This window comes from Ptychodera flava, chromosome 7 (genome assembly GCF_041260155.1).
Source record: "Ptychodera flava strain L36383 chromosome 7, AS_Pfla_20210202, whole genome shotgun sequence".
Taxonomy (NCBI): Eukaryota; Metazoa; Hemichordata; class Enteropneusta; family Ptychoderidae; genus Ptychodera; species Ptychodera flava.
The window spans coordinates 32,231,225-32,347,499 of NC_091934.1; the positions used below are offsets into that span (position 1 = coordinate 32,231,225).

Sequence of the window (116,275 nt, forward strand, 5' to 3'; positions counted from 1 at the left end):
TTTCAATTCTCTCAAAAATAAGGTGATGAAGATACAGTGAATTTATTATTATCCATGTCCCCAAAAACTGGGAATGAGACTAAGTTTCGTCGTTGATTACATGAACTGAAAAAATACTTTCTTGAACACTGGCATTGGTGATGATATAGACTGAAAGATCGCTACGCTCCCCTCCTGGAGAGCGCCCTCGAGCGACGGATCTTCCTGTCTGATGATAACACAGATGACACAGCAACAAAGCAAATCATGCAGTAAAACTTTCAATAAGCAAAAACATGGAAAACGTCATCCAAAGAGAAAGAGATCAAAGTGGTTCGGCAACAGCTGTAATGAAACAAAAGTGGACCTGAGCAACAGCTAAATTATCAAATATTTAAATCATTAAAAAGTAACTATTGCTCAAAAATAAAACAAACTTAAAAACCTTTTAAAATATATGAAATTGCCATTGGCAAAACTACTAGTAAGAAAGCTGAAAAGCCTACATGCTAACAATGCTCATAAGAGGGAACAAAATTTTTAAAATGATAAAAAATAAAAATGCTTACGATTGTATTCTGTGACATGGTGGGTTAAAAGTACAGCAGGTTTTGGTGGGTTTATCAATGATTTTCTCAATAGTAGTATTCATTGTAATTTTAAACATGTGGCTTCTCTTATTTCTATCATAGCTGACATCACTGTTTTGTTTGTGGTTTTTCGATAATGTATTCATTTGATTTGGTGATGTTTCGTGTTTTAATGCCCCGTCGACTGCAGTGTGTCAGTTGCTTGATTGTGGGACGTATTATGACGTATGTGTAAACTGCGCCTACTGGTACCTATGTCGCATTGTTCAGAACTTTGATTGTGTCAAGTTCCTTAATCTGTCGTATCTTTGATGCATGATGGTTGATTGTCTTTTGACGATCGGTTTGGAAACATGAAAGGTTGGATTTGAGCATTTACCTTTCGGACATACAAAAGTGATGTTAGTATTTTACTGTTTAATGGGCTAACCGCAAATTGTGTGGAAATCGATGATTTTTTTATGATCATACATTCTGTTGTGAGATTGTGTATCTTGAGTGTATGCAAATTGGATATGCGCCCCAAGGTGGATAAGTTAATGTTCTTGGTTCCTCTTTAAAATCCTTTCTCAAGGATCCAACCTTATCGTAAAAGTGCTGGCCTGGGGCCGGTGGATTATTTTTTTTGCTTACGTCAAAAAGTGGCTGACCCTCCATTCCAACTTTCGAAAACAGGGTGCCCCCCCGCGACAAAGGTAAAAGAAAAGGTATATATATATATATATATATATTATATATATATATATATATATATATATATATATATATATATATATATAATCGAAAACTGTGACTGAATGATGGAAATTGTGACTAGTATGATCTTTGCAAAAACAAACTTCTCTCAACTTGCAAACATCCACATATCTGTGATACACACACACACACACACTACACACACACACACACACACACACACACACACACACACACATATATATATATATATATATATATATATATATATATATATATATATATATATATATATATATATATATATACATACATTCGATACATGAAAGTTACGTGCCCCCCCCCCCTTCGAAAGGGGCGCCGAACAATGCAACTGAATGATGAAATTCGTGGCTTGTACGATGTACTAATATTTTATACAAGTATGAGCCCGTATTATAAAATCAAAACACACTGATCCCCCCTTTGAGCATTTCAAAAACACGGTGGAACTCCCTTCACCAAAGTCAAAAACAATTTGACCCGTCCCCGGTAGAAGAAACCGACCAGTCCCTTACTTAAGATTAGGGGGAGTGTCAAGATTGTACTTTGAACATTCTAATCTTCTTCCGTTTTTACAGACATAATTAATCTCGTAATCAAATTGATGACTCTGGGAAGAGCCGAGTAATTGTGAAAAGATTTCCAGGTCTCTTGTCCGGGCAGCTTGATGCTCCTAGAAATCAGGGGGTTAGAGAGAGACTGGAGTCGAACTAACGTAGCGTTGCCCAAAAATCTTACAGTACATGGTGCATAGTGAGCCGCGTAGGCTTTCAACGCCTGTAATGGGGAGGGGTATCTTATCCAAAACTCATCTACTAGGAACAGGAAGTGTCACTTTATTGACATTATGGAGATACACGAGCTTTGGGCTAAGCCTTACTGTGATAGAGACTGACCGCCAGTCGCTTTGCTTTTCTCGGCCGCAGATACTGGCTGGCCAAGCAAACTAACCATACATCCATGTGCTGACACAACAGTCAACTAAATGTTTACTCTTTCAGTTTATTCCGTTTTGATGACGTTTTGATGACGGTGTTCCTTCTCAAGGCCAACCGTCAGAGAATGGTGAGACAACGTCGGGAGTTGGGTATCTCTTTGCGGGAGCGTAGACCGTAAGCAAACTGGCGTTGTCTGAGCAAAAAGTTTCTTTTCGCGTCGCCTTGTGTTAGATAACAGGTAGTGTTTTGTTTTTTGGGGTTTTTTTGGAGAGGGATGGGTTTATTTGGTTTTTCTACCATTGCAAGCTTATTCCAAAAGTACCATTAGTTTGCGATACACGCTGTTGTCTCTTTAAAATACAATGATTCAAATGGTATGCAGGCATGCAAACGTGAGATTATAACGGAGAACACACATTTCTCTCTTGATCTGGCCTCAGGAAAAAACGACCTTGTGGATGTCATACAACAGAAACTGTCAAAATATAGAAAATTCATCGAAGATATAGATTTTTTCTTTAGTCATGGCAAATTTGGATTACAATCGTTCATACATCCAATGCGGAAAATGCCATGCCTTCTCATAAACCATGAAATTACTTGTTGTGTGAATCAACCAGACACAACGAAGAAAAAGATCTTAGTTTGATCTAGGTAGTTGATAGATGGCAGTCAGTATCATAAGTTTCTAAGGCCCGTGAGCTCCAACGTTATTGTCAACGAAGTTTGTTGCTCCTCCATTGTTACATGTTTACACTGTCTGCATCTCCATCGTAATGTAGTGTATAGCTTCACGTGATGCTTGTCTTTGTTGTTGCTGCGTGTTGTTTTACTATGTTCTTTGTACATTGTTCGGCTTCATTTTTAGTGTAGTTGATTGTACGGTGCCTGCAAATGTACCATTCGAATTATTGTATTTTAATGAGCCCAATTGCAAATTGGAACTAAAAGTTTACCATGTTGTGTTTCAAAACTACGACGGCCCACATCTATTTAACTTTGAAATTTGAAGCTCTGGCTATTCAAATAGATCGTGTCGAAGTGAAGGACGTCAGGCGTGTTAAGTTATCAATTAATTTAATCATTGACGTCTGCACAAGCGGAGGTCCATTGTTTAAGATTAGACTGTCACAAAGGTGAGAAAGAAAGGTGAAGGAATTTTGGGGATTTGAAAATTCTTGGGGTAGTAGAGGGGGATTTGAAGCTTTTACTCTGGGTTGAACACGATTGGAAGTGATTTGGGAGAATCTCCACCGTTTTTGTCAACGAAGTTTGTTGCATTGTTTCTTGTTTCCACTGTCTGCATCTCCATCGTAATGTAGTGTACATTAGGGGAAGGCTGCATTAACTTGCATGGTACCTGAAACTCGAGTTCTTGCCTGACCAACTCGGGTGACAAACAGAAGACTTTTAGTGCCCAAGGAGTGAATTTTCCATTGTTATGTTTATCTAATCCGGCTAGTGCCATTGTAGGAAAGGCAGGTCTGTGAAATTGATCCTCTAGGGAAGTCGGGTATTCCTAAGTTAATGGAGGATTCCCGTAATGAAATTTCCATGTGATGACCATTGTATAATGACGACAATTGATTATTACAAGATGGCAAACGCGACATTCCAAGTCTAGAATTGTTTTCTATTGCACACTCCCTGCGTCAAATTTCCACACTTTTCTAAACTTTTCTTATCTCGAAGCGTCCTTCACGTGGCCAAGGCGTGTAAACGTTCGTTCAACAATGTTCAGCGTCACACCTTTCATTGGTTATCAGTCAAATATTCCATGGTGTGATCTTGTTTAATCTTGAAGAAACAATCAAAGACTGACGGAAATTTCCATGTGATGACCATTGTAAAATGACGACAATTTTGTAAGTTAGGTAAGTTTAGAAAACGTGTAGAAATTTGACGCAGAGAATGTGCAATAGAAAACAATACTAGACTTGGAGTGTCCCGTTTGCCATCTCGTGATAAAGATCCAACCAACATCTTGGTATGTTAGCTTTGCGTTGTGATACCTCTAATTGTATTTCCCCACCAACGAACGCAACAGTATCAACTATGCTGCAATGCATGCGAGTAGCGTCGTGACAAGTTGTGCTTTTGGACATACATACAGTGTATTTTCTTTGAACATTCACTTAAGGTAGAACGCACCTCGGGGACAGAAATTCGGACTGTCAAACATTTACAATTCTCTTCTGATATACCACATGTGGGGGTTCATTTTAAAGCTCAAGGTGAAAGAAAACTTTTCACTGGCTTAGTTTTTCGAAATTCGAAAATTTTTATTTTTCTGCATAGAGTTAACACAGCTAGGGATGGTGGCCATTTTGAATTTCTAATATCGGTAAATCTTGGGTAATTTGTTTCTCTGGGACCAAAATTTGCACGGTAACCGCCTATTTTTATTCTTGATTTTGAATAAGAATGATTGAAAGATTCCTTGAAGAAATTTAGAGCAAAAGTTTAAGTCTTTCACTTTCGAGGTGCATACCACCTTAAGTCGACAGATCAGAGCCATCGAGTTTTCGTATCCTGCGTCTCACTATGGTTGTACATTTCATTTAGGGGGGCTGCACCCCAACACAGCGCATTTTGCTCAAAAATCACTTTTTTGCAAATGTTCATTCAATTTTAATTAATTTGTTGACCCAAGATTAACACATTGGTTATGTTCACCTTTTAGCTTGTCAAGCAGTCATAAGTTGCGTGATACAGAAGTGTTAATTTATGCAAATGTATGCAAATCGCCCGATTTCCTGGCTTCTTTTTCGTCGCAATTTCAAAATTTCCAAAGAATTTAACTCCACTCAGGTTGGGTCAAATTTTCTGAAATTTTCACAACATGTTCTTTAAATGCTATATAACAAAACTGATTTTTTGTTTGGCGATAAAGTTCTTAGATTTTGAATAAGAGGTATTTTAATTTTTCTAATCATGATTTTAATCACTTTTGAGTGTCAGTCTTTCAACCCTTGCCAGTTTAGCATGACGATAGATAATGCAAAATAAAATAGTTATTTTTTTTTCTATAAATACTCTTCTTTCAAGTGAAATATTACATTTCAGAAAATAGCGTCAAGTTTTTGACTTAAATTAATTTTATCATTAATACCAAAATTGACGTTTTTTACCCCAAATATACACCAACTTCATCCTTTTAGTAAACTCTTGCTACCATACTGAAGTTTAGAGCCTCTGCTTTTTGAAAATATATAGTATGAGGGGGTTCCTTGTCATCTTTGATGAGAAATATTGCTTTGAAAAAAACTGTTGGCAACAGGCAGCTCCACCTTAAAGCGGTGGTCAAGGATCCCTATTTTGAGGAGAATATATTTATAGAATCTGTTTATTTATTTATTCATCAATTTATTAATGTAAACCACAGGTACATTTGCAGGCACCGTACAATCAACTACACTAAAAATGAAGCCGAACAATGTACAAAGAACAAAGTAAAACAACACGCAGCAACAACAAAGACAAGCACCACGTGAAACTATACATTGCATTACGATGGAGATGCAGACAAATCATTTTCTGTTTAAAGTGAAAACATGTAACAATGGAGGAGCAACAAACTGCGTTGACAGTAACGTTGGAGCTCACTGGCCGTAGAAATTTATGATACTGGCGGCCCCGTATCAAGTACCTCGATCAAATAAAAATATTTTTCTTCGTTGTGTCTGGTTGATTCACACAACGAGCAATTTTATGTTCCTTTTAGAAGGCATGCCATTTTCTGCATTGGATATATGAAAGATTGTAATCCAAGTTTGCTTCGCCATTACTACAGAAGAAATCTATATCTTCGATGAGTGTTCGAAAGTTTGAATGTTTCTGTTGTATGACATTCACAAAGTCGATTTTCCTGACGCTAGATCAAGAAACGAAGGTGTGTTCTCCGTTATAATCTCATGTTGGATGCCGGCATACCATTCGAATCATTATATTTTAGTGAGCAAAACTGCAAATTAGAACTAAAAGTTTACCGTGTTGCGTTACAAAACCACGACGGCCCACATCTATTAAACTTTGAAATTCGAAGTTCTGGCTACTCATATAAGCCGTGTCGAAGTGAAGGTCATCAGGCATGTGTAGTTATCAATTAACTTAGTCACTGACGACTAAACAATCGGAGGTCCATTGTTTAAGATTAGACTGTTACAAATACTTGAGAAAGGTGAAGGAATTTAGGGGGGGGGTGAAAATTCTTGGGGTAGTAGAGGGGGATTTGAAGTTTTTACTCTGGGTTGAACACGATTGGAAGTGATTTGGGAAAATTGGATCTTCATATCGTTCAAAATTTTCAAAAATGTTAGATGCGCTATAGCTGACTGTTGCATTACTAATTACACCTAAAAACAAGTGTGTAACTTAAAAAGAAAAGCAGATGAGCTTACATTTGCAGATTTAACCGACATTACTTCACTATCCAATTATCCCAAATTAGTTCCAATCGTGTTATCTTGTTATGTGGCGGTAGTCAAAACTATATTTCTTTGCAATCAAATAGCACGTCAAATCGGAAAGAGCACGGATGCCATTGACCTTGCAACGGGCAGAAGCTGGAACTCTTGATAATATTTGTTTCAATATTTCTCTGCTATGATCAAATAAAGTTTCTTGCTGTCTCCCTACAACATACAGAAAGGCATTATATTCAGCTTCTCAAAAAAACTGTATATGTAAACATTATTCTTGATGATTGGATTAGAGTCCAGGCTGAAATTGATGCGAACGCACAACAAACACACAGTCAGACTGTGTTGACAAGCTGAATACTGGACAGTTCAACATGCTATGGGGAGTAGAACAAGAACACGGCTGATAAATTAATCTAGGTAATTACGTGTTTTGCCACACAACTGCCAATGGGCAGTGTCACTGTCACTTCATACAGACAGAGACAGTGACAGAGATAACTCAGCTGACTCTGATTTAGTTGATGAAATTTCACTTTGCCATATGAAACTAAAAGTTTACTGTGTTGTTTTACCAAACCACAACAGCCAACACCTATTAAAGATGGGCATTTAAAGTTCTAGCCATTCATATAGGTCGTGATGAAGTAAAGGGCATCAAACTTGAAAGTTACCAATTAACTTTGCCACGTCAACTATGCAAAATCGAGTGTCCATTGTGTAAGGTTAGGCTGCTTTCAAAAATAACGAGAGGTCAATGACTAAGGAAGATTTGAAAATTGTGTGGGTAGTAGAGGGGGGGGGTGAAGTTTTTCCTCGGAGTGTTAGGGGGTCTGAAAAAATAAGGTTTTCATTGAAATTCCTATAACCCCTCCCCCACCAGTATTTATGAATGCAACATTAGCGTTCATTAAATAACGAAAGAAATCTCGAATGATTTATGTAGATAACGACTATGATTAAAACGCTCTGAAATTGTATATAAGGCACAAAATAGTTCAACAGAGCACCCCTCACCATCCCTCCGATCTAACCACAGTAAAACGAAGAAATGTTGGACATGAAGACATCAGTCATTTTTTTCCTTTGTCTGGGCGCAGCCGTGGCAACAGATGATTTGCCGAAAGAAAAGCTCTTTACCGCCGACTTAAATGTGTTAGAGGTTGCAAACATGCTTGGGGCATCTGAGTATGTACGAACAATAGTAACCGATGGACTTGACGTTGCACTGACTGGCAAAGGTAAATATATCTTTGGAATATCTTTTCCACTGTCTCGCATTTTCTCTTTTTATATGCTGCAGGACTTCAGTATACACGCTATGTTGTGTTTTGACAATAATTTCCTTTCGTTTTGATGCACTGTTGACGTATATTGACGTTTTTTTGCGCCGATGATATACATTTTGTTTTCCATCAACTTTATTCCCTAATGCTCTTTGTTCCTAAAACCGTGCAAGCAAATCCAGCAACAAATGTAATTTCAGAAAGTAAATATAATTTGTCTTTTAAAGTTTGACAACTTCCTCTCAAAGCTGACTGTTTGAAATCATTTGAGGAAATAACTCGCGACATGGGACTCTTTCTTTTGAATGCTCCACTTGTCATAAAAGTCTTAAGAAAGGACAGAAAAAGCTGAAGTTCTTTGGTCGGCCGAATATTTGTAAGATATCTTAATTTAATGAGAGCGCTTATGGACACATTGTGTGAATTACATTGCGAGAATGGAAAGCTTTAGTGGCAGGGTATTCAGGTTTATGTCACGATAGTCCTCTCCAAAATTTCGTCGCTTTAGCCTTTTACGCGACTCTCATCCAGACATTGGCAGACATGTAGCCCGTGTGCCGAGATTAATTAATACGCTATCTTCTGCCGAGCATAATCACGTCCAAGGTACCATCAAGGATGGTTGACCCGGCACGGTTGTCATGGAAATATGGGGGTATTTGCCAAAATCTTCATTCGATCTACAATGCCTCCTTCCTTGTCTTTATTATAGACTTATCATAGTATGCGCCTCGAAAATGAAAGACTTAAACTTTTGCATAAACTTTTCTCGGAGAATATTTAAACCACTCTCTTTGAAAATCAAGAATAAAAATCTGGGGTTACCGTGCAAATTTTGGTCCTATAGAAACAAATTACCCAAAAGTTACCGATTTTTGAAATTCAAAATGGCCGCCGTCTCTGTGTTAACTCTATGTAGAAAAAAATGAAGTTTTCGATTTTGGAAAAATTAAGTCGGCAAAAAGTTTTCTCACACCAAGAGTTTTAAAGTGAACCCCTAGTGGTAGTTCAGAAAAGAATTGGAAAAATTTGAGGGTCCAAATATCTGTTCTCGAGGCGCATGCCACTTTAACGATTGCCTAATGTACGTTGTCCTTTTCAGGGCCTTTCACTTTGTTCGCTCCAATCAACTCGGCATACCTCACCGCCGATCCCTGGCTCTGCCATTATTATCGTCTGGATGTTCCCGCAATGAAGGTATTTGTAGACCATCACACGGTTCCTGGTATCGTCATGTCATCCTCCCTTAGCAACGACGATCTGTTGAAGCCTTTGCAGGGAAATCGACTCAGAGCTAACATATACGAGACTGGCAGTGAGGTAAGTTGTCGTATGGCTTTTACGAATCCGATCAAAAATCATCTGCATTCAGGCAAAACTGAACTGGTGCGAATAGGCACAAAACGTTTTACATGCAGTGATAGTTTGTGTTCAAGCGGGTATCGTCTTGTTTGAGAGCTGGATACAAATGGATCCATTATATTTGCCCAGAACACTTGTCAGTATTATATAAACAGTCAAACCAGTTTAGGTGGTCGCCGTTACAGAGCAGCCACATCCTCCTAGTGGTCACCCCATGACAGTCCAGTTACAATTTACATGAGAGGCACTCAACAGAGTAGCTGTCCCTTTTATGATGTTATTGGTCACATGTAATTCCTCCAGTTTGGTGCAAACCCTGTGTATGATAGTCGTCATATCTGACTCTGAATGATCTTTGTCAGAATGTTCGGACTGGAATCGAAAAATGAGTCTGTTTTGACCAAATATATCTTCCCCGCACGGTTTTCAGTCAAAACTGAAAGCATGAATCATAATTTTCAACATATTTATGGCAGTGAATTTTATACTACTGCTTTCTGTTATCATCACCCAGTCGACCACTTTCAGCTAAAGAAATGCCAAATCGACTCTCAGTACAAAATCTATCTCCATATAGTTGTAACTTTTTTCTCGTACCCTACGGTGTGACAACTATACACAGGTTGGATTGTACTGTGATTACCAGTTATAACCACGGTCCCTCTTTCACACCATTCAAATTGACGTTCATGTCATGGTCACTGTCCATATCAGTATAGTGATAGAATATGCATCGAATAACATACGTACAATATTTGACATTTTCAATTCAGGTTGTGACGGTAGATGGCATTGTTGTAACTAGTGCAGATCACTTGGCCTCCAACGGTGTTGTCCACTTCATTAACGGCATATTTCCATCATCAGTCAATCAAAGTATCGGATGGTTGATAGGCAATCGTCCAGAGTTTTCAACTCTACAGACTGCTCTGAAGACTGCAGGCATGCAGTCTGCTCTGAAGGGTATGTAACACCCTAGGTTCTATCATACAGTGTGGTAGAATGCGACTGGATAACAGATATTAGGACTCATCTGTTTTACAAATCTTTTCAGATCTATCACTTGTGGGAGCTCATTCTAGAGTTCTTGGAGTCAGAAAAATTTTCACCGTCTTAGTTTTTCAAAATCAAAATTTTTAGTTTCCACATAGACTTTACACAGGGGTGGTGGGCATTTTGTATTTTTAAATATATGCAAATGTTTCTCGGGACCAAACTTTGCACGCTCACTCCTGATTTTGATTCTCAGTTTGATAAGAGAACTGTTGAAAGTTTCATTAAGGAAAGTTTGAGCTAGAGTTTAGGTCCTTAACTTTCAAGGCGCATACTACCTTAATGTTGTATGTACTTCGAAATCGAAAGACTTTTGCTCAAACTTTTCTGTATTCTTTACTGAATTCTCTTTCACAATCATGAACAAATAACGGGGTCATCGTACAAATTACGTACTAAAGAGATATGTTGCCTTAAATGTACGGTCATTTGAAGTCCAGCCATGTGTTAGCGCTATTGATTGGAGATGAATTAACCTTTTAATTTTCAGACAAATAAGTCGTTAACAATTCTCGTTACTCCAAGAGCTTGAATTGCGCCCTCACGAGCGGTAGACCAACAAGTGTGATATAAGTTTGAGACTCCTAATACCTGTCACCTAATCACATTCTAGTACTTCCGACTGCATTTCATTAAGTGTTGTATAATACGCGGACGTCTATTCAAAGAACGTACGCCATGGACGCCCCTTTGACCAAAAGACCGATATGTTATTCATGTGCTAACTGTATTCCGATACTGTAAATGAATATTCTACAATGACTAATAACAATGACTATTACCGAATTCACTTCTGAGAGAAAAAGCCCAACGAAAACTGATTTTTTTCTGATCAAGTAAACTGCTAATTTCAACCTCTTAAAGCTGCAATTTCTTATACTCACACCATGCTTTTTCTGTCCGTCCGTTCATTTATCGACTTAACACGGAACAAAGATCAACCAGCTGTATAAACCTAATCGCCTTTCTTTCTCAGTGCCAAGAAGAACACTTTGCTTAACTATTAAAACTCATCATTTATTTACATTAAAAATTATTCTAATAAAAAATTTGGGATGATCTACACACCTATCTTCTTATGAAATGCGACAAACAGACACAATGTTATTTACTCAACGCTTCACAACCATAACACACGCACGCATGTGGTGGGAATGTATGACGCCAGTATTTGCACTCTAAAGTACTTGGTGCTAACGATGGATAAGTCTGGATTTATTTTTGCTTAATAATCATATGGAAATGATGAAACGTATTACAGCATAAATGTTGTAGTGTGAATACCATGCAATGAGACGTATTCTTTCCTTTCTATTGAAACAGAACCAGGCCCGTTCACTGTATTTGCACCATCTAATGCGGCTTTTGAACAACTCCCTCCCGGTGTTCTTGATAGCTTGTTGAACAACCCAACAATACTCGAGAATGTCTTGAAACTCCATATTGCGAACGGAACCTACTTTCTTCCTGGTCTCCCGGAGGGTTCTCTGCTCTCGCAATCTGGACAGCATGTACAGATTCACACAGGTTCAGGTAAGATTCAAATCCATACGTTGTGACAAATGCGTTTAGTTCAACACTTAAACTCGTGTCGCCTAGAAAGCACTTATTTCTCCCTCCTGTTCGTTCTGCGTCTGTTCGGATACTGTCTTTTATTCACTCTCCTGCAACGAGAAGATAATTTCCAGGAATTTTTTGAATAAGGTTGCTCGCAAGTCATTATTTGATTTGATTTATCTACCTTTGGCCCTAAGTACAAACAATACACAAGTGGGTGTTAAGTATCAATGTTTTTTGCAAGATTTGTTCGCTATAGGTTCTGAATCAGTCATATAGTATATAAAGTGCCTAAGGAACCTATTTAAACGGTAGCTTTATTTTTTAAATTTTTTTTCTCTTTTTCGTCAGATTGCGTAGAAGTGCAAGGTGTACCACTACAGGACCCAACTCCCGCAGCGAATGGAGTCTTATACATGATTGACAACGTCCTCAGACCTGAGCAACTCGGCCAACTCTCAAATGATGTCAACTTTTAACATGGTTTCAATTCCACAACAGCTTGGACAGGCGGTTATTTGAACTCTAATGACAATTAATTCTTGAACACCATCGGTGACGAAAGGTGATATATAGAACAACATCAGTACGGTACATCTTTCTGATCATATCATTCCGACGTTGACAGGATTGTAATTGTTTGCAATCTGATATTCTGCCAGTTTTTTACGGATTACATTTGTGCTAATTCGGAGGGTTGATTAACAGAGGGGGATTCACATGTTACCATGCTAAATATTTGAAACAAGATATTCACATGAAGTTTGTTCACAAAACATGTGTAGATTTTGAAAAAAGTAATTCATCAATTTGGGAACGCGGTAAAAATACATTGCATACCAGCATCCTGACTACCTTTCGAACATCTGATGGTCCAATCCTTAATTGAGTGACAAGTCCTACAAATCGCCATTCGATAGAGATTTATGCAAATGCCAATTCTGTATATTTCATTACTGTTACTACTTCTTATTCTACTCAGGGAATATGACAATAGGTAAAATAATGTATAACTGAATAAATTGATACTATATGGAACAGCATTAAAGGATTGTTTGAATTTCTGTATGTTTGTACTTCGCCAGCTATTACGCACAGATTTTGTACAGCAAAAAGGCGTAATTTTGTTCGTTGATTTGATGAGTCTTGAACTAGAATGGTGCTCTCCAACTTCTTGATTGAACGACAATCCGTGGTATACCACGACCAGTCAATATTCCATTTAGCCATTTGAAAAGAAAACATAAGGCAAATAATCAACTATTAAACGTTTTATCATGTTGATGAAGGGCTGTTGGGCGCTTTTCGAAGTGAGTGGGGTTTGAAAAGCGGCACAAGTATGAAAGATTAGCAAACATCCTTGGAAGATGGTGCTTTGCGGCCAATCAAAATTTGCCTACCAAGGTTTCTTGAATTTATATAATTAGTCCGTGGGCTAGAGGGGGTCTACGTGCACCCCCGCCACAGGATAGCAAACCTGTATTTTTCAGAACCCTTGGGATCCCTAGAATACGAAATGGAATTTTAACAGAAAAAATATAGGGACGCAATAGCTGTTATGGTCATGTTTTGAAGGGTACCGCAAAATCACGATTTTCCAAGCCAAATGCATTTTCATCAAATCTGTCTTCTTGTAAGTCATGTGCTGAGCTCATTTTTTAGCATAACCTCAATTGTTTGGTATCATTAGAAAGGGAATTTATTCTTCTTTAAGATGACATATTGCATTATGCAATATCTTCGACAGTTTTTGTCAAATATAACAAAAACTTACCCCTTACCCCAAAATTTAACATTACAAATTACAGAAAATCTCAAATTCTACCAATTTTTTAGCTAGGCATAAAAAAAATGCAATGCTTTGTCTGAAATCTGTTTTATTTGATAGAGGGACATGTCAGAATTATGAAATAGACTTTTAACAGAAAAAATATTGGGAATCTACATCTGTAACAGTCATATTTTGAAGGGTACTGCAAAATAATAGTGTTGCAGATTTGCATGCATTTTTGTTAAATTTGTCTTCTTATAAGTTATCTGCTGAGCTTGTTTTTGAATACAACCTGGCTTGTTAGGTATCATTAGAGAGATAATTTACTAATCTTTAGAACGACATATTGTAACATGCATTATCTTCTATATTTTTCATGATATATAACCAAAACTTACCCCATACCCCAAAGTTTACATTAAAAATTTCAGTCATAGCTAAAACCAAATTCTACCATTTTTTTTGCTTGACACAAAAAATCTGGCCGTTTTTGCTATTAAATCTATTTTATTTGTTACAAGGACATGTCAGAATTATGAAATAGACTTTTAACAGAAAAAATATTGGGAATCTACATCTGTAACAGTCATATTTTGAAGGGTACCGCAAAATCATAGTGTAGCAGATTTGCATGCATTTTTGTTAAAACTGTCTTCTTATAAGTTATCTGGTGAGCTTGTTTTTGAATATAACCTAGCTTGTTAGGTATCATAAGAGAGATAATTTACTAATCTTTAGAACGACATATTGTAACATGCATTATCTTCTATATTTTTCATGATATATAACCAAAACTTTCTTCTTATAAGTTATCTGCTGAGCTTGATTTTGAATATAACCTGGCTTGTTAGGTATCATAAGAGAGATAATTTACTAATCTTTAATATGACATATTGTAACATGCAATATCTTCTATAGTTTTCATGATATATAACCAAAACTTACCCCATACCCCAAAGTTTACATTGAAAATTTCAGTCATAGCTAAAACCAAATTCTACCATTTTTTTTGCTTGACACAAAAAATCTGGCCGTTTTTGCTATTAAATCTATTTTATTTGTTACAAGAACATGTCAGAATTATGAAATAGACTTTTAACAGAAAAAATATTGGGAATCTACATCTGTAACGGTCATATTTTGAAGGGTACTACAAAATCATAGTGTAGCCGATTTGCATGCATTTTTGTTAAATTTGTCTTCTTATAAGTTATCTGGTGAGCTTGTTTTTGAATACAACCTGGCTTGTTAGGTATCATTAGAGAGATAATTTACTAATCTTTAATATGACATATTGTAACATGCAATATCCGTTTTTGCTATTAAATCTATTTTATTTGTTACAAGGACATGTCAGAATTATGAAATAGACTTTTAACAGAAAAAATATTGGGAATCTACATCTGTAACAGTCATATTTTGAAGGGTACCGCAAAATCATAGTGTAGCAGATTTGCATGCATTTTTGTTAAAACTGTCTTCTTATAAGTTATCTGGTGAGCTTGTTTTTGAATACAACCTGGCTTGTTAGGTATCATAAGAGAGATAATTTACTAATCTTTAGAACGACATATTGTAACATGCATTATCTTCTATAGTTTTTCATGATATATAACCAAAACTCACCCCATACCCCAAAATTTACATTGAAAATTTCAGTCATAGCTAAAACCAAATTCTACCATTTTTTTTGCTTGACACAAAAAATCTGGCCGTTTTTGCTATTAGATCTATTTTATTTGTTACAGGAACATGTCAGAATTATGAAATAGACTTTTAACAGAAAAAATATTGAGAATCTACATCTGTAACGGTCATATTTTGAAGGGTACCGCAAAATCATAGTGTAGCAGATTTGCATGCATTTTTGTTAAATTTGTCTTCTTATAAGTTATCTGCTGAGCTTGTTTTTGAATACAACCTGGTTTGTTAGGTATCATTAGAGAGATAATTTACTAATCTTTAGAATGACATATTGTAACATGCAGTATCATCTATAGTTTTCATGGTATATAACCAAAACTCACCCCATACCCCAAAATTTACATTGAAAATTTCAGTCATAGCTAAAACCAAATTCTACAATTTTTTTTGCTTGACACAAAAAATCTGGCCGTTTTTGCTATTAAATCTATTTTATTTGTTACAAGAGAATGTCAGAATTATGAAATAGACTTTTAACAGAAAAAATATTGGGAATCTACATCTGTAACGGTCATATTTTGAAGGGTACTACAAAATCATAGTGTAGCCGATTTGCATGCATTTTTGTTAAATTTGTCTTCTTATAAGTTATCTGGTGAGCTTGTTTTTGAATACAACCTGGCTTGTTAGGTATCATTAGAGAGATAATTTACTAATCTTTAGAACGACATATTGTAACATGCATTATCTTCTATATTTTCATGATATATAACCAAAACTCACCCCATACCCAAAAGTTTACATTGAAAATTTCAGTCATAGCTAAAACCAAATTCTACCATTTTTTTTTGCTTGACACAAAAAATCTGGCCGTTTTTGCTATTAAATCTATTTTATTTGTTACAAGGACATGTCAGAATTATGAAATAGACTTTTAACAGAAAAAATATTGGGAATCTACATCTGTAACAGTCATATTTTGAAGGGTACTACAAAATCATAGTGTAGCAGATTTGCATGCATTTTTGTTAAATTTGTCTTCTTATAAGTTATCTGGTGAGCTTGTTTTTGAATACAACCTGGCTTGTTAGGTATCATTAGAGAGATAATTTACTAATCTTTAGAATGACATGTTGTAACATGCAGTATCTTCTATAATTTTCATTGTATATAACCAAAACTTACCCCTTACCCCAAAGTTTTCATTGAAAATTTCAGTCATAGCTGAAATCAAATTCTACCATTTTCTTTACCTAGACATATAAATTCCGGCATTTATTTGTATGAAATCTATTTCATTCGGTAACGGATCATGTCAAAAATATAAAATAGACTTTTAAGAGAAAAAAGATTGGAATTCTATAAGATAATGCATGTTACAATATGTCGTTCTAAAGATTAGTAAATTATCTCTCTAATGATACCTAACAAGCCAGGTTGTATTAAAAAACAAGCTCAGCAGATAACTTATAAGAAGACAAATTTAACAAAAATGCATGCAAATCGGCTACACTATGATTTTGTAGTACCCTTCAAAATATGACCGTTACAGATGTAGATTCCCAATATTTTTTCTGTTAAAAGTCTATTTCATAATTCTGACATGTTCTTGTAACAAATAAAATAGATTTAATAGCAAAAACGGCCAGATTTTTTGTGTCAAGCAAAAAAAATGGTAGAATTTGGTTTTAGCTATGACTGAAATTTTCAATGTAAACTTTGGGGTATGGGGTAAGTTTTGGTTATATATCATGAAAACTATAGAAGATATTGCATGTTACAATATGTCATATTAAAGATTAGTAAATTATCTCTCTTATGATACCTAACAAGCCAGGTTATATTCAAAATCAAGCTCAGCAGATAACTTATAAGAAGAAAGTTTTGGTTATATATCATGAAAAATATAGAAGATAATGCATGTTACAATATGTCGTTCTAAAGATTAGTAAATTATCTCTCTTATGATACCTAACAAGCCAGGTTATATTCAAAAACAAGCTCACCAGATAACTTATAAGAAGACAGTTTTAACAAAAATGCATGCAAATCTGCTACACTATGATTTTGCGGTACCCTTCAAAATATGACTGTTACAGATGTAGATTCCCAATATTTTTTCTGTTAAAAGTCTATTTCATAATTCTGACATGTCCTTGTAACAAATAAAATAGATTTAATAGCAAAAACGGCCAGATTTTTTGTGTCAAGCAAAAAAAATGGTAGAATTTGGTTTTAGCTATGACTGAAATTTTTAATGTAAACTTTGGGGTATGGGGTAAGTTTTGGTTATATATCATGAAAAATATAGATGATACTGCATGTTACAATATGTCATTCTAAAGATTAGTAAATTATCTCTCTAATGATACCTAACAAGCCAGGTTGTATTCAAAAACAAGCTCAGCAGATAACTTATAAGAAGACAAATTTAACAAAAATGCATGCAAATCTGCAACACTATTATTTTGCAGTACCCTTCAAAATATGACTGTTACAGATGTAGATTCCCAATATTTTTTCTGTTAAAAGTCTATTTCATAATTCTGACATGTCCCTCTATCAAATAAAACAGATTTCAGACAAAGCATTGCATTTTTTTTATGCCTAGCTAAAAAATTGGTAGAATTTGAGATTTTCTGTAATTTGTAATGTTAAATTTTGGGGTAAGGGGTAAGTTTTTGTTATATTTGACAAAAACTGTCGAAGATATTGCATAATGCAATATGTCATCTTAAAGAAGAATAAATTCCCTTTCTAATGATACCAAACAATTGAGGTTATGTTAAAAAATGAGCTCAGCACATGACTTACAAGAAGACAGATTTGATGAAAATGCATTTGGCTTGGAAAATCGTGATTTTGCGGTACCCTTCAAAACATGACCATAACAGCTATTGCGTCCCTATATTTTTTCTGTTAAAATTCCATTTCGTATTCTAGGGATCCCAAGGGTTCTGAAAAATACAGGTTTGTTATCCTGTGGCGGGGGTGCACGTAGACCCCCTCTAGCCCACGGACTAAATTCCTATTCATTTCTAATTTCTGTTAAGCAAATTCTTATTTCCGCTTCTCAAGTTTTCAACCGCCTTTTAGCAAATCGAATTTTAATGTATCAGTCTTAAAGGAGCCTATGAAATTTGCATAAAAGTTCGTGTTTAGAGAGCCTCGTTTTCGTTACGCTGACCGCCACTGCAGTGAGGGATAAAATACGGCGAAAGGGTGGTCTTTAAATATCGACGTGCAGCAAAACGTACAATAGCTAGAACTATAATTTTTGCTTTCAGTTGTAGCATACATACTAATGATCTGTTTTCCTTGGGTAAACTCACAAAAGTTGAGAAGATTTTATTTAAATCGCTACAAAGTGGGTGGCGAGGTCGACCCGCCAAATGCGGAAGTAAACTTCACCTTTTTCGTAAAACAGCACGATAATGACCTTAAAGGTCTTAAGCCAAGCCGAAAATTTCAGAAAATATTCATTTAACTATTATCAACATTTGGTGAAATTTTCATGACCGTGCGACCATGGACATGTATTTGCGGCAGTGTTGAATGTTGGCATGCAGTTACCATATCGCTGTATACGTAGATCTCGAGGGTCTATGAGTATACGAACACCCGTTACGCTACGTACACTCCACGCTGTTTACCGCGACCAAACCACTTGTAGTTCACACGGCGCGAATGTTACACGATTAATCTTTCATTTTTTTCAAAGTTTACTCCTATAATCTCGGGTCACTGATGTTATATATAAATAAAGTATTTAATTAATGTCACATTATGACCATCAATACTTAAAAAATTTTTTTGCTAGTTACATGAGTTATAAAATGTGCCAGTCTAGTTTGAGCACGCACGGTAATGCTAGCAGGGATGGCCGCATCGCGCAGCTGTTTACCGGCTATCATTCTAGCCGCATCTATATTCACGTACTCGTGTGCGGGATACAGAGTAGCCGTATTTATCCACTGAGATTTTTTGCAGTCGATGTTATTTCCTACAGTTTTTGTATGCTTGCTAGCTACTAGAATGCGAAAACGGAAAAAATCACTCATAAACGAAACAGCACTGCTAGTCAGTACGACGGGTGTCTACCACGGCCGCAGACAGTGATAAACGTAGCCCTTCTGTTACCGTAGTGTTTTTTTTTCCATTTGCACTGTCCACGACTTTACCGAGAAGCCAGCCAGGCAGATTGTGTTGGCCAGTGAGGTAACACAAGCTTGCAGTCTTGCTTCCTCGTCACAATCATTGAAAACATAAACAGAACCGAAAAAATCTGCCAAGTTAGCCGGTGAGGACCGAGAAAGAGCTGAAAGAGTTTACGTGTACACTCACGCTGCGCTGTAGGTCGCCATGTTAGATTTAACACATGAACGTCGCTGCATAGTCAACTTCAACGAGACTTATTTCAAAAACGGAGGCTTAAGCCACTGAGATTTTTTCAGATCGTATGGACCTACTCAAGATACGTCCCCTCCCTACTTCTCATGGAAATTTGACTTTGGATATGCTTTTGCGGTAGTGTTTAGTGAACGGCATTTTCGGTCGCTCGAAAACCATGAAAATAAGGCTGACGCAAAAACGAATCGATAAAACCCCATAAAAAATCATCGGCGAACACTAACTAAGAGTACAATTCAGCCGCTAACTGGAAACAGGACGGATGCTAAACGAAGGCTGAGATATCTGCGGATAAAATTCTGGCGAAAAATGCCATAACCGTCACTCACTGGCTAGAGGGCGCTGTTCGAATTTGAACTAAATCCCTAATTATGCATGCAAATGAAGTACCCTCCTTTCAGACTGATATATGTCCACATGGTCATATGCCATGTTGAAATGCAAAATGCAAACTTGATCCAAAGTTGCAATTACTTTGATTTTGGGCATGCGCTAATAGGGGATTCCCTCTGACGTAAACGCTGGATAGTTGAAACAACCAATCAGATTGAACCAAAATGGTGACAAGGAGGCGATTGAATCATCACTTGATCGAACAAGATCATCCTTTTCGCTGCTAATGCTTTCCCAAGGTCCGTCATTGCATTGAATCTTAAGTAGATATCAAATGTGTTTTCTCCCTCCAACCCGATGATAGGGCTTGTATATTATAGCGCCTAATCAACGCCGAAACCAGGCGCACAGTTTCTTAGCTTACGACAACGCTTTCCAAAGTTAGGTGGAGAGGATTCGAAATTCAGTGGCGAAGATTCGAAGATAGGTTGATCTCGTGATCCACATTTGAATAATGGTGGACAGTGTATACTTTAGACTGAAAAACGGCCGTTTAATCCTAGACAGTAGCCTCGTTTCTGTTGTCTATGGTCGAATTTGATGAGATCGAGGCAAGATGAGACCATTATCCAAATTTCGCTCAGAGTCGTTAAAACGCCGATTTCAGTATAAACTATACACTGTCGAATATTTCGTTCCCTGGATTTCGTTAGTGTAGACGGCATCACTTATGAACTGAAAGCAAGACTGTGAAAATTTCTCCGAGACATGGGAAAATTGTAACCCTATACGGACCGGAGCTACACAGCCAACACGACAGAAGAAGCTGGCGCACGGGCCACAGGCTAAAATTATTGCTACTAGGCATGACGTGAGCACATCCGTATTGTATATAGATTTATTATGTAATATCTTTACATGGTAGGATATTTCGAGTACGATCCGCGTTAATTAGCTGCAGTTCTGTAGCCCTGGAATTTGGGTCGGACGGAAATCTGGTTTTGCCGTTCGACCCAAATAGCCAGGCAAAACCTCAAGCTACAGTACTGCAGCTAAGTCTGCGTAAACTTACATCACGTTCTCAAGGTCTGAGGCATATCACCATTTCTAATCTGTTACAAACGCGCGATAGAAGCTTGATGTGTCTGTTGGCTAGTGCACTAGTTTGTGCCTATGACACGATTTGCAAAGACACTGTATTGTATTATGTATAGCATTAATGATGGTCGCAGAACAGCGATTGTAGGTCTGTTATAACTGAAATAATTTTATGAAAATATTGGCCCTGATGCATAGACTCCGACGATTTTCAGGGGTGTATAAAATGGGTAAAGCATGTACTTTACATTAACTCTTGACAGCTCCGGGTCACAAGGCGTCACAGCGGCCTGGAAGGCGGCCCGAGACTCCTTTCAGGAACACGTGTCGGGGACCCCTAGCTACCAAGACCCTCGACATTACCCCCCGCCCCCAACTCCTCCGACGCGACTCGTCAAATTGTTAATGAGATTAAATCATGTTCGTGAGCACGGAAGAAGATTAGGAAATTCAAAGTACGATCTTGACATTTTCTCTACTCTTCAGTAAAGCGTGTCAAATAATGAATCGAGAGTGCGACTTTTGTAGTTGTATAAAATGGACACATACCAACATAGAGGCATCTATATCGTAAATGAAGATACACCTGTACTTGCAAGTTGCACCCGCAGAAGACCCGCTGACTTTTGTGAAAAACCCGGTACACAAACGACTACTTTAAGACACGGTCCCTCCACACTGTGATCATCATAAAGATTGCGCTGAACCAATCTCCAATGAGATACAATGAACTGTAATACTAGCGATACAGAGTTGGGATACAGCGTAGCAGCTCAAAGTACTTGGATGTTTCATGCTGCTGGGTGTTGTCTCTCGTCTTTCCACGGTATTCATTATTATTCTCCTACGGTTGTTATGCGTGAATCGCGGATGGGGGATCGGAAAATATAGATTTGGGGAATATTCCAAGAGCGTGTCCGTGAAAATAAAATCCAACTTTAAATGGCACATTAAAAAACAAGGCGAGCAAACACGGAGAAAAATACATGAACGGTTTAGTAATAATCAGCCATTGATTTGAAATTTCGCGTGCTCTTTTTAGATGCACCTTTTCAAACAACCTCCCTGACAATATACTACCAGTGATGACATAGTTTTTGGCCAATCTTTCGTGATAGGGTTCTATCCACCACGAAATAAAACTGCATTGTTTCTGTAGACAATAACGTTGGTGCTCACTGGCCTCGGAAATTTAAAATACTGGCTGCCTGTTATCAACTACTGTTACTTTGATCAAACAAAACTCTTTTCATTCGTCATATCCAGTTGATTCACTCAACTCGTGCTTTTTTAGAAGGCAGCAAAATTTGAAATTTTCAGCATTGGATATATGAATAACTATAACTCCAGTTTGCCTAGTTATGGCTAAGGAAAATATATATTTATGTTAGATTTTCATATTTCGACACTTTCTGCTGTATAACATTCATAAAGTTTTTTAGACGGAAATCAACCAAATTTCAGTCAATTCTGAGAATGAAATTCAATTTTATGTAAGTCAGGTATGTTTGCTACAGTGGTCCATGCATTAACGTACTTGCGCACAACAAAAAGGTCTCTGACCCATTAATCGAGTGATTTCTCGAATCAGCTCAGTACCATGCAATCAGCATCCATCTTTTGACAATGACTAGACAGTTTTGGATCACAAGGTCTTACAGCGGCTAGACATCCCCTTCGGGATCACGTGTCAGGGATCTTAAGCTCCCGAGGCCGGCGACAGTAACCTGAATTCCTCCAACGCGACTTATGAATTTGTTAACGAGATTAAATCATGTTCGTAAGCACGGAAGAAGATTAGGAAGTTCAAAGTACAATCTTGTCATTTTCTCCATTCTTGAGTAAAGCGTGTCAAATAATAAATAAAAAATGCGACTTGTGTAGTTGCGCGAAATGGAGACATACGAAAAAAAAACGCACCTTATAAAAAAACCAACTGTACTTGCAAGTTATATCTACAGAAGAGCCGCTAACCTCTGTGAGAAAACGGGTAGACAACCGATTACTTCGAGGCACTGTGATCATCACAAACTGTAATACTAGCGAGAGGGCGTTGGGATACAGAAACAGAGTAGCGGCTCAAAGTACTTCCAAGATAACACCGTCTGTTTATTATACATGGATGTGTCATGCTGCAATGTGTTGTCTCGTCATCATCCGCAATCCAATATTATACCTCTTACATACGGTTGTTATTGAACCATTTAATATCGGAGGTGGGGGCATTAAATATATAGGGTGGGGAATATTCCAAGAGCGTGTCCGTGAAAATAAAATCCAGCCACAGATGGCACATTAGAAAAGAAGGCGAGCAAACACGGATGAAAATGCACGAACAATCGAGTTATCTTCAATCATTGATTTGAAATTTCGAGTGCCTTTTAGATGCACCTTTTCAGGCAACCTCCCTCACAACATACTACCGGTGATGACATATTATCTCGCCAATCTTTCGTGATAGGGTTCTATCCACCACAAATTAGAACTGAGTTGTTTTCTTGAGAATGTATTTTATAAGAGGTACAAAGAACGAAATATTTTAAGTTTACTCGAATGCACTTATGGAAAGTATTCTTATTTGCATAAACTCAAACGGAAAGTATGATAAAAAACTTATCGATTACCAAACATATATATTTCGACAATAAGAATTAATGCACTTGACACACTAACAAGATGCGTTTAACAATACGGCGTATTATCAGATGCTATAAGAAGAAGACCAAGAGACTGCAGTTAATGAACGGAACAAAGATTCTGGAGAAATCTTCGAAAGCGACCGATCTTTCAGTCTAGAGTTACTGTAGCTTTTACACGAAGAACAAATACTTTGAAGATCAAATTCTCAAAACTTTCTGTTGGGTTATCATCAGTGTTTTATATTCTTCTCAGGAGCATCTATTTTTGAGTAGGTGGTAGTTGGGTTGCAGGGGAGTTCTGTTATTATGTTGGCGGCGCCCGCAGACGTTGCTGGCACATCCCCATCTATAACATCTGAACGCCCTCCAAGTTTGCAATTATGACCATATGGTGGCGCACTTTCCATGGTAACTGTGGCTACGTTTACAAAGGTGACCACGTACCATTTTATATCAAAATACGACAAGACACACAGAGACATGCTGTTTTATTTCGGGTCTTTACTCGCCGACCCATATATGTAAAGGGTTTGACAAAAGATGGCGCTGCAATAATTTGGTTTTCAATATAGTGTAAAGCAAGCAAGGCTGACCGCAATTTCATAAATGTACCAATGGTTGTTGACCACAGGCTAAGAAGCAGTGCTACAGTTTGTAAAACATACTAGTAGTTTACAGGTATCTTTGTATCTGCATAAAGATAAATGATTTTTTAACACTTTTGATAAAAAAATGTTCTTTTATTTTATAAATATCAAAAGATAAATATTTTCTATACTTTAATACTACTTTTAGAGAGTATTTCAATCTTTATCATTTTCTGAAGTAAAACGGCTTTACATGTTTAAAGCTTTCCTATTTGCTATTTTAATTTTTTGACTTATGAAGTAACATTTATTAAAATAATTAGAAAATTTCCACGTCTGTTGTTTTTCATTTGATTGGTCCCCCAACTATAGTATAACCCGCTAACAATTTGACAATTTCTACGTCTTTTTTCATTATTAATGTGATTAATCCCCCTCCTACCATTGTTAGGCCAAGCATTATGCTAGTGCACAGAATGGAAACAGGTGATCATAAAACGGATCCGATATTTGTAATCACGAACATTAAATACCTTTGTGCTGTACTTTTTAATAAAATTCCAATTCTTATTATCAGGGATAGAAGAGAAACGTAATTTCAATGGCACAAGCCAGCTGCCATGGAAACATAATTTACAAAATGGATGCATATTTGAAATCAAAAGCATAATATACCACTATGGTGTAAGTTTGATGAATATCCAAGTTCCTTTATCATTATTTAAAAAAATTGAAATCTATATTCAATTTCCATGGTTACATTTTCAAACAATGGATAGCGTTTGTGACATCAGCGCCCAAGAACTACCTTGTACTGTAGGTTTCATTAAATTCGGATGATTATCATTAGTGTTGTTATATACACAATAATTTCCCCCTCCCTGAAAAGCCGAGTACGTTGTGGAGTGCAAAGTGTGGTTAAGTCTATACTAGGCCGGACGGGGGTACATTGGTGCTATTATTCTATAGTTTTGGTCATGCCCATGAATCTGTAGAAAACATCTGGGGCCACAATACTCGATAAATGGATACGATATCAGTAATAATCTGAGGGGAATGACAAGATCCACTGGTAATGACAAAGCTGTAACATAATTCTATATAATGATTTTATTATTAATAATAAGTGTCTTTTCTGTCTCGTGAAATGTGTTTTGAATTTATTGCAAGGCTGGAGGTCCCATGCTGTGCCCAAAAATGTTTCTGTACGATTCATCGTAAATTTAAAAGTGTAACTTCTCTAACTTATTTCTATTTTTGCTGGCATATATATTTTGTTTGTGTTTTTCTATTATGTAAAATGGTTGTATTAGTGTTAATGTACACTGCGTCAAATGTTACCAAGGTCGCATTGCTAGGAACTTTGATTGTTTTAATTTTAGTATAAATCTGTTGAATCATGGATGAAGTTCCTTGTTTTTTCACGATTTGTTTTGACGTGTGAAATTAAGATTGGACGTGAGCGTCCACTTATCGGGCATTCTACAAAGTTTATGCCTTGTTTTGACACTGAGTATTTTTGACAGGAGGTACGAAAGTGAAGATTGTATTGTACCGTTTGATGGGTATAAGATATATGTTTGGTAATCGATTAGTTTTATCATACATTCTGTTATGAGATTGTGTTTGTTTAATTTATGCAAATTAGACATACATCCCAAATGTGTATTTGGGTAACTTTTAATATTTGTTCAAGGGCCGCCTTCAAAGCCGCTGTGATGCCTTGTGATCCAAAATTGTCAAGAGTCAATCTAAAACACATGCTTTACCCATTTTATACGCCTGCTGAAATCGATGGAGTCTATCCACCTGGACCAATGTTTTCGTAAAATTATTTCAGTCGTAAGAGACTATACATCAAGCGTCTATCGTGCGCTTGTAACATATTAGAAATGCCGATTTGCCTCAGCCCTTGAGAAAGTGATACAATAAGGCGCGGACTTTACTCGAGATATTGTACCATATAAACCTATATACCATACGGATGTGCTTACGTGATGCCTAGTTGCAATAATTGCAGCCTGTCCGTAGGGTTACAATTTCGGACCATTGGTAGCGCAGAATTTTCGCCGAGCAGATCTGCTAGGCACAGAAACAGTCGTACTGGCAGCGAATTTCCCCTTATCTCGTTGAAATTTCCATAGTCTGGCTTTCTGTTCATGATCGATACCATCTACGCTAACGATATGGTCGACAGTGAATACTTTTTACTGAAAACTACGCTTTAACGACTCTGAGTGATGTTTTCCTTCTAATCTTGCATCTTGTCTCGATCTCACCGAACCAGATCATAGACAGTAGAAGCGAGGCTACATTCTAGGATTAAACGGTTGTTTTTCAGTCTATAAAGTACACACTTTCATTCGTTTTTCTGACTGCGAATATGGCCAATCTATCTTCGAATCCTCGCGTCCTAACTTCGGATTCACGCATCCAAACTTCGAATCCTAACAACCCATCCTCGAATCCTTGCCACTGAACTTCGAATCCTCTTCACCCAACTTTGGAAAGCGTTGACCTAAGCTAAGGAACCATGAGCTTAGTTTCTGCGTTAATTAGGCGCTATAATATATCAACCTATTATTTGGTTAGACGGAGAAAACACATTTGACGGCTACCTGAAATTCAATGAAGGACTTTGAAAAGCATTATTAACGAAAAGGATTACGTTGTTCCCTAAAGTGATGAGTCAATCGCCTCCTTGTCACTATTTTGGTTCAATATGATTGGTTGTTTCAAGTGTCCGTCATTTATGTCAGGGGGATTCCCCTGTAAGCGCATGCCCAAAATCACAGCAAATGGAACTTTGGATCGAGTTTGCATTTTGCATTTCAACATGGCCATGCGGATATGTTTACATCAAAATTTGACATGCTGAAAGGCGGTTGAAAAGTTGAAAAGGGGAAATAGGAATTTCGTAAACAAATTAAAAATGAACGGAAATTTGATATATCCAAGAAACCTTGGTCAGGAAATTTTAATTGGCCGCAAAGTACCATCCTCGAAGGAGTTTTCCTAGTCTTTCACAATTGTGCTGCTTTTCAAAATCCATTCACCTAAAAAGACGCCAAACAGCACTTCATCAACACGATTAAAAAACACATTTAAAATTGATTATTAGTTTTATTTCTGTTTTCGATTCGAATGACCAAGAAGTTCGAGAGCACTATCCTCGTTCAAGACTCATCAAATAAGCGACGGAATGACATGCTTTTGCTGAACGTAATCTGCGTTTAATCGCCAGCGAAATGTAAACCCACAAAAAATTCAAACAATCCAAACAATCGCTTCGAGTAGAGCATTAATGTTGCTTTTCGTGACAAATGATGCAATTAAAACTTCCATGAGCGAACATCTGTTATTTCCAAGGCAATTTCCATCGTACATGTACTGTTTCCCAACCAAGTAAAGAAAGTTTAAAATGGCAGAAAAACCACTGCAGAATTTATTTTCAGTCATAGCGAAGCAAACGACAGTTACAATCATTCGTACTGAGCTGACTATTTTTTCGCCTTGTTTCATACTGGTGGTAGGCACAGTGAGAGACATAAATGTGTAACGATCATTATTTTATCTAATGCCGAAATTTTCCAATTTCCCTGCTGTCTTGAAAACATCAAATTACTAGTTGTCTGAATCAACCACAAAAGATGAAGGGAAAAAAATGTTGATCGATAGCATAGTAGTTGATGGCAGGCAGCCAATATTTTCAAAGCGATTCAGCCCCAACATCAGTTTCAATGAAGATTGTTGCTCCCACTGCGTAATATTCTCACTTTACATGTAATCAAGTGCTGTTGCCATGTCCATCGTACATGAATGCGCACCGAGTTTCAAACTTTGATTCTTTACAAAAATCCCGGACGTGAAACGTAAAAAAAAAAAATATTATTGTACGTCGTGTCCGTACCATGTCAATGATCATGTGCGAATTTGACAGACTCATAGAATATAAATGACGCAATGCCGCAATGCTAGATTTCAGCGGAGATCCATCAAGTTGCTGCATAGTTTGCTTTTCTATATTTAAGTTTTGTTTCTACAGTCAGCATTGGACCACTATCCTTACTTTCTAACGTGATTAATTTGGAGAAGACATAAACGTAAACTATAGGCCCTACTCTGCCACGTAACCTTTCCATTGTTGCATTTCGAGGTAATTGACACAATGTGTCCATAATGGCTCTCATAAAATTTAGATATCTTACAAATATTCGGCGGAACCAATAACTACAGCTATTTCTGTCCTTTCTTAAGACGTTTATGACGCGGGGAACATTTAAAAGAAGGGGTCCTGTGTCGCGAGTTATATTCTCAAATATAGGATTTCAATCAGTCAGATTTTAGACGAAGTGATCAAACTAAAAATGGCAAATTATATTCATTTTCTGAAAAGACATTTGTTGCTGGATTTGTTTGCGTGACATTAGGAACAATTACAAAAGCATTACGAAATAAAGTTGATGGAAATAAAATGTATATTGCTTGATCCAAAAACGCAATATACGTCAAAAGTGCATTTAAATGCTAGGAAATTAATGTCAAAATACAACACAGCGTATACTGAAGTCCTGAAGCATATAAAAAAGAGAAAGGGCGAGAAAGTGGAAAAGATATCCAAAAGATATATTTACCTTTGCCAGCCAGTGGAACGTAAAGTCCATCGATAACTATTGTTCGAACATACTCAGACGCCCCAAGCATGTTTGCAACCTCTAACTTGTTAAAGTCAGAAGTAAAGAGATTTTAGTTCCGCGTATCATCTATTCCCACGGCGCTGCCCAGTTTTTCTTTCAGCGTATCATGTATTTCCACGACTGTGCCCAGACAAAAGAAAAGCAATAGCTATTGTCTCCATGTCCAACATTTCTTCGTTTTCCCGTGGTTCATTCAGTGGGATGGTGAGAGATGTTCTGTTGAAAGATTATTTTGTGTCTTATATGCAATTTCAAAGCGTTTTGATCATCGTAATATCTACATACAATCATTCGAGACTCCATCTGTCCTTTAATGAAAGCTAAGGTTGCATTCACAAAAAGTGGTGGGGGAGGGGCTAGAGGAATTGCAATGGCCTAGTTTTTCAGATCCCCTTAACACCCCGAGAAAAAGCTTCAAATCCCCCTTCCACTACCCAGAGAATTTTCAAATTTCCCTGGTTCCTTCACCCCTCAGTATTTATGAATGCAGCCTAATTTTACACAATGGACATCCGATTTTGCAAACGTCTATGACTATCTCTAGTATTTGTGAAAGAAGCCTAATCTTACACAATAGACATTCCCTTTTGCATATGTCCATGGCTAAGTTAATTTATAACTTTCAAGTTTGATGTCGTTTACTTTAACACGACCTATATGAATTGCGAGAACTTCAAATGTCAATCTTAAATAGATGTTGGCTGTCGTGGCTTAGTAACGCAACACAGGAAACTTTTAGTTTCATTTGGTAATGTGATATTTCATCAACTAAATCAGAGTCAGAGCTATCTCTGTCATTCTCACTGCCGGTACGCACTCTCACTAACTGTAGCCAACGATGGTGACACTACCCGTAGGCAGTAGTATGACAAAAACATGTATTTAATTAGATTATTATATCAGCTGCGCTCTTTTTCTTCTCCCCACAGCATGTTGAACTTTCCAGTATTCAGCTTGCCAACACAGCGTGCGTATGTTGTGCCTTCGCATAATTTCTGTCTTACTAGTACCCTAATTCAATTATCGATAATAGTATATAAACATATATAGGTTTTTGACACGCTGAATAGAATGTTTTTCTGCATGTTGTAGGGAGAAAGCAAAAAACTGTATTTGATCATTGCATAGAAATACTGAAAACATTTTCAAAATTTGAAGCTTCTGCCATGTTTCAAGATCAACTTGTTGTTTTGCGTATGGAAATTCAGTGGCATTCATGCTATTTTAGATTTGTTCGAAATAAAGTCATGAAATACGATAAAAGTTTATTTATTACTAAAATTAAAACACTTGGATGAGATAAAAAATCGTATTAATTATTTTAGACTTACCTACTAAACTCTGCAATCTGAAAATGTTAATAAAAAGGAACCAGAATATTTGAAGACCGAACTTATACTCTGATGAAAAGCTTCAAATCCTCCCCCGATACTACTAACAGAATTTTCAAATTCCTCTAAATTCCTTCACCCTTCATCCCTGCGTGATATTAAATTTCACTATTTTTTGTACAGAAGTGTTTAGCTACAGCAAGACATAGCTGTAATCTGCTTGTAAAATTGAAGGGATCGTATATACCATATAGTGTAGGATCTCGTCGTCATCTTTTATCATGGATGCCGCACAAAAGATGTGCAAGACAGTGGGCTGCAGTTGAGGAAGTTGATGTGGAATGCCTCTCTGACTGGCTGAGCAAAGTCAGAGATAAATTAAAATCACGTATTTCACATTTCGGTTCTCACACTAAACTTCCTCAGTTTTAGATGACCCGTCTGTCAAACCATGTCTCCGTGCTTGACACAACGAATATGCTGTAGTTCCTGCAGGCAAAGCTTCAAACAACATTATCTTTGTCTAGGAATTATTATATCCAGTGTAAAATAGATGAATTAAACCTTCATTCAGATAAGAGTAATACAGCCTATACTCTTTCCTCCATTTCTGATGAAGACATTTTTTCAAACCATTCATCTGTGCTTAATGAATTTGGCATTCCTTTGAAAGAGAAGAACAAAACTCTACCAATGTTGTATTGGATACCTCAACTGCAGAAGAACCTTTACAAACAACGCTTTATTGCTGGATCAAGCAAATGCACTGCTAAACATCTGTCACAATTATTGACTATAATTTTAACAACCATCGAAAATGGTCTGTTTCGATATTGTGACAAAATGTATGAAACGAGTGGGTTGAATCAAATGTGGATACTAAAACTTCAAAGGAACTGTTGCTTGATTTACGAGTCAAGCAAAACAAGTACAGGTCAATCCGAACATTCGACTTTTCCACATTATACACCACTATTCCTCTCGATAAACTTAAAACAAAGCTGTCATCTCTTGTTAAACAAGCTTTCCTGCATAAAAATGGCAGTAGAAGGTACCAAAACATTACCATCAAACACGGGTCAGGTTATTTTAGTAACAGCATGGATGCCCAGCACAAATACACAGATGAAGAAATTATTATCATGCTTAATTTCTTAATCGACCACATATTTGTTAAATTTGGTAGTATGACATTTCAACAATCTATCGGCATACCAATGGGTACAAATTGTGCACCCCTTCTTGCTGACTTATTTCAGTATTCATATGAAGCAGAGGTCCTACAATCTTTCTACAAAGCAGGGTCTAAAAAACTTGCAAGGCGTTTTAACAACACGCACAGATATATTGATGATCTGATTAGTGTAGACAACCAAGACATATCAAATTACTTACATCATATTTACCCTGATGAGTTAGAAATCAAAGAAACAACCGAGGGTACATACTCAGCTTCATATATTGACCTGTTCCTACAAGTGGGTACTAATGGGCTACACACTAAGCTGTATGACAAAAGGGATGATTTCGATTTTGAAATCATAAATTATCCCAACTTGTCAAGTAATATTCCGTCTGCACCTGCTTATGTTGTGTACGTGTCTCAACTTCTCAAGTATTGTAGGGCTTGTGATTCCTACGCTGAATTTCAAATGAGACACAGCTCATTTGTATGAAAACTAGTGAGACAGGGATACACATCCAAAAGACGCGTGAGGACTTTCCAAAAAGTTCATTTTTTGGCCAAATATGACACCTCGGTCACTCAAATGATACAGCATTCCTGGCTTTTACTTAATACAGTGATTCATATACTTTATCATTTCATACAACAATAGCCAATTTTGGGACCAATCCTGATGGGTGCAGCATGCTAGCAGGGTACGCTTACCCATTCCGGACACCTGGTACCACCAACAACTGTCAGTGGTTCAGGATGGTCCTCCTTAAATTAATTAAACTTTAAGTGACTTTAATTAAACTTTAAGTGACGACATTGGGGATTAAGGATCCATATCAAGGATCTTTATTACAAGATGCTAACGTGACGTTCCAAGTCTAGAATTGCAAATTGAAGCTAAAAGTTTACCGTGTTCCGTTAACAAACCAGGACGGCCAACATCTATTTAACTTTGAAATTTGAAGTTCTGGCCATTCATATAATTTGTGTTGAAGTGAAGGACATCAAACGTAAATAGTTATCAATTAACTTAGTCATGGACATATGCACTATTTGATGTCCATTGTGTAAGATTAGGCTGCCACATATCCTTGAGATAGGTGAAGGAATTCAGGGGGATTTGAACAGTCTTGGGGTAGAAGACGGGGGATTTGAAGCTTATAGGTTACCCCTGAAAATACTTTGATTCCCTTTTATTTACGTTATCAGATTGAATAGTTTTGTAGGTAATTATAAAAAATTAATATGATTTTTATTTCATTCAAGTGTTCTAATTTTAGTAAAAAACTAATTTATCGTATTTCATGACTTTATTTCGAACAAATCTAAAATAGCATGAATGCCACTGAATATTCATCAATGCAAAACAACTAGTAGATCTTGAAACATGGCAGAAGCTTCAAAACTTGAAAAGGTTTTCAGTATTCCTATATGCAATGATTAAATACAGTTTCTTGCTGTCTCCCTACAACATACAGAAAAATATTACATTCAGCTTATCAAAAAAACCTGTAAAAGAAAACACTATTTTTGATAATTAAATTGGAGACGAGATTGAAATTGATGCGAACGCACAACATACGCAAGCTGTGTTGGCAAGCTTACTACGGGGCAGTTCAACATGTTATCAGGGGTAGAACAAGAACGCAGCTGATAAAATTATCGAAGTAAATACATGTTTTTGTCACACTGCTGCCTACAGGCAGTGTCACTACCACTGTGACTGGCAGTGACAGTGAAGGGGATAGCCCTGACTCCGATTTAGTTGATGAAAGCTCACTTTACCAAATGAAACTAAAAGTTTCTTGTGCTGCGTTACGCGTGCGTACATGCATGCATGTATGTATGTATGTATGTATGTATGTATGTATGTATGTATGTATAGTGGTATTTATTTTGTAAATGTACATTATCATAGTCCCTGCATGATATTATGTTCTTCTTCGAGAAGTATCTCAACGCATCACCCATATCTTGTTTTTTAATGTATTGTTGTATTTATTTTGCAAGTGTGCATTATCAGAGTCCCTGCGTGGTATTCCATATCACTGTTTTATGCATAGAAGTGTTTAGCTACAGCAAGACATAGCTGTAATCTGCTTGTCGAATTGAAGGGATTGTATATACCATATAGTGTAGGATCTTGCCGTCGTCTTTCGGCGTTCGTCCATACCAAAGACGACGGCGAGATCCTAGGCAAACATCGCACAACGATCTCTTGACGCCATGTTTCAAAACTTTGCCAGAGTTCTATCATCAGTCTCCAAAAATCATTTTAAGCAACGAAATTGTGGATTAAGGATCCATATGAAGGATCTTTATTACAAGAGGCAAACGTGACGTTCCAAGTCAAGAATTGTTTTTATTGCACATTCTCTACGTCAAATTTCTATACTTTTCTAAACTCACATAACTACAAAATTATCATTTTACAATGGTTATCACACGAAGATTTCCATCAGTCTTTGATTTTTCGTAAGATTAAACAAGATCACACCATGGAATATCCCGTTCTCGATTGTTCTCATTCAAATTCTACAGATAATAAATTAAAGGTGTGACGCTTGACGATATACAATATTGAACCAACCATCATACGCCTTGGCCTCATGAGGGATGCTTCGAGATAAAACGTTTACAAGAGAGGGCGTTACGATACAATTTGATAAGAGCAATTCAAAATTCCCACTACCACTCCCGGCAGAATAATTTCTTTGTCAAAAATACACTGGGGCTAAACCTTTCCAAGGTCGTATCTCATGGTAATACACACAATGTGTTGACAAACCCTCTCTCTCACGAAGTTAAGATCTGATACGAATTCTGATGGCATCGGTGACATTGGGCCTTAGTTAGTGACCACTACCTATCTGACTTACAGATTGATATATGTCGGGTGCCACATGTGGGGCAGGATGCGCTTACTATTTTCGAAACACCTTACATCACTTCTTGGTCTTTTGGCCGGAGGTCCATATATCTTTCTTCATGAATTTGACTTTGTTGGTGTACCGTCGATTTACTGTCTGTTCTGTGCTGTATTGTGTCTATGTTTACAACTATTGTCTTACAAATTTTGACCTAGTGTTATCGGATTATGGATTGGTACGATTGCGATTATTTTTTCTCAACAGAACGCACAACTACAGCTAATTTTGCTCAGCAGAGATCGATGTTCGACCAAATATATCCTTTTTCTTAATTTCTTTAAACAAAAGTGGAACAGTTGAGTAAGAGGATAAATACAGTTAATAATTTTCTGCATCGTGAGTTATCCCTCAAATATATAATTTAAATCGGCCAGCTTTTTGAGTAAGTGGTCAAACTTTGCTTAAGAGACATTTGTTGCAGAATTTGTTTGATGTATGATTTTAGGATTGGACATAAGCATTATGAAATACAGGGGATGAAAAGTAAACTGTATATTGTTTGTGGCAAACAATATCAAAAGAAGTCAATAGTGCATCAAAACAAAAATACAATGATTTTCAAAATACGATGCTGCGAATACTCAAATCCGGGTGCATATAAAGCAAAAGCGCGATCAATTTGATGAGAGATTAGCTGTGGGTCAACAGCTTTAGTGTTTTAAGACGGGATTCCTGCCATTTACTGGCTGGTACCGGTTGTGGTGGAGAGTGAAAGTCGTTATACCACTCTCTGCCTCGTGTCCATTCTTCTAACAGTGCTTTCAAATTTCCATAACCGCATATTCTATAATTACCACCTGTCTTTCTTAAGTGTCCGATTTAATAGTATATCGGACAGTTCTTTTGTTAAAAGCTGTCCGGTTTACCATTTGGATTGTCGTGCGTTTTCTTGGCGCATTGCGTATGCGTCTTCTTTGCTCATATGCATGTGCATGTCACGAGTCATACCGATTGTTCTCTCTATTCTCTGTAAGGGGCCTTCTGACAGGTCTGCTGTTCTGGCCAGAGAGCGAGATTTGAACGCGACCTTCTATGGGAATTGGTCAGATGTAGTGAGAGGCGACAGAAAGAGAATACCGCGTAAGGCTGCGTTCACATATAACAATTAGGGGGAGCTTGAGGAATCGCGATTGAAATCTTATTTTTTTCAGATCCCCCTTTATACCCTAATTTTTTTTCAAATGCCCCTCCCTATATGATCAAAATTGTTCAAGTCCCCCCCCAACTATCATTAGCCCGCATGTTGTAAAGGATGTGTGCACAGATTATAACCAATTATATATTATAATTATATATTATGAGAATTATAACACTGCAGTAACGAATGCCAATTTACCGTAAGATAACTTAGCTTGCTCCACTTCGAGAAGCTTCTTATTCATAGATCTTAGTTCACGTTTTGGTCCATACCAGGTTAGTAGACTTGCCACGTAAGGCGGAGTCAAAGTGCAAATTGAAGCTAAAAGTTTACCGTGATGCGTTACCAAACCAGGACGGCCAACATCTATGTAACTTTGAAGTTTAAAGTTCTGGCCACTCATATAGGTCTTGTATAAGTGAATGACATCAAACATACATAGTTATCAATTAACTTAGTCATGGCCATATTGCACTATTTGATGTCCCTTGTGTAAGATTAGGCTACATTCACAAATACTGGAGATTGTCACGGATATGTGCACGATCGGAAGTCCATTGTGTAAGATTAGGCTGTCACAAATCCTTGAGATGGGTGAAGGAATTCAGGGGGGTTGAACATTCTTGGTGTAGTAGAGGGGGAGTTGAAGCTTATAAGTTACCTCTGAAAATACTTTGGTTCCCTTTTATTTATGTTATCAGATTGCATAGTTTTGAAGATAATAATAAAAAATTAATACGATTTTTATTTCATGCAAGTGTTCTAATTGTAGTAAAAAACAGATTTCATGAAGCCTTTCTACGGGGTGTTAAGGGGATCTGAAAAATAAGGCCATTGCAATTCCTCTCGTCCTCCTCACCACTACTTATGAGTGCACCCTTAGTCTTCACTAAAGGACAAATGAAATCTCGATTGATTTTAAAAAGATATGGCAATGATTAAAACACTTTGAAATTGTATATAAGGCACAAAATAATCATTCAACAGAATATCCCTCATCATCCCGCTGACCGAACTACAGAAAAACGAAGATGGACGACAACGGTCATTTTATACCTTTGTCTAGGCGCAGTCCTGGCTACAGATGATATGCTGAAAGAAAACATGGGCAGCGCCATGGCAATAGATGATACGCCGAACGAAAATCTCTTTACTTCCGACTTGAACGTGTTAGAAGTTGCAAACATGCTTGGGGCATCTGAGTATGTTCGAACAATAGTAATCGATGGACTTGACACTCCACTGACTGGCAAAGGTAAATATATCTTCAGGACATCTTTTCCACTTTCGCGTCTTTTTCTCTTTTTCTACGGTTCAGGACTTCAGTATGAGTATACGCTGTGTTGCGTTTTGACAATAATTTCTTTTCATGCTGATGCACTATTCACGTATATAGACGTTTTCGACACAAACCCTATACATTTTATTTTCCATCAACTTTATTTCGAAATGCTTTTTTCCTAAAATCACGCAAACAATCCTTCAACGAATGTCTTTTCAGAAAATGAATATAATTTGCCGTTTAAAGTTTGACCACTTCCTCTAAAAGCTGACTGTTTGAAATCATTTGAGGGAACCCCTTCTTTTAAATGTTCCACTTTTGTTCTGAAAAATCTTAAGAAGAGGAAGAAACAAGTTGTAGTTCTTCGTTCCGCCGAATATTTGTAAGTTTTCTAAATTTTGTGAGAGCGATTATGGACACATTGTGTGAATTTCTAAACCTTCTGTTGTATAACATTTTCATTTTGTTGTTCTTGCGGTCCATTAAGAAATTTGTGGTGCCTAAGTAACGCCCAACCCCCACCCCTTTGTATGCCTACATACCAATCTGAATTATTTTAGATAGAAAACTTTATCCAAACACGTCCGTGTCCAGCAATCAACAATAGGCGACTGTGAAAAGCAATATCTGCTTGTATAAGGTTTTCGTGCTGTTAGCCTGAAGCGGGTAATCAATTCCCATCATCATAAACCACAGTAACTTCTGGTATGGTATATTGCAGGGTCTAAATTAATACATGATTTTGAGCACAGTTTGAGTTCTAATTGTAGTAAAAAACATACATAGTTATCAATTAACTTAGTCATGGCCATATGCACGATCGGAAGTCCATTGTGTAAGATTAGGCTGTCACAAATCCTTGAGATGGGTGAAGGAATTCAAGGGGGGTTGAACATTCTTGGGGTAGTAGAGGGGGAGTTGAAGCTTATAAGTTACCTCTGAAAATACTTTGGTTCCCTTTTATTTATGTTATCAGATTGCATAGTTTTGAAGATAATAATAAAAAATTAATACGATTTTTATTTCATGCAAGTGTTCTAATTGTAGTAAAAAACAGATTTTTCGTATTTCATGACTTTATTTCGAACAAATCTAAAATAGCATGAATGCCACTGTTTTTACATAAGCAAAACAACTAGTGGATCTTGAAACATGGCAGAAGCTTCAAAACTTGAAAACACAATTAGCAATGAGCACTTTCTGCTACTCGGCATAGTTTGTCATAACTATAGCCGACTACGGAGTGTAGGCACGGTCAGTTCCCTGCGTATCCATTTGATTGAAAGCATTTTCACTGAACAAAGGTTCGCTTCTCGTTCAACTTTTAAAACAAAATCATCGAAATGTATGTGCAAAGCGTGTAGCCTTTCTAAAATAAGCTCTCTCGAGTGTTGACAACGGAAGCAATATAAAGCTGGATTTTATGGAGCTCTCCCGCTGTGCTCCTTATTTATATCAATGAAGTTTTATATGTGAGTCAACTTGTGTCACGCTCAAGTGATTGCACAAAATGAGAACCACGGTGATGTTGTTTGATTATAGATCCTCTTTCTGGCCATTTACGAATCCCCATGGTCATACGATAATTACTAGTAAGTTGGAAGGTCAACAACCAATTCTCACAATTCCACCAATACATGGTGTAACATCATGAACCGCACTCACACACAGTAGAAGGAATACCACTCTTGGAACGCATGCCTAGAATAGATAATAGTACTACATGGTTACATAACGTCAGCATTGGCCAATCAGTTACCCGACCGAAAGTTCCCGAGCAAAGCCATTTCGTCGCTTTAGCCGTTAAGGATACTCTCATCTAGACATTGAGAGGCATGTTGCTCATGTGCTGGTTATCGGCGGTTATCCTGGAAGAATGTTGGTATTTGCCAAAACCTTCATTTTCTGCTACTGTCGGTCCACAATTGCCGCCTAGACTTGGTTGGCTTTATCATGTACGTTAACGATTGCATAATGTACTTTGTCCTTTTCAGGGCCTTTCACTTTGTTCGCGCCCATCAACAGAGAATACGTTACCCAGGATCCCTGGCTATGCCATTATTATCGTCTGAATATCCCTGCAATGAAGGACTTTGTAGACCATCACACTCTTCCCGGTATCGTCATGTCATCCTCCCTCGGCAACGACGATTTGTTGAAACCTTTGAAGGGAAATCCGCTCAGAGCTAACATATACCAGACGGGAAGTACGGTAAGTTGTAGTAAAGCATTCACGAATCCGATCGAAATATACTGTGGTCTCATGTAATTCCTCCATTTTGGTACAAACCCTGTGTATGATAGTCATCATATCTGACTCTGAATGATCTTTGACAGAGTGTTCAGACTGGCATCGAGAAATGAGTCTATTTTGACCAAATTCATATCTTCCCCGCACGATTTTCAGTCAAAAGTATTAGCATAAATCAGAATTTCCAACATATTTATGGCATTGAATTTTATACTAGTATTATCCGTTATCATCACCAAGTCCATCACTTTCAACAAAAGAAATACCAAATCCATCCTCTGTACAAAATCCATCTCCATATAGTTGTAACTTTTATTTGGTCCCTATGGTGTGATAACTATACACAGGTGGATTGTAGTGAGATTACCAGTGATAACCATTCAAAGTTAGTAGAGACCTTTCATGTAGTGGCCATTGTCCACATCAGCATAGTGATAGAATATGCATTGAACGTATAATATTTGACATTTATGATTCAGGTTGTGACGATAGATGGAGTTGTTGTAAGTAGTGCAGATCACTTGGCCTCCAACGGTGTTGTCCACTTGATTGACGGCATACTCCATTCATCGGTCAATCACAGTACTGGATGGGTAGTGGACAATCGTTCACAGTTTTCAACTCTACAGACTGCTCTGAAGACTGCAGGCATGCAGTCTGCTCTGAAAGGTATGTAACACCCTAGGTTCTATCATACAGTGTGGTAGAATATGCCTCGCTGACGGCTGTTCGGACTCTCTGTTTTAAAAATTCTTTCTGGTCTACCACTTGTTGGGACTCATTCTAGAGCTCTTGCAGTTAGAAAAGTTTTCACCGTCACACTTTTTAAAAATTAAAAATTTTGGTTTTCCCATAGAGTTTACACATGGGTGGCGGCCATTTTGAATTTCAAATATATGCAAATGTTAGGTAAATTGAATTTCTGGACCAAACTTTGCGCGCTGACTCCTGATTTTTATTCTTCATTTGATAAGAGAATGATTGGAGGTTTTATTAAGGAAAGTTTGAGCTTAAAGTGTATGTCCCACATAAATTCAAAGTTAATTTTGCTTAAAATGAGCCATGCTATATGATTTTGCCACCCCTACTTTATCAAATAAATGCATCACCCCAATGAAACGACGCGGTTAAATATTATTAAAATGCAATATGTTGTGCGACTTTGAAGTTAGCTGCCATTCGGGTCGTTTCGGAATTCGCGGGCATTGCCACCGGAAATGACGTAACTAATAGAATGTACGAGTGAGTGTGTTCACCTCGGCCATAGCGAATGCTTACCGCTGTGGCTTCAACATGGTGAGAAGTTACGCCTTGGTGGCTGAAGTAACTGCAGCCATTGTCAGTTTATTGCATTTTAGGGTGATGTATTAGCCGCATTTGACAAAATTACAAGAAAGGGTCGGAAAAGAGGCATTCAGACAAGCGTTTTCTGCGGTGCACATTTTCGAGTTCCGTCACGGTGACTTTAACACGGTTCGGAAGCCAGATGTACGGTAAGCATGGTAAGATAGACTTTAATTCCTGGAGTTACTACATCGATTATGTAATCGCAATGCCGTACCAGTACGACCATTGTCACCAGAAAGCTTCGCGTGTATCATCATCAACTGTGGACAAGTGCGAGAACAGCAGCAAGACTGCGACAGGTTGCCCAAAACATGTCAAGGATGCGGGGGCCGCGGAGAAGTATGGCCGTGTTTACATCCCCAAGACTGATCGCCGATTCAGATGCTTTACGAAAGTGACTGTAAATAATAAATGAATACAAGTACTAGATCCCATGCATGTGTGACTCTATAATTAGTAAGGAGATATCTAATTTTATATTCCTAAAAAGTTTACGTAGTGACTGACTGACTCTTTGCGAGACTGAACGATAGGTTGTGTATAATACAGCACGGCGCTGCCAGTAACAATGACACAACGTGTAGCAAAGAAGTTTATACTGTTGACGAAGCAGTCGCGTTGTCGTCATCTGTTCCCTTCTGCTCGACTAAGTCTCCCCTAAAATATTTTAGCTTCTTGAGAATTTCGCAGTCATGAAACAATGAACACTGTGCTTTATATCGCTGACACTTAATCAAGAAAAAAAACTGCGGAAGCGTAGCTGATCACTCCGTCCATAGAACGGATGCTCCGTCACAGAAATGGCCGGCTGAGCCGCCCGGCCTCGGGTGCCAGTGTGCCCGATATTTACATCATGTCAATTTTAATGTATCTCTTCCCGAGAATTTGGCTAGACATGTCTTTACGGTCACATATTTTTAAAAGTGCCAATGTTCATGTGAGGTTTTATAACGCCACACTGAAGATTTTGCGGCGAGAATACTACCTTTGGTGTTTATGCTAACATGACTCTCAGCCTGTTCCACTTCCAGCTGTTGAATGATAAGCTTAGGAAAGATGTGTGTTATGAACGGTGGACAATTTTCAACTTGATCTCTACTACATTTATCTACAAGCGTCATGGTGTAATTCAAATTTTTATATACAGATTTTGAACGAGGCAATTTGTGTTGAGAAGTAATAATAAGGTGGGATGGCAACTCCAGACTTATATTTATATTTTGTTAGCTTGCGGTTGTGTGTACGGTAGTGCACTGGTGTGTTTGACTGTGGTCACGGTGGGCTTGTCACTGACGCGACGGTCAACAAGAGTTCCGCTCTTGTTCTCGTTTAAGTTAAGGTTCCGACTGTTAAAATTTGCAGGCCTATAAATTCTGAACAGCTTTGTCATATCTTCTGTGACGATGATATTCTCAGTTGCACTGCTTTCACTCATGAAATTATCACTATCTCCATAGTCAATGCACGAAGTCACCATCACCCATTCTATTAGTGACGTCACAGCTACTTGCGCCAAAACGGGGCGAGCTCGGCAATTTCCGGAAAATGTCGCCATGATGGAAATCGAAAAGTGCAACTTTTCCCGTGTTTTCGTCGAAATAACATAATACAACCGTCTAAAAACCGCTCAAATAAGCTTCAGTTTGTGTGTAAATGTTTGTTTTATTAATACCAATTTCATTGACAACCAGAACTATAGTATATGCCCCAAGTCAAACGAAAAAGTCTCAAAATGTGGCAGGACTCACCCTTTAAGTTTAGTCTCTAACTTTCGGGGCGCGAACTACCTTAACGTAGCATGTACCTCGAAATCGGTAGACTTTTGCTCAAATTTTCAAAACGAAAATTTAAAGTATTGTATTCTCTTTCAAAATCATGAAAAAATATTGGGGTCACCGGACAAGTTTCGTACTAAAGAAAAATATTGCCTTAAATGTACTGTCATTTGAAGTCCATCCATATGTTAACTCCATTGATTGGAAATGGATTAACCTTTTAAGTTGGTAAAAATTCTACTTACTCCAAGAACTTCAATTTTGTCCCAACGAGGCTCGCGTAGACCAACAAATGTGATAGAGGTTTGAGACTCTAATATCCGTCCCCGGAGCGCATTCTAATATTTCCGACTGCATTTCATTAAAGGTATACTGTCACCTGTTCCAATTTTGCCACAGTTACTATGGAAAGAGAAAATCTAACCAATCAGATTTTAAGCGGATGGCCGCTTTTAAAAACAGCGCCCTCGCATGGACATTTTGAATACAAAGGAACGCCCCTTTGACCATATAGGGCATATTTAGATTACAGGTGACAGTATACTTTTAGTATAGGATAAAGCCCAAGTACGAGGGCTCTTCTGGTATATAAAGTCCAACCAACGATAAAATGTCGAGGCCGCAGGCCGAGACATTTTATCGTAGGGTTGGACTTTATATACCAGAAGAGCCGAGTACGAGGGTTTTATCCGACTTAAAAACTATCGCCCCTAACTGATATATTTTCGTTTTCAATGTGTTTATGTCAACCGTCCCGTTTGTCAATGTAACATGTTTAGGATATGAATTAAACTTTTATTTGTGAAATAGCCTTCCAATATAATGGAACATCCTATAAATGCCCTATGGCACATTATATAAATGCCCTAGGGCACAGCAGATTTTGTGTTGCAGCTGGTTTCCGCTGTGTTTACCAATTTGAATATAAAAACGTACCAGATGTCTACAGAATATGACAGTTCACTTTTGATTGGACAGTACTTTACTACGGCGCTGTCATTTGTTTCTGGAATTTGGTGACCAAGGCTTTATGAGTAGATAAAACACCCTGAATTGAGCACTCTGATTGGTCAATCAACAGTAGATATTTTTAATTGTTGTATAGTACTCAGACGTCTATTCAAAGAACACATACGCCATGGGCGTCCCTTCGATTACAAGATCAATCTATTATTCATATATTAACTGTATTCCGACAAGATGTAAAAATCAAATACTGTACATGAATATTCTAAAATGCAAAGTAACAATACCAATTACCGAGTTCACTTCTAAGAGACAAAGACCAGTGAAAACTGATTATATTTTCTGAGACTCAGTGAACTTTTAACCTCTTACAGGTGCAATTTCTTATACTCATACCGTGCTTTTTCCGTCTGTCCGTTCATTTATCGACTAACACGGAAAAAGATCAACCAGCTGTATCAACCTAATCTCATGTTTTTTCCCATTGCCAAGAAACTTTTACTAATCTATTAAAACTCATCATTGATTCACATTAACTATTATCTATTAAAAATGGGATGATCTACAAATCTATCTTATTATGAAATGTTGTGACAAACAGACACGATGTTACTTACTAAATGCCACATAATCTTTACGCACACTCACACATAGGCATATGTACTCTGACACCAGTATTTGCACTCTAGAGTACTTGGTGCTTACGATGAATAAAGCTGGCTTTCTTTAAGCTTAATAATTATATGCAAATAATAAAACGTATTTTAGTATAAATGTTGTAGTGTTGATACCATGAAACGAGGCACCTTTTTCCCTTTCTATTACAACAGGACCAGGCCCGTTCACTGTATTTGCACCATCTAATGCGGCTTTTGAGCAACTCCCTCCCGGTGTTCTTGATAGTTTGTTGAAGAATCCATCATTACTCGAGGACGTCTTGAAATTCCATATAGTGAACGGAACCTACTTTCTGCCAGGTATCCCGGAGGGTTCTCTGCTTACGCAATCTGGACAGAATTTACAGTTTCACACTGTCTCAGGTAAGATTTAAATGCCAAACCTTATGACAAATGCTTTTAATTCAACACTTAAACTCATGTCTTATCCTGAAAAGCATTTACCCAACCCCCCACCCCCCGCCACCCCTGTGTTGGTTCTACGTCTGTTTGGATGCTGTCTTTCATTCAGTCACCTGCAACGAGAAGATATGCTCCATGAACTTTTAATGATGTTGTTCCCAAGTCATGCATTTCCGATATTAAAACGCATCGATGTAATGGATACAACTTGAAAACGGGGTGGTTAAAAGGAAGTAACATGCGCTCAGGTATTTTGTGTTTCGCTCGTTTTTGATTGTGAGTTATCATAGTTAAAATTCGATCATTAGAGTAAAGAATACAAATGTATTGCAGCACGGGTACACAAACCAAAACGTCAGCCATATATACCAGTAAAACGTTCTATTACTTTATTTTCTTTTTTAATCAAACTTTAATGTGAAATGAATCCACAAAAACTAAGTGAACGAAATTAAATATATGAGTGGGTTTAAGTATCAATGTGTTTTCTGCAAGATTTCTTCGTCATAGGTTCTGAATAAGTCACTTAGTATACAAAGGGCCAATGGAACTATTTATTGCATATCTTGTTACCAGGGCATTCAAACGGTTGGTGTAGTTTTAATATTTTTTTTCCCTGTTTACTTTATCATCAGATGTCGTAGAAGTGCAAGGTACACCACTACAGGACCAAACTGCCACATCGAATGGAGTTGTATACTTGATTGAAAGTGTCCTGAGACCTTATCAGCCTGACCCTTACCAATTTCTAAATGATTTAAACTTTTAAGTTGTTCTCGTAAAAAGTATTTTGTCATGATTTTAATTTCACAACAGCCTGTACATTCGGGTTTTTGAACTCTTATGACAATAATTCTCGAACACCATTGGTGAACCAAAGGTGAAATATAACACAACGTCAATACGGTACATCTCTCTGATCACATCATTGTGACGAAGATTAGTCGCTACGTTGGCAGAATTATAATTATTTGAAGTCTGAAATTCCACCAGTTGCTCCAAGCTCTTGTTTATGGGTGGCATATTCAATCTTTACGGATTACATTTGTTTGCATTCGGAGTGAAAAAGAAATTGGCAGATACTCTTTTTGTGAAATGAAAGTAACCGAAAAAACATCTAACTCTACGAATGCCCCGCTGTTTCCAACTGTTGATTTAACTTCGGTTAAACAAAACAGTCGTATCTATGGAGGTGAAATGTCGTGTTGACAAAATATTTTTTATCCGAAGAGAAATTCTGAAATGGTTTTAGGTATGCTCAAACAGCTTAGCATGAAATAAACAAAGAAAACACCTCCGCACACTGATATTAACCACCAATGCACCTAATTGGGGTAACAATTTCTTGCCGTATCTGTCGAATAGGTTCTTCGTCTCGAACTCTGTATTTAAATGTTGTGATGATAATAGGATGAACATTAGATCTTCGGGTGTTTGATCAAAAGAGGGGGTGTAAATTATACATGCTAACTATTTGAAAATATTCACATGAAGTTAGGCCACAAAAATGTGTAGATTTTGAAAAAAAAAGTATTTTATCAAATTGCGGACGCGAAAAGATACATTCTGTACGCCAGCATCCTGACTACCTTCCAAACATCTGATGGTCCAATCCTTAATTGGTTGACAAGTCTTAGCAATCACCGATTGAGAGAGATTTATAAAAATGCCAATTCTGTAAATGTCATTAGGGTTACTACCTATTACCTAATCAGGGAATATGACACTATGTAAAATAATGTAGTACTGAATAAAGTTATTCTATGGAACAACATTAAAGGATTGTTTGAACTTTTGTATCTTTATACTTCGCTAACGAATACACATTGAATACGTACAGCAAAAAGACGTATTTCCGTCGCTGATTTGATGCGTCTTGAACGAGTATAATGCTCTCGAACTTCTTGATTTGGCGCCAATCCATTGGACCCCAGGAAGTAAATGATGGACACCTAAAACAGTCAATCTGATCGAACCAAAATCGTGACAAGGAGGGAATGACTCGTCACTTGATCGAACAATATCTTCCTTTTCGCTACTAATGCTTTTCCAAGGTCCGTCATTGCATTGATTTATAGGCGTCAAACATCTTTTCTCCTCCAACCAATAATAGGTTAATATATATAGCGCCTGATAAAAGCCGAAAGTAAGCTCACAATTTCTTAGCTTAGGCCAATACAATAGAAGAAATAGAGGACAAACGCCTCAAATGGGACCTCCTGAAATATTAGATTAAAAAATTTACAATCTGATATTCAAACAAATAGCAAAACTCTTAAAGAATCGAATCAATGAACTTGAGGGAGCAGTCTTTGATCTGGATGCCTCCCTCAGGTCAAATGCGTTAGAGGAAGACATCCTCAGACTCCAAAATGCAAAAGCAGAACTCGAGAAGTTAAAATGATTACTTAACTGAGGGTTCAATTATTCGTTCAAGATTCAGATGGCATGAAAAAGGAGAGAAATACAATAAGTATTTTCTAGGGCTGGAGAAGAGGAAGGGTAGAAAGGGCACATCAAAAGAATCATAGGCACAAACAATGAACTGAAAACATCGCAGAAAGGCATTCTTTCTGAGCTGAAGATTTTTTATAGCACTCTCTACTCTTCCAGAACTAACCCAGAAAGGGATATTACTGACCACCACTTCCTGAAAAATGACAACTCCCAAAACTTAGGTTTCAGCTAATGAAAACTTCGAATCACCAAGAACTCACAACGAAGTTTACTGCGCCGTTACCATGATGCCAAAAAATAAGACCACTGGCAATGATGGATTGCCAGCAGAATTGTACACAACATTCTGGCCGACAACAGGCCGACAGTAGTTGAGTCCCCAAATACGGGTTTGAAAATGGGAGCCTTTCCGACTCCAAGCGACAAAGTGTGATCACACAAATAAAAAAGAAAGGGAGAGACACCAAGTACATTTAAAATTGGCGACCGATCTCTCTCATCAACGCCAACGCTAAAAATGGCTACAAAATAGGTCGCCAACAGACTCACAAATGTTTTACCTAGCCTTACCAGCTGTCAGAAGAGTGCTTTTGTAAAAGTCAGAGATATAAGTGACTACATAAGGCTGATAGAGGAAATTCTCTGGCATACAGACAAATTGAACTCCCGGGAATACTGCCTGCCATAGACTTTGAGAAAGCCTTTGACAGTTTAGAATGGGATTATATTGTGGAATCTTTAATACCTATGGCTTTGGCCCAACCTTTAAACAATGGTTAAATACATTTTACACAGACTTGAGCAGTTGCGTGATGAACGATGGCTTCAGCACCGGCTATTTTAACATAGAAAGGGGGTTAGACAAGGAGACCCATTATCACCCTCTTTGTTCATCCTCGCATTAGAAATCTTCTTAATTAACTTGAATAACGATGCCAAGGCTAAGGGCATCAACACAGGAGTCGGTGAATGCAAATATGCTGTGTTTGCGGACGACCTGACGACCTTTCTAACAGATGAACAGTCATGTCAGAGAATATTTTAAATGTTGCACGAGTTCCAATCACTCTCAGGCTCTCAAATCCCCAACCCCAATATTAAATGGTTAACGCATAACAACTGTGTGCAAGAGGTATAATAATGAACAGGTGCAGCCAACGGAGCTACTCATTGAAAAAAGCTATTCCGGGAGCAACTTTTGAGGGCAGGGGAAAGTTTTGCTTGGGCAGGGGGAATATTTTTAGATGGCAGGGGAGCACATTTTAGGTTTTTTTGTCGGGAACGGCAGATATCGGTTGATTGTCCCGGGGACAGGGCTTGGCGAAAAACGAGGAGAGAAGGGAAGCTACTTTAAAAACGGGGACAGGGTAAGTTGAGCCATGGTGTTTTCGGTAAAAGACCACTGCAGTATGTGTCTGCATGGGAATGTTTATTTTCAGGGGAAATGTTTTCACAGGGCAGGGGAAAATCGACATGTTTTTTCATCTCCGGGAAGGGTAGCTTCATGTCTGCAGGGGGTATGGAATGACAAATATTGAGGGCAATTTTTCCAGGGCAGGGAAATCGGCAAGTTTTTTTTCGCCACAGGGCAGGGGAGTCTCAAAAATTGACAGTGGGGAGGTGAAAAAGGCAAAATAAGTGGGGAGTCGGTAAAAATGAAGTTTGAGTGTGGGAGGGTAAGTCGAAAAATTTTCAGCGGGAGAGCAAATTATGAACAGGTAATTAATTACCCTCATGCCTGAAATTTAGTCAATTCACATTACTTGTCATGCAAAATATATCTTGTCATAGTAAAGACCCCTTTAAAAGTGCATTGTTCGTTAGCTGCACCTGAATGAATACCGGAGGATGACGAGACAAGACATTGCAGCATGTAACATCCATGTATAATAAACACACCGTGTTGTCTTGGAAGTGTATTGAGCCGCTGCTCTAGTTTCTGTATCCAAACGTCCTCTCGCTAGTATTACAGTTCATTGTCTGCCATTGGGGATTGGTTCAGCTTCATCTTCGATGATGATCACAATGTCTTGAAGTAGTCGTTTGTCTACCGGGCTTCTCACAGAAGTCAGCGGCTTATCTGCGGGTACAACTTGCAAGTACAGATGCATCTTCATATACGCGTCTCTGTTCGTATATGTGTCTATTTCATGCAACTACACAAGTTGCTCTATTTCTCTATTATTTGTCACGCTTTACTGATAGAAGAGTAGAGAAAATGTCAAGTTTGTACTTTGAATTTCCTAATCTTCTTCGGTGCTTACGATCATGATTTAATTTCCTTACCAAATTGACGAGTCGCGTTGGAAGATTGAGAGTTACTGTCGAGGGTCTTGGGAACTTGGGGTCCCTGACATGTGATCCCGATAGAGGCGTCTGCCCACCTTCTAGGCTACTGTGACGCCTTGTGACCCAAAACTGTCTAGTCATTGTCAAAAGATGGATACTGATTGCACGGCAGTTAATTTGAGAAGTCACTCGACTATTGGGTCAGAGATCTTTTTGTTGTGCGCAAGTACTTCAATGCATGGACCACTGTAGCGAACATGCCTGAATTACATGAAATTGAATTTTACAGTCAGAATTGACTGAAATTTGGTCGACTTTGGCCCAAAAAAACTTTGAGAATGTTATACAGCAGAAAGTGTTGAAAAGCTAACACAGACATATTTTAAGATGTAAAGATGTAAAAAATAGTGCGACACAAAATACGGATACTGCGTAGTTCTGATCTTTCGACTTGTGTAAGTGAATGGCCAAAGAAATGCACTGTATCCAAAGCGTGACGGCTCAGGACACAATTCACATGCACCACAATATCGTTGATACAATTTAGTGGTAAATGCAGTTACAAATTTCATCTCTCGTTCCCCGGCAGAATAATTAATTGTCAAGAAATACACCAGGGCCAAACCACTCAGTGTTTTTCACACAAAATATGTACATATACGCCTTCCTTAGGTTAAGATCTCGTAAGAATTCTCAGCAGAACGCATCACTACAGTTTTTGTCTCGGTAGAGAGCAATGTTTGATTTCAATCACCGATTTCAATGAGCCAGCTTTCGGACGCAGAGGTCAAACTTTAAACGGCAAATTACATTCATTTGAAGACGTTTGTCGCTAGATTTGTTTGTATGATTTAAGGAACAAAAGCATTGTCAAATTTAAGGGATGGAAAGAAAACTCTGCGTTGTTTGTGGCAAACAATATCAAAAAGTCAACAGTGCATCAAAACAAAAGGCAATAATTTTGGCCGAGCGGTTTTGTCTATGGCTTCTCCGCTAGGTGATTGGGTACCGTACGTTGTGAGTTCGAACCCGATTGAAACCATCGTATTCTCTACCCTGGGTTGATAGTTCTGCTGGTGGACAGAATTGTCCCCGATGCTGTCTTCCGCCCAGTTTAAGCGATGTATTCATTGCTTCGCTTCGATAAAGTTTGTGTGCGATGTATGATAGTGTGTGTACGAGCGTGAGTGCTTCACGAACTCTACAGCGTGTGGAGAGGACGCAGTCAGAATTGTAACATCTTAGCTCGGTTATTGAACCAATCTTTTTGAGATTTGGGATTTTGCCGAGCGGTTTTGTCTGTGGCTTCTCCGCTAGGTGATTGGGTACCGTACGTTGTGAGTTCGAACCCGATTGAAACCATCGTATTTCAAAACACGATGCGGTGCATACTCAAGTTCTGATGCACAGAAAGCAAAAGCGCGTTCAGTTTGATGAGAGATGTGCCGTTAAAGTAGCATATACGGCGTTTATTGCAATTCTAAAGCGTTGTTAATCATCCCCATATGTACATAAAGTATATTTGAATTTGCTTCTGCTCCTAAGTGTCTTTTATTGCAGATGTGCAATATCGGTCTATACAAGTTTTCTTATCAATCTTTACTTCTAAATTCAGTTATGTACAAATAATGATTTAGTCTCAACTGAATCAAATGTTTCAACAATCACATTCAAAATTACTTCAAATCGAGTGGAATTGCCAGGGATTTATCGTTCCTAAGGACGCTAATGTCTCGAAAGCCTGAAATATTAATTTTTGGTCCAATTATATATTTTGGTGATTATGACAGTGCAGTAACAATGCCCAAGTTTTTTAACTTGCAATGCAAGGTGGAGACAAGTTACAAATTTTTAAAACGAAACGTTTATCGTGTTGGGTTACCAGACAAGATATTTCATGTCCTGGCCATTCATATAGGTCGTGTTGAAGTGAAGGACATCAAACGTCAACAGTTATCAATTAACTTAGTCATGGACATATGCAAAATCGAACGCCCATTGTGTAAGATTAGAAAGGCTGCATTCCAAAATTCTGGAGAGGGATGGAGGAATTCAGGGGTCGGAAATTTTAGGGTTAGTAGAGGATGGACTCGAAGGTTTTGCTCTGGGTATAACGAGGATCTAAAAATAATATGGTTCCCTCTTTTATATTTGTCGGATTGTATAGTTTGGTAGGTAAACTAAGGGTTCTGATTTTTGGTAAAAATTAAAAAAATCAGAAAAACGTTTATCATATTTCATGACTTGTATTTCCAACAAATCTGAAAGAGCAAGGATGCCATTGAATTTTCATAAGAGAAACAACAAGTAGACCTTGTAACGGGGTAGAAGCTGGAACCTTTGATAATTTTTTTTTCAATATTTCTATGCTATGATCAAATACAGTTTCTTGCTGTCTCCCTACAACCTGCTGACAAACATTATATTCAGCTTGTCAACAAAGCCGTACATGTAAACAATATTCTTGATAATTGGATTAGAGTCCAGGATGAAATTCATTTGTCAATGATGCGAACGCACAGCAAACACGGGCTTTTTGGGCGAGCTTAATATTAGGCAGTTCAACATGGAGAGTAGAAGAAGACACAGCTGATAAATTAACTAGGTAAATACAGGTTTTGCCACACTACTGGCTACGGACAGTGTGACTATCACTGCATAAGGATGATAATTTTGCAGCCATGTATATGTTAAAACAGTATTTAAATTTGTAGAAAATGTACAATACAGGAATCCGAGACTAGGAACGTCACGTTTTTCAATCTTTTAATTAAGATCTAAAGTAGTGCTTACAACTAACGTCTTGGTGCCTCAGTTTCAGTTACTAAAAGCATCATGATCTAGACTTGTACCTCAGCTCGTATTCCCCTTAACCACGAGCGCTACAGAATATGAAACAATGTTATCGTATAACAATATTTCAATTTATGGCTAGACTGACATGCAACTTGTAGCAATGAAAGAGTACATCACACATATGCAGACCATGTTGACAAGCTGAGTACTACATATGATGAGATGTATAACACAACAAATTGGAGTTGATACAAAAAGCAAAACAAATTTAGGCGTGCGTTTTTAAAAGATAGTGTCGACCATCTGCAAAACGTGTGAAAATGTTAATCATATAGATGGGGGAATTTTTAAGATTATTTAGTTGGGGTGCTGAAAAATATAAGATTTCCATCGCAATTCCCCAAGCCCCTGCCCACCAGTATTTGTGAATACAACCTTAGCCTTCACGAAAGCACTAAAGAAATCTCGAATGATTTTATGTAAATATGACGATTATTAAAACGCTTTGAAATTGTATATAAGGAACAAAATAATCGTTCAACGAACATCTCTCACCATCCCACTGACCGAACCACAGAAAAAGGAAGAAATGTACTGAGAATGGAGACAACACTCACCTTTTCGCTTTGTCTAGCCGCTGCGGTAGCAAAACTAACATGTATTTAACAGTATTCTATTCGCGTCACCTTGTGTTGGGTGGCAGGGAAATTGTTCATTCGCTGAAAAGACGTTTGTCGCTGGATTTGCTTGAATCATATAAGGAACAAAAGCATCTGGAAATACAGTCGGTGAAAAATAAAATCATATAGTTTGTGTCAAAAAACTTCAATAGAAATCAATAGTGCGTCAAAATGAAAAGGGATTATTGTCAAATCACAACACAACGTACGTATACTCAAGCCCTGAAGCATATAAAAAGAGAAAAGACAAGAAAAGTGGGAAAGATGTCCCAAAGATATATTTACCTTTGCCAGCTAGTTGAAAGCCAAGTTCATCGGTTACTATTGTTCGAACATACTCAGTTGGCCCAATCTGTTGCTACGGCAGCGGCTAGACAAAGCAAAAAGATTAGTGTTGTGTCCATGCTGTACATTTCTTCGTTTTTCTGTGGTTCGGTCAGTAGATGGTGAGAGATGTGATTTTTTCAGAAACTGACGCTTACGCACCTCTGTTGTATGTTCTCTACACAAATTTATATACTTTTCTGAAATTACATAGCTCCACAATTATCATCCTTATACAATGGTCATCACATTGAAATTTCCGTCAGTCTTCGATTGCATCTTAAGTTTAAACAAGATCACACTATGTAATATCCCGTTCTCGATTGCTCTCTTTCAAGTTTTTCTGAACCAAACTTCACTTGCCTTGGCCACGTGAGCGACGCTTCGAGTGGCGTTATAACTCATACTAAAGCTGCGTGAACAAACTTAAAGCGTTTATACTCGGAACACTCTGTAAACATTGTAAATACCAGGCATTGTGCATCAGTATATATATTTTCCTTACGTCGCCAAACTTTTGTAGCTTTTTTCGCCGTGTTGACAGGTTAGTTGCATTGACCAGACTGTCGACTGTCTCGAACATGGCTAACAGCGAGGGTTTCTGTGCATGCCCGGGTGCTAATGGTAAAGCTTACGTTCTCGTGCTGGAGCATGCGTGGTAGCATGACTTTGAGTTTCGTGAGTTCACGTATATATTGATTCCCCACTGTTGGACTTGTACTAAGGACCGATGTTAGTTGTCGTCTGCCTTTCCCAGTTCTGCATATAGGCATCACTTTGAACTCTCAAGATATTCGATTATATAAAATTATTAACACTACTTTGAAATATTTTAATATAATTTCGAGGAAGCCGTTACAAGACCATCAAAGTCACATTGTGCAGGTAGTGTACATGCATGTGGACAAAACAATATCATGTTGTTTCATAAACTGAAGCAATGACTTTCTATACTTTTCATCACATCAGTCTGTATGGCTGACAAGTGACCACACAATCAGTGGGAAATAAATGCTATTTCCCGTTTGTCTATGTAACATACTTTTCCAAATCATTTAAATGGGAAGAGGGCAAAATGATCTTTGACAGGTAATTTTTAATTTTAACAACTAGTCCTAGGATTTGTCAACAGATAGGACACATGGTAAATTTCCAGAGTGAGCTATGATGGTATACCGAAAACCAATTTTACATAAAATGCTGGTTTCGCCTTTCTTTATCAAGCATACTTTTCAAAATCATTTTAAATTAGAATTGAGATGCGTGAGATTTTAAAGGTAATTTTCACATGTGTCAACAATCGGTTCTAAGATTTCTCTACATATGATACAAATGGAAGCTCAAAAGTTGCACATAGTATCATCAGTGTAAATACTTTCAACCATGGCAACCGCTTGGGCCCCGCCAACGCTGCTTGCAGCTTTAATTAACTTTGAAATTTGAAGTTCTGGCCATTCATATAGGCCGTGTTGAAGTGAAGGACATCAAACGTAAAAAGTTATCAATTAACTTGGCCATGGACATATTGCACTATTTGATGTCCCTTGTGTAAGATTAGGCTACATTCACAAATACTGGAGATTGTCACGGATATGTGCACGATCGGAAGTCCATTGTGTAAGATTAGGCTGTCACAAATCCTTGAGATGGGTGAAGGAATTCAGGGGGATTTGAACATTCTTGGGGTAGTAGAGGGGGATTTGAAGCTTATAAGTTAGGTCTGAAAATAATTTGGTCTCTTTTATTCATGTTATCAGATTGCATAGTTTGGAAGGTGATTATTCAAAATAAATACGATATTTATTTCATGCAAGTGTTCTAATTTGAGTAAAAAACAAATTTATCGTATTTCATTACTTTATTTCGAACAAATCTAAAATAGCATGAATGCCACTGAATTTCCATACGCAAAACAACTAGTAGATCTTGAAACATGGCAGAAGCTTCAAAACTTGAAAATTTTTTCAGTATTTCTATGCAATGATATAGTTTCTTGCTGTCTCCCTACAACATACAGAAAAAAACTTTATCCACCTTTTATGTAAACACTTTTTTCGATAATTAAATTAGAGTCAAGACCAAAATTGATGCGAACGCACAACAAACACAGGCTGTGTTGGTAAGCTGAATACGAGACAGTTCAACATGTTATGAGGAGTAGAACAATAACGTATCGGATAAAATTATCTAAGTAAATACATGTTTTTGTCATACTCAGGCCTATGGGCAGTGTCACTATAGCTGCATACTGGCAGTGACAGTGACAAAGACAGCTCTGATTCTGATTTAGTTGATGAAATCTCACTTTACCAAATGAAACTAAAAGTTTACTGTGTTGCGTTACCGAACCACGACAGCAAACATCTATTAAAGATGGAAATTTGAAGTTGAAGTTCTCGCCATTCGTATAGGTCGTGTTGAAGTGAAGGATATCAACTTGAAAGTTATCAATTAACTTAGCCACGGACATATGCAAAATGGAATGTCTATTGTGTAAGATTAGGCTTCATTCACAAATACTGGAGATAGTCATAGACGTTTGCAAAATCGGGTGTCCATTGTGTAAAATTAGGCTGCATTCATAAATACTGAGGGGGGAAGGAATTAGGGAGATTTAAAAATTATGTGGGAAGTGGAAGGAGATTTGAAGCCCTTCTACGGGAAGTTAAGGGGATCTGAAAAATAAGGCCATTGCAATTCCTCTCGTCCTCCTCAACACTATTTATGAATGCACCCTTAGCCTTCACTAAAGGACAAATGAAATCTCGAATGATTTTATAAAGATATGACAATGATTAAAACACCTTGAAATTGTATATAAGGCACAAAATAATCATTCAACAGAACATCCCTCATCATCCCGCTGACCGAACTACAGAAAAACGAAGATGGAGACAACGGTCATTTTATTCCTTTGTCTAGGCGCAGTCCTGGCTACAGATGATATGCTGAAAGAAAAACTGGGCAGCGCCGTGGGAATAGATGATACACTGAACGACAATCGCTTTACTTCCGACTTAAACGTTTTAGAGGTAGCAAACATGCTTGGGGCATCTGAGTATGTTCGAACAATAGTAATCGATGGACTTGACACTCCACTGGCTGGCAAAGGTAAATATATCTTTTGGACATCTTTTCCACTTTCGCGCCTTTTCTCATTTTTCTGTGCTTCAGGACTTCAGTATGTGTATACGCTGTGTTGTGTTTTGACAATAATTTCTGTTCATGATGATTCACGTACATCGACGTTTTTGACACAAACGATATACATTTTCTTTTCCATCAACTTTATTTCGTGATGCTTTTGTCCCTGAAATCATGCCTAAAAATCCATCAACGAATGTCTTTTCAGAAAGTAAATATCATTTTCCGTTTAAAGTTTGACCACTTCCTCTAAAAGCTGACTGATTGAAATCATTTTAGGGAACCCCTTCTTTTAAATGTTCCACTTGTGTTCTGAAAAGTCTTAACAAAAGGCAGAAACAGTTGTAGTTCTTCGTTCCGCCGAATATTTGTAAGATATCTGAATTTTATGAGAGCGATTACGAACACATTGTGTGAATTTTTAAACCTTTGGTTGTAAAACATTTTCATTTTGTTGCTCTGACGGTCAATTAAGAAATTTGTGGTCCCAGTATGTAACACCAACCAACCCCCTCTTTATATGCTTATATACAAATCTGAATCATTTTAGAGAGAAAACTTTATCCCAACACGTCCGTGTCTAGCAATCAACAATAGGCGACCGTGAAAAGCAATATCTGCTACGATGACGATAGCTTGGTTACGGTTTTCGTGCCGTTGGCCTGAAGCAGGCAATCCACTCCCATCATCGCAAACCACAGTAACTTTTAGATATGGATTATTGTAGGGTCTAAGTTATACATGATTTTCAGCACAGTGTGAGCAGCATTGTGCTAAACCACGACGACTCCTCATGCTGGGGTCCCATCAATTAATGTACTTGGTGGGAGAATAGTACAATGGAAATTGCCTTAAAAATAACAATAACAGTTGTTTGCTCACGGAATTTTCAATTCCATCATTTGTAAAGAAAGGCAATGTTACTTTTTACATAGTTTCTGCTACTTGGCATAATTTGTCATAACTATAGTCGACTACAGTGTGTAGGCACGGTCAGTTCCCTGCGTATCCATTTGATTGAAAGCATTTTCACTGAACAAAGGTTCGCTTCTCGTCCAACTTTTAAAACAAAATCATCGAAATGTATGTGCAAAGCGTGTAGCCTTTCTAAAATAAGCTCTCTCGAGTGTTGACAACGGAAGCAATATAAAGCTGGATTTTATGGAGCTCTCCCGCTGTGCTCCTTATTTATATCAATGAAGTTTTATATGTGAGTCAACTTGTGTCACGCCCAAGTGATTGCACAAAATGAGAACCACGGTGATGTTGTTTGATTATAGATCCTCTTTCTGGCCATTTACGAATCCCCATGGTCATACAATGATTAAGTTGGAAGGTCAACAACCAATTCTCACAATTCCACCAATACATGGTGTAACATCATGAACCGCACTCACACACAGTAGAAGGAATACCACTCTTGGTACGCATGCCTAGAATAGATAATAGTACTACATGGTTACATAACGTCAGCATTGGCCAATCAGTTACCCGACCGAAAGTTCCCGAGCAAAGTCATTTCGTCGCTTTAGCCGTTAAGGATACTCTCATCTAGACATTGAGAGGCATGTTGCTCATGTGCTGAGATTACTTAATACAGTATCTTCTGCCGAGCATAATACCGTCCAAGGTAACATCACATTATGAAGATGGTTGTTCCTTGGCGGTTATCCTGGAATAATCTTGGTTTTTGCCAAAACTTTCACTTCCTGCTACTGTTGGTCCACAATTGCCGCCTTGGTCGCCTTTATTATGTACTTTAACGATTGCATAATGTACTTTGTTCTTTTCAGGGCCTTTCACTTTGTTCGCGCCCATCAACAGAGAATACGTTACCCAGGATCCCTGGCTATGCCATTATTATCGTCTGAATATCCCTGCAATGAAGGACTTTGTAGACCATCACACTCTTCCCGGTATCGTCATGTCATCCTCCCTCGGCAACGACGATTTGTTGAAACCTTTGAAGGGAAATCCGCTCAGAGCTAACATATACCAGACGGGAAGTACGGTAAGTTGTAGTAAAGCATTCACGAATCCGATCGAAAATATACTGAATTCAAACAAAACTAAACTGGTACAAATAGGCGCAACAACGTTCTACTTGAAGCGATTACCGTCTTGTTTGAGAGCTGAATATAAATGACCCATAACAATTGCAAAGAGCACTTGTCAGAATTATATAAACAGTTAAGCCAGTTAAGTGGTCGCCCTTACACAGCAGCCACTTCCTTATCGCGGCCACCCTGTGACAGTCACTTAACAATATACATATGAGAGGCACTTTATAGAACAGCCGCACCTTGTATGAGGTCAGTGGTGCCATGTAATTCCTCCATTTTCATACAAACCCTGTATATGATAGTCATCATATCTGACTCTGAATGATCTTTGACAGAGTGTTCAGACTTGGATCGAGAAATAAGTCTATTTTGACCAAATTTATGTCTTCCCTGCACGATTTTCAGTCAAATGTAATAGCATAAATCATAATTTCCAACATATTTATGGCATTGAATTTTATACTAGTGTTATCTGTTATCATCACCCAGTCCACCACTTTCAACAAAAGAAATACCAAAATCCATCTCCATATAGTTGTAACTTTTTCTCGGTCCGTACAGTGTGATAACTATACACAGGTTGGATTGTAGTGAGATTACCAGTGATAACCATTCAAAGTTAGTAGAGACCTTTCATGTAGTGGCCATTGTCCACATCAGCATAGTGATAGAATATGCATTGAACGTATAATATTTGACATTTATGATTCAGGTTGTGACGATAGATGGAGTTGTTGTAAGTAGTGCAGATCACTTGGCCTCCAACGGTGTTGTCCACTTGATTGACGGCATACTCCATTCATCGGTCAATCACAGTACTGGATGGGTAGTGGACAATCGTTCACAGTTTTCAACTCTACAGACTGCTCTGAAGACTGCAGGCATGCAGTCTGCTCTGAAAGGTATGTAACACCCTAGGTTCTATCATACAGTGTGGTAGAATATGCCTCGCTGACGGCTGTTCGGACTCTCTGTTTTAAAATTCTTTCTAGTCTACCACTTGTTGGGACTCATTCTAGAGCTCTTGCAGTTAGAAAAGTTTTCACTGTCACACTTGTTAAAAATTAAAAATTTTGGTTTTCCCATAGAGTTTACACAGGGGTGGCGGCCATTTTGAATTTCAAATATATGCAAATGTTAGGTAAATTGAATTTCTGGACCAAACTTTGCGCGCTGACTCCTGATTTTTATTCTTCATTTGATAAGAGAATGATTGGAGGTTTTATTAAGGAAAGTTTTAGCTTAATTTTAGGTCCCTAACTTTTGGGGCGCGAACTACCTTAATGTAGTATGTACCTCGAAATCGGTTGACTTTGGTCAAACTTTTGTCAACGAAAATTTAAAGTATTGTATTGCCTTTCAAAATCATGAAGAAATATTGGGGTCACCTGACAAGTTTCGTACTAAAGAAAACTATTGCCTTAAATGTACTGTCATTTGAAGTCCGTATCCATGTGTTAACTCTATTGATTGGAAATGGATTAACCTTTCGATTTTCAGAGAAATAAGTCGGTAAAAAGTCTACTTACTCCAAGAAATTCAATTTGGTCCTAACGAGCGTAGACCAACAAATGTGATAAAGGTTTGAGACTCAATATCCGTCCCCGAAGCGCATTCTAATATTTCCGACTGCATTTCATTAAAGGTATACTGTCACCTGTTCCAATTTTGCCAAAGTTGCCATGGAAAGAGAAAATCTAACCAATCACAGATTTTAAGCGGGTGGCCGGTTTTTAAAAACAGCGCCCTCACATGGGCATTTTGAATACAAAGGAACGCCCCTTTGACAATATATGGGCATATTTAGATTACAGTTAACAGTATACTTTTAATTGTTGTATAGTACTCAGACGTCTATTCAAAGAACACATACGCCATGGGCGTCCCTTCGATTAAAAGACCAATGTATTATTCATGTATTAACTGTATTCCGACAAGATGTAAAAAGCAAATACTGTACATGAATATTCTACAATGCCAAATAGCAATAAAAATTACCGAGTTCACTTCTAAGAGACAAAGACCAGTGAAAACTGATTATATTTTTTAAGATTCAGTGAACTCTTAACCTCTTAAAGGTGCAATTTCTTATACTCATACCATGCTTTTTCCGTCTGTCCGTTCATTTATCGACTTAACACGGAAAAAGATCAACCAGCTTTATCAAACTAATCTCATGTTTTTTCCCATTGCCAAGAACACTTTGCTAAACTATTAAAACTCATCATTGATTTACATTAAAAAGTATTCCATTAAAAATGGGATGATCTACAAATCTTATTATGAAATGTTGCGACAAACAGACACGATAACCTTTTACACACACGCACACATAGGCATATGTACTCTGCCGCCAGTATTTGCACTCTAGAGTATTTGGTGCTAACGATGGATAAAGCTGGCTTTCTTTAAGCTTAATAATTACATGGAAATAATGAAATGCACTTCAGTATAAATGTTGTAGTGTTGATACCATGAAACGAGGCACCTTTTTTTCCTTTCTATTACAACAGGACCAGGCCCGTTCACTGTATTTGCACCATCTAATGCGGCTTTTGAGCAACTCCCTCCCGGTGTTCTTGATAGTTTGTTGAAGAATCCATCATTACTCGAGGACGTCTTGAAATTCCATATAGTGAACGGAACCTACTTTCTGCCAGGTATCCCGGAGGGTTCTCTGCTTACGCAATCTGGACAGAATTTACAGTTTCACACTGTCTCAGGTAAGATTTAAATGCCAAACCTTATGACAAATGCTTTTAATTCAACACTTAAACTCATGTCTTATCCTGAAAAGCATTTACCCAACCCCCCACCCCCCGCCACCCCTGTGTTGGTTCTACGTCTGTTTGGATGCTGTCTTTCATTCAGTCACCTGCAACGAGAAGATATGCTCCATTAATTGCTAATGATGTTGTTCCCAAGTCATGCATTTCCGATATTAAAACGCATCAATGTAATGGATACAACTTGAAAACGGGGTGGTTAAAAGGAAGTAACATGCGCTCAGGTATTTTGTGTTTCGCTCGTTTTTGATTGTGAGTTATCATAGTCAAATTCGATTATTAGAGTAAAGAATACAAATGTATTGCAGCACGGGACACAAACCAAAAAGTCAGCCATATAGACCAGTAAAACGTTCTGTTACTTTATTTTCTTTTTAATCAAATTTTAATGTGAATTGAATCCACAAAAACTAAGTGAACGAAATTAAATATATGAGTGGGTTTAAGTATCAATGTGTTTTCTGCAAGATTTCTTCGTCATAGGTTCTGAATAAGTCACTTAGTATACAAAGGGCCAATGGAACTATTTATTGCATATCTTGTTACCAGGGCATTCAAACGGTTGGTGTATTTTTAATTTTTTCCCTGTTTACTTTATCATCAGATGTCGTAGAAGTGCAAGGTACACCACTACAGGACCAAACTGCCACATCGAATGGAGTTGTATACTTGATTGAAAGTGTCCTGAGACCTTATCAGCCTGACCCTTACCAATTTCTAAATGATTTAAACTTTTAAGTTGTTCTCGTAAAAAGTATTTTGTCATGATTGTAATTTCACAACAGCCTGTACATTCGGGTTTTGAACTCTTATGACAATAATTCTCGAACACCATTGGTGAACCAAAGGTGAAATATAACACAACATCAATACGGCACATCTCTCTGATCACATAATTGTGACGAAGATTAGTCGCTACGTTGACAGAATTATAATTATTTGAAGTCTGAAATTCCACCAGTTGCTCCAAGCTCTTGTTTATGGGTGGCATATTCAATCTTTACGGATTGCATTTGTTTGCATTCGGAGTAGAAATTGGCAGATACTCTTTTTGTGAAATGAAAGTAACCGAAAAAACATTTAACTCTACGAATGCCCCGCTGTTTCCAACTGTTGATTTAACTTCGGATAAACAAAACAGTCGTATCTATGGAGGTGAAATGTCGTGTTGACAAAATATTTTTTATCCGAAGAGAAATTCTGAAATGGTTTTAGGTATGCTCAAACAGCTTAGCATGAAATAAACAAAGAAAACACCTCCGCACACTGATATTAACCACCAATGCACCTAATTGGGGTAACAATTTCTTGCCGTATCTGTCGAATAGGTTCTTCGTCTCGAACTCTGTATTTAAATGTTGTGATGATAATAGGATGAACATTAGATCTTCGGGTGTTTGATCAAAAGAGGGGGTGTAAATTATACATGCTAAATATTTGAAAATATTCACATGAAGTTTGGCCACAAAAATGTGTAGATTTTGAAAAAAAAAGTATTTTATCAAATTGCGGACGTGAAAAGATACATTCTGTACGCCAGCATCCTGACTACCTTCCAAACATCTGATGGTCCAATCCTTAATTGGTTGACAAGTCTTAGCAATCACCGATTGAGAGAGATTTATACAAATTCCAATTCTGTAAATGTCATTACGGTTACTACCTATTAACCTAATCAGGGAATATGACACTATGTAAAATAATGTAGTACTGAATAAAGTTATTCTATGGAACAACATTAAAGGATTGTTTGAACTTTTGTATGTTTATACTTCGCTAACGAATACACATTGAATACGTACAGCAAAAAGACGTATTTCCGTCGCTGATTTGATGCGTCTTGAACGAGCATAATGCTCTCGAACTTCTTGATTTGGCGCCAATCCATTGTACATCACGGCCTGTCAATATTCCATTTAGTCATTCGAATTGAAAACAGAAATAAGCCAACAATCAATTTTTTAATGTTTTTGTTGCGTTGATGAAGTGCTGTTTGGTCCTTTTCGAAGTGAATGCGTTTTGAAAAAGCACAATTGTGATAGATTGGCAAAAGCCCTTCCAGGATGGTACTTTGCGGCCAATCAAAATTTGCTTACCGAGGTTCCTAGAATATATCAAAATTCTATCCATTTCTAAATTCCTATTTCCCTTTTTCAACGTTTCATGTATATGTAAATGTATACATGTCCGCATGGCCATATGATATGATGTTGAAATGCAAAATGCAAACTCGATCCAAAGTTGCATTTGCTGTGATTTCGGGCATGCGCTAAAAGGGGACCCCGGGATGTAAATGATGGACACTTGAAACAGTCAATCTGATCGAACCAAAATCGTGACAAGGAGGGGATTGACTCGTCACTTAATCGAACAATATCTTCCTTTACGCTACTAATGCTTTTCCAAGGTCCGACATTGCATTGATTTATAGACGTCAAACATCTTTTCTCCCTCCAACCAAATAATAGGTTAATATAGTATAGCGCCTGATCAACGCAGAAAGTAAGCTCACATTTTCTTAGCTTAGGCCAATGCAATAGACGAAATAGAGGACGACAAACGCCTCAAATGGGACCTCCTGAAATATTAGATAAAAAATTTACAATCTGATACTCAAAACAAATAGCAAAACTCTTAAAGAATCGAATCAATGAACTTGAGGGAGCAGTCTTTGATCTGGATGCCTCCCTCAGGTCAAATGCGTTAGAGGAAGACATCCTCAGACTCCAAAATGCAAAAGCAGAACTCGAGAAGTTAAAATGATTACTTAACTGAGGGTTCAATTATTCGTTCAAGATTCAGATGGCATGAAAAAGGAGAGAAATACAATAAGTATTTTCTAGGGCTGGAGAAGAGGAAGGGTAGAAAAGGGCATATCAAAAGAATCATAGGCACAAACAATGAACTGAAAACATCGCAGAAAGGCATTCTTTCTGAGCTGAAGATTTTTTATAGCACTCTCTACTCTTCCAGAACTAACCCAGAAAGGGATATTACTGACCACCACTTCCTGAAAAATGACAACATCCCAAAACTTAGGTTTCAGCTAATGAAAAACTTCGAATCAACAAGAACTCACAACGAAGTTTACTGCACCGTTACCATGATGCCAAAAAATAAGACCACTGGCAATGATGGATTGCCAGCAGAATTGTACACAACATTCTGGCCGACAACAGGGCCGACAGTAGTTGAGTCCCCAAATACGGGTTTGAAAATGGGAGCCTTTCCGAATCCCAGCGACAAAGTGTGATCACACAAATAAAAAAGAAAGGGAGAGACACCAAGTACATCTAAAATTGGCGACCGATCTCTCTCATCAACGCCAACGCTAAAGAAGCTACAAAATAGGTCGCCAACAGACTCACAAATGTTTTACCTAGCCTAACCAACTGTCAGAAGAGTGCTTTTGTAAAAGTCAGAGATATAGTGACTACATCAGGCTGATAGAGGAAATTCTCTGGCATACAGACGAAATTGAACTCCCGGGAATACTGCCTGCCATAGACTTTGAGAAAGCTTTTGACAGTTTAGAATGGGATTATATTGTGGAATGTTTAAATACCTATGGCTTTGGCCAAACCTTTAAAATGGTTAAATACATTTTACACAGACTTGAGCAGTTGCGTGATGAACGATGGCTTCAGCACCGGCTATTTTAACATAGAAAGGGGGTCAGACAAGGAGACCCATCATAACCCTCTTTGTTCATCCTCGCATTAGAAATCTTCTTAATTAACTTGAATAACGATGCCAAGGCTAAGGGCATCAACAGGAGTCGGTGAATGCAAATATGCTGTGTTTGCGGACTACCTGACGACCTTTCTAACAGATTAACAGTCATGTCAGAGAATATTTTAAATGTTGCACGACTTACAATCACTCTCAGGCTCTCAAATCCCCAACCCCAATATTAAATGGTTAACGCATAACAACTGTGTGCAAGAGGTATAATAATGAACAGGTGCAGCCAACGGAGCTATTCATTGAAAAAAGCTATTCCGGGAGCAACTTTTGAGGGCAGGGGAAAGTTTTGCTTGGGCAGGGGGAATATTTTTAGATGGCAGGGGAGCACATTTTAGGTTTTTTTGTCGGGAACGGCAGATATCGGTTGATTGTCCCGGGGACAGGGCTTGGCGAAAAACGAGGAGAGAAGGGAAGCTACTTTAAAAACGGGGACAGGGTAAGTTGAGCCATGGTGTTTTCGGTAGAAGGCCACTGCAGTATGTGTCTGCATGGGAATGTTAATTTTCAGGGGAAATGTTTTCACAGGGCAGGGGGAAATCGACATGTTTTTTTCATCTCAGGGTAGGGTAGCTTCATGTCTGCAGGGAAATGGAATGACAAATATTGAGGGGAATTTTTCCAGGGCAGGGGAAATCGGCAAGTTTTTTCGCCACAGGGCAGGGGAGTCTCAAAAATTGACAGTGGTGAGGGAAAACGGGCAAAAATAAGTGGGGAGTGGGTAAAAATGAAGTTTGAGTGCGGAGAGTAAGTCGAAAAATTTTCAGCCGGAGGGCAAATTATGAAAAGGTAATTAATTACCCTCATGCCTGAAAATTAGTCAATTCACATTACTTGTCATGCACAATATATCTTGTCACAGTAAAGACCCCTTTAAAAGTGCATTGTTCGTTAGCTGCACCTGAATGAATACCGGAGGATGACGAGACAAGACATTGCAGCATGTAACATCCATGTATAATAAACACACCGTGTTGTCTTTGAAGTGTATTGAGCCGCTGCTCTAGTTTCTGCATCCAAACGTCCTCTCGTTACAGGGATTGGTTCAGCTTCATCTTCGATGATGATCACAATGTCTTGAAGAAGTCGTTTGTCTACCTGGCTTCTCACAGAAGTCAGCGGCTTATCTGCGGGTACAACTTGCAAGTACAGATGCATTTTCCTATACGCGTCTCTGTTCGTATATGTGTCTATTTCATGCAACTACACACACTTTACTGAAGAGTAGAGAAAATGTCAAGATTTTACTTTGAATTTCCTAATCTTCCTCCGTGCTTACGATCATGATTTAATTTCCTTACCAAATTGACAAGTCGCGTTAGAAGATTGAGACGAGTTACTGTCGATGGTCTTGGGAACTTTGGGTCCCTGACATGTGATCTGCCCTAGGCAGCTGTGACGCCTTGTGACCCAAAACTGTCTAGTCATTGTCAAAAGATGGATACTGATTGCACGGCAGTTGATTTGAGAAGTCACTCGATTAATGGGTCAGAGATCTTTTTGTTGTGCGCAAGTACTTCAATGCATGGACCACTGTAGCGAACATGCCTGAATTACATGAAATTGAATTTTACAGTCAGAATTGACTGAAATTTGGTCGACTTTGGCCAAAAAAAACTTTGAGAATGTTATACAGCAGAAAGTGTTGAAAAGCTAACACAGACATATTTTAAGATGTAAAGATGTAAAAAATAGTGCGACACAAAATACGGATATTGCGTAGTTCTGATATTTCGACTTGTGTAAGTGAATGGCCAAAGAAGTGCACTGTATCCAAAGCGTGACGGCTCAGGACACAATTCACATGCACCACAATATCGTTGATACAATTTAGTGGTAAATGCAGTTACAAATTTCATCTCTCGTTCCCCGGCAGAATAATTAATTGTCAAGAAATACACCAGGGCCAAACCACTCAGTGTTTTTCACACAAAATATGTACATATACGCCTTCATTAGGTTAAGATCTCGTAAGAATTCTCAGCAGAACGCATCACTACAGTTTTTGTCTCGGTAGAGAGCAATGTTTGATTTCAATCAGCGATTTCAATCAGCCAGCTTTCGGAGGCAGAGGTCAAACTTTAAACGGCAAATTACATTCATTTGAAGACGTTTGTCGCTAGATTTGTTTGTATGATTTAAGGAACAAAAGCATTGTCAAATTTAAGGGATGGAAAGAAAACTCTACGTTGTTTGTGGCAAACAATATCAAAAAGTCAACAGTGCATCAAAACAAAAGGCAATAATTTTGGCCGAGCGGTTTTGTCTATGGCTTCTCCGCTAGGTGATTGGGTACCGTACGTTGTGAGTTCGAACCCGATTGAAACCATCGTATTTCAAAACACGACGCGGTGCATACTCAAGTTCTGATTGAAACCATAGTATTCTATACCCTGGGTTGATAGTTCTGCTGGTGGACAGAATTGTCCCGAGGCTGTCTTCCGCCCAGTTTAAGCGATGTATTCATTGCTTCGCTTCGATAAAGTTTGTGTGCGATGTATGATAGTGAGTGTACGAGCGTGAGTGCTTCACGAACTCTACAGCGTGTGGAGGGGTCGCAGTCAGAAAAATGTGACCATCTTAGCTCGGTTATTGAACCAATCTTTTTGAGATTTGGGATTTTGCCGAGCGGTTTTGTCTGTGGCTTCTCCGCTAGGTGATTGGGTACCGTACGTTGTGAGTTCGAACCCGATTGAAACCATCGTATTTCAAAACACGACGCGGTGCATACTCAAGTTCTGATGCACAGAAAGCAAAAGTTTGATGAGAGATGTGCCGTTAAAGTAGCATATACGGCGTTAATTGCAATTCTAAAGCGTTGTTAATCATCCCCATATGTACATAAACTATATTTGAATTTGCTTCTGCCCCTAAGTGTCTTTTATTGCGGATGTGCAATATCGGTCTATACAAGTTTTCTTATCAATCCTTACTTCTAAATTCAGTTATGTACAAATAATGAATTAGTCTCAACTGAATCAAATGTTTCAACAATCACATTCAAAATTACTTCAAATCGAGTGGAATTGCCAGGGATTTATCGTTCCTAAGGACGCTAATGTCTCGAAAGCCTGAAATATTAATTTTTGGTCCAATTATATATTTTGGTGATTATGACAGTGCAGTAACAATGCCCAAGTTTTTTAACTTGCAATGCAAGGTGGAGACAAGTTACAAATTTTTAAAACGAAACGTTTATCGTGTTGGGTTACCAGACAAGATATTTCATGTCCTGGCCATTCATATAGGTCGTGTTGAAGTGAAGGACATCAAACGTCAACAGTTATCAATTAACTTAGTCATGGACATATGCAAAATCGAACGCCCATTGTGTAAGATTAGAAAGGCTGCATTCCAAAATTCATGAGAGGAGTGGAGGAATTCAGGGGTCGGAAATTTTAGGGTTAGTAGAGGATGGACTCGAAGGTTTTGCTCTGGGTATAACGAGGATCTAAAAATAATATGGTTCCCTCTTTTATATTTGTCGGATTGTATAGTTTGGTAGGTAAACTAAAGGTTCTGATTTTTGGTAAAAATTAAAAAAATCAGAAAAACGTTTATCATATTTCATGACTTGTATTTCCAACAAATCTGAAAGAGCAAGGATGCCATTGAATTTTCATAAGAAAAACAACAAGTAGACCTTGTAACGGGGTAGAAGCTGGAACCTTTGATAATATTTTTTTTCAATATTTCTATGCTATGATCAAATACAGTTTCTTGCTGTCTCCCTACAACCTGCTGACAAACATTATATTCAGCTTGTCAACAAAGCCGTACATGTAAACAATATTCTTGATAATTGGATTAGAGTCCAGGATGAAATTCATTTGTCAATGATGCGAACGCACAGCAAACATGGGCTTTTTGGGCGAGCTTAATATTGGGCAGTTCAACATGGAGAGTAGAAGAAGACACAGCTGATAAATTAACTAGGTAAATACAGGTTTTGCCACACTACTGGCTACGGACAGTGTGACTATCACTGCATAAGGATGATAATTTTGCAGCTATGTATGTTAAAACAGTATTTAAATTTGTAGAGAATGTACAATACAGGAATCCGAGACTAGGAACGTCACGTTTTTCCATCTTTTAATTAAGATCTAAAGTAGTGCTTACAACCAACGTCTTGGTGCCTCAGTTTCAGTTACTAAAAGCATCATGATCTAGAATTGTACCTCAGCTCGTATTCCCCTTAACTACGAGCGCTACAGAATATGAAACAATGTTATCGTATAACGATATTTCAATTTATGGCTAGACTGACATGCAACTTGTAGCAATGAAAGAGTACATCACACATATGCAGACCATGTTGACAAGCTGAGTACTACATATGATGAGATGTATAGCACAACAAATTGGAGTTGATACAAAAAGCAACAAACATTTAGGCGTGCGTTTTTAAAAAATAGTGTCGAACATCTGCAAAACGTGTGAAAATGTTAATCATATAGATGGGGGAATTTTTAAGATTATTTAGTTGGGGTGCTGAGAAATATAAGTTTCCATCGCAATTCCCCAAGCCCCTCCCCACCAGTATTTGTGAATACAGCCTTAGCCTTCACGAAAGCAATAAAGAAATCTCGAATGATTTTATGTAAATATGACGATTATTAAAACGCTTTGAAATTGTATATAAGGAACAAAATAATCGTTCAACGAACATCTCTCACCATCCCACTGACCGAACCACAGAAAAAGGAAGAAATGTACAGAGAATGGAGACAACACTCACCTTTTCGCTTTGTCTGGCCGCTACCGTAGCCAAAATAACATGTCGCGTCACCTTGTGTTGGGTGGCAGGGAAATTATGTTCATTTGCTGAAAAGACGTTTGTTGCTGGATTTGCCTGTATCATTTAAGGAACAAAAGCATCTGGAAATACAGTCGGTGAAAAATAAAATCATATAGTTTGTGTCAAAAAACTTCAATAGAAATCAATAGTGCGTCAAAATGAAAAGGGATTATTGTCAAATCACAACACAACGTACGTATACTCAAGCTCTGAAGCATATAAAAAGAGAAAAGGCAAGAAAAGTGGGAAAGATGTCCCAAAGATATATTTACCTTTGTAAGCTAGTTGAACGCCAAGTGCATAGGTTACTTTTGTTCGAACATACTCAGTTGGCCCAATCTGTTGCTACGGCAGCGGCTAGACAAAGCAAAAAGATTAGTGTTGTGTCCATGCTGTACATTTCTTCGTTTTTCTGTGGTTCGGTCAGTAGATGGTGAGAGATGTGATTTCTTCAGAAACTGACGCTGACGCACCTCTGTTGTATGTTCTCTACACAGATTTATATACTTTTCTGAACTTATATAGCTCCACAATTATCATCCTTATAGAATGGTCATCACATTGAAATTTCCGTCAGTTTTCGATTGCATCTTAAGATTAAACAAGATCACACTATTGAATATCCCGTTCTCGATTGCTCTCTTGCAAGTTTTTCTGAACCAAACTTCACTTGCCTTTGGACACGTGAGCGACGCTTCGAGTGCAATGTTTAGAAGAGAGGGCGTTCTAACTCATACTGAAGCCGCGTGAACAAACTCAAAGCGTTTATAGTCGGAACAATCTGTAAACATTGTAAATACCAGGCATTGTGCATCAGTATATATATTTTCCTCATGTCGCCAAACTTTTGTAGCTTTGATCGCCGTATTGACAGGTTAGTTGCATTGACCAGACTGTCGACTGTCTCGAACATGGCTAACAGCGAGGGTTTCTGTGCATGCCCAGGTGCTAATGGTAAAGCTTACGTTCTCGTGCTGGAGCATGCGTGGTAGCATGACTTTGAGTTTCGTGAGTTCACGAAAATATTGATTCCCCACTGTTGGACTTGTACTAAGGACCGATGTTAGTTGTCGTCTGCCTTTCCCAGTTCTGCATATAGGCATCACTTTGAACTCTCAAGATATTCGATTATATAAAATTATTAACACTACTTTGAAATATTTTAATATAATTTCGAGGAAGCCGTTACAAGACTATCAAAGTCACATTGTGCAGGTAGTGTACATGCATGTGGACAAAACAATATCATGTTGTTTCATAAACTGAAGCAATGACTTTCTATACTTTTCATCACATCAGTCTGTATGGCTGACAAGTGACCACACAATCAGTGGGAAATAAATGCTATTTCCCGTTTGTCTATGTAACATACTTTTCCAAATCATTTAAATGGGAAATGGGCAAAATGATCTTTGACAGATAATTTTTAGTTTTAACAACTAGTCCTAGGATTTGTCAACAGATAGGACACATGGTAAATTTCCAGAGTGAGCTATGATGGTATACCGGAAACCAATGTTACATAAAATGCTGGTTTCGCCTTTCTTTATCAAGCATACTTTTCCAAATCATTTTAAATTAGAATTGAGATGCGTGAGATTTTAAAGGTAATTTTCACATGTGTCAACAATCGGTTCTAAGATTTCTCTACATATGATACAAATGGAAGCTCAAAAGTTGCACATAGTATCATCAGTGTAAATACTTTCAACCATGGCAACCGCTTGGGCCCCGCCAACGCTGCTTGCAGCTTTAATTAACTTTGAAATTTGAAGTTCTGGCCATTCATATAGGCCGTGTTGAAGTGAAGGACATCAAACGTAAAAAGTTATCAATTAACTTGGCCATGGACATATTGCACTATTTGATGTCCATTGTGTAAGATTAGGCTACATTCACAAATACTGGAGATTGTCACGGATATGTGCACGATCGGAAGTCCATTGTGTAAGATTAGGCTGTCACAAATCCTTGAGATGGGTGAAGGAATTCAGGGGGATTTGAACATTCTTGGGGTAGTAGAGGGGGATTTGAAGCTTACAAGTTAGGACTGAAAATAATTTGGTTCCCTTATATTTATGTTATCAGATTGCATAGTTTGGAAGGTGATTATAAAAAATTAATACGATATTCATTTTATGCAAGTGTTCTAATTTGAGTAAAACACATTTATCGTATTTCATGACTTTATTCTAACAAATCTTAAATTGCATGAATGCCACTGAATTTCCATACGCAAAACAACTAGTAGATCTTGAAACATGGCAGAAGTTTCAAAACTTGAAAACGTTTTCAGTATTTCTATGCAATGATTAAATATAGTTCCTTGCTGTCTCCCTACAACATACAGAAAAACATTTTATCCACCTTTTCAAATAAAAACTGTATATGTAAATACTATTTTCGATATTTTAATTAGAGTCAAGACTAAAATTGATGCGAACGCACAACATACACAGGCTGTGTTGGTAAGCTGAATACGGGACAGTTCAACATGCTATGAGGAGTAGAACAATAACGTATCTGATAAAATTATCTAGGTAATACATGTTTTTGTCATACTCCGGCCTATGGGCAGTGTCACTATAGCTGCATACCGACAGTGACAGTGACAGAGACAGCTCTGACTCTGATTTAGTTGATGAAATCTCACTTTACCAAATGAAACTAAAAGTTTACTGTGTTGCGATACCAAACCACAACAGCAAACATATATTAAAGGTGGAAATTTGAAGTTGAAGTTCTCGCAATTCATATAGGTCGTGCTGAAGTAAAGAATATTAAACTTGAAAGTTATCAATTAACTTAGCCACGGACATATGCAAAATGGAATGTCTATTGTGTAAGATTAGGCTTCATTCACAAATACTGGAGATAGTCATAGACGTTTGCAAAATCGGGTGTCCATTGTGTAAAATTAGGCTGCATTCATAATAACTGAGGGGTGAAGGAATTAGGGAGATTTAAAAATTCTGTGGGAAGTGGGAGGAGATTTGAAGCCTTTCTACGGGGTGTTAAGGGGATCTGAAAAATAAGGCCATTGCAATTCCTCTTGTCCTCCTCACCACTACTTATGAATGCACCCTTAGCCTTCACTAAAGGACAAATGAAATCTCGATTGATTTTATAAAGATATGACAATGATTAAAACACTTTGAATTGTATATAAGGCACAAAATAATCATTCAACAGAACATCCCTCATCATCCCGCTGACCGAACTACAGAAAACGAAGATGGAGACAACGGTCATTTTATTCCTTTGTCTAGGCGCAGTCGTGGCAACAGATGATATGCTGAAAGAAAACATGGGCAGCGCCATGGCAATAGATGATACGCCGAACGAAAATCTCTTTACTTCCGACTTGAACGTGTTAGAAGTTGCAAACATGCTTGGGGCATCTGAGTATGTTCGAACAATAGTAATCGATGGACTTGACACTCCACTGACTGGCAAAGGTAAATATATCTTTAGGACATCTTTTCAACTTTCGCGTCTTTTTTCTCTTTTTCTACGGTTCAGGACTTCAGTATGAGTATACGCTGTGTTGCGTTTTGACAATAATTTCTTTTCATGCTGATGCACTATTCACGTATATAGACGTTTTCGACACAAACCCTATACATTTTATTTTCCATCAACTTTATTTCGAAATGCTTTTTTCCTAAAATCACGCAAACAAATTCTTCAACGAATGTCTTTTCAGAAAATGAATATAATTTCCCGTTTAAAGTTTGACCACTTCCTCTAAAAGCTGACTGTTTGAAATCATTTGAGGGAACCCCTTCTTTTAAATGTTCCACTTTTGTTCTGAAAAATCTTAAGAAGAGGAAGAAACAGTTGTAGTTCTTCGTTCCCGCCGAATATTTGTAAGTTTTCTAATTTTGGGAGAGCGATTACGGACACATTGTGTGAATTTTTAAACCTTCTGTTGTATAACATTTTCATTTTGTTGTTCTTGCGGTCGATTAAGAATTTGTGGTGCCTAAGTAACACCCAACCCCCACCCCTTTGTATGCCTACATACCAATCTGAATTATTTTAGATAGAAAACTTTATCCAAACACGTCCGTGTCCAGCAATCAACAATAGGCGACTGTGAAAAGCAATATCTGCTTATATAAGGTTTTCGTGCTGTTAGCCTGAAGCGGGTAATCAATTCCCATCATCATAAACCACAGTAACTTCTTGGTATGGTATATTGCAGGGTCTAAATTAATACATGATTTTGAGCACAGTTTGAGTTCTAATTGTAGTAAAAACATACATAGTTATCAATTAACTTAGTCATGGCCATATGCACGATCGGAAGTCCATTGTGTACGATTAGGCTGTCACAAATCCTTGAGATGGTGAAGGAATTCAGGGGGGTTGAACATTCTTGGGGTAGTAGAGGGGGAGTTGAAGCTTATAAGTTACCTCTGAAAATACTTTGTTCCCTTTTATTTATGTTATCAGATTGCATAGTTTTGTAGATAATAATAAAAAATTGATACGATTTTTATTTCATGCAAGTGTTCTAATTGTAGTAAAAAACAGATTTTTCGTATTTCATGACTTTATTTCGAACAAATCTAAATAGCATGAATGCCAATGTTTTCAAATATAAAGCAAAAAAACTAGTGGATCTTGAAACATGGCAGAAGCTTCAAACTTGAAAACACAATTAGCAATGAGCACTTTCTGCTACTCGGCAGAGTTTGTCATAACTATAGCCGACTACGGAGTGTAGGCACGGTCAGCCCCCTGTATATCCATTTGACTGAAAGCATTTTCACTGAACAAAGGTTAGCTTCTCGTTCAACGTTTCAAACAAAATCATCATAATATATGTGCAAAGCGTGTAACCTTTCTAAAATAAGCTCTCTCGAGTGTTGACAACGGAAGCAATATAAAGCTGGATTTGATGGAGCTCTCCCGCTGTGCTCCTTATTTACATCAATGAAGTTTTATATGGGAGTCAACTTGTGTCACGCTCAAGTGATTGCACAAAATGAGAACCACGGTGATGTTGTTTGATTATATAGATCATTTTTCTGGCCATTTACGAATCCCCATGGTCATACAATGATTAAGTTGGAAGGTCAACAACCAATTCTCACAATTCCACCAATACATGGTGTAACATCATGAACCGCACTCACACACAGTAGAACGCATGCCTAGAATAGATAGTACTACATGGTTACATAACGTCAGCATTGGCCAATCAGTTACCCGACCGAAAGTTCCAGAGCAAAGCCATTTCGTCACTTTAGCCGTTAAGGATACTCTCATCTAGACATTGAGAGGCATGTTGCTCATGTGCTGGTTATCGGCGGTTATCCTGGAAGAATGTTGGTATTTGCCAAAACCTTCTTTTCCTGCTACTGTCGGTCCACAATTGCCGCCTAGACTTGGTTGGCTTTATCATGTACTTTAACGATTGCATAATGTACTTTGTCCTTTTCAGGGCCTTTCACTTGTTCGCGCCCATCAACAGAGAATACGTTACCCAGGATCCCTGGCTATGCCATTATTATCGTCTGAATATCCCTGCAATGAAGGACTTTGTAGACCATCACACTCTTCCCGGTATCGTCATGTCATCCTCCCTCGGCAACGACGATTTGTTGAAACCTTTGAAGGGAAATCCGCTCAGAGCTAACATATACCAGACGGGAAGTACGGTAAGTTGTAGTAAAGCATTCACGAATCCGATCGAAAATATACTGTGGTCTCATGTAATTCCTCCAGTTTGGTACAAACCCTGTGTATGATAGTCATCATATCTGACTCTGAATGATCTTTGACAGAGTGTTCAGACTGGCATCGAGAAATGAGTCTATTTTGACCAAATTTATGTCTTCCCCGCACGATTTTCAGTCAAAAGTAATAGCATAAATCATAATTTCCAACATATTTATGGCATTGAATTTTATACTAGTGTTATCTGTTATCATCACCCAGTCCACCACTTTCAACAAAAGAAATACCAAATCCATCCTCTGTACAAAATCCATCTCCATATAGTTGTAACTTTTTCTCGGTCCGTACAGTGTGATAACTATACACAGGTTGGATTGTAGTGAGATTACCAGTGATAACCATTCAAAGTTAGTAGTGACCTTTCATGTAGTGGCCATTGTCCACATCAGCATAGTGATAGAATATGCATTGAACGTATAATATTTGACATTTATGATTCAGGTTGTGACGATAGATGGAGTTGTTGTAAGTAGTGCAGATCACTTGGCCTCCAACGGTGTTGTCCACTTGATTGACGGCATACTCCATTCATCGGTCAATCACAGTACTGGATGGGTAGTGGACAATCGTTCACAGTTTTCAACTCTACAGACTGCTCTGAAGACTGCAGGCATGCAGTCTGCTCTGAAAGGTATGTAACACCCTAGGTTCTATCATACAGTGTGGTAGAATATGCCTCGCTGACGGCTGTTCGGACTCTCTGTTTTAAAATTCCTTCTGGTCTACCACTTGTTGGGACTCATTCTAGAGCTCTTGCAGTTAGAAAAGTTTTCACCGTCACATTTTTTAAAAATTAAAAATTTTGGTTTTCCCATAGAGTTTACACATGGGTGGCGGCCATTTTGAATTTCAAATATATGCAAATGTTAGGTAAACTGAATGTCTTGACCAAACTTTGCGCGCTGACTCCTGATTTTTATTCTTCATTTGATAAGAGAATGATTGGAGGTTTTATTAAGGAAAGTTTTAGCTTAATTTTAGGTCCCTAACTTTTGGGGCGCGAACTACCTTAATGTAGTATGTACCTCGAAATCGGTTGACTTTGGTCAAACTTTTGTCAACGAAAATTTAAAGTATTGTATTGCCTTTCAAAATCATGAAGAAATATTGGGGTCACCTGACAAGTTTCGTACTAAAGAAAACTATTGCCTTAAATGTACTGTCATTTGAAGTCCGTATCCATGTGTTAACTCTATTGATTGGAAATGGATTAACCTTTCGATTTTCAGAGAATAAGTCGGTAAAAAGTCTACTTACTCCAAGAAATTCAATTTGGTCCTAACGAGCGTAGACCAACAAATGTGATAAAGGTTTGAGACTCAATATCCGTCCCCGAAGCGCATTCTAATATTTCCGACTGCATTTCATTAAAGGTATACTGTCACCTGATCCAATTTTGCCAAAGTTGCCATGGAAAGAGAAAATCTAACCAATCACAGATTTTAAGCGGGTGGCCATTTTTAAAAACAGCGCCCTCACATGGGCATTTTGAATACAAAGGAACGCCCCTTTGACCATATATGGGCATATTTAGATTACAGTTAACAGTATACTTTTAATTGTTGTATAGTACTCAGACGTCTATTCAAAGAACACATACGCCATGGGCGTCCCTTCGATTAAAAGACCAATGTATTATTCATGTATTAACTGTATTCCGACAAGATGTAAAAATCAAATACTGTACATGAATATTCTACAATGCCAAATAGCAATAAAAATTACCGAGTTCACTTCTAAGAGACAAAGACCAGTGAAAACTGATTATATTTTTTAAGATTCAGTGAACTCTTAACCTCTTAAAGGTGCAATTTCTTATACTCATACCATGCTTTTTCCGTCTGTCCATTCATTTATCGACTTAACACGGAAAAAGATCAACCAGCTTTATCAAACTAATCTCACGTTTTTCCCATTGCCAAGAACACTTTGCTAAACTATTAAAACTCATCATTGATTTACATTAAAAAGTATTCCATTAAAAATGGGATGATCTACAAATCTTATTATGAAATGTTGCGACAAACAGACACGATAACCTTTTACGCACACGCACACATAGGCATATGTACTCTGCCACCAGTATTTGCACTCTAGAGTATTTGGTGTTAACGATGGATAAAGCTGGCTTTCTTTAAGCTTAATAATTATATGGAAATAATGAAATGTTCTTCAGTATAAATGTTGTAGTGTTGATACCGTGAAACGAGGCACCTTTTTCCCTTTCTATTACAACAGGACCAGGCCCGTTCACTGTATTTGCACCATCTAATGCGGCTTTTGAGCAACTCCCTCCGGGTGTTCTTGATAGTTTGTTGAAGAATCCATCATTACTCGAGGACGTCTTGAAATTCCATATAGTGAACGGAACCTACTTTCTGCCAGGTATCCCGGAGGGTTCTCTGCTTACGCAATCTGGACAGAATTTACAGTTTCGCACTGTCTCAGGTAAGATTTAAATGCCAAACCTTATGACAAATGTTTTTAGTTCAACACTTAAACTCATGTCTTATCCTGGAAAGCATTTACCCAACCCCCCACCCCCCGCCACCCCTGTGTTGGTTCTACGTCTGTTTGGATGCTGTCTTTCATTCAGTCACCTGCAACGAGAAGATATGCTCCATGAATTGTTTAATGATGTTGTTCCCAAGTCATGCATTTCCGATATTAAAACGCATCGATGTAATGGATACAACTTGAAAACGGGGTGGTTAAAAGGAAGTAACATGCGCTCAGGTATTTTGTGTTTCGCTCGTTTTTGATTGTGAGTTATCATAGTCAAAATTCGATTATTAGAGTAAAGAATACAAATGTATTGCAGCACGGGTACACAAACCAAAAAGTCAGCCATATAGACCAGTAAAACGTTCTGTTACTTTATTTTCTTTTTAATCAAACTTTAATGTGAAATGAATCCACAAAAACTAAGTGAACGAAATTAAATATATAAGTGGGTTTAAGTATCAATGTGTTTTCTGCAAGATTTCTTCGTCATAGGTTCTGAATAAGTCACTTAGTATACAAAGGGCCAATGGAACTATTTATTGCATATCTTGTTACCAGGGCATTCAAACGGTTGGTGTATTTTTAATTTTTTCCCTGTTTACTTTATCATCAGATGTCGTAGAAGTGCAAGGTACACCACTACAGGACCAAACTGCCACATCGAATGGAGTTGTATACTTGATTGAAAGTGTCCTGAGACCTTATCAGCCTGACCCTTACCAATTTCTAAATGATTTAAACTTTTAAGTTGTTCTCGTAAAAAGTAATTTGTCATGATTGTAATTTCACAACAGCCTATACATTCGGGTTTTTGAACTCTTCTGACAATAATTCTCGAACACCATTGGTGAACCAAAGGTGAAATATAACACAACATCAATACGGCACATCTCTCTGATCACATCATCGCGACGAAGATTAGTCGCTACGTTGGCAGAATTATAATTATTTGAAGTCTGAAATTCCACCAGTTGCTCCAAGCTCTTGTTTAAGGGTTGCATATTCAATCTTTACGGATTGCATTTGTTTGCATTCGGAGTGAAAAAGAAATTGGCAGATACTCTTTTTGTGAAATGAAAGTAACCGAAAAAACATTTAACTCTACGAATGCCCCGCTGTTTCCAACTGTTGATTTAACTTCGGATAAACAAAACAGTCGTATCTATGGAGGTGAAATGTCGTGTTGACAAAATATTTTTTATCGGAAGAGAAATTCTGAAATGGTTTTAGGTATGCTCAAACAGCTTAGCATGAAATAAACAAAGAAAACACCTCCGCACACTGATATTAACCACCAATGCACCTAATTGGGGTAACAGTTTCTTGCCGTATCTGTCGAATAGGTTCTTCGTCTCGAACTCTGTATTTAAATGTTGTGATGATAATAGGATGAACATTAGATCTTCGGGTGTTTGATCAAAAGAGGGGGTGTAAATTATACATGCTAAATATTTGAAAATATTCACATGAAGTTTGGCCACAAAAATGTGTAGATTTTGAAAAAAAAAGTATTTTATCAAATTGCGGACGCGAAAAGATACATTCTGTACGCCAGTATCCTGACTACCTTCCAAACATCTGATTGTCCAATCCTTAATTGGTTGACAAGTCTTAGCAATCCCCGATTGAGAGAGATTTATAAAAATGCCAATTCTGTAAATGTCATTAGGGTTACTACCTATTAACCTAATCAGGGAATATGACACTATGTAAAATAATGTAGTACTGAATAAAGTTATTCTATGGAACAACATTAAAGGATTGTTTGAACTTTTGTATCTTTATACTTCGCTAACGAATACACATTGAATACGTACAGCAAAAAGACGTATTTCCGTCGCTGATTTGATGCGTCTTGAACGAGCATAATCCTCTCGAACTTCTTGATTTGGCGCCAATCCATTGGACCCCGGGAAGTAAATGATGGACACCTAAAACAGTCAATCTGATCGAACCAAAATCGTGACAAGGAGGGGATTGACTCGTCACTTGATCGAACAATATCTTCCTTTACGCTACTAATGCTTTTCCAAGGTCCGTCATTGCATTGATTTATAGGCGTCAAACATCTTTTCTCCCTCCAACCAAATAATAGGTTAATATAGTATAGCGCCTGATCAAAGCCGAAAGTAAGCTGACATTTTCTTAGCTTAGGCCAATAAAATAGAAGAAATAGAGGACAAACGCCTCAAATGGGACCTCCTGAAATATTAGATTAAAAAATTTACAATCTGATATTCAAAACAAATAGCAAAACTCTTAAAGAATCGAATCAATGAACTTGAGGGAGCAGTCTTTGATCTGGATGCCTCCCCCAGGTCAAATGCGTTAGAGGAAGACATCCTCAGACTCCAAAATGCAAAAGCAGAACTCGAGAAGTTAAAATGATTACTTAACTGAGGGTTCAATTATTCGTTCAAGATTCAGATGGCATGAAAAAGGAGAGAAATACAATAAGTATTTTCTAGGGCTGGAGAAGAGGAAGGGTAGAAGAGGGCACATCAAAAGAATCATAGGCACAAAGAATTAACTGAAAACATCGCAGAAAGGCATTCTTTCTGTGCTGAAGATTTTTTATAGCACTCTCTACTCTTCCAGAACTAACCCAGAAAGGGATATTAGTGACCACCACTTCCTGAAAAATGACAACATCCCAAAACTTAGGTTTCAGCTAATGAAAAACTTCGAATCACCAAGAACTCACAACGAAGTTTACTGCGCCGTTACCATGATGCCAAAAAATAAGACCACTGGCAATGATGGATTGCCAGCAGAATTGTACACAACATTCTGGCCGACAACAGGGCCGACAGTAGTTGAGTCCCCAAATACGGGTTTGAAAATGGGAGCCTTTCCGACTCCCAGCGACAAAGTGTGATCACACAAATAAAAAAGAAAGGGAGAGACACCAAGTACATCTAAAATTGGCGACCGATCTCTCTCATCAACGCCAACGCTAAAAATGGCTACAAAATAGGTCACCAACAGACTGACAAATGTTTTACCTAGCCTAACCAGCTGTCAGAAGAGTGCTTTTGTAAAAGTCAGAGATATAAGTGACTACATCAGGCTGATAGAGGAAATTCTCTGGCATACAGACGAAATTGAACTCCCGGGAATACTGCCTGCCATAGACTTTGAGAAAGCTTTTGACAGTTTAGAATGGGATTATATTGTGGAATGTTTAAATACCTATGGCTTTGGCCCAACCTTTAAACAATGGTTAAATACATTTTACACAGACTTGAGCAGTTGCGTGATGAACGATGGCTTCAGCACCGGCTATTTTAACATAGAAAGGGGGTTAGACAAGGAGACCCATTATCACCCTCTTTGTTCATCCACGCATTAGAAATCTTCTTAATTAACTTGAATAACGATGCCAAGGCTAAGGGCATCAACACAGGAGTCGGTGAATGCAAATATGCTGTGTTTGCGGACGACCTGACGACCTTTCTAACAGATGAACAGTCATGTCAGAGAATATTTTAAATGTTGCACGACTTACAATCACTCTCAGGCTCTCAAATCCCCAACCCCAATATTAAATGGTTAACGCATAACAACTGTGTGCAAGAGGTATAATAATGAACAGGTGCAGCCAACGGAGCTACTCATTGAAAAAAGCTATTCCGGGAGCAACTTTTGAGGGCAGGGGAAATTTTTGCTTGGGCAGGGGGAATATTTTTAGATGGCAGGGGAGCACATTTTAGGTTTTTTTTTGTCGGGAACGGCAGATATCGGTTGATTGTCCCGGGGACAGGGCTTGGCGAAAAACGAGGAGAGAAGGGAAGCTACTTTAAAAACAGGGACAGGGTAAGTTGAGCCATGGTGTTTTCGGTAGAAGACCACTGCAGTATGTGTCTGCATGGGAATGTTTATTTTCAGGGGAAATGTTTTCACAGGGCAGGGGAAAATCGACATGTTTTTTCATCTCCGGGAAGGGTAGCTTCATGTCTGCAGGGGGTATGGAATGACAAATATTGAGGGGAATTTTTCCAGGGCAGGGGAAATCGGCAAGTTTTTTTTCGCCACAGGGCAGGGGAGTCTCAAAAATTGACAGTGGGGAGGTGAAAAAGACAAAAATAAGTGGGGAGTGGGTAAAAATGAAGTTTGAGTGTGGGAGGGTAAGTCGAAAACTTTTCAGCGGGAGAGCAAATTATGAACAGGTAATTAATTACCCTCATGCCTGAAAATTTAGTCAATTCACATTACTTGTCGTGCAAATTATATCTTGTCATAGTAAAGACCCCTTTAAAAGTGCATTGTTCGTTAGCTGCACCTGAATGAATACCGGAGGATGACGAGACAAGACATTGCAGCATCTAACATCCATGTATAATAAACACACCGTGTTGTCTTGGAAGTGTATTGAGCCGCTGCTCTAGTTTCTGTATCCAAACGTCCTCTCGCTAGTATTACAGTTCATTGTCTGCCATTGGGGATTGGTTCAGTTTCATCTTCGATGATGATCACAATGTCTTGAAGTAGTCGTTTGTCTACCGAGCTTCTCACAGAAGTCAGCGGCTTATCTGCGCGTACAACTTGCAAGTACAGATGCATCTTCATATACGCGTCTCTGTTCGTATATGTGTCTATTTCATGCAACTACACAAGTTGCTCTATTTCTCTATTATTTGTCACGCTTTACTGATAGAAGAGTAGAGAAAATGTCAAGTTTGTACTTTGAATTTCCTAATCTTCTTCGGTGCTTACGATCATGATTTAATTTCCTTACCAAATTGATGAGTCGCATTGGAAGATTGAGAGTTACTGTCGAGGGTCTTGGGCACTTGGGGTCCCTGACATGTGATCCCGATAGAGGCGTCTGCCCACCTTCTAGGCTGCTGTGACGCATTGTGACCCAAAACTGTCTAGTCATTGTCAAAAGATGGATACCGATTGCACGGCAGTTAATTTGAGAAGTCACTCGACTATTGGGTCAGAGATCTTTTTTTGTGCGCAAGTACTTCAATGCATGGACCACTGTAGCGAACATGCCTGAATTACATGAAATTGAATTTTACAGTCAGAATTGACTGAAATTTGGTCGAATTTGGCCCAAAAAAACTTTGAGAATGTTATACAGCAGAAAGTGTTGAAAAGCTAACACAGACATATTTTAAGATGTAAAGATGTAAAAAATAGTGCGACACAAAATACGGATACTGCGTAGTTCTGATCTTTCGACTTGTGTAAGTGAATGGCCAAAGAAATGCACTGTATCCAAAGCGTGACGGCTCAGGACACAATTCACATGCACCACAATATCGTTGATACAATTTAGTGGTAAATGCAGTTACAAATTTCATCTCTCGTTCCCCGGCAGAATAATTAATTGTCAAGAAATACACCAGGGCCAAACCACTTAGTGTTTTTCACACAAAATATGTACATATACGCCTTCATTAGGTTAAGACCTCGTACGAATTCTCAGCAGAACGCATTTGTCTCGGTAGAGAGCAATGTTTGATTTCAATCACCGATTTCAATCAGCCAGCTTTCGGAGGCAGAGGTCAAACTTTAAACGGCAAATTACATTCATTTGAAGACGTTTGTCGCTAGATTTGTTTGTATGATTTAAGGAACAAAAGCATTGTCAAATTTAAGGGATGGAAAGAAAACTCTGCGTTGTTTGTGGCAAACAATATCAAAAAGTCAACAGTGCATCAAAACAAAAGGCAATAATTTTGGCCGAGCGGTTTTGTCTATGGCTTCTCCGCTAGGAGATTGGGTACCGTACGTTGTGAGTTCAAACCCGATTGAAACCACCGTATTCTCTACCCTGGATTTATAGTTCTGCTGGTGGACAGAATTGTCCCCGACGCTGTCTTCCGCCCAGTTTAAGCGATGTATTCTTTGCTTCGCTTCGATAAAGTTTGTGTGCGATGAATGATAGTGTGTGTACGAGCGTGAGTGCTTCACGAACTCTACAGCGTGTGGAGAGGATGCAGTCAGAATTGTAACATCCTAGCTCGGTTATTGAACCAATCTTTTTGAGATTTGGGATTTTGCCGAGCGGTTTTGTCTGTGGCTTCTCCGCTAGGTGATTGGGTACCGTACGTTGTGAGTTCGAACCCGATTGAAACCATCGTATTTCAAAACACGATGCGGTGCATACTCAAGTTCTGATGCACAGAAAGCAAAAGCGCGTTCAGTTTGATGAGAGATGTGCCGTTAAAGTAGCATATACGGCGTTTATTGCAATTCTAAAGCGTGTTAATCATCCCCATATGTACATAAAGTATATTTGAATTTGCTTCTGCCCCTAAGTGTCTTTTATTGCGGATGTGCAATATCGGTCTATACAAGTTTTCTTATCAATCCTTACTTCTAAATTCAGTTATGTACAAATAATGATTTAGTCTCAACTGAATCAAATGTTTCAACAATCACATTCAAAATTACTTCAAATCGAGTGGAATTGCCAGGGATTTATCGTTCCTAAGGACGCTAATGTCTCGAAAGCCTGAAATATTAATTTTTGGTCCAATTATATATTTTGGTGATTATGACAGTGCAGTAACAATGCCCAAGTTTTTTAACTTGCAATGCAAGGTGGAGACAAGTTACAAATTTTTAAAACGAAACGTTTATCGTGTTGGGTTACCATACAAGATATTTCATGTCCTGGCCATTCATATAGGTCGTGTTGAAGTGAAGGACATCAAACGTCAACAGTTATCAATTAACTTAGTCATGGACATATGCAAAATCGAACGCCCATTGTGTAAGATTAGAAAGGCTGCATTCCAAAATTCTGGAGAGGGGTGGAGGAATTCAGGGGGTCGGTAATTTTAGGGTTAGTAGAGGATGGACTCGAAGGTTTTGCTCTGGGTATAACGAGGATCTAAAAATAATATGGTTCCCTCTTTTATATTTGTCGGATTGTATAGTTTGGTAGGTAAACTAAGGGTTCTGATTTTTGGTAAAAATTAAAAAAATCAGAAAAACGTATTTCCAACAAATCTGAAAGAGCAAGGATGCCATTGAATTTTCATAAGAGAAACAACAAGTAGACCTTGTAACGGGGTAGAAGCTGGAACCTTTGATAATTTTTTTTTCAATATTTCTATGCTATGATCAAATACAGTTTCTTGCTGTCTCCCTACAACCTGCTGACAAACACTATATTCAGCTTGTCAACAAAGCCGTACATGTAAACAATATTCTTGATAATTGGATTAGAGTCCAGGATGAAATTCATTTGTCAATGATGCGAACGCACAGCAAACATGGGCTTTTTGGGCGAGCTTAATATTGGGCAGTTCAACATGGAGAGTAGAAGAAGACACAGCTGATAAATTATCTAGGTAAATACAGGTTTTGCCACACTACTGGCTACGGACAGTGTAACTATCACTGCATAAGGATGATAATTTTGCAGCTATGTATGTTAAAACAGTATTTAAATTTGTAGAGAATGTACAATACAGGAATCCGAGACTAGGAACGTCACGTTTTTCCATCTTTTAATTAAGATCTAAAGTAGTGCTTACAACCAACGTCTTTGTGCCTCAGTTTCAGTTACTAAAAGCATCATGATCTAGACTTGTACCTCAGCTCGTATTCCCCTTAACTACGAGCGCTACAGAATATGAAACAATGTTATCGTATAACGATATTTCAATTTATGGCTAGACTGACATGCAACTTGTAGCAATGAAAGAGTACATCACACATATGCAGACCATGTTGACAAGCTGAGTACTACATATGATGAGATGTATAGCACAACAAATTGGAGTTGATACAAAAAGCAACAAAAATTTAGGCGTGCGTTTTTAAAAGATAGTGTCGAACATCTGCAAAACGTGTGAAAATGTTAATCATATAGATGGGGGAATTTTAAAGATTATTTAGTTGGGGTGCTGAAATATATAAGATTTCCATCGCAATTTCCCAAGCCCCTCCCCACCAGTATTTGTGAATACAACCTTAGCCTTCACGAAAGCAATAAAGAAATCTCGAATCATTTTATGTAAATATGACGATTATTAAAACGCTTTGAAATTGTATATAAGGAACAAAATAATCGTTCAGCGAACATCTCTCACCATCCCACTGACCGAACCACAGAAAAAGGAAGAAATGTACTGAGAATGGGGACAACACTCGCCTTTTCGCTTTGTCTAGCCGCTACCGTAGCAAAAATAACATGTATTAACAGTATTTTATTCGCGTCGCCTTGTGTTGGGTGGCAGGGAAATTGTTCATTTGGTGAGAAAACGTTTGTCGCTGGATTTGCTTGTATCATTTAAGGAACAAAAGCGTCTGGAAATACATTCGATGAAAAATAAAATGTATATCGTTTGTGTCAAAAAACTTCAATAGAAATCAATAGTGCGTCAAAATGAAGAGGGATTATTGTCAAATCACAACACAACGTACGTATACTCAAGCCCTGAAGCATATAAAAAGAGAAAAGACAAGAAAAGTGGGAAAGTTGTCCCAAAGATATATTTACCTTTGCCAGCTAGTTGAACGCCAAGTTCATCGGTTACTTCTGTTCCAACATACTCAGTTGGCCCAATCTGTTGCTACGGCAGCGGCTAGACAAAGCAAAAAGATTAGTGTTGTGTCCATGCTGTACATTTCTTCGTTTTTCTGTGGTTCGGTCAGTAGATGGTGAGAGATGTGATTTATTCAGAAATTGACGCTGACGCACCTCTGTTGTATGTTCTCTACACAAATTTATATATTTTTCTGAACATATATAGCTCCACAATTATCATCCTGATACAATGGTTATCACATTGAAATTTCTGTCAGTCTTCGATTGCATCTTAAGTTTAAACAAGATCACACTATGGAATATCCCGTTCTCGATTGCTCTCTTTCAAGTTTTTTCTGAACCAAACTTCACTTGCCTTGGCCACGTGAGCGACGCTTCGATTGCAAGAGAGGGCGTTATAACTCATACTGAAGCTGCGTGAACAAACTTAAAGCGTTTATAGTCGGAACACTGTAAACATTGTAAATACCAGGCATTGTGCATCAGTTTATATATTTTCCTTGTGTTAACTCCATTGATTGGAAATGGATTAACCTTGTGATTTTAAGAGAAATAAGTCGGTAAAAATTCTACTTACTCCAAGAACTTCAATTTGGTCCTAACGAGCGTAGACCAACAAATGTGATATAGTTTGAGACTCCTAATATCCGTCCCCGAAGCGCGTTCTAATATTTCCGACTGCATTTCATGAAAGGTATACTGTTAATTTTGCCACAGTTACCATGGAAAGAGAAAATCTAACCAATCACAGATTTTAAGCGGGTGGCCTCTTTTTAAAACAGCGCCCTCACATGGGCATTTTGAATACCAAGGAACGCCCCCTTTGACCATATATGAGCATATTTAGATTACAGGTGACTGTATACTTTAAAGTGTTGTGTAGTACTCAGACGTCTATTCAAAGAACACATACGCCATGGGCGTCCCTTCGATTAAAAGATCAATGTATTATTCATATAATATTATATAGGGCTCAGCCCTCGGGGTCGCGCCAGGGGTTAAGATTGGCAATGTTGATTCATGATAAAATATTATTAGGGGTGGAGCATTTGATATCCGGGGGGGTCAGGAAGATTTTTGGGGGCATTATTTTTTCCACATGTTCCACTGGATGTTTTTTCTCCCTTGTGAATCCTGGCAATTTTTTTTTTCTTTTTGCATTCTTCCTTCAAAGAATTTTTTTTAATGCAGCGATGTTGCAAAATCAATCTGTTTGTCATACATCAACTGACTTGTACATAAAGGACTGTTGAGTTTCTTTAGCCTGAGGGGGCGGTGGATTATTTTTTGCCGATGTCAAAAAGTGGCTGACCCCCCCCCCCTATTCCAACTTTCGAAAACAGGTTGACAACCATTCCAACTTTTGAAAACAGGGTGACCCCCCTGCGCGCGTCTTATCCTGAAAAGCACTTACCCAACCCTCCCCGCCACCCCGTGTTGGTTCTACGTCTGTTTTGATGCTGTCTTTTATTCACTTAACTGCAACGAGAAGATATGCTCCATGAATTTTTAATGATGTTGTTCCCAAGTCATGCATTTCCGATATTGAAACGCATCGAGGTAATGGATACAACTTGAAAACGAGGTTGTTAAAAGGAAGTAACATGCGCTCAGGTAGTTTGTGTTTCGCTCGTTTTTGATTGTGAGTTATCATAGTCAAAATTCGATTATTAGGGTGAAGAATACAAATGTATTGCAGCACGGGTAGACAAACCAAACCGTCAGCCATATATACCAGTAAAACGTTCTATTACTTTATTATCTTTTTTAATCAAACTTTAATGTGAAATGAATCCACAAAAACTAAGTGAACGAAACTAAAATACATGAGTGGGTTTAAGTATCCATGTGTTTTCTGCAAGATTTCTTCGTCATAGGTTCTGAATAAGTCACTTAGTATACAAAGGGCCAATGGATCTATTTATTGCATATCTTCTTACCAGGGCATTAAAACGGTTGCTGTATTTTAATTTTTTTTTCTCTGTATACTTTATCATCAGATGTCGTAGAAGTGCAAGGTACACCACTACAGGACCAAACTGCCACAGCGAATGGAGTTGTATACTTGATTGAAAGCGTCCTAAGACCTGAACAGCCTGACCCTTACCAATTTCTAAATGATTTAAACTTTTAACTTGTTGTCGTAAAAAGTATTTTGTCATGATTTCAATTTCACAAGAGCTTGTACTTTCGGGTTTTTGAACTCTTATGACAATATTTCTCTAACATCATTGGTGAACCAAAGAACACGCTTGGAACTAATTTGGGATAATTGGATGGTGAAGTAATGTCAATTTAATCTACAAATGTTATCTCATTTGCTTTTCTTCTATATTTATTAGTAATTTGCGATATTGCAACATTCAGCTATATGGTACCTAACACTTTTGAGAAATTTGCAAATTATGAAAATCCAATTATCCCAAATTAGTTCCAATCATGTTCAAAGGTGGAGTATAACACAACATCAATACGGTACATAGCTCTGATCACATCATTGCGACGACGATTAGTCGCTACGTTGACAGAATTATTATTATTTGAAATCTGAAATTCTGCCAGTTGCTCCGAGCTCTTGTTTATGGGTGGCATATTCAATCTTTGCGGATTACATACGGACTGAAAGAGAAATTAACAGATACTCTTCTTGTGAAATGAAAGTAACCGTAAAACATCTCTAACTCTATGCATGTCCCGCTGTTTCCGCTGTTAAACAAAACAGTCGTATCTATGGAGGTGAAATGTCGTGTTGACAAAATATTTTTCCTCGAAGAGAAATTCTGTATCAGTGGAATAGGCTCTTCGTCTCGAACTCTGTATTCAAATATTGTGGTGATAATAGGATGAACATTAGATCTTCGGGGGTTGATCAAAAGAGGGGGTGTAAATAATACATGCTAAATATTTGAAAATATTCACATGAACTTCGGCCACAAAAAATGTGTAGATTTTGAAAAACAAGTATTTTATCAAATATGCGGACGCGAAAAAATACATTGTGCACGCCAGCATCCTGACTACCGTCCGAACATCTGATGGTCCAATCCTTAATTGATTGACAAGTCTTAGCAGTCACCGGTTGAGAGAGATTTATACAAATTACAATTCTGTAAATGTCATTACGGTTACTACCTATTAACCTAATCAGGGAATATGACACTATGTAAAATAATATAGTACTGAATAAAGTGTTATTCTATGGATTAGCATTAATGGATTGTTTGAACTTTTGTATGTTTATACTTCGCTAACGAATACACATTGACTACGTACAGCAAAAAGACGTATTTCCTTCGGTGATTTGATGAGTCTTGAACGAGCATAATGCTCTCCAACTAACTTGATTTTGCGCCAATCCATTGTACATCACGGCCGGTCAATATTCCATTCAGTCATTCGAATTGAAAACAGAAATAAGCCCAAAATCAATTTTTTAATATTTTTTTCGTGTTGATGGAGTGCTGTTTGGTCCTTTTCGAAGTGAATGGGTTTTGAAAAGCAGCACGATTGTGACAGATTGGCAAAACTCCTACCAGGATGGTACTTTGCGGCCAATCAAAATTTGCTTACCGAGGTTACTAGAATATATCTAAATTCTATCCATTTCTAAAGTCCTATTTCCCTTTTTCAACTTTTCAACCGCCCTTTGGCAAATCGACTTTGAATGTATACATGTCCGCATGGCCATATGACATGATGTTGAAAAGCAAAATGCAAACTCGATCCAAAGTTCCATTTGCTGTGATTTCGGGCGTGCGCTAAAAGAGGACCTCGGGACGTAAATGATTTACACTTGAAACAGTCAATCTGATCGAACCAAAAACGTGACAAGGAGGGGATTGACTCGTCACTTGATCAAACAGTATCTTCCTTTTCGCTACTAATGCTTTTCCAAGGTCCGTCATTGCATTGAATTTTAGGTGTCAAACATATTTTCTCCCTCGTACCAAATAAAAGGTTAATATAGTATAGCGCCTGATCAACGCCGAAAGTAAGCTCACATTTTCTTAGCTTAAGCCAACGCAACAGACGAAATAGAGGACAAACGCCTCAAATGGGACCTCCTACAATATAAGATCAAAAGATTTACAATCTCATACTCATAACAAATAGCAAAACTCTAAAAGAATCGCATTAATGAACTTGAGGGAGCAGTCTCTGATCTGGATGCCTCCCTCAGGTCAAATGCGTTAGAGGAAGACATCCTCAGACTCCAAAATGCAAAAGCAGAACTCGAGAAGAAAAATGATTACTTAACTGGGGGTTCAATTATTCGTTCAAGATTCAGATAGATAGCATGAACAAGCAGAGAAAAACAATAAGTATTTTCTAGGGCTGGAGAAGAGGAAGGGTAGAAGAGGGCATATCAAAAGAATCATAGGCACAAACAATTAACTGAAAACATCGCAGAAAGGCATTCTTTCTGAGCTGAAGATTTTTTATAGCACTCTCTACTCCTCCGGAACTAACCCAGAAAGGGATATTACTGACCACCACTTCCTGAAAAACGACAAAATCCCCAAACTTAGGTTTCAGCTAATGAAAAACTTCGAATCACCAAGAACTCACAACGAAATTTACTGCGCCGTTACCATGATGCCAAAAAATATGACCCCTGGCAATGATGGATTGCCAGCAGAATTGTACACAACATTCTGGCCGACAACAGGGCCGACAAAAGTTAAGTCCTCAAATACGGGTTTCAAAATGGGAGCCTTTCCAACTCATAGCGACAAAGTGTGATAACACAAAAAAAGAGAGGGAGAGACACCAAGTACATCTAAAATTGGCGACCGACCTCTCTCATCAAGCCAACGCTAAAGAAGCTGCAAAATAAATGTTTTACCTAGCCTAACCAACTGTCAGCCAACTTTTTGAGGCAGAGGTCAAACTTTAAACGGCAAATTACATTCATTTGAAGACGTTTGTCGTTAGATTTGTTTGTATGATTTAAGGAACAAAAGCATTGTCAAATTTAAGGGATGAAAAGAAAACTCTACGTTGTTTGAGGCAAACAATATCAAAAAAGTCAACAGTGCATCAAAACAAAAGGCAATAATTTTGGCCGAGCGGTTTTGTCTATGGCTTCTCCGCAAGGTGATTGGGTACCGTACGTTGTGAGTTCGAACCCGATTGAAACCATCTTATTCTCTACCCTGGGTTGATAGTTCAGCTGGTGGACAGAATTGTCCCCGAGGCTGTCTTCCGCCCAGTTTAAGCGATGTATTCTTTGCTTCGCTTCGATAAAGTTTGTGTGCGATGTATGATAGTGTGTGTACGAGCGTGAGTACTTCACGAACTCTACAGCATATGGAGAGGATGCAGTCAGAATTGTAACATCTTAGCTCGGTTATTGAACCAATCTTTTTGAGATTGGGGATTTTGCCGAGCGGTTTTGTCTGTGGCTTCTCCGCTAGGTGATTGGGTACCGTACGTTGTGAGTTCGAACCCGATTGAAACCATCGTATTTCAAAACACGACGCGGTGCATACTCAAGTTCTGATGCACAGAAAGCAAAAGCGAGTTCAGTTTGATGAGAGATGTGCCGTTAAAATAGCATATACGGCGTTAATTGCAATTCTAAAGCGTTGTTAATCATCCCCATATGTACATAAACTATATTTGAGTTTGCTTCTGCCCCCAAGTGTCTTTTATTGCGGGTGTGCAATATCGGTTTTCTTATCAATCCTTACTTCTAAATTCAGTTATGTACAAATAATGAATTAGTCTCAACTGAATCAAATGTTTCAACAATCATATTCAAAATTACTTCAAATCGAGTGGAATTGCCAGGGATTTATCGTTCCTAAGGACGCTAATGTCACGAAAGCCTGAAATATTAATTTTTGGTCCAATTATATATTTTAGTGATTATGACAGTGCAGTAACTATGCCCAAGTTTTTTAACTTGCAATACAAGGTGGAGACAAGTTACAAATTTTTAAAACGAAACGTTTATCGTGTTGGGTTACCAGACAAGATATTTCATGTCCTGGCCATTCATATAGGTCGTGTTGAAGTGAAGGACATCAAACGTGAACAGTTATCAATTAACTTAGTCATGGATATATGCAAAATCGAACGCCCATTGTGTAAGATTAGAAAGGCTGCATTCCAAAATTCTGGAGAGGGCTGGAGGAATTCAGGGGGTTGGAAATTTTAGGGGTAGTAGAGGAGGGACTTGAAGGTTTTGCTCTGGGTATAACGAGGATCTAAAAATAATATGGTTCCCTCCTTTATATTTGTCGGATTGTATAGTTTGGTAGGTAAAGTAAAGGTTCTGATTTTTGGTAAAAATTAAAAAAAAAAACCAGGAAAACGTTTATCATATTTCATGACTTGTATTTCCAACAAATCTGAAAGAGCAAAGATGCCATTGAATTTCCATAAGAAAAACAACAAGTAGACCTTGTAAGGGGGCAGAAGCTGGAACCTTTGATAATATTTTTTTTGCAATATTTCTATGCTATGCTCAAATACAGTTTCTTGCTGTCTCCCTACAACCTGCTGACAAACACTATATTCAGCTTTTCAACAAAGCCGTACATGTAAATAATATTCTCGATAATTGGATTAGAGTCCAGGGTGAAATTAATTTGTCAATGATGCGAACGCACAGCAAACATGGGCTTTTTGGGCGAGCTTAATATTGGGCAGTTCAACATGGAGAGTAGAAGAAGACACAGCTGATAAATTATCTAGGTAAATACAGGTTTTGCCACACTACTGCCTACGGACAGTGTAACTATCACTGCATAAGGATGATAATTTTGCAGCTATGTATGTTAAAACAATATTTAAATTTGTAGAAAATGTACAATACAGGAATCCGAGACTAGGAACGTCACGTTTTTCCATCTTTTAATTAAGATCTAAAGTAGTGCTTACAACCAACGTCTTCATGTGGTGCGTCAGTTTCAGTTACTAAAAGCATCATGATCTAGACTTGTACCTCAGCTCGTATTCCCCTTAACTATGAGCGCAACAGAATATGAAACAATGTTATCGTATAACGATATTTCAGTTTATGGTTAGACTGACATGCAACTTGTAGCAATGAAAGAGTACATCACACATATGCAGATCATGTTGACAAGCTGAGTACTACATATGATGAGATGTATAACACAACAAATTGGAGTTGATACAAAAAGCAACAAAAATTTAGGAGTGCGTTTTTAAAAGATAGTGTCGACCATCTGCAAAACGTCTGAAAATGTTAATCATATAGATGGGGGAATTTTTAAGATTATTTAGTTGGGGTGCTGAAAAATATAAGATTTCCATCGCACTTCCCCAAGCCCCTCCCCACCAGTATTTGTGAATACAACCTTAGCCTTCACGAAAGCAATAAAGAAATCTCGAATGATTTTATGTAAATATGACGATTATTAAAACGCTTTGAAATTGTATATAAGGAACAAAATAATCGTTCAACGAACATCTCTCACCATCCCACTGACCGAACCACAGAAAAAGGAAGAAATGTACCGAGAATGGAGACAACACTCACCTTTTCGCTTTGTCTAGCCGCTACCGTAGCAAAAATAACATGTATTAACAGTATTCTATTCGCGTCACCTTGTGTTGGGTGGCAGGGAAATTATGTTCATTTGCTGAAAAGACGTTTGTTGCTGGATTTGCCTGTATCACTTAAGGAACAAAAGCATCTGGAAATACAGTCGGTGAAAATTAAAATCATATAGTTTGTGTCAAAAAACTTCAATAGAAATCAATAGTGCGTCAAAATGAAAAGGGATTATTGTCAAATCACAACACAACGTACGTAAACTCAAGCTCTGAAGCATATAAAAAGAGAAAAGGCAAGAAAAGTGGGAAAGATGTCCCAAAGATATATTTACCTTTGCCAGCTAGTTGAACGCCAAGTTCATCGGTTACTATTTTTCGAACATACTCAGTTGGCCCAATCTGTTGCTACGGCAGCGGCTAGACAAAGCAAAAAGATTAGTGTTGTGTCCATGCTGTACATTTCTTCGTTTTTCTGTGGTTCGGTCAGTAGGATGGTGAGAGATGTGATTTCTTCAGAAACTGACGTTGACGCACTTCTGTTGTATGTTCTGTACATAAATTTATATACTTTTCTGAACTTATATAGCTCCACAATTATCATCCTTATACAATGGTCATCACATTGTAATTTCCGTCAGTCTTCGATTGCATCTTATGATTAAACAAGATCACACTATGGAATATCCCGTTCTCGATTGCTCTCTTGCAAGTTTTTCTGAACCAAACTTTACTTGCCTTGAACACGTGAGCGACGCTTCGAGTGCAAGGTTTAGGGGAGATGGCGTTATAACTCATACTGAAGCTGCGTGAACAAACTTAAAGCGTTTATAGTCTGTAAACATTGTAAATACCAGGCATTGTGCATCAGTATATATATTTTCCTTATGTCGCCAAAATTTTGTAGCTTTGATCGCCGTGTTGACAGGTTAGTTGCATTGACCAGACTGTCGACTGTCTCGAACATATGGCTAACAGCGAGAGTTTCTGTGCATGCCCGGGTGCTAATGGTAAAGCTTACGTTCTCGTGCTGGAGCATGCGTGGTAGCATGACTTTGTGTTTCGTGAGTTCACGTATATATTGATTCCCCACTGTTGGACTTGTACTAAGGACCAATGTTAGTTGTCGTCTGCCTTTCCCAGTTCTGCATATAGGCATCACTTTGAACTCTCAAGATATTCGATTATATAAAATTATTAACACTACTTTGAAATATTTTAATATAATTTCGAGGAAGCCGTTACAAGACTATCAAAGTCACATTGTGCAGGTAGTGTACATGCATGTGGACAAAACAATATCATGTTGTTTCATAAACTGAAGCAATGACTTTCTATACTTTTCATCACATCAGTCTGTATGGCTAACAAGTGACCGCACAATCAGTGGGAAAGAAATGCTATTTCATGTTTGTCTATGTAACATACCTTTCCAAATCATTTAAATGGGAAATGGGCAAAATGATCTTTGACAGGTAATTTTTAGTTTTAACAACTAGTCCTAAGATTTGTCAACAGATAGGACACATGGTAAATTTCCAGAGTGAGCTATGATGGTATACCGGAAACCAATATTACTTAAAATGCTGGTTTCGCCTTTCTTTATCAAGCATACTTTTCAAAATCATTTGAAATTAGAATTGAGATGCGTGAGATTTTAAAGGTGATTTTCACATGTGTCAACAATTGGTTCTAAGATTTCTCTACAAATGAGACACAGAAGCTCAAAAATTGCACATAGTACCATCCGTGTAAATACTTTCAACCATGGCAACCGCTTGGGCCCCGCCAACGCTGCTTGCAGCTTTAATTAACTTTGAAATTTGAAGTTCTGGCCATTCATATAGGCCGTGTTGAAGTGAAGGACATCAAACGTAAAAAGTTATCAATTAACTTGGCCATGGACATATTTTACTATTGGATGTCCATTGTGTAAGATTAGGCTACATTCACAAATACTGGAGATTGTCACGGATATATGCACGATCGGAAGTCCATTGTGTAAGATTAGGCTGTCACAAATGATTGAGATGGGTGAAGGAATGCAGGGGGATTTGAATATTGTTGGAGTAGTAGAGGGGGGTTTGAAGCTTACAAGTTAGGACTGAAAATAATTTGGTTCCCTTATATTTATGTTATCAGATTGCATAGTTTGGAAGGTGATTATGAAAAATTAATACGATATTTATTTTATGCAAGTGTTCTTATTTGAGTAAACAACACATTTATCGTATTTCATGACTTTATTTCGAACAAATCTTGAATTGCATGAATGCCACTGAATTTCCATACGCAAAACAACTAGTAGATCTTGAAACATGGCAGAAGTTTCAAAACTTGAAAACGTTTTCAGTATTTCTATGCAATGATTAAACATAGTTTCTTGCTCTCTCCCTACAACATACAGAAAAACACTTTATCCACCTTTTCAAAAAAATGTTTATGTAAACACTTATTAAATTAGAGTCAAGACTAAAATTGATGCGAACGCACAACAAACACAGGCTGTGTTGGTAAGCTGAATACGGGACAGTTCAACATGCTATGAGGAGTAGAACAAGAACGCAGCTGATAAAATTATCTAAGTAAATACATGTTTTTGTCATACTCCGGCCTACGGGCAGCGTCACTATACCTGCCTACCGGCAGTGACAGTGACAGAGACAGCTCTGACTCTGATTTAGTTAATGAAATCTCACTTTACCAAATGAAACTAAAAGTTTACTGTGTTGCATTACCGAACCACAACAGCAAACATCTATTAAAGATGGAAATTTGAAGTTGAAGTTCTCGCCATTCATGTAGGTCGTGCTGAAGTGAAGAATATCAAACTTGAAAGTTATCAATTAACTTAGCCATGGACATATGCAAAATGGAATGTCTATTGTGTAAGATTAGGCTTCATTCACAAATACTGGAGATAGTCATAGATGTTTGCAAAATCGGGTGTCCATTGTGTAAAATTAGGCTGCATTCATAAATACTGAGGGGTGAAGGAATTAGGGAGATTTATAAATTCTGTGGGAAGTGGGAGGAGATTTGAAGCCTTTCTACGGGGTGTTAAGGGGATCTGAAAAAATAAGGCCATTGCAATTCCTCTCGTCCTCCTCACCACTACTTATGAATGCACCCTTAGCCTTCACTAAAGGACAAATAAAATCTCGAATGATTTTATAAAGATATGACAATGATTAAAACACCTTGAAATTGTATATAAGGCACAAAATAATCGTTCAACGGACATCTCTCACCATCCCACTGACCGAACCACAGAAAAAGGAAGAAATGTACCGAGAATGGAGACAATATTCACCTTTTCGCTTTGTCTAGCCGCTACCGTAGCAAAAATAACATGTATTAACAGTATTCTATTCGCGTCATCTTGTGTTGGTTGGCAGGGAAATTATGTTCATTTGCTGAAAAGACATTTGTTGCTGGATTTGCCTGTATCATTTAAGGAACAAAAGCATCTGGAAATACAGTCGGTGAAAAATAAAATCATATAAATTGTGTCAAAAAACTGCAATAGAAATCAATAGTGCGTCAAAATGAAAAGGGATTATTGTCAAATCACAACACAACGTACGTAAACTCAAGCTCTGAAGCATATAAAGAGAGAAAAGGCAAGAAAAGTGGGAAAGATGTCCCAAAGATATATTTACCTTTGCCAGCTAGTTGAACGCCAAGTTCATCGGTTACTGTTGTTCGAACATACTCAGTTGGCCCAATCTGTTGCTACGGCAGCGGCTAGACAAAGCAAAAAGATTAGTGTTGTGTCCATGCTGTACATTTCTTCGTTTTTCTGTGGTTCGGTCAGTAGATGGTGAGAGATGTGATTTCTTCAGAAACTGACGATGACGCACCTCTGTTGTATGTTCTGTACATAAATTTATATACTTTTCTGAACTTATATAGCTCCACAATTATCATCCTTATACAATGGTCATCACATTGAAATTTCCGTCAGTCTTCGATTGCATCTTAAGATTAAACAAGATCACACTATTGAATATCCAGTTCTCGATTGCTCTCTTGCAAGTTTTCCTGAACCAACCTTCACTTGCCTTGGCCACGTGAGCGACGCTTCGAGTGCAATGTTAGAAGAGAGGGCGTTATAACTCATACTGAAGCTGCGTGAACGAACTTAAAGCGTTTATAGTCGAAGCACTCTGTAAACACTGTAAATACCAGGCATTGTGCAACCATATATATATTTTTCTTATGTCGCCAAACTTTTGTAGCTTTGTTCGCCGTGTTGACAGGTTAGTTGCATTGACCAGACTGTCGACTGTCTCGAGCATGGCTAACAGCGAGGGTTTCTGTGCATGCCCGGGTGCTAATGGTAAAGCTTGCGTTCTCGTGCTGGAGCATGCGTGGTAGCATGACTTTGAGTTTCGTGAGTTCACGTATATATTGATTCCCCACTGTTGGACTTGTACTAAGGACCGATGTTAGTTGTCGTCTGCCTTTCCCAGTTCTGCATATAGGCATCGCTTTGAACTCTCAAGATATTCGATTATATAAAATTATTAACACTACTTTGAAAATTTAATATAATTTCGAGGAAGCCGTTACAAGACCATCAAAGTCACATTGTGCAGGTAGTGTACATGCATGTGGACAAAATAATATCATGTTGTTTCATAAACTGAAGCATTTCTATACTTTTCATCACATCAGTCTGTATGGCTGACAAGTGACCACACAATCAGTGGGAAAGAAATGCTATTTCCCGTTTGTCTATGAAACATACTTTTCCAAATTATTTAAATGGGAAATGGGCAAAATGATCTTTGACAGGTAATTTTTAGTTTTAACAACTAGTCCTAGGATTTGTCAACAGATAGGACACATGGTAAATTTCCAGAGTGAGCTATGATGGTATACCGGAAACCAATATTACTTAAAATGCTGGTTTCGCCTCTCTTTATCAAGCATACTTTTCAAAATCATTTGAAATTAGAATTGAGATGCGTGAGATTTTAAAGGTAATTTTCACATGTGTCAACAATTGGTTCTAAGATTTCTCTACATATGAGACACATGCAAGCTCAAAATTTGCACATAGTATCATCAGTGTAAATACTTTCAACCATGGCAACCGCTTGGGCCCCGCCAACGCTGCTTGCAGCTTTAATTAACTTTGAAAATTGAAGTTCTGGCCTTTCATATAGGCCGTGTTGAAGTGAAGGACATCAAACGTAAAAAGTTATCAATTAACTTGGCCATGGACATATTGCACTATTGGATGTCCATTGTGTAAGATTAGGCTACATTCACAAATACTGGAGATAGTCACGGATATATGCACGATCGGAAGTCCATTGTGTAAGATTAGGCTGTCACAAATGATTGAGATGGGTGAAGGAATTCAGGGGGATTTGAACATTCTTGGGGTAGAAGAGGGGAATTTGAAGCTTATAAGTTAGGTCTGAAAATACTTTGGTTCCCTTTTATTTATGTTATCAGATTGCATAGTTTGGAAGGTGATTATAAAAAATTAATACGATATTTATTTCATGCAAGTGTATTAATTTTAGTAAAAAACAAATTTATCGTATTTCATGACTTTATTTCGAACAAATCTTAAATAGCATGAATGCCACTGAATTTCCATACGCAAAACAACTAGTAGATCTTGAAACATGGCAGAAGCTTCAAAACTTGCAAACGTTTTCAGTATTTCTGTGCAATGATTAAATATAGTTTCTTGCTGTCTCCCTACAACATACAGAAAAACATTTTATCCACCTTTTAAAAAAATAACTGTTTATGTAAACACTTTTTCCGATAATTAAAGGGACATTAGCTGTAACTTTTGACTAATTTTCACTACTCTGTTTCAATGTATCAACTACAGAATTTTACTATAATCCGATCATCATGACCAATGCCCGGTGTCCTGCTTGTCAACACAGCCTGTATATGTTAAATGACCATTGTTATTGTTGATAAATGTGTTCTAGTCCGGACCTGAATACAAAATTTAAACAATAACAAGGCAGATTATACTCATATAGGGTATATTTATGAGCTCAATATTAGGAATTTCTCCATGGTTGAGGAATTCAAACCAGAAACTGCAGATGATACACAGAACAAACAAAATAAAAAAATGACCAAAGTTACAGCTAATGGATCTTTAAATTAGAGTCAAGACTAAAATTGATGCGAACGCACAACATACACAGGCTGTGTTGGTAAGCTGAATACGGGACAGTTCAACATGCTATGAGGAGTAGAACAAGAACGCAGCTGATAAAATTATCTAAGTAAATACATGTTTTTGACATACTCCGGTCTATGGGCAGTGTCACTACAGCTGCCTTCCGGCAGTGACAGTGACAGAGACAGCTCTGACTCTGATTTAGTTGATGAAATCTTACTTTACCAAATGAAACTAAAAGTTTACTGTTTTGCGTTACCGAACCACGACAGCAAACATCTATTAAAGATGGAAATTTGAAGTTGAAGTTCTCGCCATTCGTATAGGTCGTGTTGAAGTGAAGGATATCAACTTGAAAGTTATCAATTAACTTAGCCACGGACATATGCAAAATGGAATGTCTATTGTGTAAGATTAGGCTTCATTCACAAATACTGGAGATAGTCGTAGACGTTTGCAAAATCGGATATCATTTGTGTAAAATTAGGCTGCATTCATAAATACTGAGGGGTGAAGGAATTAGGGAGATTTAAAATTTCTGTGGGAAGTGGGAGGAGATTTGAAGCCTTTCTACGGGAAGTTAAGGGGATCTGAAAAATAAGGCCATTGCAATTCCTCTCGTCCTCCTCACCACTACTTATGAATGCACCCTTAGCCTTCACTAAAGGACAAATAAAATCTCGAATGATTTTATAAAGATATGACAATGATTAAAACACCTTGAAATTGTATATAAGGCACAAAATAATCATTCAACAGAACATCCCTCATCATCCCGCTGACCGAACTACAGAAAAACGAAGATGGAGACAACGGTCATTTTATTCCTTTGTCTAGGCGCAGTCCTGGCTACAGATGATATGCTGAAAGAAAAACTGGGCAGTGCCATGGGAATAGATGATACACTGAACGACAATCGCTTTACTTCCGACTTAAACGTGTTAGAAGTTGCAAACATGCTTGGGGCATCTGAGTATGTTCGAACAATAGTAATCGATGGACTTGACACTCCACTGACTGGCAAAGGTAAATATATCTTTAGGACATTTTTTCCACTTTCGCGTCTTTTTTCTCTTTTTCTATGGTTCAGGACTTCAGTATGAGTATACGCTGTGTTGCGTTTTGACAATAATTTATTTTCATGCTGATGCACTATTCTCGTATATTGACGTTTTCGACACAAACAATATACATTTTATTTTCCATCAACTTTATTTCCAAATGCTTTTTTCCTAAAATCACGCAAACAAATCCTTCAACGAATGTCTTTTCAGAAAATGAATATAATTTGCCGTTTAAAGTTTGACCACTTCCTCTAAAAGCTGACTGTTTGAAATCATTTGAGGGAACCCCTTTCTTTTAAATGTTCCACTTTTGTTCTGAAAAGTATTAAGAAAAGGCAGAAACAGTTGTAGTTCTTCGTTCCGCCGAATATTTTTAAGTTATCTAAATTTTGTGAGAGCGATTATGGACACATTGTGTGAATTTTTAAACCTTCTGTTGTATTACATTTTCATTTTATTGTTCTTGCGGTCGATTAAGAAATTTGTGGTGCCTAAGTAACACCCAACCCCCACCCCTTTGTATGCCTACATACCAATCTGAATCATTTTAGATAGAAAACTTTATCCAATTACGTCCGTGTTCAGAAATCAACAATAGAATAGGCGACTGTGAAAAGCAATATCTGTTACGATGACGACAGCTTGGATAAGGTTTTCGTGCTGTTAGCCTGAAGCGGGCAATCAATTTCCATCATCGTAAACCACAGTAACTTCTTGGTATGGTATATTGCTTGGTCTAAATTAATACATGATTTTGAGCACAGTGTGAGCAGCATTGTGCTAAAACACAACAAATCCTCATTCTGGGGTCCCTGTAATTAATGTGAGAATAGTACGTGCGAAATGATATTATCGCGGAAATAACAGTTGCTTGCTTATGGAATTTTCAATTCCATAATTTGTAATGAAAAGTAATGTGACTTTTTACATTAGCAGTTTCTGCTACTTGGCATAGTTTGTCATAACTATAGCCGACTACGCAGTGTAGGCACGGTCAGCCCCATGTATATCCATTCAATTGAAAGCATTTTCACTGAACAAAGGTTCGCTTCTCGTCCAACTTTTCAAACAAAATCATCATAATATATGTGCAAAGCGTGTAGCGTTTCTAAAATAAGCACTCTAGAGTGTTGACAACGGAAGCTATGTAAAGCTGGATTTTATGGAGCTCTCTCGCTGTGAGCTTTCTCATTTACATCAATGAAGTTTCACATGGGAGTCAACTTGTGTAACGCTTAAGTGATTTCACAAAGTGAGAACCATGGTGATGTTGCTTGATTATAGATCCTTTTCCTGGCCATTTACGTATCCCTGTGGTCATACAATAATTAATTTCGAAGGTCAACAGCCTATTCTTCCGATTCCATCAATACATGGTGTAACATCACGAACCACACGCACAAACAGTAGAAGGAATACCACTCTTGGTACCCATGCCTAGAATAGATCTTAGTACTACATGGTTACATAACGTTAAAGGGCTGGTCAGTTGCCCGACCGAACGTTCCTGAGCAAAGTCATTTCGTCGATTTTGGCGTTACTAATAAGAATACTCTCATCAAGACATTGAGAGGCATGTTGCTTGTGTGCTGAGATTACTTTATACACTGTCTTCCGCCGAGCATAATTACGTCCAAGGTAACATCACATTATGAAGATGGTTGTTCCTTGGCGGTTATCCTGGAAGAATGTTGGTTTTTGCCAAAACTTTCACTTCCTGCTACTGTTGGTCCACAATTGCCGCCTTGGTCGCCTTTATTATGTACTTTAACGATTGCATAATGTACTTTGTCCTTTTCAGGGCCTTTCACTTTGTTCGCGCCCATCAACAGAGAATACGTTACCCAGGATCCCTGGCTATGCCATTATTATCGTCTGAATATCCCTGCAATGAAGGACTTTGTAGACCATCACACTCTTCCCGGTATCGTCATGTCATCCTCCCTCGGCAACGACGATTTGTTGAAACCTTTGAAGGGAAATCCACTCAGAGCTAACATATACCAGACGGGAAGTACGGTAAGTTGTAGTAAAGCATTCACGAATCCGATCGAAAATATACTGAATTCAAACAAAACTAAACTGGTACAAATAGGCGCAACAACGTTCTACTTGAAGCGATTACCGTCTTGTTTGAGAGCTGAATATAAATGACCCATAACAATTGCAAAGAGCACTTGTCAGAATTATATAAACAGTTAAGCCAGTTTAAGTGGTCGCCCTTACACAGCAGCCACTTCCTTATCGCGGCCACCCTGTGACAGTCACTTAACAATATACATATGAGAGGCACTTTATAGAACAGCCGCACCTTGTATGAGGTCAGTGGTGCCATGTAATTCCTCCATTTTCATACAAACTTTGTATATGATAGTCATCATATCTGACTCTGAATGATCTTTGTCAGAATGTTCAGACTGGAATGGAGAAATGAGTCTATTTTGACCAAATTTATATCTTCTCCGCACGATTTTCAGTCAAAGGTGATAGCATTAATCATAATTTCCAACATATTTATGGCATTGAATTTTATACTAATGTTATCTGTTATCATCACTCAGTCCACCAGTTTCAACAAAAGAAATGCCAAATCCATCCTTTGTACAAAATCCATCTCCATACAGTTGTAACTTTTATTTGGTCCCTACGGTGTGATAACTATACACAGGTTGGACTGTAGTGTGATTACCATTGATAACCATTCAAAGTTAGTAGAGACCTTTCATGTAGTGGCCATTGTCCACATCAGCATAGTGATAGAATATGCATTGAACGTATAATATTTGACATTTATGATTCAGGTTGTGACGATAGATGGAGTTGTTGTAAGTAGTGCAGATCACTTGGCCTCCAACGGTGTTGTCCACTTGATTGACGGCATACTCCATTCATCGGTCAATCACAGTACTGGATGGGTAGTGGACAATCGTTCACAGTTTTCAACTCTACAGACTGCTCTGAAGACTGCAGGCATGCAGTCTGCTCTGAAAGGTATGTAACACCCTAGGTTCTATCATACAGTGTGGTAGAATATGCCTCGCTGACGGCTGTTCGGACTCTCTGTTTTAAAATTCTTTCTAGTCTACCACTTGTTGGGACTCATTCTAGAGCTCTTGCACTTAGAAAAACTTCCACCGTCATACTTTTTCAAAATTAGAAATTTAAGTTTTCCCCATAGACTTTACACACGGTTGGCGACCATTTTGAATTTCAAATATATGCAAATGTTAGGTAAATTGAATTTCTGGACCAAACTTTGCGCGCTGACTCCTGATTTTTATTCTTCATTTGATAAGAGAATGATTGGAGGTTTTATTAAGGAAAGTTTGAGCTTAAGTTTAGGTCTCTAACTTTCGGGGCGCGAACTACCTTAATGTAGTATGTACCTCGAAATCGGTTGACTTTGGTCAAACTTTTGTCAACGAAAATTTAAAGTATTGTATTGCCTTTCAAAATCATGAAGAAATATTGGGGTCACCTGACAAGTTTCGTACTAAAGAAAACTATTGCCTTAAATGTACTGTCATTTGAAGTCCGTATCCATGTGTTAACTCTATTGATTGGAAATGGATTAACCTTTCGATTTTCAGAGAAATAAGTCGGTAAAAAGTCTACTTACTCCAAGAAATTCAATTTGGTCCTAACGAGCGTAGACCAACAAATGTGATAAAGGTTTGAGACTCAATATCCGTCCCCGAAGCGCATTCTAATATTTCCGACTGCATTTCATTAAAGGTATACTGTCACCTGTTCCAATTTTGCCAAAGTTGCCATGGAAAGAGAAAATCTAACCAATCACAGATTTTAAGCGGGTGGCCGGTTTTTAAAAACAGCGCCCTCACATGGGCATTTTGAATACAAAGGAACGCCCCTTTGACAATATATGGGCATATTTAGATTACAGTTAACAGTATACTTTTAATTGTTGTATAGTACTCAGACGTCTATTCAAAGAACACATACGCCATGGGCGTCCCTTCGATTAAAAGACCAATGTATTATTCATGTATTAACTGTATTCCGACAAGATGTAAAAAGCAAATACTGTACATGAATATTCTACAATGCCAAATAGCAATAAAAATTACCGAGTTCACTTCTAAGAGACAAAGACCAGTGAAAACTGATTATATTTCAGTGAACTCTTAACCTCTTAAAGGTGCAATTTCTTATACTCATACCATGCTTTTTCCGTCTGTCCGTTCATTTATCGACTTAACACGGAAAAAGGTCAACCAGCTTTATCAAACTAATCTCATGTTTTTTCCCATTGCCAAGAACACTTTGCTAAACTATTAAAACTCATCATTGATTTACATTAAAAAGTATTCCATTAAAAATGGGATGATCTACAAATCTTATTATGAAATGTTGCGACAAACAGACACGATAACCTTTTACACACACGCACACATAGGCATATGTACTCTGCCGCCAGTATTTGCACTCTAGAGTATTTGGTGCTAACGATGGATAAAGCTGGCTTTCTTTAAGCTTAATAATTATATGGAAATAATGAAACGTATTTCAGTATAAATGTTGTAGTGTTGATACCATGAAACGAGGCACCTTTTTCCCTTTCTATTACAACAGGACCAGGCCCGTTCACTGTATTTGCACCATCTAATGCGGCTTTTGAGCAACTCCCTCCCGGTGTTCTTGATAGTTTGTTGAAGAATCCATCATTACTCGAGGACGTCTTGAAATTACATATAGTGAACGGAACCTACTTTCTGCCAGGTATCCCGGAGGGTTCTCTGCTTACGCAATCTGGACAGCATTTACAGTTTCACACTGTCTCAGGTAAGATTTAAATGCCAAACCTTATGACAAATGCTTTTAATTCAACACTTAAACTCATGTCTTATCCTGAAAAGCATTTACCCAACCCCCCACCCCCCGCCGCCCCTGTGTTGGTTCTACGTCTGTTTGGATGCTGTCTTTCATTCAGTCACCTGCAACGAGAAGATATGCTCCATTAATTGCTAATGATGTTGTTCCCAAGTCATGCATTTCCGATATTAAAACGCATCAATGTAATGGATACAACTTGAAAACGGGGTGGTTAAAAGGAAGTAACATGCGCTCAGGTATTTTGTGTTTCGCTCGTTTTTGATTGTGAGTTATCATAGTCAAAATTCGATTATTAGAGTAAAGAATACAAATGTATTGCAGCACGGGTACACAAACCAAAACGTCAGCCATATAGACCAGTAAAACGTTCTGTTACTTTATTTTCTTTTTAATCAAATTTAATGTGAATTGAATCCACAAAAACTAAGTGAACGAAATTAAATATATGAGTGGGTTTAAGTATCAATGTGTTTTCTGCAAGATTTCTTCGTCATAGGTTCTGAATAAGTCACTTAGTATACAAAGGGCCAATGGAACTATTTATTGCATATCTTGTTACCAGGGCATTCAAACGGTTGGTGTATTTTTAATTTTTTCCCTGTTTACTTTATCATCAGATGTCGTAGAAGTGCAAGGTACACCACTACAGGACCAAACTGCCACATCGAATGGAGTTGTATACTTGATTGAAAGTGTCCTGAGACCTTATCAGCCTGACCCTTACCAATTTCTAAATGATTTAAACTTTTAAGTTGTTCTCGTAAAAAGTATTTTGTCATGATTTTAATTTCACAACAGCCTGTACATTCGGGTTTTTGAACTCTTATGACAATAATTCTCGAACACCATTGGTGAACCAAAGGTGAAATATAACACAACATCAATACGGCACATCTCTCTGATCACATCATTGTGACGAAGATTAGTCGCTACGTTGGCAGAATTATAATTATTTGAAGTCTGAAATTCCACCAGTTGCTCCAAGCTCTTGTTTATGGGTGGCATATTCAATCTTTACGGATTGCATTTGTTTGCATTCGGAGTGAAAAAGAAATTGGCAGATACTCTTTTTGTGAAATGAAAGTAACCGAAAAAACATTTAACTCTACGAATGCCCCGCTGTTTCCAACTGTTGATTTAACTTCGGATAAACAAAACAGTCGTATCTATGGAGGTGAAATGTCGTGTTGACAAAATATTTTTTATCCGAAGAGAAATTCTGAAATGGTTTTAGGTATGCTCAAACAGCTTAGCATGAAATAAACAAAGAAAACACTCCGCACACTGATATTAACCACCAATGCACCTAATTGGGGTAACAATTTCTTGCCGTATCTGTCGAATAGGTTCTTCGTCTCGAACTCTGTATTTAAATGTTGTGATGATAATAGGATGAACATTAGATCTTCGGGTGTTTGATCAAAAGAGGGGGTGTAAATTATACATGCTAAATATTTGAAAATATTCACATGAAGTTTGGCCACAAAAATGTGTAGATTTTGAAAAAAAAAGTATTTTATCAAATTGCGGACGTGAAAAGATACATTCTGTCCGCCAGCATCCTGACTACCTTCCAAAAATCTGATGGTCCAATCCTTAATTGGTTGACAAGTCTTAGCAATCACCGATTGAGAGAGATTTATAAAAATTCCAATTCTGTAAATGTCATTACGGTTACTACCTATTAACCTAATCAGGGAATATGACACTATGTAAAATAATGTAGTACTGAATAAAGTTATTCTAAGGAACAACATTAAAGGATTGTTTGAACTTTTGTATCTTTATACTTCGCTAACGAATACACATTGAATACGTACAGCAAAAAGACGTATTTCCGTCGCTGATTTGATGCGTCTTGAACGAGCATAATGCTCTCGAACTTCTTGATTTGGCGCCAATCCATTGTACATCACGGCCTGTCAATATTCCATTTAGTCATTCGAATTGAAAACAGAAATAAGCCCACAATCAATTTTTTAATGTTTTTGTCGTGTTGATGAAGTGCTGTTTGGTCCTTTTCGAAGTGAATGGGTTTTGAAAAGCAGCACAATTGTGATAGATTGGCAAAAGCCCTTCCAGGATGGTACTTTGCGGCCAATCAAAATTTGCTTACCGAGGTTCCTAGAATATATCAAAATTCTATCCATTTCTAAATTCCTATTTCCCTTTTTCAACGTTTCATGTATATGTAAATGTATACATGTCCGCATGGCCATATGATATGATGTTGAAATGCAAAATGCAAACTCGATCCAAAGTTCCATTTGCTGTGATTTCGGGCATGCGCTAAAAGGGGACCCCGGGACGTAAATGATGGACACTTGAAACAGTCAATCTGATCGAACCAAAATCGTGACAAGGAGGGGATTGACTCGTCACTTGATCGAACAATATCTTCCTTTTCGCTACTAATGCTTTTCCAAGGTCCGTCATTGCATTGAATTATAGGTGTCAAACATCTTTTCTCCCTCCAACCAAATAATAGGTTAATATAGTATAGCGCCTGATCAACGCAGAAAGTAAGCTCACATTTTCTTAGCTTAGGCTAATGCAATAGACGAAATAGAGGACAAACGCCTCAAATGGGACCTCCTGAAATATTTGATTAAAAAATTTACAATCTGATACTCAAAACAAATAGCAAAACTCTTAAAGAATCGAATCAATGAACTTGAGGGAGCAGTCTTTGATCTGGATGCCTCCCTCAGGTCAAATGCGTTAGAGGAAGACATCCTCAGACTCCAAAATGCAAAAGCAGAACTCGAGAAGTTAAAATGATTACTTAACTGAGGGTTCAATTATTCGTTCAAGATTCAGATGGCATGAAAAAGGAGAGAAATACAATAAGTATTTTCTAGGGCTGGAGAAGAGGAAGGGTAGAAGAGGGCATATCAAAAGAATCATAGGCACAAACAATGAACTGAAAACATCGCAGAAAGGCATTCTTTCTGAGCTGAAGATTTTTTATAGCACTCTCTACTCTTCCAGAACTAACCCAGAAAGGGATATTACTGACCACCACTTCCTGAAAAATGACAACATCCCAAAACTTAGGTTTCAGCTAATGAAAAACTTCGAATCACCAAGAACTCACAACGAGGTTTACTGAGCCGTTACCATGATGCCAAAAAATAAGACCACTGGCAATGATGGATTGCCAGCAGAATTGTACACAACATTCTGGCCGACAACAGGGCCGACAGTAGTTGAGTCCCCAAATACGGGTTTGAAAATGGGAGCCTTTCCGAATCCCAGCGACAAAGTGTGATCACACAAATAAAAAAGAAAGGGAGAGACACCAAGTACATCTAAAATTGGCGACCGATCTCTCTCATCAACGCCAACGCTAAAGAAGCTACAAAATAGGTCGCCAACAGACTCACAAATGTTTTACCTAGCCTAACCAACTGTCAGCAGAGTGCTTTTGTAAAAGTCAGAGATATAAGTGACTACATCAGGCTGATAGAGGAAATTCTCTGGCATACAGACGAAATTGAACTCCCGGGAATACTGCCTGCCATAGACTTTGAGAAAGCTTTTGACAGTTTAGAATGGGATTATATTGTGGAATGTTTAAATACCTATGGCTTTGGCCAAACCTTTAAAATGATTAAATACATTTTACACAGACTTGAGCAGTTGCGTGATGAACGATGGCTTCAGCACCGGCTATTTTAACATAGAAAGGGGGTTAGACAAGGAGACCCATTATCACCCTCTTTGTTCATCCTCGCATTAGAAATCTTCTTAATTAACTTGAATAACGATGCCAAGGCTAAGGGCATCAACACAGGAGTCGGTGAATGCAAATATGCTGTGTTTGCGGACGACCTGACGACCTTTCTAACAGATGAACAGTCATGTCAGAGAATATTTTAAATGTTGCACGAGTTCCAATCACTCTCAGGCTCTCAAATCCCCAACCCCAATATTAAATGGTTAACGCATAACAACTGTGTGCAAGAGGTATAATAATGAACAGGTGCAGCCAACGGAGCTATTCATTGAAAAAAGCTATTCCGGGAGCAACTTTTGAGGGCAGGGGAAAGTTTTGCTTGGGCAGGGGGAATATTTTTAGATGGCAGGGGAGCACATTTTAGGTTTTTTGTCGGGAACGGCAGATATCGGTTGATTGTCCCGGGGACAGGGCTTGGCGAAAAACGAGGAGAGAAGGGAAGCTACTTTAAAAACGGGGACAGGGTAAGTTGAGCCATGGTGTTTTCGGTAGAAGGCCACTGCAGTATGTGTCTGCATGGGAATGTTAATTTTCAGGGGAAATGTTTTCACAGGGCAGGGGGAAATCGACATGTTTTTTTCATCTCAGGGAAAGGTAGCTTCATGTCTGCAGGGGGTATGGAATGACAAATATTGAGGGGAATTTTTCCAGGGCAGGGGAAATCGGCAAGTTTTTTTCGCCACAGGGCAGGGGAGTCTCAAAAATTGACAGTGGTGAGGGAAAACAGGCAAAAATAAGTGGGGAGTGGGTAAAAATGAAGTTTGAGTGCGGGAGGGTAAGTCGAAAAATTTTCAGCGGGAGGGCAAATTATGAAAAGGTAATTAATTACCCTCATGCCTGAAAATTAGTCAATTCACATTACTTGTCATGCACAATATATCTTGTCACAGTAAAGACCCCTTTAAAAGTGCATTGTTCGTTAGCTGCACCTGAATGAATACCGGAGGATGACGAGACAAGACATTGCAGCATCTAACATCCATGTATAATAAACACACCGTGTTGTCTTGGAAGTGTATTGAGCCGCTGCTCTAGTTTCTGCATCCAAACGTCCTCTCGTTACAGGGATTGGTTCAGCTTCATCTTCGATGATGATCACAATGTCTTGAAGAAGTCGTTTGTCTACCTGGCTTCTCACAGAAGTCAGCGGCTTATCTGCGGGTACAACTTGCAAGTACAGATGCATTTTCATATACGCGTCTCTGTTCGTATATGTGTCTATTTCATGCAACTACACACACTTTACTGAAGAGTAGAGAAAATGTCAAGATTTTACTTTGAATTTCCTAATCTTCCTCCGTGCTTACGATCATGATTTAATTTCCTTACCAAATTGACAAGTCGCGTTAGAAGATTGAGACGAGTTACTGTCGATGGTCTTGGGAACTTTGGGTCCCTGACATGTGATCTGCCCTAGGCAGCTGTGACGCCTTGTGACCCAAAACTGTCTAGTCATTGTCAAAAGATGGATACTGATTGCACGGCAGTTGATTTGAGAAGTCACTCGATTAATGGGTCAGAGATCTTTTTGTTGTGCGCAAGTACTTCAATGCATGGACCACTGTAGCGAACATGCCTGAATTACATGAAATTGAATTTTACAGTCAGAATTGACTGAAATTTGGTCGACTTTGGCCAAAAAAAACTTTGAGAATGTTATACAGCAGAAAGTGTTGAAAAGCTAACACAGACATATTTTAAGATGTAAAGATGTAAAAAATAGTGCGACACAAAATACGGATACTGCGTAGTTCTGATCTTTCGACATTGTGTAAGTGAATGGCCAAAGAAATGCACTGTATCCAAAGCGTGACGGCTCAGGACACAATTCACATGCACCACAATATCGTTGATACAGTTTAGTGGTAAATGCAGTTACAAATTTCATCTCTCGTTCCCCGGCAGAATAATTAATTGTCAAGAAATACACCAGGGCCAAACCACTCAGTGTTTTTCACACAAAATATGTACATATACGCCTTCCTTAGGTTAAGATCTCGTAAGAATTCTCAGCAGAACGCATCACTACAGTTTTTGTCTCGGTAGAGAGCAATGTTTGATTTCAATCAGCGATTTCAATCAGCCAGCTTTCGGACGCAGAGGTCAAACTTTAAACGGCAAATTACATTCATTTGAAGACGTTGTCGCTAGATTTGTTTGATATGATTTGAGGAACAAAAGCATTGTCAAATTTAAGGGATGGAAAGAAAACTCTACGTTGTTTGTGGCAAACAATATCAAAAAGTCAACAGTGCATCAAAACAAAAGGCAATAATTTTGGCCGAGCGGTTTTGTCTATGGCTTCTATGCTAGGTGATTGGGTACCGTACTTTGTGAGTTCGAACCCGATTGAAACCATCGTATTTCAAAACACGACGCGGTGCATACTCAAGTTCTGATTGATGAAACCATAGTATTCTATACCCTGGGTTGATAGTTCTGCTGGTGGACAGAATTGTCCCCGAGGCTGTCTTCCGCCCAGTTTAAGCGATGTATTCATTGCTTCGCTTCGATAAAGTTTGTGTGCGATGTATGATAGTGTGTGTACGAGCGTGAGTGCTTCACGAACTCTACAGCGTGTGGAGAGGACGCAGTCAGGACCAAATCATCTTAGCTCGGTTATTGAACCAATCTTTTTGAGATTTGGGATTTTGCCAATCGGTTTTGTCTTTGGCTTCTTCGCTAGGTGATTGGGTACCGTACGTTGTGAGTTCGAACCCGATTGAAACCATCGTATTTCAAAACACGACGCGGTGCATACTCAAGTTCTGATGCACAGAAAGCAAAAGTTTGATGAGAGATGTGCCGTTAAAGTAGCATATACGGCGTTAATTGCAATTCTTAAGCGTTGTTAATCATCCCCATATGTACATAAACTATATTTGAATTTGCTTCTGCCCCTAAATGTCTTTTATTGCGGATGTGCAATATCGGTCTATACAAGTTTTCTTATCAATCTTACTTCTAAATTCAGTTATGTACAAATAATGATTTAGTCTCAAACTGAATCAATGTTTCAACAATCACATTCAAAATTACTTCAAATCGAGTGGAATTGCCTGGGATTTATCGTTCCTATGGACGCTAATGTCTCGAAAGCCTGAAATATTAATTTTTGGTCCAATTATATATTTTGGTGATTATGACAGTGCAGTAACAATGCCCAAGTTTTTTAACTTGCAACGTAAGGTGGAGACAAGTTACAAATTTTTAAAACGAAACGTTTATCGTGTTGGGTTACCAGACAAAATATTTCATGTCCTGGCCATTCATATAGGTCGTGCTGAAGTGAAGGACATCAAACGTGAACAGTTATCAATTAACTTAGTCATGGACATATGCAAAATCGAACGCCCATTGTGTAAGATTAGAAAGGCTGCATTCCAAAATTCTGGAGAGGGGTGGAGGAATTCAGGGGGTCGGAAAATTTAGGGTTAGTAGAGGATGGACTCGAAGGTTTTGCGCTGGGTATAACGAGGAGCTAAAAATAATATGGTTCCCTCTTTTATGTTTGTCGGATTGTATAGTTTGGTAGGTAAACTAAAGGTTCTGATTTTTGGTAAAAATTAAAAAAACAGAAAAAACGTTTATCATATTTCATGACTTGTATTTCCAACAAATCTGAAAGAGCAAGGATGCCATTGAATTTTCATAAGAAAAACAACAAGTAGACCTTGTAACGGGGTAGAAGCTGGAACCTTTGATAATATTTGTTTTTCAATATTTCTATGCTATGATCAAATACAGTTTCTTGCTGTCTCCCTACAACCTGCTGACAAACATTATATTCAGCTTGTCAACAAAGCCGTACATGTAAACAATTTTCTTGATAATTGGATTAGAGCCAGGATGAAATTCATTTGTCAATGATGCGAACGCACAGCAAACATGGGCTTTTTGGGCGAGATTAATATTGGGCAGTTCAACATGGAGAGTAGAAGAAGACACAGCTGATAAATTATCTAGGTAAATACAGGTTTTGCCACACTACTGGCTACGGACAGTGTGACTATCACTGCATAAGGATGATAATTTTGCAGCTATGTATGTTAAAACAGTATTTAAATTTGTTGAGAATGTACAATACAGGAATCCGAGACTAGGAACGTCACGTTTTTCCATCTTTTAATTAAGATCTAAAGTAGTGCTTACAACCAACGTCTTGGTGCCTCAATTTCAGTTACTAAAAGCATCATGATCTAGAATTGTACCTCAGCTCGTATTCCCCTTAACTACGAGCGCTACAGAATATGAAACAATGTTATCGTATAACGATATTTCAATTTATGGCTAGACTGACATGCAACTTGTAGCAATGAAAGAGTACATCACACATATGCAGACCATGTTGACAAGCTGAGTACTACATATGATGAGATGTATAGCACAACAAATTGGAGTTGATACAAAAAGCAACAAACATTTAGGCGTGCGTTTTAAAAAATAGTGTCGAACATCTGCAAAACGTGTGAAAATGTTAATCATATAGATGGGGGAATTTTTAAGATTATTTAGTTGGGGTGCTGAGAAATATAAGTTTTCCATCGCAATTCCCCAAGCCCCTCCCCACCAGTATTTGTGAATACAGCCTTAGCCTTCACGAAAGCAATAAAGAAATCTCGAATCATTTTATGTAAATATGACGAGTATTAAAACGCTTTGAAATTGTATATAAGGAACAAAATAATCGTTCAACGAACATCTCTCACCATCCCACTGACCGAACCACAGAAAAAGGAAGAAATGTACCGAGAATGGAGACAACACTCACCTTTTCGCTTTGTCTAGCCGCTACCGTAGCAAAAATAACATGTCGCGTCACCTTGTGTTGGGTGGCAGGGAAATTATGTTCATTTGCTGAAAAGACATTTGTTGCTGGATTTGCCTGTATCATTTAAGGAACAAAAGCATCTGGAAATACAGTCGGTGAAAAATAAAATCATATAGTTTGTGTCAAAAAACTTCAATAGAAATCAATAGTGCGTCAAAATGAAAAGGGATTATTGTCAAATCACAACACAACGTACGTATACTCAAGCCCTGAAGCATATAAAAAGAGAAAAGGCAAGAAAAGTGGGAAAGATGTCCCAAAGATATATTTACCTTTGCCAGCTAGTTGAACGCCAAGTGCATAGGTTACTTTTGTTCGAACATACTCAGTTGGCCCAATCTGTTGCTACGGCAGCGGCTAGACAAAGCAAAAAGATTAGTGTTGTGTCCATGCTGTACATTTCTTCGTTTTTCTGTGGTTCGGTCAGTAGATGGTGAGAGATGTGATTTCTTCAGAAACTGACGCTGACGCACCTCTGTTGTATGTTCTCTACACAGATTTATATACTTTTCTGAACTTATATAGCTCCACAATTATCATCCTTATAGAATGGTCATCACATTGAAATTTCCGTCAGTTTTCGATTGCATCTTAAGATTAAACAAGATCACACTATGGAATATCCCGTTCTCGATTGCTCTCTTGCAAGTTTTTCTGAACCAAACTTCACTTGCCTTGGACACGTGAGCGACGCTTCGAGTGCAATGTTTAGAAGAGAGGACGTTATAACTCATGCTGAAGCTGCGTGAACAAACTCAAAGGGTTTATAGTCGGAACAATCTGTAAACATTATAAATACCAGGCATTGTGCATCAGTATATATATTTTCCTTATGTCGCCAAACTTTTGTAGCTTTGATCGCCGTGTTGACAGGTTAGTTGCATTGACCAGACTGTCGACTGTCTCGAACATGGCTAACAGCGAGGGTTTCTGTGCATGCCCGGGTGCTAATGGTAAAGCTTACGTTCTCGTGCTGGAGCATGCGTGGTAGCATGACTTTGAGTTTCGTGAGTTCACGTATATATTGATTCCCCACTGTTGGACTTGTACTAAGGACCGATGTTAGTTGTCGTCTGCCTTTCCCAGTTCTGCATATAGGCATCACTTTGAACTCTCAAGATATTCGATTATATAAAATTATTAACACTACTTTGAAATATTTTAATATAATTTCGAGGAAGCCGTTACAAGACTATCAAAGTCACATTGTGCAGGTAGTGTACATGCATGTGGACAAAACAATATCATGTTGTTTCATAAACTGAAGCAATGACTTTCTATACTTTTCATCACATCAGTCTGTATGGCTGACAAGTGACCACACAATCAGTGGGAAATAAATGCTATTTCCCGTTTGTCTATGTAACATACTTTTCCAAATCATTTAAATGGGAAATGGGCAAAATGATCTTTGACAGATAATTTTTAGTTTTAACAACTAGTCCTAGGATTTGTCAACAGATAGGACACATGGTAAATTTCCAGAGTGAGCTATGATGGTATACCGGAAACCAATGTTACATAAAATGCTGGTTTCGCCTTTCTTTATCAAGCATACTTTTCCAAATCATTTTAAATTAGAATTGAGATGCGTGAGATTTTAAAGGTAATTTTCACATGTGTCAACAATCGGTTCTAAGATTTCTCTACATATGATACAAATGGAAGCTCAAAAGTTGCACATAGTATCATCAGTGTAAATACTTTCAACCATGGCAACCGCTTGGGCCCCGCCAACGCTGCTTGCAGCTTTAATTAACTTTGAAATTTGAAGTTCTGGCCATTCATATAGGCCGTGTTGAAGTGAAGGACATCAAACGTAAAAAGTTATCAATTAACTTGGCCATGGACATATTGCAC

The 116,275-nt window shown here is 38.0% G+C and overlaps 5 protein-coding genes and 1 long non-coding RNA gene across 10 annotated transcripts; 5 read left to right on the forward strand and 1 right to left on the reverse strand.

Annotated features, from left to right (window-relative positions):
- Positions 1–2,279: 2,279 nt before the first annotated feature.
- Positions 2,280–12,961, forward strand: LOC139137297 (transforming growth factor-beta-induced protein ig-h3-like). Of its 4 annotated transcripts, XM_070705315.1 has the most exons (7): positions 2,313–2,483; positions 6,960–7,086; positions 7,706–7,907; positions 9,055–9,272; positions 10,088–10,277; positions 11,691–11,900; positions 12,276–12,961. In XM_070705315.1, the coding sequence occupies exons 3-7, from the start codon at positions 7,718–7,720 to the stop codon at positions 12,401–12,403; spliced, it is 936 nt and encodes a 311-aa protein (XP_070561416.1). In that variant the 5' UTR covers positions 2,313–2,483; positions 6,960–7,086; positions 7,706–7,717; the 3' UTR covers positions 12,404–12,961. The 4 variants fall into 4 exon arrangements, with proteins under 4 accessions (XP_070561417.1, XP_070561416.1, XP_070561414.1 ...); XM_070705316.1 differs by lacking the exon at positions 6,960–7,086 and having other exon boundaries at positions 2,280–2,419; XM_070705313.1 differs by lacking the exon at positions 6,960–7,086 and having other exon boundaries at positions 2,315–2,483.
- Positions 11,426–36,042, reverse strand: LOC139137299 (uncharacterized). Its single transcript, XR_011553363.1, has 3 exons — positions 35,881–36,042; positions 29,041–29,319; positions 11,426–12,031 (listed from the first exon to the last, which is right to left on the reverse strand). It is a non-coding gene; the product is annotated as an uncharacterized lncRNA (long non-coding RNA).
- A 691-nt stretch (positions 36,043–36,733) lies between these two features.
- LOC139137300 (transforming growth factor-beta-induced protein ig-h3-like) lies at positions 36,734–46,067 on the forward strand. Its single transcript, XM_070705318.1, has 5 exons — positions 36,734–36,937; positions 38,959–39,176; positions 39,695–39,884; positions 44,134–44,343; positions 45,018–46,067. The coding sequence occupies exons 1-5, from the start codon at positions 36,772–36,774 to the stop codon at positions 45,149–45,151; spliced, it is 918 nt and encodes a 305-aa protein (XP_070561419.1). The 5' UTR covers positions 36,734–36,771; the 3' UTR covers positions 45,152–46,067.
- A 9,734-nt stretch (positions 46,068–55,801) lies between these two features.
- Positions 55,802–62,625, forward strand: LOC139137301 (transforming growth factor-beta-induced protein ig-h3-like). Its single transcript, XM_070705319.1, has 5 exons — positions 55,802–56,039; positions 57,866–58,083; positions 58,848–59,037; positions 60,649–60,858; positions 61,526–62,625. Exons 1-5 carry the CDS (start codon positions 55,817–55,819, stop codon positions 61,657–61,659), a joined length of 975 nt encoding a protein of 324 aa, XP_070561420.1. The 5' UTR covers positions 55,802–55,816; the 3' UTR covers positions 61,660–62,625.
- Positions 62,626–74,918: 12,293 nt separating this feature from the next.
- Positions 74,919–89,437, forward strand: LOC139137302 (uncharacterized protein SYNPCC7002_A0175-like). Of its 2 annotated transcripts, none has more exons than XM_070705321.1 (4): positions 74,919–75,135; positions 75,656–75,845; positions 77,453–77,662; positions 88,235–89,437. In XM_070705321.1, the coding sequence occupies exons 1-4, from the start codon at positions 75,007–75,009 to the stop codon at positions 88,366–88,368; spliced, it is 663 nt and encodes a 220-aa protein (XP_070561422.1). In that variant the 5' UTR covers positions 74,919–75,006; the 3' UTR covers positions 88,369–89,437. The 2 variants fall into 2 exon arrangements, with proteins under 2 accessions (XP_070561422.1, XP_070561421.1); XM_070705320.1 differs by lacking the exon at positions 88,235–89,437 and adding an exon at positions 78,333–79,477.
- An 11,242-nt stretch (positions 89,438–100,679) lies between these two features.
- LOC139137305 (transforming growth factor-beta-induced protein ig-h3-like) lies at positions 100,680–107,606 on the forward strand. Its single transcript, XM_070705324.1, has 5 exons — positions 100,680–100,953; positions 102,793–103,010; positions 103,793–103,982; positions 105,585–105,794; positions 106,463–107,606. Exons 1-5 carry the CDS (start codon positions 100,731–100,733, stop codon positions 106,594–106,596), a joined length of 975 nt encoding a protein of 324 aa, XP_070561425.1. The 5' UTR covers positions 100,680–100,730; the 3' UTR covers positions 106,597–107,606.
- The last annotated feature ends 8,669 nt before the right edge of the window (positions 107,607–116,275 follow it).

What these genes read in the sequence shown, in the direction of transcription:
- LOC139137297 (XM_070705316.1), top strand. Translation starts at nt 7,718, where the DNA reads ATGTTGGACATGAAGACATCAGTCATTTTTTTCCTTTGTCTGGGCGCA. An exon ending in CGTTGCACTGACTGGCAAAG is followed by an intron (nt 7,908 to 9,054) that starts GTAAATATATCT and finishes TGTCCTTTTCAG; the next exon opens with GGCCTTTCACTTTGTTCGCT. An exon ending in ACAGATTCACACAGGTTCAG is followed by an intron (nt 11,901 to 12,275) that starts GTAAGATTCAAA and finishes CTTTTTCGTCAG; the next exon opens with ATTGCGTAGAAGTGCAAGGT.
- LOC139137300 (XM_070705318.1), top strand. Translation starts at nt 36,772, where the DNA reads ATGCTGAAAGAAAACATGGGCAGCGCCATGGCAATAGATGATACGCCG. An exon ending in TATACCAGACGGGAAGTACG is followed by an intron (nt 39,177 to 39,694) that starts GTAAGTTGTAGT and finishes TTTATGATTCAG; the next exon opens with GTTGTGACGATAGATGGAGT. An exon ending in CATGCAGTCTGCTCTGAAAG is followed by an intron (nt 39,885 to 44,133) that starts GTATGTAACACC and finishes CTATTACAACAG; the next exon opens with GACCAGGCCCGTTCACTGTA.
- LOC139137301 (XM_070705319.1), top strand. Translation starts at nt 55,817, where the DNA reads ATGGAGACAACGGTCATTTTATTCCTTTGTCTAGGCGCAGTCCTGGCT. An exon ending in TATACCAGACGGGAAGTACG is followed by an intron (nt 58,084 to 58,847) that starts GTAAGTTGTAGT and finishes TTTATGATTCAG; the next exon opens with GTTGTGACGATAGATGGAGT. An exon ending in ACAGTTTCACACTGTCTCAG is followed by an intron (nt 60,859 to 61,525) that starts GTAAGATTTAAA and finishes CTTTATCATCAG; the next exon opens with ATGTCGTAGAAGTGCAAGGT.
- LOC139137302 (XM_070705321.1), top strand. Translation starts at nt 75,007, where the DNA reads ATGAAGGACTTTGTAGACCATCACACTCTTCCCGGTATCGTCATGTCA. An exon ending in CATGCAGTCTGCTCTGAAAG is followed by an intron (nt 75,846 to 77,452) that starts GTATGTAACACC and finishes CTATTACAACAG; the next exon opens with GACCAGGCCCGTTCACTGTA. An exon ending in ACAGTTTCGCACTGTCTCAG is followed by an intron (nt 77,663 to 88,234) that starts GTAAGATTTAAA and finishes CTTTATCATCAG; the next exon opens with ATGTCGTAGAAGTGCAAGGT.
- LOC139137305 (XM_070705324.1), top strand. Translation starts at nt 100,731, where the DNA reads ATGGAGACAACGGTCATTTTATTCCTTTGTCTAGGCGCAGTCCTGGCT. An exon ending in CACTCCACTGACTGGCAAAG is followed by an intron (nt 100,954 to 102,792) that starts GTAAATATATCT and finishes TGTCCTTTTCAG; the next exon opens with GGCCTTTCACTTTGTTCGCG. An exon ending in CATGCAGTCTGCTCTGAAAG is followed by an intron (nt 103,983 to 105,584) that starts GTATGTAACACC and finishes CTATTACAACAG; the next exon opens with GACCAGGCCCGTTCACTGTA.